This window comes from Uloborus diversus, chromosome 8, assembly GCF_026930045.1.
Source record: "Uloborus diversus isolate 005 chromosome 8, Udiv.v.3.1, whole genome shotgun sequence".
NCBI classification, from domain to species: Eukaryota; Metazoa; Arthropoda; class Arachnida; order Araneae; family Uloboridae; genus Uloborus; species Uloborus diversus.
The window spans coordinates 98,444,699-98,588,877 of record NC_072738.1 but is presented as its reverse complement, the minus strand read 5'-3'; the positions used below and the strand labels follow the sequence as shown (position 1 = coordinate 98,588,877).

Here is a 144,179-nt window from a genome sequence, read left to right as displayed (position 1 = left end):
ATGTTTACTAAGGCTCTTCCTAAATTTAAATTGCATGAACTTATGTCATTGTGTTGTTTAGTAATAAGCGATTAAGGGCGGGTGTTGAATGTAATCGCTTTCTCCATTGGTTTAAAAGAAAGAACTGTGCTTACATCTTATTGGAAGAGACATTTGCAGCTTTCCACGGAGTTCGCAAAATATCTTCTTTAATCCACCATCGGACTTTGGAGAAAACTTATTGCTATTTGAGAAACATCATTGGATACTGAAAATCTGCCCTCTATTCTATTTAAAGAGCCGCAGTCTTGTTTATCGGGCTTCACTACTTTTCTCTATGTCTTGCTGTATGTGTGTCCCCATGTTTCGTATTAAACGTATTTGTTTGTGTTCAGCTGTCTGAATCTCTGCTTTACACAACCTTTCAACAATATCACCCATTTTTTGTAACTGGATTGGGCTATTGATTAAAGAGATGTATATATGGCTTTTATTTCTGAAGTAAATACAGAGCAAGATGGGTTTAATTTTTCTGCCGTAAAGTGACCATCAACTATTGTAGAAAAGCCAACGTGATTGTTTGCTTTTGATCCGTCAGTAAAAATGTCTTTATAGTCCGAATATTTGCTTTTTGTATCATAAAATATTTGGTGGTAAGCTGTATTTGGTGTAATCTCTTTAGAGAATTTAGCGAGGTCATTGATAGCAGATGTATTTACTTCACACCATGGTTCAATTAGGCCTATTGTATTGAGAGTATTGAAATCCGACAGCTGCAAATCTGAGAGAACATTGCGCATTCGGATCCCAAAGGTTGGGATTGCAGAAGGGCGATGACGAAATAAGACAACATTAGATGGATTAAAAATATGAAGGTGTAAAGGGTGATCAGTATAAGGTTTTATTTTGAAGTAGAAGTTCAAGGAAATTTTGAGGCGTCTATTGTTTAAAGATTTTTCATGAGCAAGAATATGGATACTGTTGATAGGTGAGGTTCGGAAGGCGCCTGTGCAGATGCGCAGTGCCTGATTATGTACTGGATCCAGAGCTTTCAGATAGCTTTTTGCTGAAGACCCATAAATTTGGCAACCATAATCAAGTTTTGAGCGTATCAGACCCCTGTATATTCTTAACAGAGATTCTGTATCAGCACCCCAAGAAGTGTTCGCTAAGACTTTAAGGATATTTGATTTCAATAGACATTTTTTCCTCAGCTCTTGTATATGTGGTATAAATTTAAGTTTATTATTAAGTGTGAGACAAAGGAATTTCCCTTGGTTCTTTACAGCTATTGGTTGATTATTGAGGAGGAGATTTGGATCAGGGTGAAGGCCTCTTTTACGGCAGAAGTGGATACAAAAAGTTTTTTGGGCAGAGAAAGTGAAGCCATTTTCCTTCGCCCATTGTGATACTTTATTGATTGCAATTTGAAGTTGTCTTTCAACGATACTCATGCTCGTTGATAAGAAAGAAATTTGAAAATCATCCCCGAACATGGTACCTTTTTTAGCGGGAGGCAATTGGTCAATTAAGCTATTGATTGCTATTATAAATAGAGTTACACTTAGTACATTTCCCTGGGGTACTCCTTCTTCTTGAATGAAGGTATCCGACAGAACAGACTTGACACGTACACGAAAAGAACGATGTTTCAGAAAATTGGAGAGAAAGATGGGTAAATTACCTCGCAACCCATACTCGTGCAGGGTTTTGAGGATCCTATACCTCCAAGTACGGTCGTATGCTTTTTCAATGTTAAAAAATACGCTCACAAGATGTTTTCGTTTGAGAAATGCTTCTCTTATTGATGTTTCGAGAAGCAGTAGGTTGTCTATGGTGCATCTGCCGCGCCTGAATCCACTTTGATATGAAGATAGCAGATGGTGCGACTCCAAAATATACATGAGTCTGACATTGACCATCCGCTCCATTACATTACAAAGGCAGCTTGTGAGAGCTATAGGTCTATAACTCTCGGGTTTATCAGATTGTTTGTTTGGCTTAAGGATAGGAATTACTATTGCTTGGTTCCAGAATTTGGGAAATTTGTGCTCAGAATAAATTCGATTAAATAGTATCAGAATATTTTGTAATGAAGACTTGCTTAGATTTTTTAACATGCTATTGTGTATTTCGTCAAGGCCAGGTGATGTGTTTTTTGATTTTTGTAAAGCAATATTTAGTTCTTGAAAGGTAAATTTTGTGTTGTATTGATTAAAAATGTTTGAATTAAAATCTAGAACTCTTTGTTCCTTGCGTGATTTGATTGTTAAAAACTTAGGGCAGTAGTTATTTGCACTGGAGACTTCTGCCAAATGAGTCGCCAGGCAGTCAGCCACCTCTTTGTGATCAGATAAAAGTTGACCATTTTTCTCAAGGATGGGAGCACAAGACGTAATGTAGTTACCAGAATTTTTTAAATTTTACCCCACACTGTCTTAGATGGGGTGGACGTCGTGATTGTGCTGACATAGGTCTGCCACGAGTCCCGCTGGCTTTTTCGTCGAATCCTTCGAGCTTCAGCACGAGCTCGTTGGGTGCCACAAGATTTTGTGTGGTTGGATACCGACGAAATGTGTTCCATGCTTTTTTTTGTGCTTTATGAGCCTCCTGACAATCAAAGTTCCACCATGGTTTAGGAAATTTTATCCTGCCTTTAGTGGTTCTTGGAATAGCGACGTTTGCTGCCATCAAGATAATGCCGGTTACTCGCTTTACCGCTACATCGATATCAATATCAATCACGTCTTCAGATTTAATTTCTGCCAACTGGGTAAATGCTGCCCAATCAGCTCGATCAATGCGAAGTCGGGCTTGCAGATGCTGCTGATGGTCGCAGCGTCCAGTTTATGTTATCCTGATTGGAAAGTGGCCACTGGTGTAGAGACCAGCCTCCACCTGGAAATCCCAACGTGGCAGAAAAGAAGGTGAGCATATTACGAGATCGATGGCATGGTAAGATTGGGTAGGAAGATGAAAATAAGTGTTTTCACCGTTATTAAGAATGCAAAGATCATTGTCTTCAATAAAATTTTCTATAGTTAAACCTCTACTGTTGGAGTCTGGACTCCCCCAGAGAGGATTATGGCCATTGAAATCCCCCAAGATGACTAATGGGGGAGGAAGTTGATCAACCAATGTCTGCAACTCCACGCTTCTCAAGTCATAGGAAGGTGGGATATATACAGAACAAACTGTGAATAGCAAATATTTCATTTTGCATTTTTGGCATCAAATGTACTTCAGTTTTATTGTGCAAGCTTGCTTATTTGGTTTCTGCTGAAGCTAAAGCGCAAAATAAATAAATAAATAAACCCCGTCAAATTCTAAACCTTCCCTATTGTTGGTATGGATTCTAAAACGCGTTTATTACAATATCTCAAAAACTCATTTCTGAGGATACTGCGCTTTACCTTCCTACTACAGTAGCATGCGTCAACATCCGGAAATTGTGTGTAGGTTCAAATGTTGTACTATTGGTACAAAGTTGTACCTTTTGCAATATAATAAGTTATAAAATATAATTAAGAGTAAAATGAATTATTAATGTGATGCATTTTGTTGCAGGAAAAGAGGCTGAAGGATAACTCAACAGCTGCTATGATTACCTCATTGAAGAGGTATGGATTATTAGATTTTTTTGTTTGCATTATGATCGTTCGATTTTAATTTCTTCCCCTTTCAATTTGATTAAGCGATTTTCAATTTATGGGATTTGCCTGTGGTGAGGGGCATAATAAGAAAAAAGGAAAAGTGGTCAACTAAAGAATATAATCACTATAGAAGAATATATCTTTTACTTTGTAAACAAAACGTAATCGGTATAGTTTTTTCGTTTTTTTTAAGCGCATTTTTTAAACCCTTACAAATCGTTTAACGTTTCCCCTTGTGGAGGGAGTTCAAACTTTTTATCAAATACCCAATAATGCTAAGAAAAAAATTTAATCGTGGTACTTTGAGGAATTTTGAATATACGTTTAGTGTCGTACTGCAAAAAACGAGAGAGAGAAAAAAAAAACATTTTAAAAACCAAAATGCATGTCTTCCTTGACGATGAATTGACTGAAATAAAGAGAAGTGAACTTTAGAATTTATAAACAAGATTACTTTTAGAGATTGCAAATCAAACTACATCCTAACATATTACTAATGCGAAAACGAGTTTGCTCGTTTGTTACGCTTTTACGCCTTAACTACGCAACTGATCATTATGAAATTTGACACAGAAGTTGTCACAGATGCCTCACTCTAATGTTGCGGGTGTTTCATTTCTTTGCACATATTAGCACTTAACTTCGGGAATTTTAAAATTTATCTTTTATATTTTGTGAATTTTAATATAAGTAGCCATCATGTATATATTACGGATAAAGTAAGAATAGCGGGTAAATCTAGCTTTAACCGGATAAAGCAGGGATTAGCAACGCCTTGTGGCTAAAGCCAGAAAAGCTCCTAATATTTCCCGCTTTAACCGGATAAAACTGGGTCTAACCAACACCAGTCGGTTAATGTCCGAAGTTACGTTTTAAATTTTTATAAAGCAATTTTTTATAGTTATAGGTAGTACACAAATGAAAGTAAATCGTAAATAAAGATATTAAGTTATCAATAAAATATAAAATAAAAGTAATCAATAACTAAGGACATTAAGTTATATGTTAAGTTTTTTTTATACGTGTAGGTATAGGTAGTACACAAATAAAAGTAAATCAAGTCATCAATAAAAATAAAAGTTAAAAGTAATCGATGAATAAGGACATTAAGTTATTAATACGAATACAAATTAAAATAATCAGAGATATTTTTAACTTCTATTTGTTATTACAAGATAAACTTGAATGGCATTTAGAGTTACATAAAATATTTGCCGCTTTGCAAAGACATTTTTTGGTTCCATATTTTGTTTTACAGTGGCCATTTTTGAATTCTTGACCACCAGAAGTTGATTGTTGGTTTGCAAGTTGCCGTAAAGATTTGTTCTCATCTGAAACATCCCCAATGTTTACAAATTGGGATTCACATACAATAAACTGATTTCTTGAAAACATTTCAGGAATTGTTCCTTTCTCATTACCCAATTTATACAACCCGTTCTCATTACATTTAAGAACTGTTAAAATAATATTTCTAAAGTCACTCCTGCCTCTATCTACGTCAGGAATTTTAACTCTTACGTTATCCCCAACTTTGCAAGGTGGATACTTAGTAATGGACAAAGATATCATTTTTTTAGCCTGTTCTGCTGAGTTTGCTTTCGCTTCGTTTCTATTATTAATTATGTTATCTTTTAAAGAGCATAAATCAAATAATCCATTTATGTTTTCGCATAGTTCACACTCAGCACTGAATACCATTTCTTCTTCTTTTTCAGTTTCTTTGAGGCTTTGTTCTTGTTCTTTCATGTTCTTAATTAGTTCCTCTAAGTGCTCTTCGCTAATAGACCAAGAGCTGACCCCCCAAAACGCGATTTATCTCTTTTATGGCTTGTGGCCGGTTAAAATAATAAAAAAATGCAATTAAAAACTTTGGCTCGAATCCCCCCCCCCACTAATTTTGGGTCACACGGCTGCGTGGGTGGATGAAAGGTCAAAAAAAAAAAAGAAAAATATTAAAGTGATGAGTTAAATGGCTAAAAATTATATAATAACATTAAATTAATAAGAAAAAACACGTAGCGAATTTCTCCCCCAGCTATGTTGGGGCGAACGTGGTGGCCCCCAGGGGTAAAGTATCGATTATAAAACTTCAAAAAAAAAAAAAAATGATCACTTTCGTGGGGGGGGGGGGGATTTTACAGGATATTAGTTTCATTATTTTGATTGCCAAAAAAATCCCCCCCCCCCCAGTAACTATGGGTCAATTTGTCAAAAAAAAATATTTTTTCTGTTCCTCTTTATTTGGTAAACGTCGAGTATTATTCAAACTTACGCATGACTGTTTAAATTGCAAAAGTTTGAACGTTTATTCGATAAAAAAAACTCGTAGCAATCCCCCCTCCACACCTATGGAAGGGGTTGCTACGCGGTGCATGGTTTCACAACGTGGTGCCCCCCCCCCAGGGGTGAATTATCGATTGATTAAATTAAAAAAAAATGATCACTTTCGTGGAGGGAATTTTACAGAGCATACATTTAATTGTTTTAATTGCAAAAAAAAAAAAAAAAAAAATCTCCCCCCTCCCCTTCCAGTAACTATGGGTCAATTTGGCAAAAAAAAAAAAAAAAAAAAAAAAAAAAAAATGTTCCTCTTTATTATCCTCCTTATTACCTTCCTTAGAAGAAAGAATCTTTTCGAATTTCCCATAGAAACTTGATTTGAACATACTTTCGATCTCCATTTTTTAACTCTGTCTGCAGAAGCAAATACACATATGCATTACGAACGAACTGTGTCGCAAAAATGTTCTGAATTTGCTCACGAATCGGTAAGACCCGGTATAAGCCGGCTAAAAGCGGAAGCGTTGAGAACACTTCGGACTTTAACCGACTCGGGTGGTTATACTTAGTTTTAGCCGGTTAAAGGGGGAAACATTGGAAGCTCTTCGTGCTTTAACCGCAAAGCGTTGCTAATACCCGCTTTAACCGGTTAAAGCTAGATTTACCCGCTATTCTTACTTTAGCCGTAACATATGTTACATAAAATATCATTTTTCTAAGAAAATGTATTTTTAAAATAACGATTTCTACTTGTTGCGTAAGAGTACATGAAATTTGTACCGGCATTTAGTTCAGTTTGCATTACCACTCGTCTGTGTTGTGCTTATGCTATTAAAATTACATTCAGTTCAAGACAAGTGTTTAATTTGCTGCTGTTAAGTTTGGACGTGAATGCAAAGCATGCTCTCCAAGAGTAGTATTACATTGGGGTTTCGCTACGAAAATCTCGTATATAGAATGCTAAGTTGATATGAAACAGTAAGTAAAACTTTACTTTTAACAAATTTATTTGTTGCAGGACGGTGACCTGATAACCAAATGGATGCAAGAGGGCTCAAAGGGTGTGATAAGCGAGACGGACATGTGAAAAGGCCTTGAGCACTTCTGCGCCCTGGAAAATGATGTTCAGGTAGAGCTGCAGTGCTGGTAAAAAAAAAATGCATCACCCTCGCATTTTCACAACAATGGGATTATGTGAGAAGGTTTGGCCGACCGATTAACGATGAATGTATGTGAAATTTCGCAAAACTTAGGAAATAAACATTTAACAGCAGGAATCCGATAATTGTTTACGTAGATCGGGGCTGTTTCCGGGCCAAGGCAGCTGACCCCATGCTCATTTTTCCATTTCTGAATCTGCATGTGAGTTTAGAGAAAAAAAATTACTTAACCCCATGTCAATTTAAGTCTAATGGCAGGATAAAGGTTTTTAAATTAGTTACTTACCAGTTTTGCCCTATGGCACGGAGCAGAATCATACTGGAAAATACCGTTTGGAACTGAAGTAAAGTGATCCCTGATAGTAGGAAGCAATTTCTCCTCCAAAATGCCAATATACATCTGAGCGTTTACTGTTCCTTGCACAAAGTGAAGCCCACCAATGCCTTGATCAGAAATACATCCCTAAATAATCTGAGATACGGGATGCTTGACTGTGTGTTGAATGCAGTCGGGATGATATTCCTCTCCTTTGCGGGCGCGAGTGATGCAATTTTTTTTACCACCACTGTACGTAGTACGATCCAAAAGTTCGGGGACATGTAGTATAAAACCTTACCCTGAATAGTTCACGTCACCGAAGCACAACCACCTGCAAAATAGCCACCTTCAGCGACTATGCACTTTTTCCAACGTTCGTATAGTTTCTGGAAGCACTCCTGGAAGCCATTTTCCGTTACCTGCTCTACGTGTTTATCCACTTCCTAAGAAAACCAATTATCATAGTCAAAAAGTTTTCAGAATTGCTACAAGTTGCACGAATGCCCTTTTGACTGCTTTGAAAAAATATTTTTAGCTACCAGTTTAAAGGTTAACTGAGAGCACTTATTAAGAGTAGCGGCTTTAGTTAGAGCGTGGTTCGTCAAGGCTGAGTAAGCCTCCTAAGGGAGCGAAAAAAGGTTTTGGTTCCGTAGCTTTACAATTGAGTTAAGTCGTTCTCGATGAGAAAGCTCTCTAAGAGAGCGAAAAAGGCGTTGATTCCGTAGCTTTGCAAGAGAGTTACACTCTTTTATACACACTAGCAATTCTGTTCGAGCTTTGGCCATGTTTGCGGTACTGCTTGAATAATTTTCTTGATAGGAGGCCAAGCTATTCTATTGTAAATACCTAAGTTTACTCTTAAGGTTCCGGAGACACAACTGGAGGGCTTTAAACGGGAAGATTTTTTGAATTCTTCAGAAGGCTTCAAGGATAATTTCAGGAAGACTACTGAATTTTACCGGAAAACATTCTTGTTATTTGTAAGATCTATTACTGACACATATTGGGCCCATTAGCTGCCCATTATTTCCCAGGAACGTTTTTGAATCGTTTTCACAGAGAGGCCTTACATAAGGTTGTGAAAAATGGCTTCCAAGAGTGCATCCAAAAGTTATACGAATGTTGCCAAAAGTGCATAGTCGCTGAAAGTGACTATTTTGAAGATGGATTCTACTCTAAGGATGTGCTTCGGTTATGTGAACTACTGTCTGGCCGTCACGAAAAAAGCCCCCCCGCTGAAATATCTTGGCCTGTCTGTTGTTATAACAACGAGGCGTATCATTTTCTCAAGATATGCTTAATGTTTTAAAAACTCGTACGACTGCACAAAGGCGAGAGGATGAGTTGTGAAATGGCACCAAAAACCCCCGCCTGCTAATCCCCGCAGAAAAGGAACGAAGTTCGTTTCTATGGCAGTAGACGTGCTCAGACTTACCGGCGGGAGTTTTACTCGTGAAAGACAGACAGTATTCAGAGTAAGGTTTTATACAACTTGTCACAAAATTTGTGGATAGCACTACGTATAACGTTAAAGCATCAGTTAACTGATTCACTGCCGACATAACGAATAAGTTAGATTTTGGAGAGTTTTCGGACTTTTACTTAAAAAGCAAGATACTAATGAAAAAAATAAATGTAAAAAAAGAAAACATAAAAACGACGTGGTCAAGATGAGGGAGAAACCGTATAATAAAATATTTGTTTTTCTGACGTCATTAGTTAAAAATTTGGTGCTTTGTTATTGTAATTCTTTTTCAACTCACTTCATTTTAATATTCCTTTAGCCGCTTGTTTGCTTGTTTTTCTTCTGCAAAAATAGATATCCTCTTCCCAGAAATCCGTTTTGTCTGTTTAAAAAGGAAAGTTTGAAATTATTCGGATCCCAGCAAAAATTAAGTTATAGCTGACGTTAAAAGGGTCGAGGTTGTTACTTTAAAAATTGGGCTCATTCAGTTCTGGGAATCTTCTAAAATATATTGCAAAGTATGAATTAAAAAAAGGAAAGTTTTTTTTTTTTTGTGTGGGGGTTATTGTTGAATTTTTAGCTTATCACTTGGATGATCTACGATGTTTCTAAGTCAAATGGGCTCTAAAAATTTTGTTTCGTTAAATACACTACCTGCGAATAAAATTACAACACTACACACAAAAAAGTTGCATGACATAAGAAAATGTTTTAATTTGAAAGTTGTTGGGTTTTTAATAACTCATTTGAAAGCAAGGACGATTTTACGATATGATGCAGTGAAAAGCGAAGGAATGTAAGTGGACATTTTTCAAGTTTTGAATAAAATGCGTTTAAAAATGAGGTTCTCAGAAGGCTTTCATTGATTTTTTTCCCTAAATCCTGCTATCTGTCAGCACCTATCACAGCTACTGTACGATCTCTTTCCCCAAAGACGAGGAGAAGGTTTCACCTTTTATTTGCGGTGAGTGCACAGTTGTCATTTTAATCAAGTTGTAGCACTCATTTTAACCCATGATTAAAGTGAAAAACCAACGTAAAGCACAAATTTTGAAGAAAATACAGCACAAACTAGTTCACTATTGAAATGGCTATATGCTATATTTTATTCAAAATTTGTGCTTAATTTACGTTGGGTTTTCATTTTAATCATATTGCAGCGCAAAGCTTATTGATAATCTTTCATTTCACTTTAACCCAGTTTAACTGTATTGAAATAGTGAAATTCATACTGCAAGAACAGCTATGATTTTTCTTTTTCTTTTTGGTTTAAATGTCTTAACATTTAAAAATGGATATTTTTTACCAATTACAAATTTTTGTTTCGATAAATTTATTAGATTAATCATTTTTTTTAGCTTTACTGAACAGATTAATTTTTATCTACATTCTATTAGTAACAGAGATATTGTTTTTTTGTATAAGCATAGTATGTTTTAATAATATGCAAGTTTTAAAATTAAAATGCTATATTTGAAATGATTTTTTCATGTACATATGCGCACTTTCAAAAGTGAAAACTTAAAATATTCTCGCTTTATTTTTATTACACCTTTGTATATGCATAATATATCGTAAGAATATGAAGATTTAAACTAAAGATGCATTTTTTCGAAATGAGTTTCTTTGAGGATTGACGGGCTTCAAAATCTCCTATTTATGTAACTCTTTGCAGACTTTGTCTTTATACTGGTTGCTAAGAGATATACCAAAATGTTAATTATAATTGCAATGTTTTATTAATTTATGGTTTACTTTTACAATATTCGTAGTAAATTTTCCAATAACATTACAAAAGCTACTTCAATCAGTTTTGAAATTTTTTATCGCTCAACATATTTTCAAAATGTTTAGTACATTCACTAAGTGAAAAACCAATAAGGTTTTTCTTATTGGGCCTTAATTTTAATAAGGAAAAACAAATTATTTTACAGCATTTTTTTCAGTTTTTGGACATTTTGGTACAAGTTCTACAAATAATTGCATTTATTTATAAACGTTTTCGGAAGCATTTTTTAAAATGCCATTTAATTATTTTGTTTTACACAAATTATATGAAAAAATGTAACAACAATGTTTATAATCGTAGTATTTCTATGAAAAGAGCTACGAAAAGTTTCAGACTTCTAAATTGTTTAAACTTTAGAAAAAAAGAAGAAAAGAAAAAAAAATCAACTCTTTCGAAATTGAACAACTTAAAAAAACCATTTTGTGTAATACTTGTTGCAAATAATGGTTCCCAAAAAGCAAGAAAAAATTTTTTAAGTTGAAAATGCTGCAGTAGTTGTAAGAAATGGTTCTATTTTTGTATTACATGCTAGAATTACCTTTAAACTACCCTGGACAAGTCTTAGAAGGACACTTTCAGACAATGTTAATTTGAAAGACTAGCCCTGTACCCGAATTTAAAGAAATTGAGAGTTAAAGAATGGAGGACGGAGGAAGTTTAGTATTTTACAAAAAAATTTTATTCAAAAGAAATAATAATAAAACGCTTGCCAGAAAAGGACACAGAAGACACTGATGCTTTAACTAGTGATTTAATGAATCAGCTGGGACAGTATTGGTAAGCTTACTTCACTCAGTGAATATGTTATAATCTATTTTAAAAGCGTTTTTTTTTTTTTTTTGTAATTTTGCTGAAATAAACGGTTTTAATGATGATGTGAGTGCTATCATGAAAAGTGACCACTTAGGGTGACAATGCTAAAGAAAGGGTGATTTATTGTGGTGAACTGCAGATGATATCATGCAGTTGTAGATCATCACACAACCTGAAGCTACAAAGACACGTTGTACAAGTATTTTTTTTTATTAGTGCCAAATTTTTATTTACCGTTTTTTATTCCATCGTAGTGACTGATTCATAATCGTTAAAAATGAATAACATCCGAAAACAATGATATTCTTTAATATATGTTTTCTAGTAATTGTATGTCGAATATTGGACGTGGATTTTATTTCTTAGGCGAAAATTTTGTAATGACCACAACTGGAACATTAGGTAGCCACAAATGGTGAAAAGTAACCACAATGGTGTGTGGCATTTTGTACTTCGGAAAAGTTTGAATCGGGGAAATTTTTTCGTGAACTTCACTGCAACAGTTCATTTTAGAATGTAAATTCAGTGTCCCCCCCCCCCCAAAAGCGATGGCGCACCCCTTAAAAGCCCTCAAAAAAGAAAGAAATACCCCTTGGAAAAACTGCCTTAAAAATTTCAATGACGCAAAGCTGCTATATGAGCCCCCCTCCATTCCCCCCCCCCGCCTGTGCACCCCTGTTAATTAGAATTTTTTCTGTGAGAGTTTATTATTGTACTATTATAGAGTGGTTTCTGCGAGGGTTGAGATTTTTTTTTAAGTAATAGAAATTATTTTTATTTAAATAGAGGATTATTTCGTCCCCCCCCCCTTCCCCCCAAAACCCGACGCGCAAAGTGCTGGGACTTTTTACCCCTTCTTGCTGGAAGGGTAAGAAGTAATTTGTAACAGGTTTCACCTTTTTTTTTTTGGATGTTTGGGTTTGGCCATTTTTTGGCCTAATTTCACTGTACTATATGGCATGGCACTAAATCACCATGGAAAGAGCGAGCAGACACATTTTGTAAAGTTTTTTATAGTAAGCAAACTTTTTCTGCGAAATGTGCTTGCCTGAAAACATACAAAATAACCTATCACTTGAGACCTTCATTCGAAAAATACCGCCAAAAAATCCGTAAAACGGATTGTTATCGTCTATTAACAACACAGACTGAAATCTTTATTTTCTCTACGGTGGACTATCTGTTTAGCTTTTGGACATTGAGAATGATTTTAAAATAATCTGAAAATATTCTGTGTTCAAGAAGACTATTTTGTATATATTTGTGCCTGATAATAGGGATTGACTTTTTTGGGGGGGGGGGGAGGGGGGTAAGCTCGCGACTCTTTCTAAGGAAACATTCAATGATTTATTTCCGAATAAAACATACGTGAAAAGTACTGTTGCACATTTTTAAGTCTTGGGGAAAAGCAAAACCTACAAAGGCGGCACAACGCTTCTCTTTCGAAGCATCACGTAAAAAGTTGTCCCACAAGATGTGCAAAAGACAATCATTTGTCTTTGCCCATTAAGACAATTTATGTACCGCCCGTCTGATTCAACCTCAGACAACGTACCAGTGGACACTACAGAGCCCAAACAATATTCCTCATACTTTTTTGCTTTACTGTAATGTTACTTTTTCGGCAAATGCTTGATATTTTCTGTTATTTAAAGTATTTTGAAAATTTGAGCCTAGAAAGCGGTGTGAATGTAATTTTTTACGCTCATTTAGATAGAATTCATTCATTTGATTATCCAAAGGATATGTTGCATTGAAAAGCACCCGGGCAACGCCGGGTATTAAACTAGTGTAAAATAAAAGAGTTTGTTTCTCTAATTTCATATACGAATTTATTTCAGGAAAGAGTGGGCACTTACGTGATTGGCAAAATCATTGATCAATTGGGGGTGAGTCACAATTAATATTCAGTACTTTTTTAAAGTATCTAAAAAAGGAAATGGTTTTTATAGGAATTGAGTTAAATCCCCTCACAGTCCAGAGATCATGTCCCTGTTTATGCAACTGCATTAAGTTTTACGGTACTTTTTGTAAAAAAAAAAAACACATTATCAGCACTTAAGGGGATATTCTATTCTAGAAATTAAAAAAATATACATTCAAAGTTTAGACTTTTAAAAATTAGCCTGTAAGAGGGTTTACTAAAATTCAAATTATTTTCGGAGTTGTAGTCAATTTTGTTAAGGGGTATAAGGAAAAAAATTCCACTTCGAAATTTTCGACTTTGTAGAAAAAATATATGTTATGCATAATTTAATTCTGAATTTGATATTTTATTTATTACAATACGCAAAAAAACTTTTTAAGTTATCGTAAAATTGCGTAACCTTTCCCCCATAGAGATTTATGTTAACAGCAGCAGTTTAAGCCTCTTTTTCTCAGGTGCCCGTTTCGCCGGTTTCTCGTTTTGCGTGCGAGATAGCTCAGAAAATTTCTCATATATTTCCGTAAAACTTTTAATGAATGTTTGTCTAGTTTATATTTTTGATCTGACCCTAAATTTGTTATTTTTATTTTTTTAAATATTATTATTATTATTATTATTTTTGAACTTTTATAAGTTAATATGAAAATTTTCCCAAAAATTTGGGCAAAAATGCATTTTTTTTTTTATATTTACATTTTTTTGGTTAAAATTTAGGTTAAGATTATAAAAATAAACCAAACAAATATGCATGCAAAGTTTTAAGCAAATATATAAGAAACTTTCTGAGACATCACGAACGAAAAGCAAGAAACCGACATCTGGGAAAAAAGAAGCTTAAACACCTGTTAACATAATTATCTATGGGGAAAGGTTACGCATTTTTACGATAACTAGAAAACATTTTTGCGTATGGTAACAAAAAAGGTTTTAAATAGTTCAGAATTAAATTATGCGTAACACATAAATTTTCCAGAAAGTTGGAAGTTTTGAAGGTTAAAGGTCCTAAGACCCTTTAAGATAAATTCTTTTTTTCTCAATATATACCTGTTAAACAACCATCAAGCAACGTGCTATAGGTACGTTCTCCGTGTACTGTGTATTTTTTCAGTGTTAAATTCAATTTTAAATGTAAAACGGATAAGAAAAAAGTCAAAGAGAAAGTAATTTGCATCTAGATAGACAAAGAAAAAGCCAGCAAACGGGATCAACAGCGCAACAAACGCTCCAAGGTACGAGCTTTTAAAGTTTCAAAAGAAGATAAAACTGCTCTTCTGCCTGAAAGATCTGCCAAAAATGTATGTTTTGAAGTAAACGAAGGAACAATGTATAAGGAAGGGATGGCTGTTCAAAAAATATAAGTATAGCATACAATTAAACTACTCAGACTGCCTGAAATGCGACTGCAAACCTTAAACGCGATTTTCTCGAAACTATTTTTTTAATACGGTTGACAAAATGTCACAACTTCTAGTTCACCGATTTATTTGAAATTTGGTTTAGTCTTTTAAATACTATCGAAATTCTTCCCACGTAAGGGTTTTGTATATTTGTTGTTTTACTATTTTTTAAGAAAATACCAATATGTAAAAAGGAGCAAAAAATGATCATTTTTTTCAAAAAGACGCCATTTTATGCAAAAAAAAAAAAAAACTTTTTTCCAATTCGGCTACGTCCAGATAGTTCTACATCCTTCTTGACCAAATAATAAACCTTAATTTCATGCATCAGATCAACAGGAGGATTGGAATCTTGTCAACAAGTAGATACCTATTTTTTTTTCTGAGTCCCCACTTTGCCGGCCTCTACTGCTTTCTATTTTAACTTTTTTCCCTCCACAATTATTAATTTTAATTCTTCTCAAGTAACGTATACCCCCGATTTAACGATTGTCAAGGGACTGGAAAAAGTTATCATAAAATCAAGAAAATTGTTAAATCGAGGAGTACAGACATTCAATGCAGTCAGATCCGGACCAGTGAAATGTGTTATTAAATCGAAGTTGTACTGTATCAATAAAAATTGATAGGAAAATTGGTTACAGTTTCTTTTATTACGCCTGCAAAGTCGCCTCAAAATTGAGCTTCTAGACTAGAAAACCCCTTTAGGAGTATTATTGAATTCAAGTTTATACTTATAGTTAAAATATTCAGAACAGTAATTTATTTTTGCGGATAATTTATTTTGCTAAAATTGATACTCTTTAGGTAATATTTTTTTGTTAGTCAAAAATTACTTTTGTTGTTATAAAATGAAAAAGTTCTTTTGATTAGCATTTTAAATATGAGCTAAGACACACTATTATTCAGTGCAGATTTGTTTTATTTTAAATGTTTAGCACGATTAGCCAATTGCATGCAACACTAAGTGAAATAAGGGGCTGGATGCCAGATTTTGTGTGTTGGATGTTGGATGTTACATTTAAATATGAGTAATGGATGATTGTTTTTCTTTATACAGCACATTTAATTGTATATTTTATTGCTATTAATTGTGATTTTTTAGTTTGAAATGAAAATAAATGAAAGATTTTTATTTTTTACAGGTCGTTTGTAATAGTGGTCCTAGAGAAACGTGTGACCGATGGAATACCGGGGCAGTAAGTTTGATCTGTGTTATACATCTTACCGAAAGAGTTAACAGCAATTTTGTAATGCCCCCCCCCCCCATGTTGTTTTACAAAGAATTTTTCTCAAAATTATCAAATTTGAGTAATATGTAATAAGTTGCTGCTCGTTAGCAAGGGCAAAAGCATAACGATAAGCAAAGTACCAACAGAATGATTACACTGTAAAAAAATTCCGAAACGTTACTGGTTATTTCCGTGAAACATCTCGGGATTTCACACGATTTCACCTATTTCCCCGTAAAAAATAGTATCTTCACAAAAAAGTTTCCTGAATCGCTACAAGTTGCACGCGTGCAGACTTTTCACTGTTGTGGAAAATATATTTAGCGACCAGTTTAAAGATTGAATGAGCGTGTTTATTAAGCTTATCGGCCTAATGTTGCGTACGGCCTGTCCAGATTGACTAAGCTTCCAATGAGGGCGAAAATGTCAACGGATAGCTTTGCAAGGCAGGAATTGAAGGCAAGAGATATGCTTGGTTCCTTCTTGCATAGCTGTGGTCGTTCTGATTTTTATGTAGTCTTCTTGGTAAAGGAAGGTTCTAATCAATTACACTAAACCTACTTAATTTTTCTACAAGGTTCTTGAGACATGACTGGATTTAACAGGGGAGATTTCGCACTTCTTCAGAAAGTTTCCAGGTTAATTTCAGGAAGGTTACTTACTTTTATTGGAAAACGTTCCTGATTTTTGTTACATATGTTAGTGGTTGAAATTGGGCACATCAGCTGCCTATTATTTTCCACGAACGTTTCTGAATCGTGTTTACAGTGTATGACATCTGCAGTCGACGGCATTTACGGACGAAACTACAGTCTCTGGATGTCATAAACCGGGCTGTTGGTATTTTGCTAGTGTGTCTGGTTGCATGACGTAACTATCCACATTCAGGGTACCAATGTCCCTTTTGCGTGATATTCAATCACGGGAGGAATGTTTGAAAACTCTCTATTCCCAATGATAGTCCAGAAACCATAAATAATCAAACCTCGTAAAAGATCTGGATATTCTGATTTTTTGCTAAATTGTTTATGACATTAGTCAATACCTTTTTTTCTCGTCGAGAATTGAACGCAATTCTTTCATTAATCGAAAAAAAAACTACGAAATTTCTATTTTAATCCTAAACGACTATTTTTTCAATAAAACCTAATCTGAAAGTTTTTAAAGTGGACTGAATGTGCTAAATAAAGCCTACAAAAGTGTATTCTTTATTTTCGATCCTCCCTAGTTTAGCAATATGTTTTCGTTCTAAATGACTTTTAGGCGTCTAGGTTACTAAACTAGAGTGTTGAATTGAATTTTTCAGAAATGATAAAATCACCTCTTAATCTATTCTCCAGAACATTTGATCCTTGGTCAGATATGCAAACCACCGGTCGAAGACTTTTTCAACCAATCAAAAAGTTTTAATGCGTGACCGAGAGTCAAATAGTCTGATGAATACCGGGTGCGGAAGTTCCTCTTCAGCTCTTGACAGCACTGTACGGCATAGCAGGCGTAATAACATCGCTCTTTACCTTTCGAGCAGTACAAGATTAAAACGAAAATATTTTACACATTACTATGCTCCGTATGTAATTTTAAAACATAGAAACGTAGAGTACTCCATTTTAGTGCTCGTTAGGTTACTTTACTCAGCTATTTGCAAAAACATTAAATTTCAATAGCGATATATATATATATATATATATATATATATATATATATATATATATATATATATATATATATATATATTGTATTTTAATCTTTACTTGTTTTCTTTCGTTCATTTAGGTTTGCATGAGTGCCATTTTAGACGAATATTCTGAAAAGAAGCTCTGTGGTCAGGCTGTAGATGCACAACATAAAATTATGGCCTTGTTCTGAAGCTTGTTTTTTTTTTTTTTTTTGCTTGCATGGCGATCAGCAATCAAAGAGTGGAATTTATGGGAAGACTATTTAAAAGAATTCGAAATAAAAGAAAATGTTCTTATACATACATAATGAAAATGAAATGTAATATATTTTCAGAGTCCAACATAGAAAACAAATCTTTAATAGAACAACACAAAATAGGGGTTTAGCCAACACGGAAACCATGATTTTGGTTTAAGCATAGGTAGGGATCCAGAAAGTGTGGGGGGATGCTTTGGGCTCATGCCTTTCTTTTGAGCGATCAATAGAAGAAGGCTGTTATTTTTGCACTTATGTTTCAAAAAATCGTTCCAGACCCCCTATTCGCCACCAAAAATTACGCTTTAACCTCTCTTCTCCACTTCCCCAGATCCCTCCAAATCTAGAGGTTGGATCTATCCTTGGTTAAGCGAATGCGATTTGAACCTAAAGTTATTGACTAGAAGATCCATTTAAAGTAAACCTTAACAAAGTATCAATATTATTACGACCACTGCATTTGGGCTTAAATTTCATTTGCCGTGAGAAATAAATTCCGTTTAGCATAAAAGGATGAGTTTTTTCATTGAATGATTTTGCAGCAAATAGTTGTGACACCATCATAAATTAACTACGTGGCAAATTTTTATCTTGATGCTTTTAATAGATTTAAGAAAAAAGAAATTCTTTCCTCTTGACTTATCCAAGTTTAATTTAAATGTAGAACTATTGTTCCATTACAGTTTTTTACAATGGCATCTTAAACGCTTTTTGTCTCTTTTAAAAACTTATAAAAACTTCTTTGAATATTGACCTTCAGGATTCTTCAGGTCCGTATTATTGAAAATGATGTTTAAAATTGGTATAAATAAAAACAATGCGAGATTTTAGTTGTATTTTTGTGTTGTTTTCGGGGTTTGATTGAATTTCGTGTCAAATTTATCAGGATCACTGTAAACAAATTCCGAAATGTAGCTGTGTATTGACGTGTTACCTTCCGGTATATCAATAATTTTATCCACTTCCTGGAACAATCAAGTATCATGGTAAAAAAGTTTCCTGAAATAATACAAATTGAACGAATGCAAACTTTTTACTCTTGCGAAAAATATCTTTAGCTCCCAGTTTAAAGAATGAGTGAGCGTTATTATAAACGGCTTCATTTGGTTTACGACCTGTCCAGACTAATTAAGCCGCAAAAGAAAGCGAATAAATACATGGACTACGTAGTTCTGTAAAATTGCTGGCTCTGGAAATACGTGAAGCCAACATTCTGCCGCTATCGACTTAGAACCCCTTGAACAGGACAGGCCGCCTTATTCAACATTTTGGTGCCAAGACTGCTTTGGAGCCATCCTTGTTTCAAGTATCTAAAAAAAAGTTATAACATTCGCTGGTTGCTATGTCATACAAAAACTGATGATAAGTTGAGTAAAATGTCACTTTTAAGGTAAATCTAGAAAGTTGTCCTAGTTTACAAATTCTACAAAAGTGTATCGGGAAATGTTTACCTCATTTTTGCACTTTATTTGTTTTTAATGTGTTGTAATTAAATCTTCCTCATTTACGGAATACAAGAATCAAACATCAGTCAGGCAACACATCTAAAGCTTGGGCACCAGTTTTCTGCAAGGAGGCTTTTGTACAAATATTATTTCAACCCCCCCCCCTGGCAGTTTTGGAACCAAAATGACGGATGAGTCAGCTCCCCTTATATAGTGGCCTTAGATCGACTTAAAGGGTCCATTCCAAAAGTAATGCATTTCTTTTTTAAGGTAATTTATTGAACAGTTTTTCACAAACACTTAAATTTCTTCAAAGTGGCCTTGGCCTCTACACATTTTTTCCAGCGTCTCTGACATGACTGGTAAGTGCCCTGAGAGATATCTTTGTGTACCTCTCACAAGATATTCGTCACGGCTAATTAGATCTCTTCTATGTATTCAAAACGACTTCCTTTCAGTTAAAAAGAAGCCTGTCGGTGCGATTTCAGGACTATAGGGGGATGTGACAGCGTTTTCACCTGCTGTTTAGACAGGAACTCGTGGACTCGCAGAGAGTTGTGGCAAGGCGTTTCGGCACGAACTTGGCGAACACTTTCCTCATAGCTAAATTTTGAGTAACAATGCGAAACACAGCAGCAGGCGGCATGCTCAGTTCAATGAAAACCATCTTGATAGTCCATTGACGTTCAATTTCCAACACTTGAGGAACACAAGCCACATTGTTGCCGGTTTTGCTGGTTGACGACCGCCTAGAGCGTTTTTCGTCTTGAACCTCCTCCCAGCCCTGTTTGAAGGTCTTTAACCTCCTCAAAACTTGTGAGTAGGACAGAGAAGAGTCCCCGTAAGCCTCACGAATCACTTTTCTAGTCTCCTCAAGAGATTTTGCTGGTTTAGCAACAAAACTTAATCGCGTACTATTTTTTTTCCGTGACACGATCGGCTCGCAGAAGTTGACACAAACAGGTTAGCCACTTCCACAGCTCGGAGAACACTGAGACCGGTTTTCCGCCAAACCTTAGAATCCCCGTCCCCACCCAACCCAAGTAGTTCAATTCCATTCCGACCAATAAAAGCGACCCGGGAAATTCTATTGCATTTTCTACTAAAATCTATTGGGATTTTAGTAGAAACGAAAATAGAGTGGCTAATAAGAGAAAAGATTTTAACAGTTGGGATTCAAATAATTGCGCAGCATTAAATGAAAGATTCGCTTACTTAAGGTTTTTTATACAAATTCTCGTAGTATTAGGAACAAGATGGAAGAATTGAAAAGCATAATAATAGACGAGAGGTTGTATATTATTGGAGTTACCGAGACATGGGCTACCGAAAATGATGATGATTTATTATCTATTGCTGGATATAATTTGTTTAGACAAGAGTAGATAAAAGAGTTTTGATTTTATTTTATATCAGAGACACTTTAACTTGCAATAAATTGGAAATTAATGATAAACCTAATGAGATTGATATGATTTGGCTGGAGTTGATCAGCAATAAGGGCAAAAAAATACGTTTGGGGAACATTTATAGGCAACTCAACTTAAGCCAGGATCAAGATGAACAGATGTTTAGTATTATTAGTGACATTTCAAGCAAGGGGTCAGTCATCATACACTGTAAAAACGATTCAGAAACGTTCCTGGAAAATAATAGGCAGCTGATGTGCCCAATCTTAACCAGTAATATATCTTACAAAAACCAGGAAAGTTTTCTGATAAAAGTCAGTAACCTTTCTGAAATATTAAGAAATCTCCCCTATTGAGGCCAGTCGTGAACCTTCTAGAAAAATTAAATAGGTTTAATTTATGTGATTAGAACCTTCCTGATTTACCAAGAAAGCTCCAGAGGTATTAGAGCAACCACGGCCACGCTCCAGAGGTATTAGAGCAACCACGGCCACGCTACGCGAAAATTGCAAGCAAGAACCAAGCATATTCCTTACCTGCAATTCCTGCCTCGCAAAGCTGTAGCTATCCAGTGACTTATTTGCTCCCATTGGAAGCTTAGTCAACCCGGACGAGCCATAAACAATCTAAAGCCGATACACTTAATAAACACGCTCCGTCAATATTTAAACTGGTAGCAAAAAATATTTTTCACACCAGTGCAAGGTCTGCATTCGTGCATCTTTTAGGAATTCAGAAAACTTTTTTGCGAAGATACTTGATTTTTTGGGGAAATAGGTGAAAACCTCTGAAATCACGAAACGTTACACGGAAATAACCAGTAACGTTTCGGAATTTTTTTACAGTGTAATGGGAGATTTTAATTTTCCAGGAATCAATTGGAATAATTTTTACCATAGTAATAGCAGAGAAGAGGAATTTTTGAAAGTAATTGGTGACTGTTTCTTAGATCAAATTGTAACTCAGGGTACTCAACAGGACGTGATTTTGGATCTAGTTTTCTGCAACATGGAAGGCCTATTTTGTTCACTGTTTCTATAAACGATATTCATAAAAATATCTCTGGGAGCATGAATTGTTTTGCTGATGATGTCAAAGTTATGAGGAGTGTAGAAAATGAAGAACAAGTAAATCAGCTGCAAGAGGATTTAGATCACATTACGGAGTGGGCTCATAAATGGGGTATGGCCGTTAATGTTGGGAAATGCCAAGTGCTACATTTAGGGCATGGAAATAAGTGTACAAGTTATTATTTGCAAGGTTCAGTCATTACTCAGGAAGAAAAAATTACTGATCTGGGCGTCTTAATAAGTCAGAATTTAAAGTTTAGTCAACAGTGCAGCATAGCTAGTAACAAAGCCAATAAGATGCTTGGGTTTATCAATAAATCTATTTCAAACAAATCTACAGAAGTTCTTTTGCCCTTATACAGAAGTTTGGTAAGACCTCATTTGGAGAATGCTGTTCAGTTTTGGTCTCCTTATCTTAAGAAAGCTATTATTGTATTGGAAAGGGTTCAAAGGCGGGCTACAAGGCTAATAAATGGACTTTCTCATTTAGACTATGATTCCAGACTTAGAAGGTTAAAAATGTACAGTCTTGAGCAAAGAAGAGACCAAGGGGACATAATTCAGTTGTTTAAATTTATGAAAATGAAAGATGTTACGGGGCTGAAGTTTAGCACTGTAAACAGAACAAGGGGTCATTGTTTTAAGCTATTTAAATCTCAGGCCAACATGGATATTAGGATAAATTATTATTTTAGAAGGGTAGTGGAACCTTGGAACAGCTTACCGGAAGAGGTGGTAATAAGCAAGGGAGTAGATAGTTTTAAGAGGGCCATTGATCTTCACTGGGGATTATAAATTGACTAGGACTAGTATAGCTGGGCCCAGAGCCTGTTGCTGGTCGTCACATTTGTATTTTCAAAAATACATATTCTATATGAATAGGGATGCTAAAAGGTAACATCAAATGCTTATATCTTCACACATGTTTTTTTCTTTTCCTTTTTTTTGCTGTTACAATCAAGCTCTATGTCAATTCAAGCGTGCATGTCAATTTTTATCTATTTACATTCATTATTTAATCATTTTTAAAAATTTTCAAGTGTATTGCCATTTTCTGTTCATCAGGTGCAACAATTTATATCTAAGGTTTAAATTCCAGGAATCGTTAAAATTTATACGTAAAAAAATAACTCCCATGCAAACGGATTGTGCCATGTCATGATGCAACTAATCACACATTTCAAGAGAGTTATTGTCGTCGTAGTTGATATAATATGATGATAAGGGTTTTGCATGTTTTGATTCAACGAATCCTATGTTGTTGTTGTCTTGTGCCAGCCTTACCCACAATTTAGTGCGTGCTGACGCACTTTTTCAACTGTACCGCAATTTTGTGTGAAGCCCATCTTCGACAGTACAAATATACCATAGGAGCCTGGTTACAGGGTTGGCAACCATTCACAGCATAACAACACATTCACACAAAGAAAGGACAATGAGAGGAGAGGGCAAGTACGTGCCCGAGCCGGGATTCAAACCCGAAACCTTACCATCGCAGTCAGACTACACTGGACACTAGTCATGGGGGTGGGCAACGAATCATAGTACATTTTAAGGGATTAATTTTCCTCATGGTTGATAAAATATGGTGATCTAGGAATTAAAGCGTAAATATAAACGTGAAAAAATCACTCCGTTTAAGACGTTGATCCCAAAACAGGTGAATTGAAAAAACAAAAAATAATTGTTTTTTTTTTTTTTTTTGCACAAATAAGAATTGAACTACATGCAGTTATAGCGTCATATTGGATTTAAGTAAAGTTTTGTCCACGGTAGTAGTACAGTTCATAGCGTTGAAAATTGCGGAGGAGGTTAAACTAAGGCTAGTTTAACTAAAAGCTTAACTTCCCGCCATTTTGATACCAACGGCTGCATTCGCTAGTGTACTGTTAAAACTCCAGGATGCATTCGGCACCTTTCAGGGGGGAAATGCTTCTTCACCAGCAGCCTCCAATACGGAGCCGAAATGACACCTCTAAATAGAGGTGAAAAACAGGTACCTTTTAAAAAATAGACAGCCGGAATGAAAAAAAGGAACCTTGGGAGAGAGAAATGGCACCCTTACTATAGATCCTGCTCTCCCATCCCCCGTATTGTGTGCGTTTTTGAATACATTTGTGTATTTTTTTCTTTTAAGTTTTGTTTTGATTTATGATATTCTACGTTTTGGACATTTTTCACATTGAACTCGGTACTGGAAATGATTAAAACATGTAATTACAGCATTTGATCATATTTCAGAGTTTTCAACATAGTTAAGAAGTACTCATTGCTTTAATTCATCTGATCGTGCTCTAACTCAGTGTTTCTCAACCTCTTTTGACCCACGGACGCGGTAAAGGCAAATGAAAAACTTTGTGGACCAGTGAAATCTTTATCGTTTCCTTAATAATTCATAAAATAAATAATATTAATAATAATAATTCTGGGGCCGTTAGAAACATGTGAAAAAATTCAGAGTTCTGATGATTTTATTTTTTTTTTACAAAAAGTAATATTAAAAATTAATAAAACAATAAATATCTACCCCTTTACTTGGTATCAAAGATCTGTCACAAATACGTTATAGTGTAAAGAAGAGTAATTATTTAAATACTGTGATAAATTATACATTTACTAAAACATGACCCATTCCGAAAATGAAGCATAGCTGCATTTATCGATTATTTACATAAAGAGTCAAAAATATTCTGGGATATTACAGTTACGGAAAAACAAAATCGTTTCATAAACGTTAATCAAGAGTAACCAAATAAAATGCACATAAAGTTTTTCGACAGTTAAAAAACCAAAAGAAATTTTTAACGCTACCGAGACATGAACCGCTAACAGGAAATGATTCTAACACTTGAAAGAAAAATCAAAAAAAAAAAAAAAAAAAAGAGCTGACAGAGAGATTTTTTTTTCACTAGCTTTCTGTTATAATCCACGAAGTACAAGAATCATTTTTATTAAGGTTCTCACTTGTTGATTATTGATAATCTTATTGCCAGGGTTTTTTTTTGATGATTAATAAAAACTGCTTATCGAGTACTCAAGAAACTAATGAGAGATATTTTTAGTAGCGTTTTGAATGATGGAAATTTCACGATAGTAACAGTTAACTGAGACTAAATGACAAAAAGCAATAAACGCAATTTTAAATACTTTTAACTATGTTTGAAAGCCCTAAAAGCTACAAAGTAATCAAAAGCTGTACTACTTGTAATTTCGGATAATTAATCCTAGAAAGTTGTGTTTTAATCCAATAGTTTACTTCATTCAATGTGAAAGACACATAAACGCAATCATCATTTGTCCGCCATATTGAAGTGGTTGAATGCATGTCTAAGCCAAAAGCGCATGCGCAGCGACTCTTTCTGCGATTGCATGCTGCTTCGGCTCTTCTGCTCTATTTTCTGGCCTGCATCGCACCTTCAGGCACCATGCTTTCACCTTAGAGGGAATATATTTACTCGTTTGGAACCCCTGGTTATGACAGTGAAAAAAGTGGAAAAAAGCATATTATATTTATTATTTTGTTTTACTTCAACTTTATGTTCATTTTTTGTGATTTGTTTTCGCGAGATCATTTAAAACCTCTTCCGCAGATACATCTATGTCTTTATAAATGTCAAATGCTAGCTAATGATAGTTTCGATCTTTGATGAGAAATGGGAGAGAGCCTCAGAAAATCCGGTGTGGTAGAGTTCCTAAGTTACCCTAAATAGAATTTGCTCACTGCTGAAAGTTTTCAGGGACCGTGATACCCTGTAAAGCTTTTTTGAGACTATTTTAGCTCTCTGTTTCCCGTAGGAGTGCTAATCACGAAATGTTTCTTGTACATTTAAAAATTGGGAATTAATTTAACCCCTGGTTATAACAGTGTGTAGTCTGCTATCAAAATTCTTGCTGTTTTTAAAGTTTATATATGTATAGAAAAACGGGAGAAAGTGCTGGGAAGAATTGCCCCTAATCAGAACAAAAACAAAATCCGAACGTTTAGGTTCAGCTAAATGGTTAATAAACTGCAGCCGTTAAAATTAAACGCCGTCAAAGTATTTGCCACTATGCAGAAATACAGAGCAAAATTGTGCTCGGTCAGCTCGTACAGGTATCCAAATTTAGAATTTGAATTCTTGGAACCGAAGGTAATTTGTGGGGATATACCTCGGGTACCCAAGGGTCTGATAATGAAAGAATAAAAGCGAAATCGGATTTGGTTGTCTGATTTAAGAGAAAATGGTCCAAAAATAGAAATGCTCATACACTGCAAAAACGATTCAAAAACATTCCTGGGAAATAATAGGCAGCTGATGTGCCCAATTTTAACCAGTAACATATCTTACAAAAACTAGGAACGTTTTCTGATAAAAGTCAGTAACCTTCCAGAAATACTGCTCCCCTGTTAAAGCCAGTCGTGAACCTTCTAGAAAAATTGAATTGGTTTAATGTATTTGATTAGAATCTTCCCGTTTTACCAAGATGGCTCCAGAAGCATTAGCGCAATCATGGCCAAAACTACGCGAATAATTGCAAGCAAGATCCAAGCATATTCCTTGCCTGGAGTTCTTGCTTAGCAAAGCTGCAGCTATCCATTGACTTACTTGCTCCCATTAGGAGCTTGGTCAGTCCAGATGGGCCGTAACTGCAATTCTTGCCTCGCAAAGCTGCAGTTATCCAGGGACTTTTTTTGCGCCCATTGGGAGCTTAGTCAATCCAGATGGGCAGTACATAAATTGAAGCCGATACAAGTAATAAACAAGCTCAGTCAACCTTTAAACTGGTAGCACAAACATTTTTCACACCAGTGAAAATACTGTATTCAAGCATCTTTTAGCAATTCAGGAATTTTTTTTTTTACGAAGATACTTGATTTTGCGGGGAAATAGGTAAAAACCTCTGAAAACCCGAAACGTTCCACGGAAATAACCAGTGACGTTTCGGAATTTTTTTTACAGGGTATGTAGTGACATTTACGGGAAAAATCTTACTGGGCGAGTTAAGCAATTGAAAGAGGGTTTAATCGCTATTTATGCGAAATTGGGCTGGACAGTTCACGGTGTATCAGATGATTTTCATAAATGGAAAAATGCCTCTGCCTTTTGTACGAGTTTAGCATTACAGGATTTCAAGATTTCCGATCTTTGAAGCTTGAGATTAGCATCCAAACCAACGGAGTTTTGGATGCTAATCTCAACCTTAATAACTCTTTAGGAGAAAAAATAGCACGTGAGAATTTTTGAATTCTCTCTCGAGAAACGAGGAGGGTCGTTATGGTGTGGGATTACCTTGGATGAGATGCAAAGTAGAATTGCCCTCAAATCGTCATATAGCCGAAAAAAGCTTGTTCAATGTCACCCATAGACTTAAGTCTTTGAAAAAATATGAGGAATATGATAAAATTTTCAAACAGTGGTTAGAAGAGGGTGAAAAAGTTTAGTTCTTGATTTAATGAAGATACTAAAGATAAGAGTTTGATGAATGAAGGCTGGTTTATTGTCACAATATAAAAAACATATATATACGTGATCTAAAACATATAGTGTGTAAGTACATTAACAATAAATTGTGTCATAGTCATTTTTAAGAAAAATTAAAAACCTTGCTGATCAGCAAAAAGCTTAAAAATATATATGAAGCATAAATATAACACGGTGTATACGATTTACAAATTCTAGGATAAATGATGGAACATTACAGAAGAAAAACATACGACCTTTTTCAGCTCAGAAGCACGTGGACCAGTAAATCACAATCTTGAATAAAAAACCAACAAAATTATTTATCGAAAACGTAAATCGCCCCGCACACGATTTATTTATTTGTTGGTAAAACTTGTTGCACGAGTTATATCACTATATAGCTGAACACTTTTAGGATTCATCGGGATTCTATATCTTGGTAGTTGTGCTCCTCAGATGGCCAAGGGTTTACCGAGAACTCAAAATTGCATAGTTCATCCGAATCGGCGTCCGTCTCAAGTCATCCGCGTTGGTCAATTCCAGCTTTTCATTTTTTCACTTGTAATAGCAAAAGGCTCCGGATACGAAGACAAATTGAAGCTCACATCAGCAGGTGATTAGGCTAGCAGAAGAAAGTAAAGTTCACAGAAAGTTCGCAGCATGATCAGGAAAGGGTTTCATCCGAGATTTCTCCGGAAAAATAGTAGGCTTCAATAATATACTAAAGGTGAGTCGTCTCTTCAACAATTCGTTTTTCCTAGCTAAACCATTGCAGACGTGAAAGAGTCACCAAACTGTGTGCATGACCCCCGAACACTGAAAAATGCCGGGGAGTCGTGGAAAACCTTGCAAACTACATTCTTCCTAAATTCCACGAAATCCTGAAGAGACGGAAAAACTGAGACCACGCCGGAATCTCACAATTCACTGTGCGGTTGCAGTTACAGGTGGTCGAAACCGCGAGGTAGAAAAAGCAGCTTGGTGGGATAGAGTTATCACGTGCGTGGAGGATGAAAATGCAGTTGGGGACAGGTGTGGCAAATCATGATTGTCACAGAGGGTGTAACTGAAGTGGTATCAAATGATGAATTGGTATTCCATCATTCAGTCTTTAAACCTAGTAGTGTTACAACTAAGATAAGACCCGTTTTTAACGCGTCATGCAAAGTTAATAGATCATCATCCCTTAATGATTGTTTGTTTAAAGGTCCAAATTTAATCGAAGAAATTCCACCTATTTTGTTGGGTTTTAGAGAGAAAAGTATTGGCGTTACGTCTGATATTCGGCGTGCATTTTTGCAGATTGAGTTGAGGAAAGAAGATATGGACTTTTTGAGATTTTTATGGTGGAAGAAGGCAAGGTGAAGGTTCTCCGTCACACAAGAGTCATGTTCGAGGTACGGTCGAGCCCATTTTTTCTGGGGGCGGTTATTTCCTTCCATTTGTCAAAAGTACCGCCTGATAAAACTGATATTGCGCAAAAATTAAACAGATCATTTTACATTGATAATTGCGTGACTTCAGTAGATAATGACCAAGATCTCAAGGATTTGTAAAATCCTCTACTGAACTTTTAGCTGAAGCTCGAATGAGCTTGTGTATGTTGACATATGGTGCAATATAGAAAGATATTGAATTGGTGCCAGAATGTTCGAGCGCGGATTCCCCAGCAAAGAATCCCGTTATAGTTTTAGGAATTATGTGGGATAGAAAGTTAGATAATCTTCACGTAAAAATTGAGAACGTAGCGTTTTCAGAAAAAGTGACTAAAAGGGAGGTTCTGTCTTTAACGAAATCAATTTTTCATCCCTTGGGACTTTAAACATCTGTTTTACTGCGAGCGAAGTTGTTACTACAGGAAATTTGGGAGATGAAAGTGGATTGGGATACCCCTTTACCCGATAACACTAGAACTAAATTTTTAAAGTGGTATAATCAACTGAAAATTCTGAATGATTTGCGAATACCGCGGCATATAGGGTTCGGAGGTCGAAGTACCTAGTCACTTCATGTATTTTGTGATGCTATCCAGCATGCATATGCAACTGTAATTTTTTTGAGGTCTGAGAGCGAAGAGGAAATATTTGTCAGGTTTGTAGCAGCCAAGTCGAGAGTTGTTCCATTAAAAGGAATTACTATTCCGCGTCTAGAGCTTATGTCATGTGTTTTAGGTGTGCGCCTTTCTAAATACGTGTCGAAAGCACTCACATCACATGCAGCGAAATATTTTTGGACAGATTCCAGCACAGCATTATTTTGGATTCAAAGAAATTACGTGTGAGGAACTTTTGTGGGTAATCGTGTTAGAGAAATTTACTCAGTTACAAATACAAATCAGTAGTCACATATTTCAAGTCCTTTAAACTTCGCAGATTTACCTTCACGCGGTTGTTTTCCTTTTCTAAATCAGATTGGTGGCGTGGGCCTGTTTGGCTTAAAAGTTCTAAAGATAATTGGCCGAAATCTGAGGTTAAAGCAACTGAAACTTTAGTTTCTGCAGAACGCAAGAAAGGCACATGTTTAAATCTTGGTGCCGTAGTAGAAAGTGATAGAGTTAAATGGTACGAGAAGTTTTCTAAATTTTCAAAAATGATAAGAGTTTTAAGTTGGGTAAAAAGATTCATTAAAAATTGTCAAAAAATAACGGTAATTCGAGCATCTTTCTTGCTAGATTTCAAAATAAAAGAATCTAAAATCGCGCTTCTTGCTTTTGTTCAAGCGGAAAATTTTCCGGAAACGGGAGACTCTATCAGTGGCATTTTGACCATAAGAGATCAATGTGGTTTAAGAAAAGTAAGAACACAAATCGACGAAAGAGAAGATTCCCGTGAATTCCGGTATCCTATTTTGTTACCATCTAAGTACTATATAGTGAACTGTTTAGTCAGAGACTATCACTTGAAATAGTCACATGCTGGTACTCAAGCATTGACTGTTATAATGAGAGAAGAATTTTGGATAATTGGTGCTAGACGCACAATACGGTCAATTGTTAAGAACTGTATTCGATATACAAGATTTACTGCAAAACCTTAGACTACTGGATTCATTCAGTTACCGCTGGACAGAGTTCGTGATGTTTTCGCCTTTGAGGTCACCGGAACAGATTTATGCGATCCGCTTATTCTCCGGAATAAAACTAAGAGTTGGATAGTATTGTTTACGTGTGCGGTGTACCGATGCGTACATTTAGAGTTGGTGTCATCCATAAGCACAGAGATCTTCCTACAAGCACTTCGGCGTTTCATAGCCCGAAGAGGTCGTCTGTCTGTTGTGTACACCGACAATGCGACTAATTTTGTTGGAGCGTCAATATTGCTGAGAAAAATAGATTGGAAAAAAGTGACATCGCTGGAAGCTTTAAGCCCCATCACTTGGAATTTTATTCCGCCCACAGCTGTGTGGTGGGGCGGATGGTGGAAGCGTCTAGTTCGTACCTTAAGGAATTATTAGAGCGAGTCTTGGGGCAAGCATCCGTAACCTATGAGGAATTACTTACTCTCCTATGTGACGTGGAGTCGGTAATGAACTGTTGTCCTCTAACCTATGTCTCGAGCGACACGGAGGATTTAACGCCTTTAACACCTTCTATGTTTATGCAGGGCATTAAATTTTTAGGTACCGCAGATTTGGCTTGTTAGATCGAGATAAACTTCTAGTTTGCCAACGTTTTTGCCAAGAGTTGCGGGAACAACTTCAAAGTCGTTCCCGCAATGTGTACCTCGGACAATTAATGCAGAGACATGGACAAACTCATTGTGAGCTGAAATTAGGGGGCATTGTATTAGTCAGAAGCGAAAATCTCAAACGAATTAACTGGCCAATCGCGCGTATTCAGAAACTGTGTACTGGAAGAGATGGACGGGTAAGAGTTGTAAAAGTAAAAACCCAAAATGGTACATTGATCTGTCCTGTACGAAAATTGTATCCTGTAGAAGTGTGCTCCTGTTTTAAAAATAGCATTATTTAATTTTTGATTCAAACAAATCAAAAAGATGGGGGTGTTGTGAAATGGATCAGAAAAGAACTTTCAAATGCTTTCTATTTTTAATAATTCAATTCTTTATTTATTGTGATTTATGAAAATTTTGTTGTAAAGCAATTTATCTGGCAGGTTGCGCCGGATAAAATAATACCTTGTGTTGACAGGTCGTCGGCTGTTTTTTACTTTCTTCTATATCCAATATACAGGGTGCCCACAAATAACGGACGGTTTTCAAAAAATTTATTACTGTAATACAAGTTTTTCTATAATGACCAAATAAATGTTAAATAAAAGTAACATCATTGTTGATCAATGTTTAAGTAATAGTTTCTATTCTTCGGCCTTTAAATTTAATCGCAGATGACAATCTTTTTGGAAAGGCTTCCGCAGCGGCATGCACTACAGAGAATTTAATTTCATTAAATTTCTTTAGTAGTGAATTTTTAAATTTAATTGTGGATATAGGTTTTGGTTTTTCAATTGATTATCAATATATCCCCTTATTCAATAGTCCAGTGGATTGAAATCAGGACTGCATGCAGGCCATTTTTCTGAGGAAATAATGGATGGACAATTCTGTTTACACCATTGTTGAACAATCTTTGCTTTGTGGGCATGTGCCGAATCTTGCTGAAATGTTAATAAATCCTTTTTAAATATTTTTTGGGCTTCTTTAATCATGTGAGATTTTAATACTTTTTGTAAATAATAATTTTTGTCAATTGTCACACCACTTTCAATAAAAAGAAAAGGCAGTTTTCCTTTCATGCTTATAGCACCCCCAAACCACACTGTAAAAACGATTCAGAAACGTTCCTGGAAAATAATAGGCAGCTGATGTGCCCAATTTCTACCAGTAACATATCTTACAAAAACCAGGAACGTTTTCTGATAAAAGTCAGTAACCTTTCTGAAAGATTAAGAAATCTCTCCTATTAAAGCCAGTAGTGAACCTTCTAGAAAAATTAAATAGGTTTAATTTATTCGATTAGAACCTTCCTGATTTACCAAGCAACCACGGCCACGCGAAAATTGCAAGCAAGAACCAAGCATACTCCTTGCCTGCAATTCCAGCCTCGCAAAGCTGTAGCTATCCAGTGACTTATTTGCTCCCATTAGAAGCTTAGTCAATCCGGACGGGCCATAAACATTCTAAAGCCGATACACTTAATAAACACGCTCCGTCAATATTTAAACTGGTAGCAAAAAATATTTTTCACACCAGTGCAAGGTCTGCATTCGTGCATCTTTAAGGAATTCAGGAAACTTTTTTGCGAAGATACTTGATTTTTTGGGGAAATAGGTGAAAAGCTCTGAAATCACGAAACGTACCACGGAAATAACCAGTAACGTTTCGGAATTTTTTTACAGTGCATTACTGAAAATGGTTTCTGGAACCCCTGAACAATTCTTTTAGTTGAACTGATATTCTGCATTGATGTTGCATAAATCCTGTTATTTTGCCTATTATGAGATGCTTGTTGCAAAAATAACTTCTCATCCAAAAAAAAACTAGTATGTTGTGGCCATCACGAAACTTTCTTCTATATTTTTCTTTTTTTTTCTCTGATCCCTCCCCATGCTTGACGAGGAAGCAATATTCCCAACAAAAACAAAATGACACATGCAAAAACTTGACGACTATCCCAATGTCTGAATTATTGCAAAAGCAAAGCAAAGAGCGAAAATTGAAAGTTATTTTAAAAGCCTTGCTTGAATGAATTACAAATATTTTATTTGTTAACAAACATAAGATGGCAACAGTTAAAAATTTTAAATCATTGGGATAATATTTCCTATCATTTCCATACAATTAAAATCACGAGAAATACGCAGACGACAATCTATTACGATTTATCTTTCTTATTGTTGCATTAATAAAAATATTTTTATTCGCAAAAAAAAAAAAAAAAAAAAAAAAAAAAATCAACACCTCTTGGAGCGATCGGCGTCAAAATAGAACCAAAGCCTGTTTACATATGGATTCACATATATTCCAAATTTCAACCAGAACGTAGCATTACTTCTTGAGATAGAGCACTCAAAATGGAAAAAAAGAACGGGTGATTGCGCTACCCCCCTTTTTAGCTGTTGACACAAAAATAAAATCAGTTCTTATACCCACTAAGGGCTACTTGCCGATAATTTTTTCTTTCATTCCGTTCATTATTTCTTGAGATACAGCAGTCACAATTGACGACAAAAAACGTTCTATAGCTCAACCCCCGTTTAAGTTATTGACACCAAAATTGAATCAGCACCTGTTCCTGTTAATACCAACATATGGACCAAATTTTGTTTGATTCCGCCAGTTACTTCCTGAGGAATAGCAAGCACGCGTAACTCGAAAAACGTCCCATTGCTCCACCCCCCTTGAAGGAATTCGCGCCAAAAACTAATGGGCACAAGTTCACATAGGGGCGCATATGTGTACCAAATTTCGTTCGATTTCATGCGGTGGTTTTTGTTGTAGAGCGGCCACAAAAAACTGGTCACACACAGACGTGACACACATACACACACACACACACATACATACATACACACACACACACAGACAGACAGACATTTTCCAAAAATGGTCGAAATGGACTCAGCACACCTCAAAACGTTCGAATCCGTCAAAATTCGAAATTCGAAAATTTGCACGAATCCAATACTTTCTTCTATATATTAGATATAGAAGAAAGTAAAAATCTTATAAGCATCGTGTCTTTTCAGCAGTTGTTTGCACTTTCTTAGTCTTTCAACTTTATTTTTCTCTGTTAATCCATGGACTGTCACTTTCTTGTAAACTTTTAACTTTAAATCCTCTTTTATGATGATTCCAGCCAATTTTTTTGATAAATTTAGGTCCTGGGAAATTTAAATTAATTTTTTCGCGGACACATTTTATTATTATTTTTTGATTGCACACTGCGTTTTCTTCCACCACTATGCCTTACTTCTACACTACCTGTTTCTCTAAACCGTTTTAAAGTTCTTTCAATTAATCTCTTTGACACATTTAAATACTTAATTTTACTTTTAAATTCCACAATTCCGCTTACCTTTTAAATGCAATCCGAGAATCAAACGTCGTATAGTATGCATCTTGATAATGCAAAGAATAAAACGGATTTTAATTCAAAAAATCGTCTGCGATATTGCTCATAGAATTAAACTAAAACTTTTAAGTGTTGCCAAAACTAAAGAACATCTTGAATCCAAATTATGCACAAATGAATTTTGCCGTCAGTTATTTGTGGGCGCCCTGTAATAGAAGAAAGTATTGGATTCGTAAAAATTTTTGAATTTTGACGGATTGGAACGTTTTGAGGTATACTGAGTCCATTTCGACCATTTTTACTTTCTTCTATATCTAATATATAGAAGAAAGTATTGGATTCGTGCAAATTTTCGAATTTCGAATTTTGACGGATTCGAACGTTTTGAGGTGTGCTGAGTCCATTTCGACTATTTTTGGAAAATGTCTGTCTGTGTGTGTGTGTGTGTGTGTGTGTATGTATGTATGTGTGTGTGTATGTATGTGTGTCACGTCTGTGTGTGACCAGTTTTTTGTGGCCGCTCTACAGCAAAAACTACCGCATGAAATCGAACGAAATTTGGTACACATATGTGCCCGTATGTGAACTTGTGCCCATTGGTTTTTGGCGCGAATTCCTCCAAGGGGGGTGGAGCAATGGGACGTTTTTTGAGTTACGCGTGCTTGCTATTCCTCAGGAAGTAACTGGCGGAATCAAACAAAATTTGGTTTATATGTTGCCATTAACAGGAACAGGTGCTGATTCAATTTTGGTGTCAATAACTCAAACGGGGGTTGAGCTATAGAACGTTTTTTGGTCGTCAATTGTGACTGCTGTATCTCAAGAAATAATGAACGGAATGAAAGAAAAATTTATCGGCAAGTAGCCCTTAGTGGGTATAAGAGCTGATTTTATTTTGGTGTCAACAGCTAAAAAGGGGGTAGCGCAATCGCCCGTTCTTTTTTTCCATTGTGAGTACCCTATCTCAAGAAGTAATGCTACGTTCTGGTTGAAATTTGGAATATATGTGAATCCATACGTAAACAGGCTTTGGTTCAATTTTGACGCCAATCGCTCCAAGAGGTGTTGATTTTTTTTTTTTTTTTTTGCGAATAAAAATAGCTTTATTAATGCAACAATAAGAAAGATAAATCGTAATAGATTGTCGTCTGCGTATTTCTCGTGATTTTAATTGTATGGAAATGATCGGAAATATTATCTCAATGATTTAAAATTTTTAACTGTTGCCATCTTATGTTTGTTAACAAATAAAATATTTGTAATTAATTCAAGCAAGGCTTTTAAAATAACTTTCAATTTTCGCTCTTTGCTTTGCTTTTGCAATAATGCAGACATTGGGATGGTCGTCAAGTTTTTTCATGTGTAATTTTGTTTTTGTTGGGAATATTGCTTCCTCGTCAAGCATGGGGAGGGATCAGAAAAAAAAGAAAAATATAGAAGAAAGTTTCGTGATGGCCACAACATACTAGTTGGAAAATGTGTGTGTGGGTCTGTGTGTCACACAAGGAATCTAACAAAATTTGGTCTATACACGGTAAAAACGATTCAGAAACGTTCCTGAAAAATAATAGGCAGCTGATGTGCCCAATTTCAACCAATAACATATATCTTACAAAAACCAGGACCGTTTTTCGATTAAAATCAGTAACCTTCCTGAAATACTGGGAAATCTTCCCGGTTACAACCAGTAGTGAACCTTCTAGAAAAATTGAATAGGTTTAATGTATTTGGTTAGAACCTTCCTTGGTTTACCAAGAAAGCTCCAGAAGCATTAGCGCAACCGTGGCCAAAGCTAAGCGAATAATTGCAAGCAGGAACCAAAAGTATTCCTTGCCTGCAATTCATGCCTTGCAAAACTGCAGCTATCCAGTGACTTATGTTCTGTTCTCCTCTCCGGGAGCTTAGTCAATCCAGATGGCTATCCAGTGACTTATTAGCTTCTCCCTTTGGGAGCTTAGTAAATCCAGATGGGCCGTTGGTAAATAAAAGCCGATACGCGTAATAAACAAGCTCAGTCAACCTCTAAACTGGTAGCAAAAGCATTTTCCACACCAGTGAAAAGTCTGTATTCGTGCATCTTTTAGCAATTCCGGAAACATATTTGCAAAGATACTTGATTTTGCGGGTTAATAGATGAAAACCTCTAAAATCCCGAAACGTTCCAGGGAAATAACCAGTAACGTTTTGGATTTATTTAGTGTACGTTACCTCTAACAGATACATGTGCTGATTTAATTTCGGTGTCAATAGCTCAAACGGGGGTTGAGCTGTAGAACGTTTTTTTTTTTTCGTCAATTGTGATTACTGTATCTCAAGAAATAATGAACGGAATCAACCAAAAATTTATCGACAAGTAGCCCTTAGAGAGTATAAGAGCTGATTCTATTTTGGTGTCAACAGCTGAAAAGGGGGAAGCGCGATCGAACGTCCTTTTTTTTCCATTGTGAGTGCCATATCTCAAGAAGTAATACTATGTTCTGGATGAAATTTGGAATAAATGTGATCCATATGTTCAGGCGTTGGTTTAGTTTTTGGCGCTAATCGCTTTAAAGGATGCTGATTTTTTTTTTTTTTTTTGCTAATAAAAATAGCTTTATTAATCTCTACTAATAATAAAGCTGAAAGTCTGTCTGGATCTCTGTGACGCGCATAGCGCCGCCTAGACCGTTCGGCCTATTTTCATGAATTTTGGTACAAAGTTAGTTTGTAGCATGGGGGTGTGCTCCTAGAAGAGATTTTTCTAAAATTCGTTTTTGCTCTTTTTCTATTCCAGTTTTAAGAAAATTTTACCGAGCAAATTTTCACAACGTGGTATTCGCTTCCACGGTATGATAAATTACGAAATTATCATAACGTGAAACCGTAACATGGGCAAGCGAATGAATATAGCAAATTGGCGTCAGAATCATTATCCAATGTTTGTAAAGATAGAGTCAAACCAAATGACCTTTTCATTTTTCTACTACGGGCAAAGCCGTGCGGGTACCACTAGTGCACAATAAGAAAGATAAATCGTAATAGACTGTCGTCTGCGTGTTTCTCGCGATTTTAATTGAGTGGAAACGATGGGGAATATTATCTCAATGATTTAAAATTTTTATCTGTTGCCATCTTATGTTTGTTAACAAATAAAATATTTGTAATTAATTCATGCAAGGCTTTTACTTAACTTCCAGTTTTCGCTCTTTGCTTTGATTTTGTGATAATTCAGACATTGGGATGGTCGTCAAGTTTTTGCATGTGTAATTTTGTTTTTGTCGGGAATATTGCTTCCTCGTCAAGCATAGGGAGGGATCAGAATTATAAGAGAGATATAGAAGAAAGTTTGCTGACGGCCACAACATGCTAGTTTGTATTTGTGGAAGCGCAACTTCCACGTTTTAAGTTGTGTAGATGGCGGACATCAATAAAGTTCGTATCTAGACATTTTGAGTTAGTTCTGCATCTGTGTGTTCCATATCATGTCTCACAATGTGGTCAGGGTGCAAGCGAGGAATCTCTTTAACACACAATGCTAGTTCCGCTAATAAATTGCTCGCGGTGAAAAAAAAAAAAAAAAAACATCAAAAGGCGATGTCAGAAAAGACAACCATGCTCTACGATTCAAGATGGCTTTCGTGACGTGTGACGTCACAAGATGAAACATTTTAGTTTAAAAATCAGATATATAAAAAAATAATAAAAAATTAAATGTTAGAAAAATAAAATTATTTTCTGTTTTTTTTTTTTTTTTGCTTATTCTACCACTTTTAATTACTAAAAGTAGTTCTTTTTACTAATGGAAATATCCCCATTGTAAAGAATTTTTAAAAGAAAGCGGAAACGAATAAAAGAAATAACAAGATCAAATTCAGTCTTAAATTTCAAACCAAAGGGCTAATAAAAAGCAAGTACAAACCTCTCCTACTCAAGAGATAATGAAGTTAGTGTTTTAAAAGTATCGCCTTTCAGAAAAAAATTCAAACCAGCTATAAATTTTAAAAAATAATAATAATATTCACAATACAAAAGATACACACATACAACGATTTATCAAAAAATAATACGCACGAGACGGAATTACTTGAAGAAGATGGACTTCTAGACAATCAAAGAATGTGTAACGCGCATTGTTAACAGTACCACCGACCTGCATGAATTCAGAAAGATTACTTTCAACAGTAGGAAAGTTGAGTAGTGAAAATGAATTCCAGGCTTAGACAATTCAATAGATTCATTATGTTTTTCACAGTTACCTTTTTTTCATGACATCTGTTAATTCATTTTACATTCGTTCACATGACGTTTTCATAAATATTACAATTTTTGTGCAAAATTATGAAATGTGCCAACGAAACAATATGTTTTCAAGCATTTTTTGAGAAATTTGAAATACCGGTATTAATACCGGTTTTCCTCTATCACGTTTTAAAAATACCGAACACCGGAATTTAATTTTTGGTCCGGTATTGCAATCTCTAGTTACAACAGCCCTCAGATGGTAGCAGGACTACCGACACTAGTATTGAACTTGGTTACTATAATTGGAACACACCCATACTGGCAGCATGGTAATTTTGTGATTTATATCTGCGTAGCCTTCACAATGCTGCCAGTTTAAGTTTGCCCCAACTATAGTCCTAAAATGGTAAATCTTCTAGTCTTCTATTCTTGTATCTATCTATTCTATCCTATTCTATCTATATCTATCTATTCTATCCTACTCTACCTCTATCTATCTATGTATATATCTATGTATCTATCTATCTATCTATCTATATATATATATTTTAATGGATGTATGTTTGTGGGTGTGTGGGTATGTTCCTTATACAAATCCAGTTTTCGTAAAAATTTCTTCCAAAATTGGCACAAAGGTAAATTGTTGCTCAGGAATTCATATAGGCGGGTTTTTGGAAATTTAAAAAGACCCAAAGAGGTCTAATGTCATATTTTGAATCATAAAATTGCTCTTTTCTGCAAGAACGAATTTTTGATTAGTTATGAATTTAGTCTAAATTTAGTCTAGCCCGTAAAAAACTACCCTAGATGAAGTTTCTTCAAAGAATAACTTTAATCGTTAAATTTGTGAACCTTGGTTCAAACCAAATGCAAACGGTTATCAACAAATAACCACCAGGAGTTATTTTAAATGCAATCAACACAAAACGTATCCTGAACGATGGCCGTTAATGTCGTTTAACGATGATCGTTAAAGCATGTTTGGCGAGGAAGCCGTAGATATAAGAAATGATGCTGTTCACGGTTTCTTTCAACTGCAGCCTACGAAGCCAAGGAGTCCACTGATGGTAAGCAGGGTTCTACTTAATTTGAATGCTGCCGTTAATTTAAAATTTGTAAATATTGTGTAATTATAAAATCCACAACAGTCAAGGTTGCGTGTAATTTTTGATCAGTGTTTTTCCCGTTAATAGCAGAGAGAGTACAAACATGAGTAAGGTAATAATATTGCGTTCAATATTGACGTACAATCTTCGACTGTTTCAGCATTAGACTACTTTTATTAAAACCACACCTATTTCATCCTTGCAACAGAAATTTAATTTAATTTTCTATGATTCTCATCAAACCAATTTGCAATATGTGTATTTTCTTAATTGTAATCCTTGATTTATGTCGAATCTTTAAGTAATTCGATTCAACTATAAACGATAACCTGATACGGTTTAACAGAAGTCGCTCCAGACTGTCAAAGAACAGGTGTAAAAGTACTAATAAAGCAAAAAAAATGCAAAATAATCATAGTAATGCACAATAGCGCATTCGGAATTTATCTTTCAAAGGGAAGGGATGTGGGTCAAGGCTTTCCTTACATGTCTTATATACAAACTACCATTCTAGGATTGCCAAAACGTCGTGAAAAAAAAGGCTGTGTGCACTTTTGACCTGCAAAACCGCATGGGATTTTAATATGGCGGAGTTTACATAGTGTTGGAAGGGTAGGAGTTTAAATATCAAAAAAAAAAAAAAAAAAAAAATGCTGGTAAATATTAATTTAAATTTAAATTCTTTGAAACTGTATAAAATTGCTATATTTTCTAAATGAATAAATTTATCAAATCGTTTTACATTTTATGCCACAATAAATCCCAAACAATACTACACATGACGAAGTTTCTTCAACATCTACCGATAATTGTCGCCTGTTAACTGGGTATGGCGCAATATTTTATCATACACGGACATCAGCTGAAATGGGTATGATGTAATATTTCGTCACAGTACTTCTGAAATAGGTATGACGTAATATTTTGTCAGACAGAGTACTACATAAATGGGTATAACGAAATATCCATAGAGTCACAAAGTCTCGGAATTACAAGGTCTCTTAATTTTTATCACATGGCAATTACATAATGCATTACACTAATGTTTTAGCGGCTTAGTTGTGCTTTAATACACAAATATTTATTTAAATATGTTGTCAATTAGCTACCAGAAAAATTTATTAACTAGATATTAAACGTCTATATAACATTCATTTGAACAACGATAATCGGTAGCTACCAGTTTTTTTGTAAGCGTCTCTTATATTTTTATTCTTCGCATTACAGGTAGTTGTATTAACTCATCATCATGTAAACACTGTATCCTTGTTCTGATCAAGTAAACTAATTTTGTTGGTGCAGCGTTTCGTATGTTCTCGTGGCGTTTTTTAACGCGCAATAGAGCGAAATATAGACCTCACTCGCATATTCGTAATTTTACTACGTTAACATTTGTTTAATGCAGCTATAATGATGATAAATGAATGGAAAATACTGTCTCCGAACTTGCGTTAATTGAAATTACACACTGTTTTCTCGGTCCCGCCTATACCGCAACTTAAAGGCATTACTGTTTTATGCATCCGAAAAGTAAAAATAATGTTGCGACCCAATGGGAAATGCTTCAATATCCCACACTTAGGGTCAGGGGTGGATACAGTCCTTAATTTTTGAGGGGGAAGGTCATAGTGAGGAATGACCCCCTCTCGTAAAAAAGCTTACGGTTTTAGGGGCGAGAATTTTCAAAAATCGCTTGGGTGTCAATGACAAGCATTAAATCGGCCAGAAATAAGCTAGCTGACACAGCAAAAACGTAAGTAATTAATTTTATCAACAATGAAAAGAATTAGAGTTGTAACTATTCACTTAAAAAAATGAAGAACTGAAGCCTTTTATATCTCATTTATTAAGTTTTAGAACACAATGTGGACGGATAATGTAGTCGACAGTTTAGGGGGGGGGGAGCGGCAAGCTTTTCCTATAACGCTTCCCTTGTATCCGCCTCTGACAGGGGCAACGACTCACAGGTATTTTGATACCGATAATTTGAAGCAACTTTTTTGGCAATTAAATAATCTGAATGTTGTGCTTCATAGAACAGGGAAAAATATAAACCCCAGAAAAGAATTCTCCAATACAGAAAAATTTTCGTCGCAGTTTTCAGTTTTTCAAACATTTGTAAGCCTTTTTTTTTTTAATGTTGTGACTAAAGGTACTCAAATATTTTTTCTTTTACATTAAAAAGTAAAAACTTCCTAATACAGATACGAATGCTATCCTATAATTTTCTTGCAAAAGAAAATAAATAAAGGTAATTATTGGATTTATATCAACACAAGTAAATAATATTCAATGTGGGGCACTTTACCCTGTCGAGTGATCAGTGGGGCAAATAATCTGTAATCAGGTGGGGCATATAACCTTTTTGTCACGGCTAATCGCCCCGCCTCCTCTTGTTCAAATATCAATCCAATTTCGCTGCAAGCAACGGTAAGAGCCTTTATGATGTTCTCTTACTATAGAAGTAGGTAATTTAACAGAATATTGGAACGCTAGTTACTTTAACAAAATTTCTTGAAAGTACTAACGTAGATCAAGCGTTAAAATGTGTCGCTCTTATTTTTCACTTTGCTATAACGCTATAATTACCCCAAAAAATTCACTTAAAATGGTTGTATTGTATGCATAAAACTTCTTCATACACAAAAGATCTTTAAAATTTTCGACATGGGCGGATTCTCTTTCTGAAACTGCGAAAAAAAATTACTGGGGTGACTTATCTGATGGCACAATATACCCTGATTTACTCTATAAAAAAACATTTAAAGCGGATTGTGACCAAAATGTACGTGTCTACCTCTTTCTGTATTACACAGTTCAAATGGAGCTTTTAAGTTAGTTTTTTTTAAAATGAATTTATGAATATGTATACCTACTTCTCTTGTAAAATGGTTCAGTGGATAAACTTGTCACATCGAATTCAAAAATCGACAAACGATTATTGAAGGTTAGAAAAACATTTTAATTAAGAACTGTTAGTTGAAACGCGTCTACAGTGTACATAAATTATATATATCGAATATTGGGAGCACAAATCCCATCAAAAGGGGGTGACTTTCGTCACATCAAAATATCGAAATTCATCGATGGTGATTCAGTGGCGACTGAAAGCTTGATTTGAATTCGTGCAGGAAGCGTTGAATGCCTGTTGCCATTTTAAATCAAAATAATTTTCTACACACTCGCCACACTACTACAACGCCGGGTAGTAAGCTAGTTCTTCATAAAATTGTTTTTATGTATTACTAATGATTAATTTTCTCCAAACTATAAGTGCTATAGTATATATACAGTATTCCTGAAAAAGAAAATAAAAATTATTGTCAAGAAGACTGGAAAAGGAGATTCCGATAACTCGAACTACTGATTAATTGGAGGTTTTGGTCAGTCCCTTAGGACTTCCAGTTATCGAGAGTTGATGTAGAAGATGAATGTTTTCCTGCTGAATGGTGTTGTTCAAAAGGTATTGATTTATTCTGTTGTAAAGTTATTGTTTAATGGTAAGCTTTTGAATATCAGTGGAAAAAAATACTATATCGTGCTGTGTTACAACAATAAGTTCCAATGGGATATTATGTGGAGCAGAGGAAACATATTTGCTTTTGTTACGCGATTCATTTTCTGAGGAAACTTTCCGTGCTGACTTTATTTACGCTCATTCAGGAATTTATTTTTTACTTCAGTTATCGTTTAGGATTATTGTTTATTCAGCCTCATTTTGAAAGATTTTTTGTCTAATACTTTTTTCAAAAATATATTGTTATATAAATTGTACCAAATGATCTGTAACATTTCTTCTGACATTTTGTAAACTGTGCAAATGGAAACGCTATCAGTGCTGTTGGTTTTTACATTAGTGTACTTAAGCAGTGTTTTCTCCTTAGGCCCAGCTCCTGCTGGTACTTGGACGGATCCTTCCTCACAAAACGAACTCACTGAGGCTGATTTTTATCCATGCTTTCGGGATATTAAATGCGGCCATTTAGGTATGAATTTGTATTGGTTCAAATTGTACGAACATCTTGTAAATGAAATTTAGTCAAAGTAGGGGAGAGTGTTGTACCTTGCGACACTGCTAATTTCTAAGAGTCTATTTTTAGCAACCATGTTTTTGTAATCTCTAATAGTAACCTTTAATACTAAATGGTGCCATAGTAAAAATCAGCATCAAATTAGTAAAATTGACGAATTCATGACCCCAAAGTAAATATTTTCTTCGTTTTTATTTCATTTTCTGTCTTTGTACTCGTAAAACTAATCAACTGAATTTTATTTTGGATAAGAAGTATTTTAAATATTTTGCTTATTCATGATTTAATGTATTACCATGAAAAGAATATAATATTTTGTTTTATTGTTTTTGGTGCAAAATTGGTTCACGTATACGCGCACATGCGCACTGTTTCCTGAATCATGAAAATTTTTCCGTTTTCCAACGCAATGTGTCCCAAGGTACAACATGATATTGTACCTTGGGATAGCTTGGAACTTTTACTTTAAATGACTGTCTATATTTTACTTTCAAATTGTCTGAATTTTTAAATTATATAATGCATAGACATATTTTGGGGTATTTCAATGTGGCTTTTAGATTTTAAATTTGATTCAATTAATTGACGTAAAAAATATATATATGAAAAGTGTGCCGAGATACAACACTACCCCCTACTGTTTAAGACGTTGAACGTAAAAGGTGTGCACTGTAAAAAAAAATATGAAACGTTACTGGGTGTTTCCGTGTTACGTTTCGAGATTTTAATGTTTTTTATCTTTTTCTTGGAAAAATTAAGTATCATTGTCGAAAAGTTTCCTGAATTGCTACAAGTTGCACGGATGCACTCTTTTCACTTTTGTGAAAAGATTTTTAGTTCCCAATTTAAAGATTAACTGAGCGTATTTATAAAGTGTATCGACTTCAATAAAATTACGGTCCGTCAATACTGAAGCTTCCAAAAAAAAAAAAACTAGATAATAAGCATAAACTACGTTGCTTTGCAAGAATTGCAAGTGAGTAAAATACTCGTTACTTACTTGAATTTCTGGCTCAGCTTGGATCATGTTTGCAGTATTGCTTTTGGAATTTCCTTGATAAATCAGAAAGATGCCAAGCAATTACTTAGTGTACTCTAAATTGTCCAAAGACACGACACGTGTTTAACGGGAAGATTTCTTGTGGCCAAGTGGCACTCTTGGCTTCCTTAAGAGGTTTTCCATTTACAACTCAGTCACTTTCCGATGCCGGGCTGATGAGTGCTAATAGCACGAAACTGAAGTCCTCGACTGGAAATGACTGAGCTGGTGGTGTATTTCATGTATTTCTGCTTTAGCCCTGGCTGATGGGCCGTAATTTAGTGAATATACCATACCTTGCCTTGAATCTTTGAGTTGAACCGAACCATTGCTTCGGTCACTCGTCTGGTCTGCTAACTCTATATTAGCTACCAGTTTGTTTTGCACTCTTGATTTCCTTAAGAGGTTTTCCATCTCCAGCTCAGTCATATTCCTATGCCGGGCTGATGAGTGCTAATAAGCACGAAATTGCAGTCTTCGAATGGAAATGACTGAGCTGGCGGTGTATTTCGAGGTATTTATGTTTTTCATTGTTATTCAAAAGCAAATGTTATGCAACGATACGCCAAAACTCACTACAAAACCTAACACCACACTCTACGCACTCAAATGATATAGCGGGGGAGCTAAACGACGAAAATCAATGGAAAACTGCAAATTATGATAAGAAAATACCACTTTGTAGGAATGTTGTTTATGACTATTAAATGAAATTAAGACCCAGAAGCACTTTCAAAAACTGTTTAAATATAAGATGGCGGCGTTTTTCAAAATGGCTCCCCATAATCGAGTTTTTTTAATACATGTCGTACGACAAAGGTTTTTATCTAGAATTATAGGTTTCTCAGGTCACACATTTCACTTTGCATGTTGAAAAAAGCTAAATGTTCATTTTGGTGCGTTTAAAAATATATAATTATATTACTTACAAAAGAAATTACTTGCTCAATGTAAAAATAGGAAAAATTTTAAATGCAAATATTAGTACTATGTTATTAATCAAACACTGCTTCATTCTTTGCATTAATTTTTGCATAGTAGTGTGAAGGATAGACCGAGGCTTCAGCAACTGCACTCTTGTTCTTGCAGATTTTGCAGGTGCACTTTTTGAGCTCAGTGCATGAATCAGAAATTTCCGGTAATTCCGACCATTTCAGCTGCCACCCAACCCTATTCACTTAGAGATGGTGCACGTATTATATGTTTGTGAGCTTGTACCCAAATGTGTCCAGCCTGGAATACTATGTAATACTTGTTGCTGTGAGGCACCCTTTGTAGCTGGCAAACTTTCAAGTGGCCGATTTTTTGTCATAAACAACTTTTTCCTTGCATCATTACAACTAAGTTATTACTAGTGGAATGGTACAGTATTACTACTAGTTACCTGTCAAAATGTCAAAAATGTCATTCGGTATAGAACTTTGAGGTTGCAAAATAAGTAAAAAACGCCACAGTTGCTTCTTTGAACTTACCAGTGAACCTAGGAATGCTGTCACAAAACCTATGAAGGCATGCAATCCTGGTAAAGCCTTTTTTTTTTCTTTTCCAATAGCTTCATATATGGCATGAACTATAATGATTTTATTGTTGTTTCCTGTTCCAAAAGCAATCCAAAGTTTATCCAGACTTAATGTTGACATGGGAAAAAAATAAGATATTGCTAAAATAAGACATCTGTATCAACAATGCAAATGCAATAGTCCTGAAACCATTTTCTACCATGTCTTGAAGATGCAGTATCATTCTTGAGCCTGTTTCCTCTTACTCTGGGCCAGGGCAAGTAACATCAATTTAGGGAAGTTTTTGCAGTACTATTTCCATTAATGTCTTTACCTAAAGTCGTTAGAACCTGCACAGTTGTGATGGTACTTACAGCTAACATATCTAACAGAGCAAAGAACCCTTCTTTGTTATTTGAATTTCTTAAAAATATTTGCCAATTTTTAAGTAAAGTACCATGTGAAAGAACTTTTCTTCTTATTCCTGCTCCCCATTTCTCTCTAGTTTGCCATTTAACCGTTGGTATAACATATCTGTCCCAAATCAATTCTCTGGCATTGGAAAATCTCAATATCTTTACAAGCGTAAGGTTTTAATGTGTTTTCATAGTAATCAACAAATGTTTTAGACGTTTGTGACTTTAAGCTACGCACGTCGGTTGTCTATCCATTTAATAAGATCTTTATTGATGAAGAGATTGAACTACCAGAACTACATTTATTTCTGGACAGTTTAAGATAAGAAAATCTAATAGATTATTCTCAGCAATCAGTATTGACCAAGAACACCAACAAAATAATGCAATAGAGAAAGGGTTTGGCGGTGCAATAGGTTTGACACAGGATCCATCAGCACTTAGGCGTTGGATGATTTCTAGACCAGAAAGAAGCTGATTAATAGAAGAGTTTCAGTGTGATGTTAAGCTAAAACATGAAGAACATAGTTGACTCCATCTTGAGCAGTACCACTCATTTTAAGATATTTTTTTTACTAAGGTTCGATCTCTTTAAAGCACTTGGAAAGAGCTTTGAAATCCATTTTTGGAAAATCAGGACATTATCGTAATCGATAGCCATGTTAATGTGCATAGTGATGTCATTTCTTTTCTATGCACTTTTTTTCCAGGTTCTAACGACTTTAGGTGAATACATTAAAGGAAATAACACTGCAGAAACTTCCCTCATTGATGTTACTTGCCCTGGCCCAGAGGAAACAGGCCCAAGAATATTGCTGCATTTTCAAGACAAGGTAAAAAACGGTTTCAGGACTTGTAATGCGCATTGCTGATACAGATGTCTTAGTTTCAGCAATATCTTACTTTTTTTCCTTGTCAACATTAAGTTTGGATAAATTTTGGACTGCTTTTGGAACCGAAAACAACAACAAATTCATTAAAGTTCATGCAATATATGTAGTTATTGGAAAATAAAAGGAAATGAACTGCTTTACCGGGATTTTATGCCTTCATAGGTTTTGTGACAGCATTCCTTGCTTCAGTGGTAAGTCCAAAAAATCAACTTTGAAAGCATGGATGATATTCAAAGAAGCAACTGATGCGTTTTTGATTTATTTTGCAACCTCAAACTTCTATACCGAGCGAAATTTTTGACATTTTTGAAAGGTAAATAGTAGTACTACTGTACTGTTCCTCTATTAATAGCGTAATTGTAATGATGCAAGGAAAGACTTGCTTATGACAAATAAAATCGGCCACTTGAAAGTTTGCCAGCTACAAAGGGTGCCTTATAGCAACAAATATTGCGTAGTATTCCAGGCTGGACACATTTTGGGGACAAGCTCACAAACACATCATACGTGCACCATCTTCAAGTGAATAGGGCTGGATGACAGCTGAAATGGTCAGAGTTACCTGAAATTCCTGATTCATGCACTGAGCTCAAAAAGTGCACCTGCAAAATCTGCGAGAACAAGTGCAGCTGCAGAAGCGTTGGTCTGTCCTGCACACTACTATACAAAAATTAATGAAAAGAATGAAGCAGTGTTTGACTAATGACATAGTACTAATATTTTTGAATACATTTGTATTTAAAAAATTTTCCTATTTTTACATTGAGCACGTAATTTCCTTTGTAAGTAATAAAATTATATTTTTTAAAAAAGCACAAAAATGAACATTCAACTTATTTTCAACATACAAAATGAAATCTGTGACCTGAAAAACCTATTATTCGATATAAAAACCTCTTTTGTAGGACATACATTAAAAAAAACTCTAATATGGGTAGCCATTTTGAAAAACGCCGCCATCTTGGATTTAAACGGTTTTTGAAAGTGCCTCTGGGTCTTAATTTCATTTAATAGTCATAAACAACATTCCTATCAAGTGGTATCTTCTTATCATAATTTGCAGTTTTCCATCGGTTAGCTCCCCAGCTAATACTAAACATTTGTTAACCGCTATGTTTTACCTCAAAAGGTGTTATTGACGGCGAGTAAAAAGTGGTGTAAGTCAAAAAACGCTGCGTTTCATATCTCGGTGAATATTGGTCGTACTAATTACAAACGTTTTGTGTTGAAATTCTTTTTCATAGGGGATAATTTCTCTGAATGTAAGTTAGGGGACTTGGAGAACGTATAAAAAGTTAAAATTTTGAATTTTTGACCTATTTTTATTTTTACTTCAAACTTTCAGTAGCTCAACTCTGCATCTGATTTTGAACAATTTCGCAATTGGAAAATTGCATCTAGGACGAACGGTTGCAAAAATAAAGGTCTTGCAGGTTAAAACGGAACACCCTGTATATTTATAATAGTGAAGTATACTGAAGTGTAAGTGATATATTTTGTTACAGGAAAGGAATCTCAAGAGAGACTGGATAATTGTTATAACAATTTCGATGAAGAGGTATGACATATTCTTTCTCTTTTGTGTAGTTTAAAATAAATACCATTTTTTTAAAGACTGAAACAGAAAACAATGTACCACGATACATATTAAACGGGTTTCAAAACTAGTATTTTGCGCTTCGAACCTTAACATTATCAATTGGAATGTTTGTAAAATTAGCTGGCTCTAAAATTATAAACTTAGAGTGAACAGTAAATCGATAGGTAGGGGAAAAGAGGGCTCATGTGAACACGGAACATGTGAACATGGTATATTTCACTAAGATCACTTCAAGCAAAAAAATCTGGAAAAATTCTCAAATAAGGACAGTACCAGCTGTACAGTCATAGAAAAAATGAGCTGATGTGTGCATCATATGACTTCTTTTTACTCCAATTTAATGTCTTTTAACCATTATTGGCAGTTTTAATGTGATTCAATAGTTTACTCTCTAAATATCACCAACAGTTGCGAAATTGAAACCAAAAAAAAAAGGGCCAAATTTTTCGCCAAATCGGCAACAAAACTTGGCGACCAAAAGACTGATGATATATCGCCAAGTGTCTGCCAAATTATAACACCACTTGAGTTTACATCGAAATTAACAATCATATCCCCCCGAAAAGGGGCAAAAGACCCCTTTAGAAACACCCGAATGCAACCAAAGGAGAAGGTGCACAACTAGACTCACCTAGGACTCTACGCACCAAATTTCATTTTTCTAGGACATATCGTTCTTGAGTTATTCGGCATACATACGCACATACGCACATACATATATACGTACATACAGACGTCACGAGAAAACTCGTTGTAATTAACTCTGGAATCGTTAAAATGGATATTTCGCGTGTGTATACATTCTAAGGCACTTGTCCACGAGTGGTCGAGTCGAAAAAAATGCAACATTCATTCGGGGGTGAGCAAAATGGAAATTAAGGCCGATTTTTGGGTGAACCTTTCTTTTCGAATAAAATACTTCCTTTTTTTGTAAAAGGAAGTGAAAACGAAACATTTTAAATTATTCGGCCATTATACATGCTAGAAAGAAAAAAAAAGGCATTATTCGACATGGCTTAAAGTCTTCTTTAAAACTATGCATGTAAAATTTTGATAAGGGACCATTTACAAAGTAAAATTAGCACCAAGTCTTGATTTTTAAATGAGAACCCCTACTTTTTGCAACATAATTATATTTAAGACAGCAAAATCAGCCTGGGTATGAAATTTCATTGCATTCCGTGCAGTAGAACAAAAGTTATTACTTAAAAACCATTTAGGGACCGTCATCACATTTAAAACGCGACATTCAAGGCCACGGTATATCAAGTAACGGAAGTAAACATGGAAAAGATCGAGATTATCCAGCTCAATTCATGATTTTTTAAGGTTTTTTTTTTAAATTCTTTTCTTAATTCGATACTTTTTGGCTGATAATGTTGCGCCACAAAGCGATTTAGGGTCGAAAACTTTTTTTTTTGAAAAAGTTTAAATATTTACTGATTTATGTCTATCTGGAATAAACTTAGACGGATGGGGTCTGGCTGGTCCCTCGCATAGATCGTTGTTTAATAAATCGATTAAGGAGTAATTGAAAGAAATGGAACTTTTTGAATTTTCATATTATGAACATATATTGGATTGTTTATTTAATCATTCAGCCATTAGCGTCATAGATATGTAAATATTGAACCTTATACTTAAAAAAAATGATGTAAACATAAATGTATTGCACCTATGTTACTGATTTATTTTAAAATGAATAGTTGGTCTCTTGATGTAAAATGGAATTCGCGTTTTTAATTTCGTAGAAATTCGGAAGAAGTTTGGGTCATCGAAACAGAAATATAAGAAATGTACTGCACAACGTGGGGAGACGCAGCATTTAATAGATTTGTGACTCGAGCGAAGGAAGGCCCATCTATTCTGTGAATATTTGCTTTAAATCCATAAAATGAACAAGTTATCAATCTAAAAACTAAGACAGAAACAGGAGAACCTACTAAATACCTGTTAATGAGCAAACCTTTCATACTCGAACTTTATTTGTGAGCATTTGGTTATTTGAATTAACACAGTGGACACAGTAATTGTTCTAGCGGCTTTTTTGTAATCAAAAAACGAGAATTTGTTTCAAGTCCAAATTTGATGCGAAAGATCTTAATGCGTATTATTATTAAGAAATAATACCACAATTTTTTGTGAAGATACTTGTTTTTACGGGGAAATAGGTAAAACGTGTGGAATCCCGAGACGTTCCACGGAAATAACCAGCAACGTTTCGAAATATTTTTACAGTGTATAAAAATCTTCTGTGCGGACATTTGTCACCATAAGGCTTTTAAATGGGTGCACAGACTTTGATCAAATTTTTTGTATGCAATTAAATTGTGTCAAGCATGGTTTCGAAGCACGATGGATCGAATCGGAAACGTTTTTGTCAATTAATTAATTAATTTAAACATTGGATGGTTATATCTGTCAAATGATTAATATTTATTTTGACCGATTGTTGAGCGAGAACTGAAATAAATATTTAACCCTTTGCCAAAAGACAATGGGTAAGCCAGCTCTACTTTTTGTAATGAAATTTCCTACTGTGATATGTCAATCTTAATATATAAAAATAAATGTCCTGAGATAACATATATATATATATATATATATATATATATATATATATATATATATATATATATATATATATATCAACGCACAGCCAATACCGCAATACCGCTAAAGCCCCAGACTTGAAATTTGGCAAGCATGTCCACATGATTACGAAAGTATCCACTAAGAAAGGATTTTTCGAAATATCAATTAGTTCAGGAGAAATTAATTAAAACCCCTTAATTTCCGTGAAATTAAAACCTGTCATTGAAATTTAAATCCCTTATTTCTGGAAGCTTTCCTCCCTTCAAATCATTATTCAGTACTTCATCTCAACTTTTGGTCGATAGCGAATTTTAAATTTGATATTGTTTTTGTTTCTCACGTGATTCTTCGAGGCTTTTCTCAAGTCAAATAATAATATTTCTGTCTTCTGCTTTCATTTTTTTAAAACTAAAAACGAAGTTTTTGAGGACATCATCACAGGCGGACTATCCTTTTGAATTTAGAAGAGTGCAATTTCCTGTAAAAGTTTGCTTTGTAATAACCGTTAATAAGTCACTAGGACAGAGACATTAAAAGTAGCAGGGATCGATTTAAGAGAAAACTTTTTTTTCACACTGCCAATTTTATGTAACTTTCTCCTAAGTCAGTTCATCAAGCAGTTTAATAATTTTAGCACCAAAAAAAAAAAAAAAAAAAAAAAAAACTAAAAATGTTGTATACAAAGTTCTTGCTTAAATTAAACATAGGTATAACAATAAAATGTGGATGGCCTGTGTTTGCAAAGATAATCAATACTTCAAAAGGATCGTTAATAACAGTTAAAGATCGGTTAAGGACAAGGGCATATATATAAGGAATCCAGGGGCTCCTGGATCCTCCCAAAATTAGAACAAAATATAGGTAATAAGTAATTATTATAGGGGATTTTCGAAACTAGGTCCACCAAGCACTGTTAACTCCTGCTAATTCCATTACCCGAGCAATGCCGGGTATGGGAATGCTAGTATATATATATATATATATATATATATATATATATATATATATATATATATATATCAACGCACAGCCAATACGGCTGAAGCCTCAGACTTGAAATTAGGCAGGCATATCCATATGATTACGAAAGTATCCACTAAGAAAGGATTTTTCGAAATACCAATTAGTTCGGGAGAAATTAATTAAAACCCGTTAATTTCTGAAATTAAAACCTGTCATTGAAATTTAAATCCCTTATTTTAAGAGGCTTTCCTCCATTCAAAACATTATTCAGTACTTCATCTCAACTTTTGGTCGATAGCGTTCTCACGTGATTCTTGAGGCTTTTCTCAAGTCAAATAATAATGTTTCTGTCTTTTGCTTTCATTTTTTTAAAACTAGAAACGAAGTTTTTAAGAACATCATCATAGGCGGACTATCCTTTTAAATTTAGAAGAGTGCAGTTTCCTGTAAAAGTTTGCTTTGCAATAACAGTTAATATGTCACAAGGACAGACATTAAAAGTAGCAGGGATCACTTTAAAGAAGACTTTTTTTTTCACACGGCCAATTTTATGTAGTTTGCTCCAAAGTCTGTTCATCAAGCAGCCTAATAATTTTAGCACCAAAAAAAAAACCAACCTAAAAATGTGTTATACATAGAAGTCCTTGCTTAAACATAGGTATAACAATAAAATGTGGATGGCCTGTGTTTGCAAAGATAATCAATACTTTAAAAGGATCGTTAATAACAGTTAAAGATCGGTTAAGTACAAGGGCATATACATAAGGAGTCCAGGGGCCCCGGGATCCTCCCAAAATTAGAAAAAAATATAGCTAATAAGTAATTATTACAGGGGATTTTCGAAACTAGGTGCCCAACCAAACCCCAAACACTGTTAACCCTTGCTAATTCCATTACCCGAGCAATGCCGGGTACGCGAATGCTAGTTGAGAATAGATAAAACGTAGAGAGAGAGAGAGAGAGAGTGAAGCCTTCATTTCTCTTGAAAGCAACGATTTTAGATTCCGTGATACTACATTTTAAAATAAAGTACTGGAAGGTTCACGCAAAATGTGTGTTCTATCATTGTAGTTGAACCATATGACCTCATCGATGCTTTAGGTTTTCCTAAAAAAAAATATCAGAAAGTACAGTACCTAGTAACATTTGCTTCTCGGGTGAAATCTATCTGAGTTTTGGCACCTATGTCAAGAATACTTAAGGATTATCTAACTAATCAGTACATAATTAAAGGAGAAGATGATGGAATTTAAAGATGAAACAATCTTTATTTTCGTCCAGATAAATTACAACAGGGAGTTCTGTACACAAAAGATCAGTGCAGTGGAAGATCATTACATTTGATGGAAAGAACAAATTAGGCAATATATGAAGTTTTAAAAGATTTGTTGAAAAGATTGGTCCGCTAATCGGTTGGAGTTCGCTTTGCTCACTGATCGGCTGGATTACAGTAACGCGGTGGCTTGGCGACTTTGGATGTAAACAATACAGTTACGTGATCATTTGTTTACATTTTAAAGCTACTGTTAATGTAATTTATTGTATTTTTTGTTTGTTTTGCGAAATATTTCAAATTGCGGAAGAATTGTTTTTTGTTTTTAAAGAGTTCTTAGTCATTTTAGTTGAAAAATGTGTTCATTTTACATCGGGAGGGAGGGGGAGGGATTTTCGCTTATTCAGTGGACTGTTTTTAACTTTATCATTTTTAAAATGATGTCCTTTAGACTGTTTTATTTATATATATAAAATCAGGAAAAAAAAAGAACTCGACATTGCGACGAAAATCCCCAAAGGGTTGGAAAAATTAGTCAATCCTAACCTCCAATCCCTAAATGTTACTGTTGTTAACCCCAAATCGAAAAATCTTTTCACAGATTATAAGAAGCAGATTATATAAGAGTCAACTACAAAAAATCAAGTAATTTAATCAATTATTTAATTATTTGGTAGCGGTTTAAAGTTGATGTCCGGTATACCGGACGCAAAGCTCAAAGAACATACACTGTAAAAATGATTCAGAAACGTTCCTGGAAAATAAAAGGCAGCTGATGGGCCCAATTTCAACCAGTAACATATCTTACAAACACCAGGAACGTTTTCCGATAAAAGTCCTTCCTGAAATACTGGGAAATTTTCCCTGTTAAAGTCAGTCGTGAATCTTCCAAAAAAATTGAATAGGTTTCATGTATTTGGTTAGAACCTTCCTGGTTTACTAAGAAAGTTCTAGAAGCAGTAGCTCAACCAAGGCCAAAGCTAAGCGAATAACTGCAAGCAAGAACTAAACATATTCATTGCCTGCAACTCCTGCAGCTATCCAGGAATTTATTTGCTTCCATGAGAGCTTAGTCAATCCAGACGAGCCGTAGCTAAACTAAAACCAATATACTTAATAAACACGCTCAGTCAACCTTTAAACTGGTAGCAAAAAACATTTTTCACACAATTGAAAAGTCTGCATTCGTGCATCTTTTAACAGTTGAGGAAACGTTTTTGCGAACATACTTGATTTTGCGGGGAAATAGGTGAAAACCTCTGAAATCCCGAAATGTTCCACGGAAATAACCAGTAACGTTTCGGATTTTTTTTACAGTGTAAACATGTAATGGCTCTTAAAAGCAATTTAGTTAAATAATTTTCCGGTGCTGTTTCTAGCAACGAGACTCGAGAGAGAGACAACCCGTAATTTAAAAAGACAAAAGTTATTTTAGCCTAAACCAAGGTGAACCGAAATTAGACTTCTTGTTATATCTTGAATTTTGTAACTTTTCACTGGCAAACAAAATTTTTTTGCTTTTGTTTTGCGCACCATACACATGCAAGCGAAAATGTTCGACAGGATCAGGCAACTACCCGCAACATACCTACAACCAAGTTAGTCTATCCAGTCTGCAATTTCGTCATTACAACGAGCAAAACACAGACTTGTAAACAATGGGATGTACAAAACAAACTGATAGGCGTACATTCTTATTGCATTCACACGTCTGGCTACGTTTTTTGGGGATATTTGCTTGCTAGTAGCAGCAGGAAACTGCTTTGCTACCTCAGTAGCTGTGTGGCGCTGATTCCTTTTAGTTGCTAGCACTAAGCACCAATCTTCTGCTGACGTCGTATTGCCCACACGACCTCCTTCGTGACATTTGGTACACATTCCATTTGTTTGAAATGATTTCCTAACTCTGGAAACAAACTAGTGGCTAACGTCAAACTCCCTCGCAACATCTAAATTTTTCTGCCTTTCTTTAATGTTGCCAAGCACAAGACTACCCATGAAATCGTTTAAGGGATGTCGGGAAGACATACCGAAGAATGCAAGTTTGTCAATTGATTCTTTTCAGTCAAATTTTGCATTTGAACAACAACGGTCAACGCGCGCTCAATCCTTTGTATCGCTTATCAGCGCTATCACTTAACCAGCAACGTCATGAGTCTAAAATTTGCATAATCACAGCACGTCTTACTGTGTCCCAAACTCATTCTAATTTCCATATTCCTTGCCTTCCACTTTGTGGTTGCTAACGCTGCTATTGCCATCCGTCCTTAGCAATTGTCTACCAGTGTACATAGAAGGTTGTACTCAAGGACGATGCACTGTAAAAACGTTTCAGAAACGTTCCTGGAAAACAGTGGACAGCTGATGTGCCCAATTTCTGCCAGTAACATATCTTGCAAACACCAGGAACCTTTTCCGCTAATATTCAGTAACCTTCCTGAAATTATCTCAGAAACCTCCCTAAAAATTCCGAAAGCTTCCCGTTTGAAGCAAGTCGTGTCTCTGGAACCGTAGAGTAAACTTTGGAAGGTATAATATAACTGCTTGGCATCCTCCTGATTTTAAGTTCCATAAGCAGTATTGCAAACGTGGCTGAAGTTAAGCCAGAATTGCAAGCAGATATTAATAATTTTACTCGTCTGCCACTCTTGCAAAGTTGCCCATACTTATACACTCCCTTTGGGTGCTTAATCAGCATGGAAGGGCAATTAGTATCCTAAAGCCTTCACTTTATAAGTACGCATAAATACGTAAGGAAACCTCCTGAAAAATTCACAAATCTTCCCATTTTAAGCCAGTCGTACCTCTGGAACTTTAGAATAAAATTATGTAGGTATAATATAACAGCTAGGCACCTTCCTGATACATCAAAAACGTTTCATAAGCAGTATTGCAAACATGGCTAAAGCGGAAACTAAATTGTAAGTAAGTATTGAGAATTCTTCTTTCAGAGCTACGTTGTCCATAGACTAATTCGCTCCCTTTGAGAGCCTAAACAGTCTGGACGGGCCGTAGTCGAATTGAATCCGATATTCTTTATAAATACTCTTAGTTAATCTTTAAACTGGGAGCTAAAAATATTTTTTACACCAGTGATAAGTGTGCATTCGTGCAACTTGTAGTAATTCAGGAAACTTTTTGACAATGATTCTCGATTTTTCCAGGAAGGGGATAAAAACCATTGAAATCCCGACACGTTACACGGAAACACTCAGTAACGTTTCGGAATTTTTTTACAGTGTGGTAGGAAATTTCTGGGCATTGTAGGAAGTGATCGGGTGGTGATGAAGGGGGGGGGGCGTAGCTGAACAGGCATTTCTCCGCCCTTTCCTGTGTCTCACGAGGTTTTAACGTGGTCAAGTCCTTTAGAACTATTTTCATGGTATGTCCCTCAGTTGAACAAACACTGTCTGCTCGTTGAAGGGTGCGATGTAAACACAGTGATAAAGAGGATTTTTAAAAAAAGATATCAAAATCTGGGAAATTCGTACCGACAAAAACTGCAAAATTAGATATGTTGCAGCTTTTGGCAGAACATTTTCCCGACCAAATATTCTTGCACTGCGAGAAAATTGAAAAGTAAAGTATCCGTTATTCCATAATACCCTCAAAATATACAAAAATGATTAAAATGAATCCAGTACTTTTGAAAGCATGTAAATTCCATAAAACTTGAGGGTATAAAATGTTTGTGCAACCATTACTTTTTTTTATGTTCTAGATTTTTAGAAAAGATACAATAAATTTCAATATACTTGAAACTATGTTAAAATATGAGTGCAAAGCATTTTCCTGAAACTCTGCGTCATATCACGTTTCTACTACTGAAAATCTCTTACATGAAAATACTGAGTACTAAGGTAATGGCATATCAAATCTTGCTTTTAGTAATCTATGTTATTTCTTGTAGGACCGTGAAACTGGAATCCAATGGATAAATGATGCAACGAAGGGCGCAGCAACCGGGAATGAGTTAATGGATGTCGTTGCCCAATGGTGCAATTTGGAAGAGTATGCTAGGGTAAGTTGAGGGCCCAGACCCCTCGTTTTTTTTTTTTTTCGAAAGTAGTATGTCAGTATGTCAACAGAAAATAAAAGATACGATCTTTTATATTTCTTAAGTTGTTTCTGATGCTGCATGAAGTCCTTCAGTGGAAACAAAAACGACTTAGGTCACTAATTATCAAAAAAAAAAAAAAAAAAAACCCTAATTCTTAGGAGTATTGTCCTTCCACTGTAAAAAAAATTCCGAAACGTTACTGATTATTTCCGTGTTGCATTTAGGGATTTCAATGGTTTTTATCCGCTTGGAAAAATCAAGTATCATTGTCAAAAAAATTCCAGAATTGCTACACGTTGCGTGAATCCAGACTTTCCACTGCTGTGAAAAATATTTATATCTCACAGTTTAAAGATTAACTGATTAATGAAAGATTTAACTCAAAATCTTCGTAAAAAATATCCAGTCGTGTGTCTGGAAAATTAGAGTAAACTTAGAAATGTATAATATAATAGCTCGGCATCTTCCTGATTTATCAAGGAAATTTCAAGAGCATAATTGCAAACATGGCCAAAGCTAAACCAGAATTGCAAGTAAGTGACGAGAATTTTACAATTTTACCCGCCTGCAATTCTTGCAAAGCAAAGTAGTCCACACTTATTCGCTTCCTTTGAGAGCTTAATTAGCATGAACGGGCAGTAATTGAACTGAAGTCGATGCACTTTATAAATACGTTCAGTTAATCTTTAAACTGAGAGCTAAAAACAATTTTCACAACAGTAAAAAGTCTGCATTCGTGCGTCGTGTAGCAATTCAGGAAACGTTTTGACAAATATACTTGATTTTTCCAGGAAGTGGATAAAAACCAATTAAATCCCGAAACGTAGCACGGAAACACCCAGTAACATTTCAGAATTTTTTTACAGTGTAACGATTGAAGATGAAAGTCAGGTTACAGGTATTATGTGTCAAGCTAATTTATGGTATAACATATTTTTCTTCTTGTCCCCCACTTTTACCTTGGAGAAGAACTTTTGTTCCTTTTACGTTACATGTCTGACCAATAAAAAGTGACCTGCATATTTTGGACGGTTTAAAACTTATCAAAAGTCTTTATTAAAAAAAAGAGAAAAGAAACATAATTGTAGTAAAGCATCTGTGTTCATGATATTGGATAGTTTTTCCAATATATATATATATATATATATATATATATATATATATATATATATATATATATATATATATATATATATATATATATATATATATATAATGATTAAGTAAAGGTATGGCGCTTGCATTTATTTCACTAACATGGCTTTTTTTTTTTTTTTTGACTTCGTCCAAATGTTATTGAATAAGGCTAACATCTTAAATAAAATATTTTAGTCAAAATTGATACTGATATTGAAAAAAACAGATATTTCTTGGCCAAAAAAAAAAAAATGTTTGTTTGCATATTATGTAAGGAAAAAAAAAATGTTGATATGTCAGGTCAATTTTCATGAAATTGCCCTTTAAAAGATTTTTTTTCTTCGTTAAGTAAAGCTTGTTTCATTTTTTTCAGTTAAATAGAACAACAGATACAAACATTTCTATTTAAGCAAAAAGTCCTAGGCTCAACTCAATTCAAGCCCAGAGCTAAAGAGGAAAATAGAGACCATGAACTTGAAAGCGACTTTTCAAACGTACAAAACTGCCATTTTGCAACGCTCATTAGCCCTTCAGCACCTTAAGCTGTGCAAGTTAGTCGGAAAAGTCGGCCTATCATTTTCAAGGGGTTTTAATTTCACGAAACATTTTTGTAAGTATTGTCATTTTCTACGATCTTAAGGTCCCTATAGTGGAGGAGCCGACGCAGCCGCCATTTTGGAGCAAACGTGATCAAGTGCTTCATAACGATAGCATTGCTGCTGTTGTTTACATTTCTTTAGCTTGTGTTAAATTGAGTCAAATGAATGGTTGTTCGCTGTTAATTGTGCAAACAGCTCCACACTTGCTTCACTGGTCAGCTGTTACATTCGTTATTCTTACACTTTAAAAACTGCAGATTTTACGACAAAATGCTGTGATCCGACTATGCCTTCTGCCGAAAACAGCGAAATGGAATCGTCGGATACCACGTGACAAAGACGAAGTCAAGTGCTTTCTCGTGAAAAACGGACAATGTACTTGATTTTCAGAGGAATCTGATTGAAATCCGGAAAATCCTGGAACGTTGCCCGAAAATGATGTGTGGCGTTTTGATTATTTTCGACAGTGTGTGCCCCTTTCATAGTTTTCATCGTTTTTTAACGTATTACACAAAACGAATGCTCCTAATTTCTTATTTTATCTGTAATTTTTTTTTCAGCAATCTACTCTTTCTGAGATAAGTAGCAAAGCCATAGATCATATAGGGGTGAGTCAATATTTTATTATTTTCCTAAGTTAAGGCTTCAAAAATATGATTTTTTATTATTAGAAATTTAGTAGTTTAAAATTTTTGAATTTAAGATAGCTTTTTTGTATGTGCGGAAATAAATTTAAAAAAAATATAATTAGAAAAGAAAATGTTATTCAATGCTTTGAGTTATTCAACGAAGGTCTGGTCTATCTTCAACTGGTTGAACGTCTGCAACAATAAAACTTTCCCCAATAATTCAGATCAAGTCCGAAATAAAAATACATTTTAGGTATAAGTAGTGCAATGCATTTAATGGTGTAACAATATTGGAACTGTCTAGAATTTTCACTTTTATTTTTTAAGACGAACTCTCATACCTGTCCTTTTTGCTACATGGCACCCCCTAAAATGAAACAGAGATTCAGAGCCCGCATTCAAACGGTTAATCACTTGATTTAGATGTCACGTTTTCAAATTAAAAAAAAAAATCATAATCACATATGCGACCGTAAAGCATTGTACTTTGGTAAATTATGTCACAAAGGACCACCAGCTGACAATAACTTAGTATTGATATAAAGGGCATCTACTTTTGTGCTTTACACAGCTGTCGTGCGAAGGTTTTTTTTTTTTTTGCTTTTCTTTATTTGATTTAATTTTTTATTTTCTGCATTTTTTTTCATTTATTGTACTTCAGTTTTTTTGTACAAGAGTGCTAATTTAATTTCTACAAGAAATAAAACGCAGAAACCAATGCCAAATTCCAACATTTCCTGCTGTCAGAATGGAATCCAATACGCGATTCTTCAAATATTTCTTTAAACTAATTTTTGCAGGTACTGTTCTTGAGCTTTCCACAGAAGTATGCTAAATGGGTCGGTAAAATTACAGGATGTCCTGAAATAGAAATGACTGTTTTCAAAAATTATTTTAAATTAAAAAAAAACAACCTACAAAAAATACACCGGAACTGAAAAGCAAAAAATAACTGATTACACTTACATTCTATTTCCTACCCAAACATAGAAATGAAATTTATTTTACAATTCCAGTACAAAAATCAACTTTTAAAAGTTCCAGTGCAGCTTTAAACTTTCTTGAAATGTCGACACAGTTTTTGAGAAAACACAGGAGATTTATTTTCACTATGTACAAGAAAGATCGTTAACAACTGTTAAATTCACCATAGCAATTAGGCAAATATCAATTAACACCGTAGACTCAAAGATGGCACACGTATTTACATCCAAATACGTAAAACAACACAGCGAAATGCATCGCAATAAACAGAGTTAATACACTCTCAGTACAACCACGCTCAGCCGAGACCGACGCCCGCTGTCGGCCGTGGCTATTTATAAATCTCGAAAGAGACCTCTCAAATATTTCACAAGATTCCCAAAGTTTCCTTGTATTTTCTTTTTATTCATTCACAAAACTTATCAATGAAAAATAGGGGACCGTATACTTCAGTCGAATGTACGGGGTCTGTGTATTCATTACAAGAAACTATTTACATGTTACGTTATTACAATAATTTTAGATGAAAGGTAATTTAATAAACGCCAAATTTAGCGAGATTACGACAAATTATTCACAAAAATAATTACTATTTACAGAATTTGTAACATTGAACCCTTCCTAAGGACTGCACGTTGAGAGCAGTACAACCCCCAGAAAGAATGTCAAACTTCTATCACAAGTTCACAAATACACACATTAAATAATAACCAATAATACACAGAAAACACAATAATAACAAAAAATATTACGAAACATTAAAAGCAAAAATTATCTACAACTTTTATGTTATAAACCATTGTGTTTAACGTAATACTTATGAACTATGGTCCTAGTAAGGGCTAACCGATCATAATGTACAACCCTAGGTTTTGCAATAGGTGATTTTTGGATCCTCACTAAGTCGTCATTCGGTCGGTTAAGGACGTTATGGGGTCCATCCCAATGCGACTGCAATTCGGGGGAAAGACCTTTCCGTCGGATGGGATTCCATAACCAAACTTTGTCACCTTCGTTGAATTCATGTCCAGTTGACCTTGCGTCGTATCGGGTCTTCATCTTCTCCGCCGCGATGTTGATTCGCTCTCGTGCGAAGTAATGAATATCTTCCAACCGGGCCTGGTGATCTTGGATGTATTCCTCAGGCGATGAAGGTGCATCCGGAAGACGACCAAATACGAGGTCACAAGGTAGCCGAAGCTCTCGTCTAAAGTACATCAGAGATGGGGCATATCCGGTAGTCTCTTGGACAGCACTGCGGTAGGCCAGCAGGGATATAGGCAGCTTCTTGTCCCAGTCCTGTTGATTTCTGGAGACCATAAGCGAGAGATTATTCTGGATTGTGCGGTTAAATCTCTCCACAATGCCGTCCGATTGTGGATGTAGTGGTGTTGTCCTATATTTCTCCATTCCGAGAATTTGACATAGGCCCTTAAACACAGGTGAGATGAAATTCCTCCCTTGATCGGAATGAATCAGCAAAAGTGTTCCATATCTCATGATCCAATGCTGGACTAGAGTCTCTGCTACGGTGGTAGCTTCTTGATCTGGAATGGGATATGCTTCGGGCCATTTGGAGAAATAATCAATGGAAACAAGGATGTATTTGTTCCCGTCAGCAGTTCTTGGTAGAGGACCCAGGATGTCGATCCCGATTCGTTCGAAAGGAGCTCCAACTTTGTACAGATGTAGTTTCCCTCTGCTTCTTTTCTTCGGTCCTTTACAGGCAGCAGCTCCACTTCATGCTTCGCCTTGCTCCAGAAGAAGCGCTCTAGAACTTTATTGAGGGTTTTCAGGACACCAAAATGTCCTCCAGTCGCACTACTATGTAGTTCCTTCAGAACATCTGAAATCCTTCATCGGGGAAGTAGTAACTGCCACCTATTTTTTTTGCCGTCATCAGATTCCCATTTTCGGTACAATACCCTATTCCGTAAATTGAGTGAGTTCCATATAGCCCAGTATCTTTTTGTTGTAGGACTGAAGATGGAAACGTCCTGCCAGCTAGGTCGCCGACTGTCACATTCGATAAACTCCAAAACTGGTTTATGTCTGGGTTTTCAAGTTGATCTTTTCGAACTTGGTTGCCACTCCATGGATCAGATTCTGATGATGCTGAATTCATTGTCACCTGATAGGAAGTAGGGCTAGTCGTTCCATACTGTTTCTCGATTCGAGAACAATAATGGCAGTTCTCAGGACAGGGTCTCCTTGATAAAGCGTCTGCATTACCGTGAGACAACCCTTTTCGGTGCCTGTTTTCCATGTGATATTTCTGGAGCCGCTGTATCCACCTGGCTATCTAGCCTTCCGGATTTTTGAAGTTCAAAAGCAAAGTTAACGAGGCATGATATGCCCGAAGCAGAAATTTCCGGCCGTAGAGATAATGATGGAAGTGTTCTACAGCTTTCACAATGGCCAGTAGCTCCTTTCTGGTGACGCAGTAATTTCGCCCCGACTTTGATAAGCATTTGCTCTAGTAAGCGATGACGTGTTCATTGCCGGGAATTTCTTGGGATAAAACAGCTCCGATGACCTCGGGGCTCGCATCAGTGTCGAGGATGAAGGATTTTCCAGGCTGCGGATAGTCGAGGATAGGCGTTGATGTTAAAGCTTCCTTTAGTCGTAGAAATGCATTTACGCATGCTTTGGACCATTCAAACTTTTGCTTGTTCTCCGTCAGCTTATGCAATGGTCGTGTAATGTTGGAAAAAACCCTTCACAGTTTCCTGTAGTACGTTCAGAACCCCAGGAAACTTCGCAGCTGATGGACGTTTTCGGGACGACTCCAACACTTGACTGCAGATATCTTTTCTGGATCGGTTTGTACACCCTCAGAAGAGATGATGTGACCAAGGTAGTTCACTTCTCGGCGGAACAAAATACATTTGAACGGGCTTAACTTCAGATTGGCTTCCTTAAGCTTTTGCAGCACTTTTTAAGATTAGCCAGATGTACTTCGAAGCTCGTCCCACGATGATGATATCGTCTAATTAGATCAGAAAGGATTCGTAGGAGAGTCTTCTTAACACTGTCTCCATAAGACGCTCGAACGTAGCTGGTGCACTGCAGAGGCCAAAGGGCATCACTTTAAACTGCCATAGGCCTTGTCCAGTTGTAAACGTCGTCTTCTCTCGGTCGTCAGGGTGTATCTCAACCGGCCAGTAGCCGCTCTTCAAGTACAGGGTCGAAAACCACTTATGTCCGGAAAGTGTGCCCAAGGTGTCGTCTATCCGTGGAAGAAGGTAACTGTCTTTCTTGGTCATTTCATTCAGCCGTCAGTACTTAACACAAAATCAGGTAGAACCATCTTTCTTTCGCACCAAGTCTATGGGAGAGGCCCAACGACTGGATCAGGTTCGATGACGTCATTTTCCTTCATCTCTTTCAGGAGGGTCTCAACCTCTTCCTTCTTGGCGAACGGTACTCGTCTTGAATGCTGCTTAATATGTGGATGTTCTCCAGTGTAGATCCTATGTTGCGTTAAATTCGTACGGTCAACATCCTCCGATGTAGACGAAAACAGATACTTGAAGTCGTCCACTAATTGTTCCGCAGCAGTTCTTTGATCTTTCGATAAGGGCGCACTCCCAATTAACTTCGATGTCAAGGACTTAGGAGACACAGTCTCGGGGGAATTGATTCTTCTAATGATGCAGTTTACTGGAGTACAAGTTGCCAACACTTCACCTTTTCGGATATTCCTTGACCTTTTTCTCACGTTGGTGACTCTCACAATAATTGCATCCTTAGAAAGGTCCACAAGCGTAAATGCTACCAGCATTTCTTTTAGGGTATTGCTGAGGTTAGGGTATTCAATGAGGTCAAATCTAAAGCTATTGTTTTCTTCAATGGAACCACGTATCAATGATTCTGTTCTAGAGGATATGGTGAATTCCTTTTGTTCTATTATTTGATGAGCGGATTTTACGTCATTTTCCTTCTTGAAGATGGCTTCGTCTTCTCTCATCGAGTGCAGTTCATAAGTCTTGAAGTCAAGGGTGAAGTCGTATTTCTTTAAAAAGTCCAATCCGAGAATGAAGGGTTCCGTGATATCAGCAACGAATGCCATTTGATGGAAGGCGGCATTCCCAAACACTATTGCCAAGTCCACTTTACCTTCAATCTCAATTTTGTCACCTGTCACAGTCTGGAGACTTACGCTTGGCGATGTCCACAGCAGTTTCAATCCAAATTCACGAGCCACATCTGTCCTATTGATTGTCACATTGGCTCCAGTGTCGATAATCAGTTTGCGAAGATTCCCATTTACATAGGCGTAAATGAAAAGTTCATCACTGCCACTACTAGTAGAGGAAATCTGCAGAGCTCTGGTGGTGGTGATTTATTTCCCTTGCGTAGCTTAGCGGGCCGGACAACTCCTTCGCAGGTGCCCTTCACTACGGCATTTCCAGCACTTCTGCTCTTGTTTGTTTTTGGCTGTTATGCTGTTCAGATGTTTTGCCAAGTCACAGAGTTGTCTCTCAAGTTCAGCGAGATGGGACGACCTGGAATAAGACTCATCAGTTTCCAGAGTCCGGATGAGATGGGGATCCACACGGGTTGCTTCTTGGGCGGCCTCGTATCTCATCGCATACACAAAAAAAGATTTCAGTTCGTTTACATCCGACATCCGGAGGACTTTCTGGATTTCAGTATCCCGAATTCTAGCAATGAAGTAGTTAAGTACCAGGTTGTCTTGAACATCTGCAGGACAGTCGCAAAAAGCAAGATGAGACAGTTTCTCGGCGTCCGCCGCTAGCTGTTGCAGGGTTTTCCCGGTTTTCTGGAAACTGGACTTCAACTGGAGTCGGCTGAAATCTTTCTGGCACTTCTCACCGAAGCGAAGCTCCAACGCAGATGTGAGGGCGGCGAAATCCAGGCGCTGGCTGTCCGGAAGGGTCTGAAGAATGTCCGCTGCGTCAGCTCTCAAGGATGCTGCAAGATGGCAGGCTTTGGTAACCGAGTTCCATCCATTTGTTTCGGAAACTATCAGAAACTGGGTTTTATACACTTGCCAAGAAGACTTGCCGTCAAATGTGGCGAGCTTAATTGAAGGTCGTGTAGATGAATGAACAAAGTCAGCAGAACCGCTTCCAATCATTGCCGATTTCCTTTCTAGGTCTTTAATTTTCTCCTCCACGTGATGATGGAAACCGTATTGGCAATACGGTTTCCTACGGAATCGAATCTTTCGTCAAGTTTTACTTCGATTTTGTTTTCTACTGCGATAAATCGGCCTTTAACATCCTCAAATTTTTATTCAATAGCATCAATTCGATGCTCTATGTCATTAAATTTATTTTCCATCACAGTCTTTACCGAAGTAAAGTCGTTTTTAATTTCTTCTTGGTCAGAAGCTAAGTCATTTTTCAGCACCGTTAAATCACTTTTTAATTGTTCTTGATTAGCAGTCAATTCATTTTTCAGTTGTTCTTGAGTTGCCGTAAAACTTGCAGTCAAATCACTTTTTAATTGATCTTGATTTCTCGTAAAACTTGCAGTCAAATCACTTTTTAATTGGTCTTGATTAGCCGCCATATCACTCTTCACAGAGTTGATTGCGTCAAGAAGTTGTTTTAATTGTTCATCCATTGCGCGAGTAATCACCATAAAAATAAAGTTCAAATTCAAAAAGTCTTTACGAAAAAAAAGTTACTCCAAGAAAGTCCTGAAGAAGTCCCACGTTGGGCGCCAAATGATAAAGGTTTCGGTGGAGCTTCAAACTTTCTTGAAATGACGATACAGTTCTTGAGAAAACACAGGACATTTATTTATACTGTACAAGAAATATCATTGACAACTGCTAAATTCATCATAGCAATTAGGCAAATATCAATTAACACCGTAGACTCAACGATGGCACACGTTTTTACATCCAAATACGTAAAACAACATAGCGAGATGCATCGCAATAAACAGAGCTGATGCACTCTCAGTACAACCTCGTTCAGCCGAGTCTGACGCCCGCCGTCGGCCGTGGCTATTTATAAATCTCGAAAGAGACCTCTCAAGTATTCCACAAGATTCCCGAAGTTTCCTTCTATTTTTTCTTTTTATTCATTCACAACCCCCCCCCCCCCCTGAAAAATAGGGAGACCGTATACTTCAGTCGAATGTACGTGGACTGTGTATTAGGGTGGAACGAAAATGACCTTAAATTTTTTTGGTTTGCCGTAGGGGGGAAAAGTTGTCATTTAAGTTTAAAAAGAAGCAGAAGAAATTTCATTGCTTTACTACAACATCTTTAGGTGCCGCAACGAGCTTAAAGTTTGATAATTACCGAAATTTCCATTTAACAATGAAATTCCTTTTCATGCTTTCCTACTGTATGTAACGGTACAAAATATGGCAGTGAATACATTTTTTAAGCATTACATTAGGAAAAAAAAGTACTAATTAAAAAATACAGTTTAAAAAAAATCATAATCTTTACTAATAATAAAGCTGAAAGTCTGTCTGGAGATCTAGATCTCTTTCTGGATCTCTGTGACGCGCATAGCGCCTAGATCGTTCTGCCGATTTCCATGAAATTTGGCAAAGTTAGTTTGTAGCACGGAGGTTGTGCACCTCAAAGCGATTTTTCGAAAATTCGATTTTGTTCTTTTTCTATTCCAATTTTAATCTCATTTACCCGAGCAAAATTATAAGACGGGAGAGTAAATTACCAACTTTTTATAACGTAGAACCGTACCATGGGCAAGCCAATTGGCGAGAAATTCTTCTTACATTATTTGTAAATATACAAGGAAACCAAATGACCTTTTAATTTTTCTACAACGGGCAAAGCCGTGCGGGTATCACTAGTATACTATGAAATACATTAACAATTCCATTTTTACCATTCAAAGTATTCTTAATGATTGTAAATAAATGGTTGAACCTGTATGATGTTTGTGTCTACTTCTTTGACACATTAAAGTGTTTTTTTTTTCTGTACCAAATAACTCTTTCTTCCAAATAACTCTTTTTTTTTATTAGACACAAAAAGAAACTCCCTATGCACCACATAGTATCACATAGGGCCCGAAGGTAAGAGGCACAACAGTACAAAATACACAAAATAAAATGAGTACAACATACAAACAATTAACGAATAGAGAAGAAAAAAAAACACACACACACATGCAAAAAGGTCAAACAACTGAATAAATAAAACGTTTAAAAAGAGAAAAAGTCTCGACACTCTGAACCAGAGCAGAAGGAACAGGAGGCCAAGAAACGGACAACTTCCTCAGCTCCCGCATAAGAATTTCTCTCTGGGGGTTAAAACGATTGCAACGAAACAACAAGTGTTTTGGATTTTCAATATCCTGTCCACAATCACACACGTTACTAGTAGAAATATTAAATCTATACAAGTACTCTTTGAAATTACCATGCCCAGTAAGAAACTGAGTGACAAAAAAATCAGTTTTGAAATGTTGCCGTTTCAATCTAAAGAAAATAGTGGGAAGGAAGCTCTTGGTCCATTTTCCCTTATTTGAAGACATATACTCTGAATTCCAATCCTTAGCAGCTTTCTTAGAGTAGAACAGTTTCCAGAATGAGGGAGGATTAGATACATCTAAGGAAAAAGGTAAACGAGTAGCCTCTTTTGCTAAAACATCAGCTCTTTCATTTCCTCGAATTCCTGAGTGGCCTCGCACATGGGTAAAATCGACACAAATATCGTGTGAATTAATATTGCTTATAATGCTTTGAACTTCCACAATGAGCTTTTCAAAACTTCTGACATTCAAAAGAGAAAAAAGAGAGGAAAGAGAGTCACTGCAAATCAGTACTTTAGCTCCAAGAAAATTCGAGACGTGTTTCACTGCGAGATTTAAGCACAAGAGCTCGGCTTGGAAAACGGAACAGTTGTCACTGATACGGAACTGATGAATGGAGAACTCAATCTCATGCTGATACAAAACAAATGCTAGTCCGACTCTCTCATTGATCTTACTGCCGTCTGTGAAGCAAACAAAATCATAGTTGTTCAAATTAGTGGCATTGAAATCCAAATAACTCTTGAGTCAATTTTTCGTCTCCTGCGACTGAATATCATGCTTTTTAAGAGCCGCTTACGGGTTACAAGTTTCACTTTGAGGGATTCACTAGACAAATGTTTTACCAAGGGGGGTTCGGTAAACTTCTTAACCCTGCCTCTACTTTGTGTTCTTGCATTCAACACACGTCGTAATCCAAGTTCTCTTTCATTTCTACGCTCTTTGCATAACATAGCCAAATGGAGATTTTCTGTTGCATCAAAATACCCATTTCTTTATGTAACCCGGTCTATAATGTTCTTAAAATCATGATAGAGATATCGTGAATGTAAGATACGTTCAAATAAATGTTTAGAGCCGTAAGTACGAGAAGGTTTTAACTTGATGTTAAACCACACAAGAGCATACGCATTGCGCACTTGATCCGTACAAGAAATGGATCCTTTCTTGAAAATGTATAAATGAATAATGATTACTATTAATATATTTCAGTATTATTATTTGTTTTAAACAATTTTAGCGAAATGCCACGCCCATATAAAGAAAACTATACTTTACTACACTTTAACAATGTACTGAGTCATAGTCTTGAGATTTTCAGTCGTATTTTTATTTGCCACGTATAATCGAAATATACGGTTTGCAAATGCAAGTCATCTGGAGTAGGGAAGTTTTCCCAGGTTCCTTGAAGATAAATCTAGTGAGCAAGTCCAACTTGATATAGTGAAACACATATTTGTGATCGGTATTTATGTCCTGTATGTTCTAAAAAGAAGGTTATTTTCAATGGGTAAGGAGGTAACCACAGGAAGATTAGAACAGGTTTCCAGCTGTTGACTTAGCATGTCTTTAAATTCGTTTGATTCTTTTGTTTTACCGTCTAAGAATCCATTAGGCTTCTATTCCTGTTGTCTCAAAGAAGCTCTTGACCAAATGTAATCTATTCTGGAAATTAAAAAGTCATATATATTTCACTTACAGAAAGATCTCTTCCAGCTGCACTTTTTAGGCCCTATCTAATAAAACAGTAGCATTTCATTACATCTTCGTAAGTGGGTAGTAAAACTTCATTGAAATCGCTAAATATTCCAAAAATACGACATTCTGACATTTGTCTCGTCTGCACTTGTTTAGACTGAGCCATTGCGAATTACAACAATGCAGTATTTTACTAACTAACGAAATTTTACGCGACTCACTAACTCAACTCGACAAAGAAATTGACACCTGATCTGAGCTTGGATCCACTCACACAAATCACTGCTGACCAACCCCGCCCCGCTTAAGCATCCATTGCTGCAATGACTCAAGTTCCCAGATGCCAGTGCATTCGGCAAAAAGTGCGTTTTTGCGAAACTTACTTTGCTCTTGCGGCACCTCAAGACATAATCCAAACAAAAAAAAAAAAGTTATTATGTGACCTGTTGAGCATAAAAATTGCTTTTCGATAGCATTTGAAGCATAAAGATAAATTTCAAAAAAAAATTAAAAAAATTTAAAATGTAGCAAAAATTGCAATTTTGCAAAACTTTATGCTCTTTGCGGCACCTCAAGACGTGCTTCAATATTTTTCATATTTTTTTTTACAGCTTGTTTGCATAAAAAAGCAACTTTTCCGCACTACGGCAAATTGAAAATCAAAAACTTTTCTTTTCGTTCCACCCTACTGTGTATTCATTACAAGAAACTATTTACAGGTTATGTTATTACAATAATTTTAGATGAAAGATAATTTAATAAACGCTAAATTTAGCTAGATTACGACAAATTAATGACAAAAATAATTATTATTTACAGAATTTGTAACACAACTAAACTAAACACCAAATTATAAAATAAAAAATGATTTAAATTACTATACGATGAATTATTTTAAATACCTAACTAATTATGTACGATCTCTTACTTTTAATAACCTTTTGAAGTCGGGGCCTCCTATAAACAACTACATATTTTAGTTTTAAATTTATTTAAATTTATTTATTTTATATTAGTATTAAAGACTAACTATGCGCGAAATTAGTCTTTAAAACTAAACCTACTCAGTTACGTTAGGTAGTAGTTTATAGGAGGCCCCGACTTTAAAAGGTTATTAAATGTTAAGAGATCGTATATAATTAGTTAGGTATTTAAAATAATTCATCGTATAGTAATTTAATTCAGTGTTTATTTTCTAATTCGGTGTTCAATTTAGTTGATTTTTGTGTTGGAATTGAAATATAAATTTCATTTCTATGTTTGGGTAGGAATCAAAATGTATAAGTGTAAACAGTTTTTTTTTTTGATGTTTAGTTCCGGGGTATTTTTTTGAAGGCGGTTTTTTTTTATTTAAAAGTATTTCTCGGAGACTTCCGATGACTGTGAAGAAAGGCTTTTTCAAATGCGTAACTATGTACAAAAAAAAAAAAAACTGTCTTCATCATTAGTTCAACTTAAAAAAAAAAAAAAACGAAATCGCTTTAAGTTTAAATTTGTAAAATTGTAAATTTTAGAATTGTAATATTGTAAATTGTAATTTATTTTTCGTACGTGTCATGTAACTCGTGATAAAAGTCGCACGTTTCTTCACATGGCCCCACTATAGATGAAGATTAAAAATTCCACTAGAATGAATTTTATGTTTGCTTCAGAGAATCCTTAATTCAAAATTTTCATTATCATTACTCTTAATAATATATTTTTTTTGTACTTTTTTTAACTATAGGTAAGGAAAGTATATACCTTTGTTTTAAGGCTTTTATTTATCAATGGGTTTTATATTTAATCGTTGTGAGGGAAATTGCATGAAATTTATTGTTTTACCATTAATTTTTCCCTAAAGAACAAATAGGGTAAATCAAACATTTGGAACCTAAGTTAGACCACCACTAAACAACAACAAAAAAAAAGCATAAAAACCGGTTCACTAAAGGAGACGATATACTAAGTTAATAAATTACAAATCGATTTAAATGTGAGTATGATATTTGAAGAGTTCCTTCAATTTCATCAAACCTGAACTTGATTACCATTAGACCACCGAGGAAAATGAACCGTTTCAAACAAAAAAAGAATTTTCCTTATCGGTACAGGCAGGGGCGTGCACAGAAATTTTGGAGCCCATCATAAATGACTTTTCCGGGCCCCTCTCCTTATTGTTTATTTCTATATTTCATCCTTAGTTATAAAAGTATGGGGCCCCCATCAGACTCGGGCCAATAAGTGTCCCTCTCCCCTCCCTGTGCACGCTCCTGGGTACAGGTGTCTTCTAGTATTTATGGAGCATTGTCAAAGAGAAAAAAAATCCGACGAGTTCAGAACCTCCTCCTTTTTTCGAAGCCTGCTAATTAATATAATCCTAATTTCAAATTGAACTGGCTGCATCGTGAAATAGTAAATCTACAATATTGGTCAAACTTCAGAAATCATATACAGTTATAATGCACATTATAAAAGAATATAAATTAAATCCGGGGGGAGGGGTGTTCTATATTCGTCCTCCTCAATAGAACACTAAATATATTTCAAAACTGGAATATTAAATAAAGAACTTTACATTTTAGTGCCTAAATAAAGTTATTTATTAGTAGATAAAATATTTAGGTAATTGATTCAACTATTAAAGTAGCAAAATATATTTAATCTACTGCTTTGCTACGCATTATTAAATACATTAGTAACAATTATAATAAAAAATTTACAGGCGGTGCAGCGTTGCGAAAATTAATCATCCATGTGCCACGAGAATTAACTATCGTTCAAGAGAAAGCCAAAACCTTAGGTATGAAAATACACCGATCACAGCAAAACCACATGACCGTGACGGATGAAATTAAAAGTTTCTTGGATTTCTCCGGGACCCCTTATCAGATCCAGATCAAATTACGATGGGACCATCTGAGAAGTATACCCTTCCAAACAAAAAAAAAAAAAAAAATTCAAATCGGTCCAGTAGTGTTGGAATAATTCGAAAACATTCATAAAAAGTCGCAATACGAAATCATAACCTCCTTTTTTGATGTCAGTTAAAAATTTATAACAGGAAAATGGCTAATGGTAAAAAAGTTCCGACCCCCCCCCCCCCCTTTCGGAATATTTATGTGTCGGGCCGTAAGTTTTTGTCCACCTGACCTGAATTCCAAATTTTAGTTCAAAAATTTTCCAATTGATGGAGCCGCAGACCGTAAGACCGTAAATGAAAGAAAGATTTAAAAAAAAAAAAAAAAAAAAATACCTCATAGTTTTTCGAAAAACGTTTTCTCTTTATCCTCATAACTAAAACAGAGAATATACAGTGGCTCCCAAAAGTGTCTGTACACTTTGAAATTTTTTAGTAAAAGCAAAATAACGCGACACTGAATTGGAATATGAAGCCCAATATTTTTTCACATCATTCCTATGTCATTCTAAATAAAACCCATTGGTTTTTTTTTTTCAAAATATTGACGGATCTTCTTTTTGAAATGGAAAAAAAACCGCAGAGACAGAGAAATAACACACCACAAAAGTCATCGTACACTCAAATATTTTCGAATAAATTCATGATTAAAATTATCATATATCGTTTTATTTATTATTTTTGCATTGTCATTTGGCTTTAATATTTTTTAATATTTTGCTTATTACTTTAAAATGGCTGGTATTTGTAAAAAAACAACAGACACTATTCGAAATTTGAATTTTTACCCCACAGTAGCGGTGAATTGGTTTGAAATGTCACTAAATTAGTTAATTTATTTTATCCCATGAAAACAAGGTAAGAAAAGGTTACCCGGCAAAATTAACAAAGCGGGATCGGAGATTTACAGTTAAAAAATTTATGAAAAGTACACATTTGAGTGCTGTAAAAGTGTCTACAGAATTTTATGAAATATTTCACACCTAATGTTCACCAAAAATTGTTCGCCAAGTTCTCTGATTAGCTGGATTAAATGGGACCTCTTCCCGCAGAAATTTTCTTATTCGTGCGAAAAACAGATAGGGTAAGGTGGGGCATTTGTGACTGAAAAATCCATTGTTGATCTTTGATTATTTTTAACTGGAAAACTAATTACAGCAAAGTATTAAAATAAAAACTGTCAGGTGATGTACTTTATATTTATGTACATAATATGCTATTTGTGGATGCGCGTTTGAATTATAGTTAAAAATGTGTTACTTTTTAAAAAGGATCTAAAAAGGCACATTTGCTCCGGGACTGGGGCATTAATAATTTTTTGAGGGGCATTTGTGATGACTGCCAATTATAGGTACTTATTTTAGTGCTTTATCATACAGGATAATTGTGATGAAAAATTCACATTCTGAACTGCAAGTAGCTACATTCTTAGTTTTAATATGACAATAGGTTCTTGAGAAATTAAATTTTATTATGACTCACACATTAGAACATTTTTCAAAATTAAAAATGATACAGGAAAAAAGATGTTATAACCTACAATTTATAAAGGAAACAGTGCAAAAATGTCATTTTTGAATTTGTTAAGTTGTTTGTACATTAAAGAAATCATAGCATATGTTTTTGAGTCCAACGTGAATGGTCCAATTCCTATAATATTTAGTGGACCAGCAAATATAAATGGCTTATTAATTTCTGAGATATCATCTCTTCTTGGCCCTTGGAAAGTTTGGTTTTCAGCCTTGTGAAGAAACTTAAACATATATCCAGTTCCAGTTTTATTCTCTGAAAAAACTCTCCCAATATAATAACACTTTTCAAAATATACAGCATAATATTTCTCTAACTCGACATGAAACTAAACTTTATTCAATTGTTGTTTGCGTCCATCTAAAGTCCATTCTTTTAAATCACCCAGTAAATTTAGTTGAGTTCCATGAATTTTGCCATCATCTTTATCAACAGAACTATTTTCATTTAGACTCTTTATCTCAGTAAGTTTCAAGTTTCCCTATTGCTTCATATTCTTCTATAGACCAAGAGCTGAGCCCCCAAAACACGATTTATCTCTTTTATGGCGGGTGACAGGTTAAAATAATTAAAAAATTTAATTAAAAAACTTTGGCTCTAATCCCCCCCACACTAATTTTGGGTCAAATGGCTGCGTGGGTGGATGAAAGGTCAAAAAAAAAAAAAGAAAAAAAGAACTATATTAAAGTGATGTGTTAAATGGCTAAAAATTATATAATTACATTAAATTAATAAGACAAAACATGTAGCGAATTTCCCCCCAGCTATGATGGAGCGAACATGGTGCCCCCCAGAGATAAATTATTTAAACTAAAAAAAATTGATGACTTTCGTGGGGGGGGGGAATTTTACAGGGTATTAGTTTCATTATTTTGATTGATAAAAAAAATTCCCCCTCCAGTAACTATGGGTCAATTTGTCAAATTTTATTTTTTGTTCCTCTTTATTTGGTCCAATTCGAGTACTATTCGAACGCATGACCGTTTAAGTTGCAAAAAAAAAAAAAAAAAAAGTTTGAATGTTTATTCGTTAAAAAAACTCGTAGCAATCCCCCCTCCACCTATGGAGCGGGTTGCTACGCGGTGCGCGGGTTTCCAACGTGGTGCCTCCCAGGGGTGAATTATCGATTGATTAAATAAAAAATGAATGATCACTTTCAAGGAGGGAATTTTACAGAGAAAACATTTAATTGTTTTAATCGCAAAACAAAATCTCCCCTCCCCAGCAATTATGAGTCTACTAGCTGCATTGCCCGGCGTTGCACGGTCTACAAAAATGTACGTGTATTCGGCGTTAAAAGCATTTTATACAATTATATAAATTTTTCCGTTTCCATTACATTTCTTATTGTTGTTCCACTCCTATTAGTCAAAGCGTAATGTTGCATAGCCTATAGCCTTCCTCAATAAATGGACTATTCAACACAAAATGGATTTTTCAATTCGAACTCGTAGTCCCTGTAGACCAAGAGCTGAACCCCCCAAACACGGTTTATTTGTTTTATGGCGGGCGGCCGGTTAAAATAATAATAAAATGTAATTAAAAATTTTGTCTCTAATCCCTCCTACCCGTCCACTATTTTTGGGTCACACGCTGCGTGGGTGGATGAGAGGTCAAAATAAAAGAAAAACATTAACATAAGTGAAATGGCAAAAAAATATACAATAACATTAAATTAATAAAAAAAAAACACGTAGCAAATCCCCCCCCCCTCCAGCTATGTTGGGGCGAATGTGGGAGTCCCCCTCCCCAGAAGTGAATATCGATTATTAAAATTTAAAAAAAAAAATGATCACTTTCATGAGGTGGGGGATGGGGAACTTTGCAGGGTATTTGTTTCATTATTTTAATTGCCAAAAAAAATCTCCCCCTCCCCCCAGTAACTATGGGTCAATTTGTCAAAAAAAAAATTGTTTCTCTTTATTTGGTCTGAGTCAAATACTATTCGAACGTTATCATGACCGCTTGAATTGTTAAAAAAAAATGAAATTATTTATTCGGTAAAAAAAAAAAAAAAAAAAAAACGTAGAAAATCTCCCCCCCCCCCCAGCGATGTTGGGCCGAAAGTGTTGCCCCCTGGTGTGAATTATCGATCGATTAAATAAAAAAAACTGATTACAGTCGAGTCCCGATTTACGCTAGGGATGCGTTCCAAGACACCTCGCGTAAGTCGGAATTTTGCGTTATGGCACAAGGTATGTTTAGTAATTTTTTTATAAGCATACCCAATTGTTTCAAACGTTTCTAAAAACCCTTCATATTGTTTCAAACCATTTATTATCTATATATTGCAATATTTTTTACAAAGAACATAAAATTCTGTAATTTAGCACAAAATCAATGATTAATGGGGCAGAGAAACTTAAAATAAAGCAGTATGGTACTTAAAGTATGTACACTACAGCATTATTATAGCACTTAACAGTATAGATATAGTAAAAAATTATAATTTAAAAAATGAAGAAGGTTTATGCAGCGCGATCATAATGTTATCAGAATGTATTTTATCAACGTTCATATATAAAATGAAAAAAAAAAAAGTTAAGAATCGGAACGGTTATTTGTATAAACTAAAGCAAAGTGTTGTTTAGACTAATACAGTGTGTGAACTTCCGCTTTCAGTGATGCTAAAGGGATGAAATTCCATTCACAAAACCAATATTTAGTGTCAACGAAGCCCATTTTAACTCTCCGCCTCATTTTTCCGAAAAATTTCATGTTGCAGGCGAATAATTTGTGTCCGCACTAAAAAATTCATTACTCATGGAAAAACTCGCGTTATAGCCATTTCGCGTAAGTCGGATCGCGTTGTAGCGGGATCCGACTGCACTTTCATGGGGGGGGGGGGATTTTCTCAGAGTTTACATTCGATTGTAGCAGAACCCCCCCCCCCCCAAATATTATGAGTCTTTTTGCCAAAAGAAATTTAATTTAAATTAGAAATTTTGAAATATTTTTCAAAATAAAAGGAAGCAGTTTAGCGTCCGTACATCTACTTCTACCATTGTGTGCTCAGTATGAAAAGAAGGAAGGGGAAAGGTAGATAGATGCCTGTAATGATTTCTTCTTGCTGTTTCGAGGGCAGTTTCGACAGTGATCAACTTTAGCCAACACAGTGAAGTCGTTATAGCTGTTTTTTTCTCTCGCAGCACTCTGTACCGCATCCTCTAACTGAAAACGTAAAAAACTCCTTTTTTTCAAAAATATATTTTGATATCCTTACATTATGAGTGTTTAAAGGTTAATTTTAAGTGTAGCCAGCCATCAGATGAAAGATTGAATGTTTTGACAGAAACATTATTTGAAGGAAAAATGAAAGTTTCAAAGATTCGAAAACATTGAAAACTGTAATTCCGTGATTTAGATTTTTCCGAGTTCTTAACAGATGCAGATTTATGTCATCGAGAATGCAGGAACATTTTTATAAAACCAGATAGACACTATCACAACCAATACGCTGAAGGTAAATAAATCTATTTCAATTACCAAATTATTATTTTAAAAATTCATTTTACGCATCGGATTAACTAAAATCACTTTTGCTTGTGAAATAAACTCATAGTTACTGGGGGTAGGGGGAGATTTTTTTTTTTTTTTGCAGTTAAAACAAATTAATGTATACTCTGTAAAGTTTCCTCACGACAGTTATTTGTTTTTTGTTTAATCAATCGATAGCTCACCCCTGGGGGGCACCACGTTGTAAAACCACGCACCGCGTAGCAACCCCCATATAGATGGGGGTGGGATTTGCTACAAATTTTTTTTAACGAATAAACATTCAAACTTTTTTTTTTTTGCAATTTAAGCGGTCATGCTAAAGTTCGAATAGTACTCGACTCGGACCAAATAAAAAGGAGCAAAAAATTTTTTTTCGATAAAGTAATCCGTAGTTACTGGGGGGGGGGAGATTTTTTTTCCTTTTGCAATTAAATGTATGCTCTGTAAAATTCCCTCCACGAAAGTGATCATTTATTTTTTATTTAATCAATCGATAATTCATCTCTGGGGGGCACCACGTTGTAAAACAGCGCGCCGCGTAGCAACCGGGGGAGGGGGGGTGCTGCGAGTTTTTTTTTTCTTTTTTTTAACGAATAAACATTCAAACTTTGTTTTTTTTTGCAACTTAAACGGTCATGCGTAAGTTCGAATAGTACTCGACTTGGACCAAATAAAGAGGAACAAAAATATTTTTTTTTGACAAATTGACCCATAGTCACTGGGGGGGGGGATTTTTTTTGTCAATCAAAATAATGAAACTAATACCCTGTAAAATTCCCCCCCCCCACGAAAGTGATCAATTTGTTTTTTAGTTTCATAATCGATACTTTATCTCTGGGGGCACCATGTTTGCCCCATCATAGCTGGGGGGGGGGGAATTCGCTACGTGTTTGTTCTTATTAATTTAATGCTATTTTATAATTTTTAGTCATTTAACTCATCACTTTAATATTGTTCTTTTTTTTTTTTTGACCTTTCATCCACCCACGCAGCCATTTGACCAAAAATTAGTGGTGGGGGGGGGATTAGGGCCAAAGTTTTTTAATTAAATTTTTTAATTATTTTAACCGGTCACCCGCCATAAAAGAGATAAATCGCGTTTTGGGGGATCAGCTCTTGCTCTACTAGTTCATCAATAATAAAGTCACTCACAGATATATCACCATCACTGTCCTTGTTTTCAACTATCTTAAGTTCTTCTTCCAAATCTCCGTCTACTACGTCACAATCAGAATCTACTTGATACACTTTAAGCTTTTTTTTCTGTTTACATACATTTAGAGCTTTAAGTTAAGATTCTTTCTTTTTAATTTATCTTACAGCCTCTCTCTCTCTCTTTTCTTTTGTAATCTTTCATTTTCTTTCGCTTTATTTTTCTCTAGCCTTTCCGATTCTTTTGCTTTCTTTTTCTCCAGTTTTTCTTTCTGTAATGTTTTCTTTTTTTTCCTCTTCCGCTATTCGTTGTTGTAAATAAGATTTACTTGTTAATGTTGTTGACAAATCTATTCGAAGACGTTTAGCAGCTGTTAATAAAGGCTGTTGGGTAACAGTTTGAAGTAATATATCTTTAAATGAGCATCTTGTTTCACTTTGGCTAAGTCTTATAAATTTAATAAATAAAAGATAATCCTTTATAATAACAGCAATACATTTGAATCTTACAAACCAAAGATCAAAGTGATGTTTAAAAACATGCTTCAAATCAACACCAACTGGTAGCCATATTGGAATCACTTTTGCCCCACACTTGTCATCACTATTGCCCCCGTCCCATTTTTAAAGGGGCATAAATGATTTCACTTAAAATAGCTGTTATAAGTGTTATAAAATTTATATTATTATAAATTTATAATGTAAAACTTCATTTTAAATAGCGCAGTACAAAAATTATATTTTTAGAACAAAAATTAAAAATTTAGTGAAAACCTGTGTAGATTATCAATAAACCTGAAATCCATGTTCAAAAGTAATGTAATATCAAAACTCCATCCATTAAATGTATACTGTAAATGCATCTAAAATACTTTTGAGTGTTATATAAGACATTTTAAAGTAAAAGACTGAGGTAATTTCATACAGTAAATAATAATATCACAGGAGTAATAAACCCTGGTCACATTTGCCCCAAATCACAATTGCCCCACCTTACCCTAGCTTACGCTTTTGATCCCAAAACCAATGATAAGCAAGATCAAAAAGTTTTGGAATAACGTCTTACTTAAAGATGAAAATAAGTTCAACATTTTTAGTTAAATTTTTGTGTAATTGTAAATAGAAGAAAACACGAGGAACTTAATCCTAAGAACTTAGTTGGATCAGTTAATCAGGACGGTGAAGGTGTTCTTGTGTGAGGGTGCATATCAGCATCAGGACTTGGTAGTTGGAAATATTTTGATGAAATAATGAATCTTGCTGTTTGTTAAAATATTTTAAGCAACAATTTTAAAATATTTCGTTATAGAAAACAACTTTGTTTTTTATTGAGAAAACGATAACACATAGGTTTCAACGTTTGCGTCTAGTGCCTCAAAAATTGTCCTCAATTTTAGAAAATATCCCCTCAATCTCCAGATTTGAACCTAATGTAACATATTTAGAGACATTTGGAGGCTATATTACGAAAATACGGCTTTGAGACGAAAAGCGAGCTAAAAACAGTACACTGTAAAATCGGTTCAGGAAGGTTCCTGGAAAATAATGAGCAGATGATGTGCCCAATTTCTGCCATTAACATATCTTGCAAAAACCTGGAACGTTTTGCGCTAAAAATTCAGTAACCTTCCTGAAATTATCTTGGAAGCCTCCTAAAAAACTCAGAAATATTCCCGATTAAAGACAGTTGTGTCTCAGGGAGTTAAAGGAAAATTTTAGTAGATATAATAGCTTGGCTCCTTTCTAACCTCTAATAGCAATATTGCAACCACGGTCAAACATAAGACAGAATTGCAAGTAAATATCACTAATTTTATTCATTTTCAATTCTTGCAAAGCTTGTCTGTGGACCTATTCGCTCCCTTCGGGAACTTAATCAGTCTGGACGGGACGTAACCGAACTGAAGCCGATACATTTTCTAAATACGCTCAGTTAATCTGTAAACTGGGAGCTAAAAATATTTTTCACTATATAGTGAGAAGTCTGCATTCGTGCAACTTGTAGCAATTCAGGAAACTTTTTGACCATGATACTTGATTTGTCCAGGATCTGGATAAAAACCATTGAAATCAAGAAACGTTAAACGAAAATACTTAGTAACATTTCGAAATTTTTTTACAGCGTAAGACTCGAAGTGTGGTTGAATACTTACTTAGTAATTCTACAAAAACAAAAAGAGGAAAAAACAAAGAAACCTATTCCCAGACGTGTAAAAGCTTTTGTTGATATTGCATGATATTCTGCTAAACAATAACTTAGTAAAAGGTTAGATTATTCAATAATATATAGACATGTTTTAAAGTGTACGAAGATTTTGGTGAGATAAAATTGCTGGCACTTTTTGGTTTTTTAATTAAAAAAATAAGTTTTCATATTTCATTAAAATTTTTCATGTAGTTTTGTTAAAAATTAATCATAGATCTTATAATTAAATATCTGTTTTGAAAAATTACTTCTAATCAATGGATTGGGGACTATTTCATTGAATGTCGTTGGTGTACGAACACTTTTGGGAGCCACTGTATATATATATATGTGTGTGTATGTATGTTCCCTATACAAATGCACAGTTTTCGTCGGATCTGAACCAAATCTGGAGCAAAACAGGAAGGTACTTGGACACCCGAGAAGGAACGTAGAAAGGTTTTCAAACGCCAAAAAAGTATCAAACCGTTCGAATTTTAATTTTAAGACCCGAAAATGGCATTAAATAGCTCTTTCTACTCGATTTAATTAACCAACCATTTCGATGATAGCGCCATTCGAAAGCCTGCGAAAATACCCATGAGGTTCATTCATTTCCTTCGAATTGCAAAATAAAAAGGCAGTAAAATCACCTTGTAAAAAATAAAAAGCATCATTAAGCCTAATGGAATGGAAATTTTATATCGAAAATATATCGTTTGCGCTATCTCATTTTAAATTACGTGAAAACAATTCAGAATATTGACACTTTTTTTTTCTCGATTGTGACTAAATAAAATTTTGTTTTCTTTTTTGAGATACAAATTTTCCCTTTTAATTATAATTTGGCTATTTATCTTCTTTCTTTTTGCTTTTGGATTTTAAGTGTTGCGTTTAATTTATTCGGGAATTTTTGATTTGTCGTTTTCTTTCTTTAAGAAAGATTATTTTGTCGGAAAATTCAGAATATCTTATTTTCTCTAATTGAAGCCTGATTATTAAACATGCGTCATATGAGAGAACTTTTGTTTTCGAGATAGACCTTGCAAAGCCAAGCAATGCAGCTAGTAGTAAATAAAAGTAAGGTTGCAAAGAAATTCTGGAAGGAAGTCTGTGGCGGGCCTGCGTCCAGTAGACCCCACTGCACTTACAGCCTTGAAATTTTGTATAAAATTACTTCGAGCCCCGTGGGTGTGCACCTGGGGGTTTATTATTTTTTTTAATTCGAATTAGTTTTTTTTTTTTTTGTAATTAATTTTTTAAACTAAACTTTCGCGTAAATTGCCTATTATTGCCTATTAAAGGGGTGAAAAATGACTTGCACACATTAATATTATGTATCATTAGAAAAAGTAAAATTTTTAGCTTTCTACAAAATTTGTTTCAATGCTCTAACTCAGTGTTTTTCAACCTTTTTCATGACACGACCCCCCTAGTATCAAAAAATATTTCGCGACCCCCCCCCCCCCCGACCTTTTTTATTTTATGTATGTTAAAAATATTTAATCCATACAAAAGTTTTAGGCGTTTGCGTTATTAGGATTCGAATATAAATATATAATTAAGTACGTAAAACAGTACAGGTTCCGAGTGCTACCGACAGATGGCACTGGTAGTCCCCCGCGCGAAAGGTCCACAGGTTTCGAGACGTTTCGTTACGCTTCGAGATGATTCTCGCTAGAATGCGCAGGCCTATAAAAGGGGCGGTCGGCTACGGCAGTTGAGTGCATGAGCGCAAAGCAAGTGAAATCGGAAGCAAGACCGCGATACGTGAAAACGATTCGGAAGTGAAACTACGGTGTTATACGGACTGTGTGTAAGATATCAAACACTTGTTTTACGTATTTATTTGTGTTGTTTGTTTTCATTGAAAATGGATAAATTTCTGAAAAGATCATCAGAACTATCAACGTCTAGCGGGAGTAGTGGAATAAAGAAAAAACGTCTTTATGACGAGAATTATTTGAAATTTGGGTTTACTGTGATTGACAATAAACCGCAGTGCGTAATTTGCTTTGAAATTTTGTCAAGAGAAAGCATGAAGCCATCGAAGTTGGTACGCCACCTAAACACAAAACATCCTAATGAAAAAAATAAACCCGTGGAATTTTTTGAGCGAAAATTAAAAGCTCTTGAACATCAAAAAACTGCTATAGGACAAATGTCCAACCTAAATGAGAAAGCGTTGCTTGCTAGTTATCGAGTAGCTTTTCGTGTGGCTAAAGCAGGAAAACCTCACACTATCGCCGAAAATTTGATTTTACCAGCGGCTTTAGATATAGCAGAGATTATGTTTGGCAAGCAAGAGATCGAAAAGCTCAAAAGTATACCTCTCTCTGACAATACTATTCAACGCCGGATAAGCAATATGGCGACTGATGTTCGTGATCAAGTCATAGAAAAAATAAAGAAAAGTTCTTTTGTGTCCTTGCAATTTGATGAATCAACGGATATTGCGGGTTGTGCGCAGTTTGTAGCTTTTGTGCGTTTTGAATCCAATGAAAAATTAATTGAAGAAATACTATTTTGCAAGACACTTCCCACAAATACTACAGGTCAATGCTTGCATGACATATTCATTGAAGCTACGCAAGATATGAATATCGATTGGGCACAAAAATGCATTGCTATTTGTAGTGACGGAGCAAAAGCCATGACTGGTGCGAAGAGTGGATTTATTGCTAGACTGAAAGAACAGATGCCAAACGCTTGTTGGATGCACTGCTTTCTCCATCGCCAAGCTCTTGCAGCCAAAACCTTGCCACAAGAATACAGTCAAGTTCTACATATTATTATTAGTATTGTAAATTCTATTAAAGGAAAAGCGTTGCAGACTCGATTGTTTCGACTCATTTGTGATGATATGGGGGCTCTCCACCGAAATTTGCTTTACCATACAGAGGTTAGGTGGTTATCGAAAGGCAAAGTACTGACCAGAGTTATGGAACTTCGCGCTGAACTATTAGTATATTTACAGCAAGCCAAGTCACATTACTCTGAATTCATTTCTGACCCGGAATTCCTTTTGAAACTGGCTTTTCTTTCGGACTTATTTGAGCATTTAAATAACTTGAATAAAAGTCTTCAAGGGCGGGATGAAAATGTCATTACAGCAAAAGACAAACTCCATGCCTTTATCAAAAAAATTGAATTCTGGTCATCATCTATAAATCAAAACAACTTTGATTCATTTTCGTCGACACAGTCTTTCATTGAAGAAGTCGGAAGCGAGATAAACATCAATTCATATATATCTGGTATGAAAATGGTGTTAGATAATTTGAAGAAGGAATTATGTCATTACTTCTCAGTGCAAGAGATATCGGATAGCACTGGGCAAAGATGGATCTTAAATCCGTTTTTAAATGCAGCTATAAATGAGGCGAATTTAGCAACTAAGCTCAAAGAGAATCTGCTAGAATTATCTGCCGATGGGATGTTACAATTGGAATTCAAGTCTGAAAATTTGGATACCTTTTGGTTAAAAAGAAAAACAGAATACCCAGAATTAACAAACGAGGCTTTGAAGTGTTTGATTCCATTTGCTACCTCGTACTTGTGCGAGTTGACATTTTCATCAATGGCCCAAATAAAAAGTAAACTAAGGAATCGCTTAAATTTGGAAAACGATTTAATACTTAATGTTGCAAAAACGGATCCACGATGGGAGAAATTGATTGAACAAAATCAAGCGCAACCTTCACATTAAAATGAACGAGTACTCGAAGATTTTATTTTTTGGTAATGAGTGATATGTGTAGTATGTTAATGTGTAATGTGTATAAATAACATAACGAGTATCATTTTGTAAACTTTTTTCTTAATATATCTACCTTTTTAAAATTTATTGATTTTTTACTGAGTTCTCGCGACTTTTTTCTTAGTATATCTACCTTTTTAAAATTTATTGATTTTTTACTGAGTTCTCGCGACCCCCCTACAAAGGCTTCGCGACCCCCTGGGGGGTCGCGACCCACAGGTTGAAAAACACTGCTCTAACTTAAATACGGCAGGAGTTATTTACATTTTTATCTCGAACTTTTTTAGGTTTAGCTAAAATGTAAGCACTACTTCCTTCATTAATTCTATCAGTAAAAAGCGAAGGAATTGTCTCACACATTTCTTTTGACACCATTGGAAAGAGCGGCTTTTTTTACTCCAGATCTAACTCGACCTATCGTCGGAAAACTAAGCTTCTATCTCCAAAGGAAAAAAAGTTACAAGCAGTTAAAAATCAAGCTTGAATAATCTCATTTCCATTAAAGTTAGTCATGTTATTTTTGATGTTGCCCAGTTACGTCTTTTCGATTCTCATGTTTCTTCTTTCTTATTCACAAACTTGAAGGGTTTCAATTTTAACGGAAAATCTTAGGGTCAACTCAATTTAAGCCACTAGCTACAGAATAAAATATATTACTGAATAACACTAATATGAAAACAACTTTTCAAACGTACAAAACTGCAGTTTTGCAATGCTCAGGAGCCCCTTAGCCCCCACGACTCTGCAAGTTGGGACGCGTTATTTTGAAATCCGGGGAAGGGGTGCTTTTTGATTCAAAGGGAACTCAAAGTGGGTTTTCAATGTCTTTCTTTCTAATTGACGATTTAAATCTTTGCGAATCAAATAAGATTGTGTGGGGTTGGTGAACGTTAACGAGCAGCGAGAAGAGCCCCCTAGTTAATACAAACAAAACTAAAGAGCAATATTTTTCAAAATCCCTGTCACCGGTTGCAACCACATTTCGCAATGGAAGAAAAATCAGTGAATTTCAACTTGTTTTTTTTTTTTTGACTTTCAAGCTTACAATCTGCAGCGCCATCTATTGAAACATTTTTGAATTAAAATTAGAAACTCTGGGGATGAAACTTTACGGACCACCGCATGAATTTTTCTGCAAGAATTGTTTTTTTTTTTTTTTTTTTCATTTTTTTTTATCATGAACCGTTTTCCTGCTAAAAATTTTGGAAATCAGTCAGTCTATTTTGGGACACCCTGTATAATACATATATGTTTTACATACACTGTTATCGTTTTAGCTACACAGGAGTCTCTCGTATAACACGGTACTTCCACAACACGGTTTCGATATTACACGGTACCCAATTTGCGATTATTATAACACGGTTTCGATGTTACACGGTACGAAACTTGAATTCAATACTTCTTGGTTTTGATGTAACTCGAATGTTATATTTATAAAAGATGGAATTTCATTTTTGTTTAATACATTCTGTTAATAGTTGACAATTCTAATAAGTTTTTACTTTGATTTTATGAATTTTGGTTTCAATATAACACGATACATCGATATATATATATATATATATATATATATATATATATATATATATATATATATATATATATATATATATATATATATATATATATATATATATGTAACATGATTTTTCTCATTCACATACATAATTAGTATTAAAAATGAGTAAAAATGTTATTTTAAAAATTGTCTCGTATGCCACGGTTTTGGTACTACACGGAACGAATTAACCGCGTTATAGAAGGGACACCTGTATTTTAATCCTTACCAGTATTATTGATTTTTTCCAGCTATTGTACACAATATTATCATTTTTTGCCTGTTTGGTGGATTATCCATGAATTCGCTTATCAGCGGTTAACGAGCCACCCTATTCAGCAGTGAATCGAGAGTTTATCACACAAAAGTATAAAAAATCTTTTTAACATTACGAGATGGTTTTATGTCAACTATTGAAGCAAATTCAACAAAAATTGGTATACAAAGTTGAATGATGATGATGCTCGTAACATGTATGTGATACTAGCGGTACCTGCACGGCTTCGCTTGTTAAAATTAAAAGGTCATTTGGTTCGCCTTTATATTTCAAATTAACGCATAATGAATTTCTCGCCAATTTGCTATGTTCATTTGCTATGTTAGGTCCCATGTAAAGATAATTTAGTAACTTCCTCGCCCACGTTATGATAATTTGCTCGGTAAAATGCTCTTAAAATTGAAATAGAAAAAGAACCAAATGGAATTTCCTAAAAATCGCTTCGAGGTGCTCAGCCCTATCCTTAGAACTAATTTTGTGCCAAACTTCATGAAAATCGGTCGAAGGGTCTAGGCGCTATGCGGATTACAGTCATTCAGATACCCCGACATCCAGAGACACATACTTTCAGCTTTATTATTAATAAAGATAGAGAACGAAGGGTAGGAAATTTTAAAGTTTATGTTTCTTTTTTTTTAAAAGATCTCCACTTTACAACAATTAAGTAACGAATTAATGTAAATAATATTTTTTCGGAAAAAAAAACACATCTTACAGGAGTTTCTAGTGTTAATAGTCTTCGAATAAGAACGAGTGTTCCTTTCTTTCCCCAACGCTGTACCATTGCGTTTCGGTGTTCACATCCAACTCTCAGTGTTTTACAAAGGAAATTTAAAAAACTTTTTTTTTTTCTTTTACAGATAAACTGCAATGGTGGTTCTAACAAAACATGTCAACATTGGACCGGTCTTGTAGTAAGTTTAATATTAGCGTATATTTTGCCGCATGAGTGACGGTAACTTTCTAATATTCCATTTTAATGTGTTTTCTTGATGAATTTTGTCGTTTTAAAACAATGTCGTTGCTAAGCATGTACGGACTGTTCGGCCGCGCAATGTAACAGACTCTTTTCTTTTGCTTTTATTCAAAATTACAGTTCAGAGCAGAATAAAAGTTTGTAGTTTTTCTTGTAACAACATAGATAATATCTAAAAGTAATTGTTCAACATAATATTTTACCACAAAAAAGTACATGATGACAGAAATCTTATGTTTAAGGAAACCACAAAACAAGTCACATCTTATCTAAACATTACAAAGCACGTATAAGTATTTTAAGAATTTTGAACATTTAGAGGACTTATCCTAAATGCTGATATTTCCTTTCAGCTTCGGTGGTTTCCCCTGTGTCATGTAACCAATTGAATAACACGTCGTAATTGAGAGAAAAAGAATTCGATTCATTGCGGCAACTAAGTAGCGGTTAATGCATAACTTTGGAGACAAAAAAAATTAAAAGAAACAGTAAAAAGGAGAGCTTTCAGCTGTTACCGATAAAGTACACTATTATTGTAGCTATTAAGTATTAATATAAAGGGTGAATTTGATGGAATCTTCCATACGAAAGGGGAGATAGAAAAGCCCAAGCGGAGCATAGAACCACCCATTATCGTGTCCAATTCTTAACCGAAACCGAGTTATGGTATATTAAGAAAAATGAGCAAAAAAAAAACTCTGAGAAAACGATCAATTTTTGAGATTCCTGTAGGACCTACACACAAAATAAGTACATATTTGTAAAGAGCAGACTAAATCCTACCAAATGACACTTTTCTCATCCAGAGAGTCAAATTTTATAGCGCGCCACTAGCTTTGAAACATTGGACACACCCAGAATTGAAATGGTGCCAAAGTTTTCAATCGCTATTTTCAAAAATAACCGTATGAGCTACAATCGGGCAAATCTATCAAAAACTCACCAATTTCTCTAGTTTTTGGATAATTTAATAACAATCATATCGAACTTCAAGTTCAGCAAAAATTTAGGCTTTTAACTGTAAAAAGATTCAGAAATGTTCCTGGAATATAATGGGTAGCTGATGTGCCCAATTTCTGCCAGTAACATATCTTGCAAAATCCAGGAACGTTTTCCGCTAAAATTCAGGAACCTTCCTGAATATATTATAATTGAAGCCCCCTGAAAAAATAAGAAATCTTCCTGTTTAAAGCCAGTCGTGTCTACGGAAAGTTAGAGCAGACTTAGGAAGTTTTAATATTATAGCTTGGCATCTTCCTGATATTAGTCCAGTCATTAGTCCATCTTAAGAAAGATATTAATGTATTGGAAAGGGTTCAAAGGCGGGCTACGAGGCTAATAAATGGACTTTCTCATTTAGACTATGATTCCAGTCTTAGAAGGATAAAAATGGTCTTGAGCAAAGAAGAGACCGAGGGGACATGATTCAGTTGCTTAAACTTATTAGAATGAAAGATGTTACGGGGGTGAAGTTTAGCACTGAAAACAGGACAAGGGGTCATTGTTTTAGGCTATTTAAATCTCAGGCTAACATGGATATTAGGAAAAATTATTATTATAGGTGGGTAGTGGAACCTTGGAACAGCTTACCGGAAGAGGTGGTAATGAGCAAAGGAGTAGTAGTCCAGTCATTATAGTAAGTTCACCTCGGAATTCGAGATACCCAGGTGTAAGTTTGTAAATACTTGTATATTGACACCCTAAAAGTTGTTTCAAAACCTACATATGGTAGGGTGTACGCAACTATTAAATTTCAAGGTCAAAAGTCACAAAAATCGGTTTTTTGCGCTTTTTTTTGTAAATATCTCATTTTCTATGTTTTTGTTTTTTTTTTTTTTTGGCTGTTTGTATTTATTATCAACTAGCTGTACCAGACGCGCGTTGCTACGCTAACAAAAAATACATCATTATACTGATTTTCTTGACAATCGGTTGAACGGGGCAGAAGTTGCTACTCTGCAGTGCCACTTGGTGGCGAGTGGCTTCAATGAGCATATTATGCACCTTTTCCGTGGAAAAATACATATATATATAGCAATTTTCATAATAATCGGTCCAGGTATCAAGTGAAGCCGTGACTATACCCAAATTTTGTACTCACGCAGTTTGCAAGATCAATCAATTGCTAAAAATATCAAATAGAAAAAGTTTTAAATCCCCCCGTTGCATGAAAAGCCATAAAACAATAAAGAAAGAATTTATTTGTTCAATGGCAACAGCTAACTTCTTATCAATGCTAACTTCTTCACACGAATTAATTTCTGCAGCCGATAATTTTATTCATATTTATCCAATGGATTGTGACTTAAATTGGAATAAAAAAGAAACTATCGATCGGATTTTTTTCGAACTGGTCTATAAACATTCCCAGTACCAAAAATAACAAACGGTGAAAGTTTCAGCCAAATCTGCCGGGTAGTTTTTGAGTTCATGGATGACATACAGACAAACAGTCATTTATATATATATATAGATATTGTAGAATAAAAAATTCTCTACATATTTTGTTTAAAAATTTTTTTTATATGGTGAACCGTTTTCGAGATAGAGGGCGGAGAGCGCGCGGTCACAGGATCATTTCAGGTCAACCGGTGCCTCCGGTCGAAAACGCGACATATATAGTTGATGAACTATCGATAAATCAATGATTATAAATATTTGTCACTTTTTATTAACTATTATATTTTATCATTTTTTTCCTAACCAATCCACTTTTTTTTCAGCATTAATTTACTTAACAACACTTACCTGCCCATTTAATTGCAGAACTGTTAATGAAAATATAGGAATTATATTTGAATTTTAACCTAATTAATATTAATAACTTTTACATGTTGAAAAAAGAAACAAATAAATTATGAATTAATATTTTTATTAAAAAATATCATTCAATATATTTATTTTTATTAAAAGTAAAAAAAATGGAATTAAAGAATACAAAAACTACAATTTATAATTTTAATCATATTAGACAAATGTCGTTGAAGACGATAATGAAGACCAGTTTGAAATTTACCAGCAGCCAGAAGACGACAATGAAGAGGAAAAAGATGATTAAAATTATAAATTGCAGTTTTTGTACCCTTTATGCCATTTTTTTACTTTTAATAAAAATAAATGTATTGAATGATATTTGTTAATAAAAAGATTAATTCATAATTTATTTGTTGCTTTTTTTTTCATCATGTAAGAAGTTAGTAATATTAAATAGGTTAAAATTCAAATATAATTCGTAGATTTTCATTAACAATTCTGCAATTACTTGGGCAGGTAAGTGTTGTTAAGTAAATTAATACTGAATAAAAAGTGGATAGGTTAGGAAAAAAATGATAACATATAATATAATAGTTGATAAAAATTGACAAATATTTATAATCATTGATTTATCGATAGTTCATCAACTATATATGGAGCGGTTTCGACCGGAGGCACCGGTTGACCTGAAGTGTTCCTTTGACCGCGTGCTCTCCGCCCTCTATCTTGAAAACGGTTTACCGTATAAAAAAAATTTTTAAACAAAAGAATTTTGTATTCTACAATATTGATAATAAATACAAATAGCAAAAGAACCATAGAAAATGAGATATTTACAAAAAAAAAAAAAAAAAAAAAGCGCAAAAAAAAGATTTTTGTGACCTTTGACCTTGAAATTAAATAGTTGCGTACATTTTACCATATGTAGGTTTTGAAACAACTTTTAGCGTGTCAATACACAAAAATTCACAAACTTACAGCTGGGTATCTCGAATTCCGGGATTCTTACCTAATTTAAGCTTAAACAACTGGACTATATATCAAGAAAGTTCCAAGAGTATTATTGCAAACATGGCCAACGCTAAGCCAGAACTGCTGGCAAGTTACGAGAATTTAACCCGCCTGCAATTATTGCTAAGCAACGTAGTCCATACTTATTCGCTCCGTCTGGGAGCTTAACTAGAATGGACGGGCCGTGATTGTATTGAAGCCGATACACTTTATAAATACTCTCAGTTAATCTTTAAACTGGGAGCTAACAATATTTTTCACAACAGTGAAAAGTTTGCATTCGTACAACTTGTAGCAATTCAGGAAACTTTTTGAAAATGATACTTGATTTTTTAAGGAAGTGAGTAAAAAAACATTAAAATCCCGAAACGTAACACGAAAATACCCAGTAACGTTTCGGAATATTTTTACAGTGTCGTTTGAATTAGTGTAAAAATCTGCATTCGTTGAAAAAAGAAAACCAGCAAAGAATCGCAATTTTCTGTTTAAAAATGTCTTTTACACGTATGCATGTTGCTTTCTTTGTTTAAGAAAATTATATTTTTATATCAGAATATAATTTTAAACATTTTATTAAGTGAAAAAACACAAGAGATAACAATAAGTAGAAATAAAAGAAGCATTACTTTCCTGTACTTTTCACAAAGGAAAAATCAATAATAAAAAAGTTATACTAACATCAATGAGTACATTTAAACAACCTTCAAAATTTACGATAGATGCTGAAATTTGTCGCTACCTCCCTTACCTTTTCGCGAACGGAAACAATCGTTGCTCTACCTGAAATTTCATTTCTTAGTTTCAGTACTGTTCCATCAAGCCAATTGTTCAACTCCTCCAAACTGGCTACTTCTGCTTTTGTGAACTTCTTGTTTTAAGAATCCCCAAACAAAGAAGTCCACTGCAGTCAGGTCTGGTGGTCTAGGTGGTCAAGGAATGAGGACCATACAACCAAACCATTGGGGATACTGTTCAGTCAGAAAATCCGGAATAGCATTTGAAGAATGTGTAGGAGCTCCATTAAGGTGGAAAATGATTTTCGCTCTCTCTGAAACAGGAAAAACATCAAGTAAGCTAGGCAAATGGAGTTGAATGAACTCTGAATATGTGTTTCCTGTTAGGATACTTCGAAATACATACGGACCAATCAAATGATCTCCGATTACGCCAAACCAAATGTATAAGCTGAATCAAGTTCGAAACCATGAACTTCGGGTTAAGAAATGATTATGTTCAGCATATTGGTCGAAGTTATGTAAATTTATGATGTCCCCTCTATTGAATAGCGACTCATCAGTTCACAGTATGTTTCTGAGAAAATGGTGTTCTTTAATGTCTCGGGCTAGTAGTCATTTACAAAATGTTACCCGCTTTTTTAAATCTGAATTGCGCAATTCTTGTACTAGTGTGAAATGGTAAGGGTTATACTTGCTTTTGTGCAATGTTTTCATAATTTTACTTTGAGAAAGTCCACCTTCCATAGCAGTTGTGCGTGAACTCACGCCTGGGTTTTCCACTACTCGGTGCGGCACATACTCCTCAACATCGGCAGAACCTTGATCCTGGCCCCTTTCCTGGTTCGGAGGGAGCGAAAATCATTTTCCAACACCATGGAGCCCCTACATATTCCTCAAATGCCATTTTGGACATTCTGATTGAAAAGTATCCCCGATGGGTAGGTTTTACGGTCTTCATTCCTTTGCCGCCTGGACCACCAGACCTGACTCATTTGGATTTCTTTGTTTGGAAATTCTTAAAACAAGAAGTTTACAAAGCAGAAGTAGCCAGTGTGCAGGAATTGAACAGCCGGCTTGATAAAACGGTAGTGAAACTATAAAATGAAATTTCACTTAGAGCAACGGTTGTATCCCTTCGCAAAAAAGCAAGGGCAATCAAAAGCTAATCAGGTGTGGCGGCGACCAATTTCAGCATTTATCGCAAATCTTGAAGTACAATTTAATTGTACTCATTGATGTTAGTGTAACTTTTTTCATTATTGATTTTTCCTTTGTGAGAAGTACGTTAAAGTATTGGTTCTTTTATTTCTACTTAAAGTTATTACTTTTGTTTTTTCATTTAATAAAATGTTTAAAATATCATTCTGATATAAAATTATCATTTTCTTAAACAAAGAAAGCAACACGCTTACGTGAAAAACAAAATTTAAAACAAAAAAGTGCGGTCTTCTCTGGTTTTCCTTCTTCAACGAATGCAGATTTTTACACTGTTTCAAACAAAAGATTGCATTTCTGCTTGATTTGAAGCCCAATATGGTTTGTTGTTGCGTCATCTGAAAGTTAGTGAATTGTTCATTTTTGGTACATACATTTGACCGATTGTAGCTCAAAAGGTTGTTTTTCAAATTGTCAATTGAAAACTTTGGCACCATTTCAATTCTGAGTGTGTCCCACCTTTCAAAGCTGTAAAATGCGACTACCTTTATGGAATAAGTGTCGTTTTGTAGGATTTCGTCTGCTCTTTCCAAATACCTACTTATTTTGTGTGTAGGTTCTACAGGAATTTCAAAATTGATCGTTTTCTCAGAATTTTGATTTTTTTGCTCGTTTTTTTATATCTACTACAACTCGGTTACGGTTAAGGATTGGACATGATAATGGGCGGTTCTATGCTCCGCTTGGGCTCTTCTGTCACACCCTTTCGTAAGGCAGATTCGATCAAACTTACCCTGTATAAGACTTTTAGGTAATGGAATTATTAGACGATTTCATATGCACGCCATGGGCGATAAGTTTTTTTTAAAAAATTCATCAAACATTTTCTGAGAAAAAACACGGGATTTGGTGTATATGCACTTGTTAAGCATTAAAAAGGGTTTAAATGAGTCAATTTTTTGATTAAATGGGATTTTTAGTAATCTCACTTCAAAAATCGTTATTTTTTAATTTTTTAAAATTTTCAAATTTATTTCCAATAAAATATGTTATGAAACTCATATAATGACTTTAGACTGTCACATGCTTTTTTCTTTATTGGGGGGGGGGAACCGCAAAATCTGTAAAAATATCAGTTTTTTCACCACAAAAATATTTTTTTTTCTTTACCAATAAACACAACTAAATGTTCAAAAACAATGTTTAGATAAAAAATGGGTCCTTTTTTATTTTTAGAGAAAAAATTGTTCAAATAGATTAAATGCTTTTGAAATAGTACCCAATTCAAACCGAGTGTTTTACTTTTTTTTTTTTTTTAATGGCCGATTTTGTGCAGAGTTTCAGTAGGCTGTAACTGAAGAAAAACAAAATCTTGCAAAATCCTTTTGGGATAATTCATATACCTCTTAGATCTAACTAATGTGACTAAAAAAAAAAAAAATCTGTGAAGGGTAATGAGACAGTTCCTGTCTGATCTGAAATGGAATGGCTCAGTTGACGGATTGGTGGTTGTAGCTTGGGGAGGGGGGGGGGGACCAGCAGCTGGGGGTTAATGTTGATATCTTTGATATTTGCAATAAAGCTAATTAGTTAACATGAAAAGTATCATCATTTAAGTAATGAAGTGATTACTAGTGAAGTAAGTAATTATATTTATTAAACTGGTAAGTTGAAAATTTTATACGGTATTAAATCGAAGAATTATTTAAGTGAAGTTAAAACAGATTTAAATCATGCATTTGTATTAGAACTCTCGGATATACTTTTACCTATTATTAAGAAAAAAACTACTACCATGAAATGAAAATAGCTAAAAATTAGTTTTTTTTTATCTAGGGAATGAAATACATTATGTTTTAAAATGTAAAGTAATTAATATCTATAAATGTTTGAAGATTTTGAAAAAAAAAAATCGGATTTAAATTTTAAAAAATCCAATTTAAATGTAAAAAATCCAACTTTTTTGATTTAAAAAAAAACAAATATCACAAATGCGGGAGCAATGCATTGTAAAACGTGTATCTACAGTGCAAATGGCTAAATTTTAGGAGATCACCTTTATCGTTTGCCACGCATGCGCAGTGATTTGACTTTTGAAAAGTAGCTCTTATTTCCTGGGATACAAGGACGAATCTAGGAATTCTTCAACAGAGGGGCAAAATTGCATTCAACTTCCATTTTGGAAAAACTACAGTAGGATGTTTCCTCCTACCATCATCAAAGATACTTTAAATTCGCATTTCTGAAACTACAGTTTCGAAAAATTAGCTGGCGGTTTAAAATTGAGTCTTAAAGGGTACCCGAACCTCTTCTCTCTCTAGCATTAGAGATGGTAAAATTCCGATTTTGAAATCCCAATTTCAAACATTTTTGGATAGGGAGTCCCGAACCTCATCCTTTTTCCTTACGTCACCTAAGATGGTTAGTAATTGAATTCTCAAGACTTCAACTCCGGTACATTTCCGGTGATAGTTCCCTTAAATTTATGAAAAATTGTCTAAAAAACTTTTGGAACTTCAGTGTTGTAAAATTGCCGATATGGTACCTCAAGGGAGGGGGGGGGGGCGTTCGGACCAATCGCACTTCCCTTGTATCTGTCCGGTGGTCATAAATCAAATTAGGAGCTATATGTTCGAAATAAATAAGAGAATGAGAGTAATTTTTTTAATTCTAGATTTTATCAATTAAGATCTATATTCTGGATTCAAAAACTGGCAGTATTTTTTTTTACGAGAAAAAATTTGTTTTGTGTGTGCATGAAACATTAAAAAATATGAGCACCTCTTTTAACTTCTTTGTAAAATTTTGTTTGGTAAAATCTTTAACCGATTGATTGTGCTGGTAGCTTTCCAGATGTTTCTAAAACACGTCCTGCATAAACAGTTGAACTGGATTTATTTTATATTCTATATTTTAGAACAACTTAAATAACATAGGGCAAAGTGGTTATAAGTAAAGTCAAACGTATACCCTTCGGTCCTTTCATCTAAAATCATTTAATCTTCACTTATATGGCAGCTATCAGTAAAATTTTAAGTTCAATAGCCATTTACTGTTTTTGAGGAAAATTGACAAAATACAACTGAGTTTATATTTGATATAGCATAACGATTGAACTAAAGCAAGATTGCAATCCTATAATATTTGAAAAAAAAATCGTAGAAATTTTTTTTGCGACGATAGCTTTTAATTTATTCTAGTAGAAAGTTTTATGCCACCCCATTCTCCCCTCCAAAAAATCATCTCTTAAATATCAGCAAAAAGTGGAAACTTAAACCTAAAAGTATTTCGCATACATTAAATAAACAGATAAAAATTGATCATTGTTTTTTCTTTTGATTTTGAAATAAGAAATATTTTTTCGGAACTCTACTTAAGTGTAATTTTTTTTTATTGTGCAAATTAGGTAGTTTAGACATTATTCGGAATCTATATTTAATATATTCCTAAAGAAACAAATCATTGCAAATTGTCACCTTTCCTGATCACATTGATGAAATCCAGTAGTAAAATATGATAAAAAATTTGGTACACGAACTTTTGACCATAGTGGAACATCAAAAATTTATTTAAATAGAGGTAATTTCATGAAAAGAACAAAGGTATAGGCACTAAAAAAATTACAGTTATTTATGATATTTTTAGATCAATTTTTTTAATTATGTGCAAATTACCCCATTCCAAGTCATTTACACGAAAAAGCAAATGTCATTAAGCTATTTAAATCAAATTTTTCTTCCGAAAATTCAGTGCAGCGTACTCTTTCATTAATGCAATGTAAAATAACAACAAAAAAAAAAAAATGAAGTTTTAAAAGAAGTTCTTGTATTTATTATATACCAAAGTTAAAAAAACCTGTATTTTATAACAACTTTACCGCACCAAACCCTAAAAATAAGTCTTCTTCTTTCTTTCGTTTTAACCGCAGTCTCTTTAAATTCACTTTAACTCTAATAAAGTGAACGGAATAACAATTTTATGTTGCGCAAATGGTGACCATATGCATGTTATCAAGATGGCTACCCTAAGAAAAAAAAGCATGTAAACTTATGTTGTAAAGGGAGTTTTGGTGCTCTACTGTATTAAATATATTTCTAACACATAACACTCTGTTCTGTTAACATCGTTTAAAAAAATGTTCCGGAACATGTGTGAAATCAATACACTGCAGGATTGATAAAAAAAAAATTATTGTAACTTTTCTTTGTTACGTCCCTGTAATTGATTTTTTTCCTTCCATTTATTGAATATTGTATTGCTTTTCAGGAAGAAAAAATAATTTACCAATCAATATAATTCTCTATTGTTCGATCACATTTTTCTACTTCCTTTTACATAGTAAAGGAAGCATTGTTATCGCAAAAAAAGTCCCTTAAATTTAGGCCAAAATTTCCACTTTACTCATTCCCGATTTTTGATCCGGCCGTACGTAAAGACATACCTAAGAACTTACGAACTCCCGAAGTATCCATTTTGACGATCCCCGAGTTAAATATCACAAGTTTTCTCGTGGCGTCTGAATTTGCGAATGTGTCTATCCATGTACGTATCTCGCATATCTCAAAAACGGTATACCGTAGAAGGTTGAAATTTGGTATGTAGACTCTTAGTGGGGTTTAGTCGTGCATCTCCTCTTTTGGTAGATTCCGGCTGCTCAAAAAGGAGTTTTTTAAACCTCTTTTGGGAAAATCAGTGTTGATTTCAATGTAAGTTCAAGTGATGTTGTAATTTGGCAAACACTTGGCGATATGTCGCCAAATTTTTGGTCGAGTTAAATTTCGTCACCAAAATGGCGACAAATATTCAAGTCGGTGACAAATAAGGCGAAAAAAAAATTTATTTTTCGAATTTATATTATTGGCGATATCTAGCGAGTTACTATATTGAAACAAGTTAAAGGCGTCGATATTGGGGAAATAAATCTATGTAAATAAATTTTTTGCATCGGTTCGCGATAAATCAGGGGTAGAAAATATTTAAAGCATTGCCTTGTTATTTTTTAGTTATTCAAAAAACATGTATTGTTTAATAGATGTAAAAGGAAGTAGTGTGTTGTTCACATCAGAATACATATTTCGAATTAATCACATTTAAAGTTTGTGAAGTAAATAGGTTAGCATATATTTTTTTAATCATTAAAGAAATAGCGGGAAGTTACATCCGGAACTAAACGAGCCTACCTTCCCGTTTATCAGCCTCAATTTTCTAGCATCTAGTCCATATTCTCTTAATTAGCTAAAGTTAAATTATGTCAAGCATACTTTTTTAACATCTTACAGTTGGTTTTAAAGATCATAATATACCTGTCTCATCAGGTAAAATGAATACGTAAAAATAAATAATTTAGCAAATTAAGTAGTAGCATGTTTTAAACAGTGCAGCTAATATAATTTAAAAACTCTTTAATACTTTAAAAAAAAAGTATAAGCACATCAAAATAAATACGTTCTATTAAAAAAATAGTGTGTTTTTCTTTCTTTCGGGAAAATATAAAGCGCATTTTCAGAGCGAACAGCAGTACACTGTAAAAACGATTCAGTAACGTTCCTGGAAGGCAGCTGATGTGCCCAGTTTCAGCTAGTAACATATCTCGCCAAAACCAGGAATGTTTTCCGCTAAAACTCAGTAACCTTCTTGAAATTACCCTGAAAAATTCAGAAACCTTCCCGTTTAAAGACAGTCGTGTTTCTGTAACTTCAGAGTAATCTTGGGTGGGCGGTAAGCATGGCACCTTCCTGAATGATCAAGGCAGTTCCAAAAGCAGTATTGCAGCCATGGCCAAAGCAAAGCAAGTATCAAGCAACTCACTTGCTGGCAATTTTCGCAAAGCTACGTAGTCCAAAGACTAACTGCTCCCTTTGGAAACATACTCAGTTTGGACCATCCGTAGTCAAACTGAAGCCGATATATGTTATAATTACTCTTAGTTATTCTTTATACTGGGAGCTTAAAATAGTTTTTATAACAGTGAAAAGTCTGCATTCGTGCAACTTACAGCATTCCAGGAAACTTTTTGACAATAATACTTAATATTTCCAGGAAATGGGTTAAAAACCATTGAAATCCCAAAACGTCACACGGAAATACTCAGTAACGTTTCGGAATTTTTTTACAGTGATTCGACAAAAATATGGGGACATGTGAGATATTTTGCTCATTGACTATCTTAAAAGAGAAAATAATTTATCTATGGTGAATAATGAATGGCATTACTGAATGGATTGAGTGTTAGAAGCAAGAAAAAACTGTAAAGGAAGAAATAACAACTTCAAAAAGTACAAAATACAGATTGCTGCAGACACGTGTTTCGGCGTTATAGGGAACGCCTTTTTCAATGCAAAAAGGAATGATCTTATGGAGGAAAATATATCCGAGAAAAGTTTTTCTCGGATGTCTTTTTACTCAAAAGCTCATACTTTTTGCACTAAAAAGTCGTTCCCTGTTACGCCGAAACACGTGTCTGCAGTAATCTGGAATTTGTGCTTTTTGAAGTTGTTATTTCTCAAATTACTTTTCAGCACAAAAATATTTATTTATCTTAAGTAAAAACTGCTTCCCTTACCAAAGAATGATATGCTGTTTTATTTAAACAGCAATTAATGGTTTATTATTATTATTTTCCACGTATCGTTTAAAAGGTTAAATGTCCACAAATCACTTGGACATGTCAGCAGCTGTCCTATCTATGCATTTGACTGGAAAATGATTGAGTGACGTGTTATATTTTCATTATCGAAGAGTTCATTTTAAGAAGTTTCAGCAAGTAGCTATTCTCGAATATTTGATACATAAATTGATACATATCTTTTTTTCTACAAGGTTCTACACAATTTAATTGACTGCTCAGATATCGTCAATTCGATACAACTTGCTGTCCCAAGTAGGACTCTTAGGAGTCATTCTTCTTTTAAAAATATTTTTACCAGACGGAACTATGTTGATAATTTTTGTCTTTATAAATTTTCTAAACTTTTTAACATTCGTTGTCATGATTTAGATATTTTGAACTTGTTATTTTACAATTTTAAGTCTTTATGTTTTAATATTTTAAATGTATAGTTTCTTTTAATTGCTTTGTTTTATATTGTTGCCACTGTAATTGGATTTTTTCTGTAGTATGCAATGCTTTTAAAAAATAAATAAATAAATAATGCTACGTTTTTTAAGTGTTCTTAAAAACACTCATAAATGCTCTTAAAATTGAGTTTTTTGCTCAATTTAAAGTTTTGATCTTTATTATCTTTTAAGAGTTGTTGTTTTTTTTTTTTTTTTTTTTTTTGTTTTGTTTTTAATAACTGCCCTGTTATTTCTTGAAAATTTGTATAAAAACATTTAATTTTAACAGAACATTTTTTTCATTTATTTATTTAGGATTGTGGGTCTGAAGTTGTAGAAGAAATTTTTCATAACCAACTCTGTGGCGCAGCTGTAGATACTCAGAAGAAAATTAAAAAATGGTAGTCAGCAATCAGAAAGTGAAAGCTTGAAAATGATTTTAGCACATTTCAAATTCCGAAAACTGCTCAGCCACCATAAAGACAACTGCATTGTATTTTTATGCTCCAGTGTAAAAGGTTAATAAACAAATCAAGATAAATCTGGAAAATGCCGCCTAATCACTTGCTTTTTTACTCTTGGGCTGCCTCATGGAGCATTGAAAGGCAATGTCGTCTTACTTGCTTATATTTTTCAGGAAAAGTTTCTTCAATGTCGGTCAACCGACGTAAAAGGGTTTTATTTTTATCGATTGCAGTTTTCAGTTAAACAAATTTCGACGACGATAACCCTGAAGGAAATATAATTTTTATTTCAAAGCCATTGCATTTTGTGTTACTTTAAAGAATATAGAGAAAGAAATTTTAAAACAAACCTAAAATCAAAACACTTTTTATTTCAACTGATGCAAATGTCATCAAAAAAAAAAAAAAAAAAAAAAAAACAAATCTGCACAGCATTTGAAAAACTATAAGGTTAAGATTATAATCTTTGAAAACAAAGACTTCAGGGCTCTGTTATTCTCTAGTCCCTCCACAAAAAAAAAAAAAAAAAAAACTCCTGCTCTACTACTTGTTCTTGAAATCGTTTTGAATGATGCGAGAAAAAGAGCACGATTATTTTTTACTGTATCTGTGCAAGTATCTTCGATCAGAGATGAATAAAATTTTTTCCAATAATGAAATCACAATATGACACGCGTGATAAAAGCGACTTATCGATGTCAAATTTTTTAATGTGCGGAAATGTTTCTCTATTTTTACTGTAAAATAAGGTTGTAGTGCAATGTGTTCCTTCATTTGATGAGAAAAGAAGTCCGTTTTTATTTAATTATTCAAAAGAAAATATAAACTTTGAAGTATAATCTCCAAACTTCATGAAAATTGGTCAACATTTCTTGTCTTCACGTGATACAGCGACATTCCAGCTAAAACAAATTTTTAGAAAATCTTTCTAAAAATCTGCAGAAAATTTGAGCATATTTGGAACATGTTTTCTGCAGAAAATCTGCAGAGAAAAAAACAACAATAACAAAAAAAAAAAAAAAATTTTTTTTTTGCTGAAAGCATGCTCCAAATATGTTAAAAGTTTCGGCATTTTTTATCGGAAAATTTTCTGAAGAAAGCGTGTTTCAAACATGATCAAATATTCTACAGATTTATTTTTAAAATGTTCTTCAGAAAGTCTGCAGATAAACTGCAAATAATTTACCCCACAAGTTAAAAATAGTAGCTATCAATTAATAACAAAAGAAATAAATGCGATGAAATGCCGAAACCATATTAAAATTAAAGCTTCGGGATTTCTTTAATAAAAAGACATAAATTAACTACAGATAGCTGTTTCAAGGGTGCTTAATAAAACATCTAATAAAAACTTGAAGTAAGGCAGATCAAGTCACATTTACGAGGATTTTTTTCAATGAGTTTTCTAATTTTTTCGTTTGACCTTAGGAAATTTTAGACATTGTGGTTTTATAAAGCATTTAATGAAGTCAAAACTCGTACAGTCTGTTGTTACTCAGCTTGTGTTTTTAACTATATTTTTTTTTTTTTTGAGTTCAAGTTGGTTGTGTAAACTTGCCCCGAACACGGGGCAAGTTTATGTGTCGAGTGGGGCACGTTTACGCATATTAAAATTGATACCAAGGAGTAAGTGAAATAGATACCTATTTGACCACATTTAAATATTTTATTTCTCTTAAAACACTTTAAAAATAAGAAAATAATTAATTACTTTATAGTCCTAAAATCATAGGACTTATTGCTAATTTAAAACAGAAACTATTTAGTCATCTTCTTCATCACTGTTAGATTTTACTAATAAAAATAAAGTATTTCTATTAGCATACTTGTCACGGGACTGCGTTTTGACATCTAAGACATGGAACCCTGTTTTGACCTTTTTTCGATTGGTTGTGTGCTTTCAAACAATATATGCAAGCACAATTTTCATCTTCGTAAACAGAATCGTTCATTAATTTTCTTTTTACAGAGTGTATTAACTTTTTCCCTGTCGCAGGTTTTTGTTTCATTCTTTTTCTTTGATGTTTTCTATTCTTGCTTCAATAGAAACTTGTAAGTTTTAAAGTAATTTTTCCTTTTTGTTTTGTTCTGCCCATTTTGTTTTATTTTTTTTCTTTGTAACTTCTAACTGCTCTTGTCGGAAGGCTTCTTTAATCGGACTATCAGTTAGGATTTTAAGCATCCTTATTTTTATTCCTTTCCTAGTTCTTTTGCTTTGATCTTACTTTTTCAAATGGTCTCAGTTAGGGTTGTTCACATGTGATGATGTGGAAGGCCTACTGCAGAAAATACTTCCGGGTTACCGATAGGCCTTTTCAATATTTTGACATCTAACGTGGTTCTGTTAGTGTTTTGAACTTAATGTCATCTTTAAAATAAAGAAAATGTATTAAATACTGAATAATATAAAAATATGAAACTGAACAATCATGAAAACAACACTATATGATTGTATGTTTTAAGATACGAATCTTTAATGAATTTGAAATGATCGGTGATTTTCAAAACTAAATAACGTGAAAATACTAAAAATTTATTTAAATGGTACAGAGCGGAAAAAAGCGTCCGAGGCTTATTTAGAAGTAAGACAGAGTAGTAATAGACACAGTAAGAACGTGCGTAAATGTGCCCCGATGAAAATGCGTAAACGTGCCTCGTCGGAAATTTTGGGTTAATTTTTAACCTGAAAAAAAAAAAAAAAAAAAAAAAAAAAAAAAAAAAAAACCTGACATTTTGAACTCTAATTATGTTTTTTGCAATCACGAGTTGCAACAGGGCCCTACTCACTGGGAGCTATTCTTTCTAGAAACAGCTCCTGTCCCCCCCCCAAGCCTACCCCTCCTCCTGGGCGGTTACGTGTGTATAATTGTTTGTGTGTGTGTGTGTGTGCAGGCGTGTGTGTATGTGTAAGTGCGCGTACGTGCCTGTGTTGGCTTGTGTGTGTACCTAGACCTGTGTGTATGTATAGGCGCGTGTGCGTGCATGTGTTGACTTGTGTGTGTGCGTAGACCTGTGTGTATGCACGTAGGCGTATGTGTAAGTGTGTAAAGGCTTGTGTGCATCAGCGTGTGTGCGTGTGTGTATCAGTGTGTATGGGTGTGTGTATGAGCGAGCGTGTGTGTAGGACATGTACGCCATCGACCGGGAGAAACGAATTCCAGGAGACAGTGCTCGGAGCCGCGCCTACAGAGGCCGGTGGGCGGTGGTGCTGGTGTCCCTGGTCCTAGCTGAAAAAGGAACCAGAAGCCAAGGATGGTCAAGTAAGGACAATAAGCAATCGTGATTGCTCAAAAAAATAATAATTTTTCTGTCCATACAAATAAATTGTCAACAGAAGGATAAAATTCTCCTATTTTTATATCCTTATATACTATGTCTATAGCCGTTTTTTGGTTTCTACGCGAGATCTTCCTCAATTCTTGATTGATTTCTTTGATTTACAACTTATTTTAAAGCTAATCGTGCAGGCTACTGACGAAAAATAGACCCACGCTCTAAAAACTGTTTTTTTTTTCTGTCAAAAAAACCTGTTTTAACGAACAAGAATGAGGTTTTCGGTTAAATTTATAACTTTAACTTTCACAATGACCGACAGAGATGAATAGCTTGATCGGCAGAGCGTTCGAGTGAAAACCAAGAGCATGAGTGTTCGGGTCCATGTCCGGACAATCTGCATCAAAAAATTAGAGAAATATCGCGTATTACATGAACACTTAATAAAAAGGAGAAACAACTATGAGGGAGTAGGACAGCAAGATGGAAACGCTCCTTGCTGTTATGGATACTTGATGCAATATGGAGCTAAATTGCAAAGCTTTTTTTTTTTTTTTTTTTTGTTTGTTTTTAAAGCTTTGGTTCCGGTAAGAAAATTAAACCATGATGTAAGCGAAAATATAAGTATCCGTTATAAGATTTCAGACTACAATGAAATTGTTTTTTGTTCAGAAAAAAATAATAAATCGTATATTGAAATATAGATTCTTCTAATGAGTTTTTGAATCTTTGTACAATTAAAGAAATTAGTACCTCAATTCGAAGGGTAATATATATATTTTTTCTTCTTTTCGCAAAAAAAAACCAATAGCCTATCACATTTTTACTACCTTCGAAAAGCTACGCTTAAAAAAGAACTTAGTTCAAATTATTTTGTATTTTAACCGTGCTGTTAAATGATGAACACGTGCTGCCATCTAAGCCATAACGGTTCAAGTAGCCTAAGATAACAAATTGTAAAATTTTTCAAAAATAAAAATATTTCTCCTCAATATCTTATCTTATATATTATTTCTGTGAATTATTTTTCTGTCAGTATGCGAGATCATTCTCATCTCTTGGAGAAATCCCCCCCCCCTCATTTTAAAACTTATCAGGCCGGCTAATGACAAAAAATAGACTTACGGTCTGAAAATCAAATTTTCGGAAATGCCCCTTGCAGTTGCAAATCCATCTGTAGTTCTTATGCATTTTTCTTTATTTTAAGCAAAGTTCTAATAAAAATTTCCAATTTTTTGCGTTCTTTCGGCAAGCAAAAAATTTAAAGTTAACCTCTGTGTGTGTGTGTGTGTGTGTGCGTTTTTTTTTTTTTTCATAAAGCTTAAAAGCACTGGACTTAAATGTTCGGTTAAATTGATAAGTTTTTTTCGGTAGAACTTTCGGCTATAAACTATCTGAACTTCGGGCAAGCTCGGGCTGTCCGACATATTTGCAAATTTACATTAATATTACGCATTACATGTACTCATAACATACAACAGATAACACACGCAATAAAATAAATTCAGTGGGAATGCTACTTGGTGTTTCGACTCCTTTATGCAGGCTACAGTTATCATTCAGAAAAGTTGACTGTTAATCGAAGGGTGTTCTTCCTTTTTTTAAATCTTTGACCCAGTCCAGACCACTAAGCATAATTTAAGCATGATTTTCTAATAGCAGTGTTCGACTTTTTCTACAAATGAAAAAAATACTACGCCAAATTGAAACTACGAGTTTCCCCCAGTAAACCTTAAAATTATTTATTCGAATACGGTATAAAACACTAAAATTATTATCAACTTCATTAGTAAGAAATCATTCTCTACTCCTCTGCTTTCGACTGAAAAAAAAATACATTTTGTCTACGTTTCAAAAATTACACTTAAAAAACGGACTCAGTTCAACTGGTTTTCGTTTTGAATTTTAAGTGTTCAAATAAAAGAAAAACATGTGCCGGCATTTAAGCCGTAACGACTAAATTAGCCTGCTAAGGGAAATTTTTTAATATTCAAAAATAAAAACACTTATTTTTAATCGAATTTATTACTTTTCTAGAATGTTTGTTTCAATTGCTTCGTGAGATCTTCCTCATTCTTTAATTAAATTCCATGCTTTGCGAATAATTTTAAATCGTATCATGCTGGCTAATGACAAAACATAGACGCATGATCTTATTTTTTTTCGACAAAACGCTTTTTTGCTGTTTTTTATTACGCATTACTTCAATAAATAGCATTCGAAAAGGAAGGCTCAATTGCTAGGTTTGTTGGAGTGTCGTGCTGTTAATCAGAATGGCCCCAGTTCGAATCCGTGCCAATAAATATCTCTTTAATGTTTCTTTTTTTTCCGTCAGATGCTCAAAAGGGCAGGACTATTTGCCAGAACCTGTTTTTTCACATGCAAAATTACTGCTTTTTCACAGGTCACTCAGTCACACTTTTAATGATATTTATCTTTGCATTGAAAATACATACAACCAAAAGATGAGCGATGATCAAAGTATCACAACGTTGTATTTAACGAGGTTTTGTTACTGATGTCTTCAAATTACATGCCTTCTCTTGTGCGTTTATTTTTTTTCCGTTTACTTTTTAAGGTTCTTCTTCATAATGTTCTTTCTTTGAAATTTTTAAAATGCTAACTCAGATAACTAAACATAATATAAGTATAAAAAAGGCACTAGATTTAAAAATTCAGTTCTCAAGAGAATCCTTTTAGTGCAGAAAAACCATTGTAAGCTGAAATGTATATTTTTCTCATAGCAGTGTTCGACCATTTGTATAAATGAAAAAATACTACGCTAAATTGAAATTACGAGTTTCACTCAGTAAACCTTTAATTATTTATTCGAATACGACGCAAAAATTTTAAATTATTATCAACTTCTATAGTAAGAAATTATTTTCTACTCCTCTGCTTTCAAGGGGGGATGCATTTTATCTACGTTCAAAAAATTATACTTGAAAAAATGGCCTCAGTTCAACTGGTTTTTGTTTTGAATTTTAAATATTCGATTAAAAGAAAGACATGTTCTGGCATTCAAGCAATAACGGTTAAATCAGCCTGATATGCGAAATTGTATTAATTTTCAAAAAAAAAAAAAAAAAAAAAACATATTTTCAATCTAATTTATTATTTTTCTAAAACGTGTGTTTCAATTGCTAGGCGAGATCTTCCTCATTCCGTAATCAAATTCCATGTTTTACGAATAATTTTAAAGCGTATAATGCTGGCTAGTGAAAAAACAAAGATGCATGTTTTTTTTTTGGCAAAAAGCTCTCTTTGCTGTTGTTATTACACATTGCTTCAATGAATAGCGTTCGAAAACAAAGGCACAACTGCTCGACTGGTTGGACTAACAGCACGACAGGTGCTGTTAACATGCTCACTTAGGCAGGACTGTATTTGCCACAACCCGTTTTTTCACATGCACAAGTACTGCTTTTTCACGAGTCACTCAGTCTTATTTTTAATGATACTTATGTTTGCATTGAAAATACGTACAACCAAATGGTAAGCGATGATCACATTATCACAACGTTAGACTTAACGAGGTTTTGTTGCTGATGTCCTTTTTTTCTTCGAAATTTTTAAAGAGCGAAATGCCACATGAAACAATTCGAAGCACAGTGCGGAGTTCCGCACGGGTTCACTAGTTTTTATTTGTTTTTAACAAAATATTATTCCTTCACAATGAGCTTCAAGATGTTCAACACAAAATTTACTTGGCTTGGTAGAAAACAGATTTTCCTATCCGCATGCTAAACCGAAGCTCGACTGATGCTCAAAAACTTGTGAGAATATTGGCTTTGGAGCAGTATCAATCTGGTATGACTGATGGCTCTCCTGTCATAACTCGTTTTTGGAAAAGGGCGCTGCGTATACGTACCCAATACGTAAACATGCCCCGGTCTACCATTTTCCTGTAAAATACAAATTTAGATTCTATTAATTTGTAGAATATGAAAATTGAAACAATCAAACAAAATTTGACAGGAAAACACATTGCTGTATGATTATAAAATTCGTGGAAAGTTTTTCAAGACACAATAACAAATAAAACTAATCGAAAAAAGTTAAAATTTTTGTGAAATTTGTCCAAATAGATCTCGTGGATCAAAGTAATTAATTTTATTAGACTCGGACGAGTCTAACCGATGCCGTCGCAACACGGTAACGGTCTAACTGAGGCCTCTATATATACTAGTAGTCCAGTCAATGAACACATTGTAGCGTGCATGGAATATGCGATAATTTTTGACTTCAGAATGTTGTTAGGGGTACATAGTAAATAAACATACTAAAAGTCCCTAACCCTGAGGGGTGAGCTAAAGATGGGAGGGAGGGGGGAAGAAAATTTTGGGTTTTTCGAGAAAACGTCGGAAACGGAGTAAAAAATGAGTTTAAAATAAAAATTCAAGTTAATAAAGTTACTATGAAACTGTTTCTGCACATATTTGTCAAATTTCCAATAATTTTCTGAGTATATGTTATGAAAAATCGATGATTTTCGAAAAAATTCTTTCTTTTTGTCGAACATTTGCTCCTAGTGCCTCCCAGGATCAGTATTTATGAAACTTGTCAATGACAAAGTTGTAGAGCTTTAAATTTCCTTCAATTTGATATGCTACTTTGTTATATTTTATTCAACCAATCAAAAGTTGCAGAATTTCAAACACGCACTTTCATGGCACAAAATAGAACACTCGCCATTCAGAAATTTCAATCCGACTCGAAAGGATCGCACTCTTCCTCTTTCTTCAATGAATTCGACAATCCTGACGGACAATAAAGAAGTATTTGTGGATTACTACAACTTAAATGATGTTTAAGGTGTGTGGTGGTGGGGGGGGGGGGGGTCGTGAAATTGCGACTTTGTGACAAGGGGGAAGGAAAGAGTAAGAAGGGTGAAATCAAGCATTTTTAAATACGAATATGTTTATGAAAAGTAGCTTGTAAAACGAACTTTGTGACAAAGGGAAGGGGGAGGGGGGTTAGAGGGATAAAAATGTTGAAAAAAGTGTGACATTATTTATATGGACAGCCCATTACCAAGGAATCGGACGAAGATTTATAAAATTATATATAAGCAGTATGAATTGGTGGACTGAGAACGTGCAGAAAGTTAGCACTATACATACTGTTTAAGGAAATTGATAACGATATTGATTTAATTAAATTTGAATTTGTTGTTATTGAGGATACATAGTCTACAAAACTGTTAAGCAAAAAGAGACGACTCTATAAACCATATGGATATCAACATCAGTTAGAAAATTGAAATGACGTTCAAACAAGAAGGTTTCTGTCCAACTTTCATAATGACAGTCAGGTGACAAATCCGCTAATGGTGAAGCTGATGAAAAACGAGACAAATACGCTCCGAGCTTTAGGTGATGTTGACATTGCGTAGACGGCTATCATCATATGGCAAAATTCTTCGGTAGCTATCATTTGAGAGGAAGTCCTCCTGGTTGCCCTCTTGATAGTTGAATCCTCAACTGACCACAACATTTTGTCAGAAATCTAAAATCATACAACATGTATCTAAGGTATGTATCAACAGTTCTTCTTCCCCTGAATCCATTGAGGTTTCTGGGGTCATATCTATTTCTCATGGCATGGTGCTCTAACCACTGAAAAGTCTCTCAATGAGTTCCATTACATAGCATTTATCAAAGTAGATGCAAACATCAAAATTGATCTCTAACATTGCCGTATCATCAAGTTAACTTATAGCTAGGAACTTAATTGTGAAATACTGGATTGGGGGTTTGGGAAAGGAGGAATGACTAACTCGTGCTCTCGGAATCGAATGTTGCTCCTATCGGAATCTTGAAGATGGTTTTGAGAGATTTCTTTTCTACAAGTGACCAGGAGGTCACTTGTAGAAAATCATCGTTAGATTTGTCGCAATCTTGCATTTCATGGGCAGTTGCAACAGCGGAATCAAAATATTTATCCAGGACGAATGAGACGACGATGGAATCAATGCATTACCAATTTCTTAGGAACAACTTTTTCACTGCTGGTGACATGACCCTTCCGCCTTAGAAGAGAATCAAGATGACACCTTAAAGATGATATTTTCATTTTATAATTACTGTCAGTCCATATTCCATATAGTCACTTTCAAAATATGTTTAATAATAATGTAATAAAAACTATAATTACAAAAAAGGGCTGTCGGTCAATTACACTTACCTTATTTCTATTATTAAAATTTTCATTATCCTGCTATAGGGTCACATATTCGTTTCAATAAGAATAACGAAATTAAGTACATGCTAGAACTTCATAGTTTTTGATTGCTTGTCAGCTGAGTCGCTGTGATTGGGCATAGGCTTCGTATATCTTCGGTATCAGGTTTGGATCTGCAGTTCAAGTGTTCAGCAGGTGGATTTTCACGACACAGAAAACCATCAGGGTCCTTGTCACATGATTGTTGCACAAGATCCCTCGAGCGCCTGCTTAGCACAGACACTCTGAGACAAAAAGAACGAGATATTTTTTTTCCCGAAAAGTATTGGTTTTCGAGAACGCGTACCCAAAATAACACTGAAAATGTGATATGTATGTATGAAAACAATTTCACAATAAATTTAGTTAACTTTTACTTTTATTCGGAATACATTTTTCCTGCCGTTTCCGAGATATAATCGAAAACCTCAAAATTTGGCTCCCCCTTCCCACCTTTAACTTCCCTGCCCCCCTCCCAGTCTCGGGGACTTTCCGTATATTTACTTATTAATTACTTCCAAGAAATTTCTTACTGTGGAAATGCTGGCTTTCTGCACTTCCTAAGTTCACTTTCGTTAAATAATGCAATGGGTATGGAGCTAATTCATACTGCATAAACGTAGTTCTGCAAATCCTCGTCCGATTTCTTGGTCAGGGACTGTTCATAAATGATGTTACGCTTTTTCTCAACATTTTGACCCCCTCTTCATTTGTCACAAAGTACTTTTCATAAACATATTCGTATTAAAAAATTCTTCATGTCACACTTCTTACTCTTTCACTCCCCCTTATCACAATTTTACGACCCCCCCCCAACCCTGAAACATCATTTAAGTTGTAGCAATCCACAAATACTTCTTTATTGTCCATCAGGATTGTCAAATTCATTGAAGAAAGAGGAAGAGCGGGATCCTTTCGAGTCGGTTTGAAATTTCTGAATGGCAAGTGTTCCATTTTGTGCCATGAAAGTGCGTGTTTGAAATTCTGCAACTTTTGATTGGTTGAATAAAATATAACAAAGTAGCATATCAAATTGAAGGAAATTTAAAGCTCTACAACTTTGTCATTGACAATTTTAATGAATACTGATTCTCGTAAGCACTAGGAGCAAATGTTTGACAAAAAGAGAGAATTTTTCCGAAAATCATCGATTTTTCGTAACGTATACCCGGAAAAGTATTGGAAATTTGACACATATGTGTAGAAACAGTTTCATAGTAAATTTATTTAACTTGAATTTTTATTTTAAACGCATTTTTTCCACCGTTTTTGACATTTTCTCGAAAAGCCCAAAATTTTCTTACCCCCTCCCTCCCACCTTTAGCTCACCCCCTGGGTCAGGGACTTTTAGTATGTTTACTTACTAACTACCCCTAACAATATTCTGAAATCAAAAATTATCGCATATTCCATGCACGCTACACCCCTGTTTTGAGCACTCATTGACTGGACTAGCCGACGCATCAGCTTAGGATTAGCCATTTCGGATCGGAGTGCGTGTTTGAGTAGCTGTCTTTTCTGGCGAGTTATAGCGTTTGGTGATTGTTTACTGTAAAATTATTAGCTGCACGTGAAGTGTTTATTAAATAACATATTGTTTTCAGCAAATTTGGTGAAATCCGAAACTTTGCTGTGGTAACCCTAGCAGCGTAAGAAAAAATTCCGACCCAACAGCGGCTCTAGACGAGACCAGAGGTGAGACATAATGGCACATTTTTTTTTATAAGTGAGCATTGATATTTTAAATGATTGCTCAAAATTTTAAGCCAATCGGGGAAAAAGTAGAACTTTCAAAAAATTAAAAACGTTCGATTAGGTATTAAAATTTAAAACCAATCCTAATCGACTATATACTTATTAAATAAAAGTTATTTTACTCAAATAATAACCGGCGAATTTTAAAGTGTACTACACGGTAAAAAAAAAAAATCTTCAACGTTATTTATTATTTCCGTGGAACAAAGCGGGATTTTACAAGTTTTCACCTATTACATGGAAAAATCAAGTATTTATTTGCAAAAAAGATTCCCAAGTTGTTTCAAGGTGCATAAAAGCAGACACCGAATTGGTGCGAAAAATATTTATAGCTATCAGTTTAAAGATTAAATTAGAATATTTATTAACTGTATCGTCTTTTATTCGATTAGGTTGCGTCCAGGTAGATTAATCTCTCAACGAAATTGCGCCAAAAATAAAACAATTTTCAGATTAACACATAGAATAAATAATAGCCGAAAGAATATGGTTACGCTAAATGTTCAAAACAACGCAAATATTTTAACCATAAAGCACAATTGTGCGGCTATAAGAAGTTGAGCTTCGAGTCTGACAATGTTTAACCTCAGTTTTGGAAAATAGGGAGGGGTAATTGGCTTAAAGTTCAGTTGAGAAACTTTGTTAGTAGTTTTCCAAATATTCCAATAAAAATCCGAGCCTATAACGCGTCTGTTTTTCACTAAACTTCCCTAAAACAGGTAAACATAGTCAAGGTCAAAGCTCAACTAACCAGAGCTGCACAATAAATACATTTCACAATAAAATTAAGTAAATAGCACCAAATGCAAAAAAAGTTTGATAGATAGCAATTCCTTCTCCTTGCTCTGGGACAGTAGATACAAGGCCGCTATATAAAGGGAACTGACTGATCAGACAGTTTGGTTCCAAAATCCTGGGGGACAAAGTTTGTGTTTGTACAAAAGCCTCAATGAAGAAAGGTGACGTCCATGCTTTAGAAGTGTTGCCTGATTAATGTTTCAATATTTTATTATGTAAAGGAATAAGATTTAATTAATACAATTTTTAAAAAACAAGGTGTGAAAATGAGGTTCATTGCAGTAAACATTTTCTGACACATTTTTGCTGAATTTGTGAACTAAGTTCTAGATTTTCCTTAAGTGACGTCTTTCTCAACTTATAATCAACTAGTCGACCCGTGCGGAACTCCGCACTGTGCTTCGAATCACTTTATAAGGCATTTCTTTCTTTAAAATTTTCAAAAGAAGAACATTATGAAGAAGAACCGAAAAAAAGTAAGCGCAGAAGAGAAGGCATGTAATTTAAAGACATCAGTAACAAAACCTCGTTAAATACAACGTTGTGATAATTTGATCATCGCTCAACTGTTGGTCGTACATATTTTCAATGCAAACTTAAATATCATTAAAAGTGTGGCTGAGTAGTGACTCGTGAAAAAGCAATAATTGTGCATGTGAAAAAACAGGTTGTGGTAAATACAGTCCTGCCCATGTGAGCATCTGACGGGAAAAAAAGAAACATTAAAGAGATATTTATTGGCGCGGATTCAAATTGGCGCCATTCTGATTAACAGCCCGACACCACAACAACCTAGCAACCTAGCAATGGCGCCTTCCTTTTCGAAAGTTATTCACTGAAGGAATGCGTAGTAAAAAACAGCAAAAAAGCTTTTTGCCAAAAAAATAATAATAATAATAAGATCATGCTTCTATGTTTTGTCATTACCCAGCATGATACGATTTAAAATTTTTCGTAAAGCATGGAATTTGATTAAAGAATGACGAAGATCTCACGTATCAATTGAAACAAACATTCTAGAGAAGTAATAAATTAGATTGAAAATAAGTGTTTTTATCTTTGAATATTATGAAGAAAAACCGAAAAAAGTAAACGGAAAAAAGTAAGCGCACAAGAGAAGGCATGTAATTTGAAGACATAAGTAACAAAATCTCGTTAAATACAACGTTGTGATAATTTGATCATCGCTCCCCTTTTGGTTGTATGTATTTTCAATGCAAATATAAATATCAATAAAAGTGTGGCTGAGTGACACGTGAAAAATCTGTAATTTTGCATGTGAAAAAACAGGTTGTGGCAAATACAGTCCAGCCCATGTGAGCATCTGACGGAAAAAGAAGAAACATTAAAGATATTTAGTGGCAAGGATTCGAACTGGCGCCATTCTGATTAACAGTACGATGCTCCAACAAACCTAGCAACTGTGCCTTCCTTTTCGAATGCTATTCATTGAAGGAATGCGTAATAAAACACAGTAAAAAAGTTTTTCGCCGAAAACAATATAATAAGATCATGCGTCTATCTTTTTTCATTAGCCAGCATGATACGATTTAAAATTATTCGTAAAACATGGAATTTGATTAAAGAATGAGGAAGATCTCACGTAGCGATTGAAACAAAAATTCTAGAGAAGTAATAAATTGGGTTGAAAAAATAAGTGTTTTTATTTTTGAATATTCAACAATTTCCCATAATAGGCTTATTTGACCTGTACGGCTTAAAAGCCCGTACTTCTTTTTCTTTTAATCGAACACTTAAAATTCAAAACCAAAACCAGTTGAACTGATTCCGTTTTAAGTGTAATTTTTCGAACGTAGACAAAATGTGTTTTTTTTTTTTTTTTTTCAGCCGAAAGCAGAGGAGTAGAAAATGACTTCTTACTAATGAAGTTGATAATAATTTTAATGTTTTATATCGTATTCGAATAAATAATTAAAGATTTACTGGTTGAAACTCGTAGTTTTAATTTGGCGTAGTATTTTTTCATTTGTACAAAAGGTTGAAGACTGCTATTAGAAACATCTACATTTCAGCATACAATGAAAATGTTTCTCTGTACAAAAATGACTTCCTTTAGGTAAATCTAATACTTTTTTTATGCTTATATTATGCTGAGTGATCTGAATGTAGTCAGAGCTTTAAAAAAAGGAAGAATACCCTTCGATTAACAGTCAACTTATCTTAATGATAACTGTAGCTTGCATAATGGAGTCGAAACACCAAGTAACATTCCCACTTCATTTATTTTTTTTACGTGTGTATGTTATGAGTACATGTAATGCGTAATACTAATATAAATTTAGCCGAACGCTCTACTGAAAAAAACTTATCAATTTAACCAAACAACTAATTCCGGTGGTTTTAAACTTTATTAAAATATGAACACACACACACACACAGGTTTTTTTTTTTTTTTTGCCGAAAGCGACGTAAAAAATTGGAAAACTGCATTAGAACTTTGCAAAAAAAAAAAAAAAAATGCATAAGAACTACAGGCTGCATCAAGGTTTTCAAACAGCAAGGGGTGTTTTCGAAAACTTGATTTTTCGACCGTAAGACTATTTTTCATCATTAGCCAGCCTGATAAGTTTTAAAATGAGAAGGGAACAATATAGAAGATAAGATATTGAAGAGAAATGTTTTTATTGTTGAAAATTTTTACAATTCGTTACCGCAGGCAGCTTGAACCGTTATGACTTAGATGGCAGCACATGTTCATCATTTAACAGCACGGTTAAAATACAAAATAAATTGAATTATGCTCTATTTTAAGCGTTGCTTTTAGAATGTAGTAAAAATGTGATAAGCTATTTTTTTTTGCAAAAAGTAGAAAAAATATATATTTTGCCCTTTAAATTGAGGTAGTATATTTTTTATTTGTACAAAGAGTCAAAAACTCATTAGAAGAATATATATTTCAATATACGATTTATTATTTTTTTCTGAACAAAAAACAATTCTGTTATAGTCTGAAATCTTAAACCTGTTACTTATATTTCCGCTTACATTGTGCTTTAATTTTCTTACCAGAGCCAAAGCTTTCAAAAAAAAAAAAAACGCACAATTCAGAAGCAATTTAGCACAAAGTCGCGTCAAGTTTTCATAACAGCAAGTAGCATTTCCTTCTCATTTATTCTATTCCCTCATATTTGTGATTCACTTCATTAAGTGTTCATGCAATGCGCGATATTTTTCTAGTTTTTTGCTGCAGATTGTCCGGACGTGGGCCCGAACGCTCATTCTCCTGGTTACGAGGAGAACGCGCTGCCAATCAAGCTATTCAGCTCTGTTGGACATAGTGCAAGTTAAAGTTATAAGTTTAACCGAAAACCTCATTCTGGTTCTTTAAAACTGGTTTTTCGGCTGAAAAAAACAATTTTTAGACCGTGGTCTATTTTTGTCAGTAGCCAGCACCATAAGCTTTAAAATAAAGTGTAAATCAAAGAAATCGATCAAGAATTGAGGAAAATCTGGCGTAGAAACCAAAAACAGGCTACAGAAATAATATATAAGGATTGTTTAACGATATAGCAACCAGCAAATATTATAACGTATTTATGAATACTAGAAACGAGGTTGGATCCAACGCTGTCTTAAAACCAAAATATTCGCATACGTCGGCCTGAACTTTTTAATGGATTCCAGGTAGACAAGGTGGCGATGCCAGCCATGTTTCTGAAACCTTTAGATATAGCGCGAAAGTACGGTAAAATGGTCCAACTATGGGCCTTTTTCTGATGTTTTTATTCAAAATTCTGTAGCTATGCATCTCGTCTTTCAAATGAAATGGTTAAAAAAATTTAAGTTGGAAAGAAGAGGAAGAGGATTTTTTCCCCGTGGCCCATAGTTGTACCCCTGGAAAAAATCTAAAATGAGGTGGCACATAGTTGTACCCCTACGGGGTACAACTATGTGCCACCTCATTTTAACCTAGAAAAAACGCTGAAAACTCGAGCGGGCCCATTGTTGTCTGAGGCTACAAGTTGCCCTCTGCTGGAAAATGTATAAAAAAATTTTTTAGTCCATCATTTACCTTTTTTTTTTTCAATTTTTAAAGGTTTAATCATCACTAGTCGTCTCGAGTGATTAATAAAGTACAACATAGTAAATGTAGGTAACGTTATTTATTATCTGCCTAGATTTTGACATAAAAACATTTGAAAACTAAAAAAATCTCACCAAATAAAGGTTACTTATACTTAGAACTTCAACAAACTTTAAACGAGATCAGCAAAAATTTTGAATACCGATGAAATTGCATTTCACATTTGAAATCTCATCAAATAAATAATTTTTAAAAATTTTATCAGTTTATATTTGGTCCGAATTTCAGTCAGCACCTTCTGAAAAAACTCCTATGAATACGGGCGATAGGGTGACCCCCAAGCTTTCTTCTGTCTTTTCTTGCCATTATTTATAATAAGTAACACAAAATATGACGAAAGAATACAATGAAGCTCCAAGCCACTAAAACGCGTGAAGCATAGGTGGCCCATTGTTATACCCCAACATTCCCATCTTCGATAAATGTGGAGAGCTTGTGAAAACTATGAAACATTTTTAGTCAACAAGCTGCTTAATTCACAACTGACAAAGTAGTAAAGCAAATCTGAACTTACCAGATTTTGGAAAACAGTATAAGTGGTCTGCCCAAACGAGAATTTTGGCACTTCCACGAGTGAGTCGAATCACGCACTAAGAACGACTTATTTATCTAAGGCATACAAAAACAATGGCAATATCTGATAAAGCGTCTTGAACTACCTAAATGTTTACACTACCTGGTGAATTTTTTTGCAGCTCGTAAGTTTGAAAAAGAGACCACTAGACAGCAAAATCATCACCATGGCAATAGTGGCCCATTGTTGCCCCCTTGGCACAAAGTAGTACCATTTTACGGTAGTCTTTAAGTAACAAATTGACACTTTCCTGATTTTTCAAGGACTACCATTCATTTTCTAAAAGCATTTTTGGCTTAGTCATAGTCGAGGCTAAAACATAACTGCAAGTAAGCACCAAGCATCTCATTTGCCTGAAATTCTTAGAAAGCTTTAAGTGAGAGACTCATTCGCTCCCATTGGACACCTAGTCAATCTTGATGGACCGTAATCGAACCGAAACCGATACACTTAAGAAATACACTCAAATATTCTTTAAAATGTTAGATGAAAATACTTCTCAATACAGTGAGAAAATGACCTTCGTGCAATTTAAAGTGATTTAGGAAACATTTTGGAAAATATACTAAGTTTTCACAGGAATTTGGTAAAAGCCTGTGATTCCCGAAACGTTTCACAGAAATAATCAGTGAATGTTTTTTACAGTACATGCATATCGTATATGTCCGAGTATTGTAGTGCACAAAACTGGAAATGATTAAGTGATTGCAGTTTTATTGAAGCAGTAATTTGTAAAAGCTATTCCAGCATTTTAAAAAACATTAAATATTATCAGTTTTATTTTAGCTATATGAGGACAGATAAACGTGCTTTTTATACTTCATAATAACACTCCTAGATTATTATGAAATGCATACAAAATATTTCATTAATAAGCATAAACTTTTAAACCACACTGATGTAAAAAAATAAGAGAATTTTTAGATTTGGTCAATTATCTCCGGAACTACCGGACCGATTTTAATGAAATTTTGTATGTGCATACATTGAAACATTACAAAACAATTAACCCCCCAAAATTTAAAATATACATGCATCATCATAAATAACAATCGTTAGAGTCGGACGGCATGAAAGAGCGGTTGCAAATTTGAACAAAAAAAAAGGGTTAGTAGGGCGTATGGTCCCCTCTAACCGACGTATAGGCCTCACAGTGTGACTCCATACTTTAAATAAAGCAGTTCATGGGATCCTTAAGCAATTATTTCCATTCGTTCCACAACGCCGTTCTCAGGGTACGGATGGTCCCCATATGGGTGTTGCGAGTTGGTATTGCCCTCCCGAGAGCGTCCAAGACATGTTCTATAGCGTTGGAGTCTAGAGATCTACTTGACCAATCCATCGAGTGAATATCCCCCCCTTCCAGAAATTCGTCGATCAGAAGAGCTGTCTGCGGTCTTGTGTTAACATCCATTAAAATTAACTTGGGGCTAACAGCGCCCCTCAAGAAGTGAGCATAGGGCTCCAAGACCACATCCCTATACCTCGCAATTGTCACAGAGCCTCTCTCAAAGACATAGAGCGGTGCGCGGCCATCTAACATGATGCCTGGCCAGACCGTCAAACCATCACCACGATAATGGTCGATTTCGCCAATATTGGAAGGTAGGTAGCAGGTTCCTGCTTCTATCTATGTAAACACAATAATGTAGGACAAGAATAGTCGTTTAAGCTGAAACAGGACTCGCTATTTGCCTTCCAATGTCCGTTAAATCGACCACTATGGATGAGGAGGTTTGACGGTCTGGGCTGACATCATGTTGGACGGCTGTACACCCCTCCATGTCTTTGAAAGAGGCTATGTGACTGTTGCGAAATATAGCGATATGGTCTTGGAGCCCTATGATCCCCTCTTGAGGGGCGCTGTAAGCCGCGAGTTAGTTCTAATTGATGTTAACACAAGACCACATTCAGCACTTCTGGTCGACGAATTTGTAGAAAGTGAGGATATTCACTCGATGAATTGGCCAAGTAGATCTCTAGACTCTAATCCTATAGTTCATGTCTGGAACGCTCTCAGGAGGGCAATGCCAACTCGCAACACCCCCTCCGGTGACCATCCATAGTCTGAGAACCTGCGTTGTTGAACGAGTATAAATAATTGCATAAAGATTCCATTAACTGCTTTCTTTGAAGTATGAAGTCACACTGCGAGGCCTATATGTCTGTTAAGGGGACCGTACTCCCTACTAACCCCCCCGCCTTTTTTTTAAATTTTGCAATTGCTGTTTCATACCATTCGACTCTAACGAGTGTTATTTATGATCATGCTTGTGTATTTTAAATTTTAAATGGTTATTTGTTTTGTATTTTTTCAATGTATGTACATACCAAATTTCATTAAAACCGGTCCAGTAGTTTTGAAAATAATTGACTGAATCTGAAAATTCTCTTAATTTCTTACATCCGGGTGGTTAAGTAAAACACGCTTAATATACACTAACATTCCAAAAAGTATCATTATCACGGATGAAATGATAAAACTTACGCTTGATTTCGTTGCAAAAACGTTGTTCCTAATTTCAACTTCTTAGGCTTTTTGAGTGTTCTTTAATTCAACACACACAAGAAAAGAATTAATTTAAAACATCTTTCATACGCTTTGCAGATGACCAAAAATGAAAATAAGATGCCTTGCAAGATATAGACGGTGAACTCAACTAGTGCTTTCATTTTTTTGCAAAGCTTTAAATACTAGAAAACAACCCTCATGGTAGGACGGGGGCGAGTTACCTTCTTATCGAAGAGATTGGCCGACAAATTTGACGTGTTCATAAAATATCTGTAATTTACCAATCTTTGCCAGAAATAGAAATAAATTTGAAATGTATTTACGGTCAGCAAGCATGAAAATAAATTTTTAATTCACACCAACATCAGGCTCGACTTTTCCACGTTGATAAAAGCATGTGTGAGTGAATTAAATTTATAAAATTTCAGAAACAATTTTAAACTTCAGACTGAAAGTACTTTTAGAACGAACGTACATCAACGAAAAAATATTTTGCCAGTCTTTGGTTTATTGATAACATACATTTCGAGTTCGTGTACTTGGTCACACAGAACCCGTTTATGAACTCACGTTCGACAGGTAGCACAATACATAGACATAGTGCAGGACAGATTTAAAAGCACAGAGAGAAACCAGGGCAAGAGGCGGGACTCAAACCAACCACCTCGGGTTTTGCCAGTCTATCGTGTTTTTAAAAAGTTAATAAAAGTGGCAAGAAAAAGCAGACGATACTTAAAAAAAGAAAACCAAACTTATTATTCTTTTTGAATACATAAAAAAAAATCATTCATTTTTCAACAAATAACTTTGATAAACAACGATATTTTACTAAGAGAGATAACCTTCACTCTTTCTTTATCTTTGAGAATCTAATTTTACAATTTAAAATCAGATGATAATTTGAATTGTTGATGATGTCAGAGCGTTTCCCGATCAGTGGTTTTGGCTAATGTATTTTTAAGATTGGCATCATTTTAAAACAATTTCGGCAGAATTTAAGACCGTATATCTCAGAAAGAAGGGGGAGGAGGGCACATAATTTATGAGTCAAAGAATGTCTCAATTCGTGTGCTACCATTCACACTTTTTTCACAAGACTATTCGTGTGGTTCCTTGGTAAGTAGTCAAATCTGAAAAAAAGTCTGACCGCGAAGAGTTGGCCCTTGGCTCCGCCTTGTTTCAAAAGTGTCCATTTTCGTTAAGGGGTGATATGGAGAGGAAAGTTGAAGAACGGAATATGCAAGTGCGTCATTGGTTCTAGAGCTTGAATGCGTTTCCTTGGAATTTAAGAAATAATCCAAAGAGGTAAAACATTTTAATTTTGTGTGGTCAACAATAAGCAAGGCTAAGGATCCTACAGACAAGTTGACGCTTAGCTTTCGATCAGGCATTTTGGATCGGAGCGCGTGTTTGAGTGGTTTTCTTTTCTGTCAAGTTATCGCCTTTGTTGTTTTTTCACTGCGAATAATTATTAGCAGCACGTGAATTGTTTCTTAAATAAAATATCATTTTCGGCCAATTTTGCAAAACCTGAATATTTTCTCTGGTAACCCTAGCTCCTCAACAATGAAAAATCCGATCCAAAATGACTAAACTTAAGCTGAAGAGTCGACCTATATTATAAACAAGGCTGATGTCTGATTAAACGGGTCACATCCCTTATAAGTGGGCGGGTCTTGGTCTTACTTCTCTCAGCAGCCATTGGTCAACAATAGCAACGCTTCCGATAGTTAAATTAAATTGAAAATTAGTGAGAGCAGGATTGCGTGAAAGAATTCAAAGCTTGTCATTTCAACTTTTTTCGCCAACTCAATGCAGTTATCGCTGCAACTAAATCTTTTCAGGTTTAAATAATCACATAACGAAAATGTACTAAAATACGTGTATCTTCCCATATCGCCAAAATGTTGCTAAACTCCAAAATATGACCCGTGTGCAATCTTCCTTCTCTACCTATTTTAAGGAATGGACTCGTTTCCTCAAATGATTGGCAGGGTTCATTTGATCGCGTTTGGACTATATTTCATACTCAGATGAAGTGGGTCACCATGAATAAAATAGGTCGCAATGTTTTAAAATTGAGAGAAAGTGCGGTGTAGAGCAAAAGAAAAAAAATATTGATTTAGTTAAAATAAGGGTCCAAACATTATTTTTCTTTTACTTTACAACAGAGGAAAAAAAAAGAGGAATGCACTTACCATAAGATTTTAAATTAAACATTGGGGAGAAAAGTTAATTAAACATAATGACGTGTGTAAAACGTACTGAGAAAAAGGTTTGAAACAAGGAAGATTATTTTTTACCTATTTGGAGCAATTCTAAATAATAATAATAATAGTAATAATAAATTATGTTTTTCGCAATTACGAGCTGCGACAGGACCCTACTCATTGGAGTTAGTGTTTCTAGAAACGGCTCCCCTCAAGCCTGCCCCTCCTCTTGGGAGGTTACGTGTGTATAGTTGTGTATATGTATGTGTGAGCTTGTGTGTGACCGTAGACCTGTATGAATGCATGTTGGGGTGAATGTGTGTAAAGGCGCTCGCGTGTGTGTATGAGTGTGCAAGTGTATGAGCGAACGTGTGTGTAGGACATGGATGCCACCGACCAGGAGAAGCGGATTCCGAGGGACAGTGCTCCGGACCGGAGGAGTCGCTCCTGCAGAGGACGGTGGGGTTGAAAAAGAAACCGGAACGTCAAGGAAGGTCAAGTAAAAGCAATTAGCCATAGTAATTGCTCAAAAAAAAAAGTTATACTTTGTTTCTAACTGCCCTAAACTTTAAAATATCATCGGAAAATTGATCATATCGTAAAGATACAACAACAAGTCTCAAAGGCATATTATGTGAAACGAAGGAAAAATTTGCTTGCGTTACACGGTTTTGTTTTTTCAAAATGCTTTCCGTGCAGGTTTTTTTTACTCTTGTTGACAAAATTTCTGTGTTATTTTTTGCTTCCATTATCGTTTAGGATTATAATTTATTCAGCTTCTTTCCAAAATATTTTTTATTTTTAATATATTTTAAAATAAATTGCGGCAAATAATCTGTAACAATTCTTGTTATATTTTGTAACTTGTTCTAATGGCACTCCTCACAGGGCTCTTGTTTCTTGCTTTGGTGCACTTGAACAGTGTTTTCTCCATCAGCGCAAATACCCCAAGTCCTTCCACAAACTCAGTGAGGCTGATCTTTATCCATGCTATCGGGATATCAAATGCGGCCATTTAGGTATGATTTTGTACTAGTTTAAATCGTGCAATTATTTCATTGCTAAAATTTAGTCACTGTTTTTTTTCAAAATGTAGGTCCGAAAAGAGGTGAAAACCAACAAAATATTTATTTTTCATGAGCAATCAAATGCAACTCCATGTATGATTTAACTAGCTTACTTACTATTTAACTAACTCGGATAACTTTGAGACCGGTTTTCTGCCAAACCTAAGGATCCCCCCTCCCCATCTAACCCAAATAATTCAATGCCACCCCGATCAATAAAAGCGACCCGGGAAATTCAATTGCATTACTTTCGGAATGCAAATTCTATATGAATAGGGATGCTAAAAGGTAACATTAAATTCTTATGTCTACACACATTTTTTTTTTTTTTGCCGTTACAAACAAGCTCTATGTCAATTCAAGCGTGTATGTCAATTTTTACCTATTTGCATTCATTATTTCGTCATTTATAAAAATTTTCAAGTGTATTATCATTCTCTAATCATCAGGTGCAACAGTTTAAATACAAGGTTTAAATTTCAGGAATCAAGTAAAAATTTATGTGTAAAAAAATTACTCCCATGAAAACGGATTGGACCATGTCATGATGCAACTAATCACATATCTCAATAGTGTTATTGTCATCACAGTTAATATAATATGGTGATGAGGAAATAAAGTGCAAATCTTTACTAATAATAAACCTGAAAGTCTCTCGGTCCGGATCTCTGTCTCTCTGTCAGGATCTTTGTGACGCGCATAGCGCCTAGACCGTTCGGGCGATTTTTATGAAATTTGGCACAGAATTAGTTTGTATCATGGGGATGTCTACCTCGAAGCATTTTTTCGAAAATTCGATGTGGTTCTTTTTTTATTACAATTTTGAGAACAAAATGATCATAAGATGGACGAGTAAATTACGAAATTATCATAACGTGGAACCGTAACATGGGGACAAGCCAACTGGCAAGAAAATTTACCATACATTATTTGTAAATATACAGGCGAACCAAGAGACCTTTTCATTTTTCCATTATGGGCAAAGCCGTGCGGGTACCCCTAGTATTTATATAAAAATATAACTTCCGTGCAATTGGATTGAGCATTTTTCGATTAAACAAATTATGTTTTGCTGTTGTCTTGTGTCAGCCACGTCTGCAATTTAGTGTGTGCTGATGCACTTTTCCAATTGTACCGCAATTTTGTGTGAAGCCCATTTTGGAGAGTACACATATGCCATTGGGACCCGGTTACAGGGTTGGGAACCATTCACAGCATAACAACGCATTCACACAAAGAAAGGACAATGACAGGAAAGGGCAAGTACATGCCCGAGCCGGGTTTCAAACCCGAGACCTTCCCACCGCAGTCAGACTATACTGGACACTAGTCATGGTGGTCGGCAACGAATCATAGTACATTTTAAGGGATTAATTTCCATGGTTGAAAAATATGGTGATCTGGGAATAAAAGCGTAAATATAAGCGTAAAACTTCACTCCCGTCCAAATAGGCTGAGCATGATGTCATTTAACTGTTCATATATTTTCAGAGATTTATTTTCTACGTTGTTGATATAATATGGTGAAAACTAACAAGCGAGGATTATCCAAGCCAGAACCACAGCAATGAGGCTTCTGAAGCTCAATAGATTTTAAGCACATTAAAGTATCATATTACAGTGATTGGGAAGTTTTGCAGCATTAAAAACAAAAGAACTCGAATCAATAACGCTGAAAGCCTGAGTCAAAACAGAAATTTCTTTAGGAATAAATTAAAATGAAATAAAATAAAATTTTAATTCTATTCAAGAGTCACAACTGACTACAACTGTATTTATGTCGAGGACTGCATACGAAGTGCCTTGCCTCCATTATTTTATATACCGATATATGGCAGCACCATCACCGGATCGAACAGTTAATGAGAATTTAGAACTAGTCCAAGAGCTAATAGCTACCTGGTGCTAGCACCCCCAGAGGTATCGTTTCACTTGGAGGACATTGAGACCACGAGAATATTTAACGTCGCCCAGTCCCCTTTAATGATGACGGTGGGTCTTCGACCAGCGGGGATCGAACCCGAGCCCCTCCGGCCCCGAGTCCAATGCCCTACCGATCAGGCTACCACGGCCCCAAAATTTTAATTACTATTATAATAAATTTGACCACTACTTTTCACGCAAGCTTACAGCACTGCGCATTAAAGAGTCCAATCTTTACTAATAAAAAAGCTCTAAGTCTCTCTGTCTGGATGTCTGTAGGATGTCTGTGACGCTCTTAGCGCGTAGATCGTTCGGCCGATTTTCATGAAATTTTGCACATAGTTAGTAGCATGGGGATGTGCATCTCGAAGCGATTTTTCGAAAATTTGATTTCATTCCTTTTCTATTTCAATTTTAAGAGCACTTTCCGGAGCAAAATTATCATAATATGGACAAGTAAATTACGAAATTATCATGACGTGGAATAGGAAAGTGAATGAACATAGCCAATTGGCGAGAAATTCGTCATCCATTATCTGTAAATATACAAGCGAACCGAATACCTTTTAATTTTCAACTACGGGCAAAGCCGTGCGGGTACCACTAGTTATAAATAAACTAGAAAATCACCCGTCAAGGTATGACCGACAAAAATTGCTTCTACATCTGAAAGAAGCAATTGCCTATTTGGGGATATTTTAAAAGTTAAAATGTAAACCCTAACTCCAGTGGATCAACCCTAAACTCCAGTACATAGCGTTTATTGTTGACCATTTTTTCGTTTCTTCATTCTCGTAAAATGAGTCTTACCAGTAAAGCAGTCCGGTTACCGGATCCGGATCAGCCCTGCCAAAATAAAGCATATCTCAGCATGTTGCTAGAAAATATTATCAAATTATCATGAAGTGGCGTGAGTTTCACTGCTGATGACGTCAGAAGCGTTACTCGATCAGTGAGTTATTATATATATATATATATATATATATATATATATATATATATATATATATATATATATATATATATATATATATATATATATATATATATATATATATATATATATATATGTACAGGGTGATTATAATTAAAGTTCCACTTTCAAAACGCTGTAAAAATAAAACCACTGGTCAGAATGATCTCAAATTTCAACAGAATATTATCGAAGAAGGGGGAAAACGTATGGCAAAAGAAAAAAAAAATAGTTGGAATTTTTAGCAATAGATGGCGCTGCAAGTGTCAGAACATGTAAATCAAAACACCTGTCATGCTCCCGACTCATTGAAGTTGTTATAAAAACGCCAAATACACGTTTTTTTTCCTCATTCCGCATCTGAGAAGTTCACCATGACAGTCTCAATGAAAGATCTGGCCGTCCCGATCACCTGATCTTAACCCGTGTGACTTCTAGATATGGGGCTATCTGAAAGCTGTTGCGCTCAGTGCTCCGATTGCAAACTTTGCTGAGCTGAAAGCATGCATTGCGCAACACATTCTAAACGTGACCCCGGAAAAACTTCTATCAGTTGCGGAACATGCTGTTTCCCGATTTCAACTTGTTACAGAAAAAGGGATACATTATATTGAATATCTGCTGCGCCAGTCTCACGAAGTTTAAAAATCGATTTTATTTTAACTGATACTTTTTATGCGGTTTTTGGCCTCAGGACAATTAAAAACCGATTTTTCCCATCCAATGTGATATGACCTTTCCGTGTTGGATGGGCTTACTTAACTAACAGTATCACACCAATAGCCTTTTGCACGCTGAGTAGTACGGTGTTTTAACGTATAGTTTACACCTTAGGTAATATTTTATGATTTATTTGTCATTTGTAGTCGATCACTATTAAATTATGATGCTCACAGCGCCATCTATTGCTAAAAATTCCAACTATTTATGTGTCTTCTGTCATCAAGTTCCCCCCTTCTTCGATAATATTCCGTTGAAGTTTGACGTCATTCTGACCAGTGGTTTTATTTTTACAGGTGTGGATTATCGCCCCTTGGTAGGCTGACAAGCAAGGAAATGCACTAAAGAGATGGATTTTTTTTCTTATTTTAAAGGCATTTTCCTGCCCATAAAATGAAAATCATTATTATCTAAATAATTCGACTTATAAGAGGTACATTCGAGATACAGAGATAACTTTGTACTGAAATCACTAAATTATTTTGGGACTAAATGAAAACTTCGAGATAAAGGAGCATTCGTGTCATATCTCTTCAGGTTATCGAGAATCGACCGTATAACTCAACCAATATAAATTGTTTTAAAATTCATATAGGGAGTTGTTTTTTTTATTTCTTTCGTATTTTTCGCAATAATGATATCATTACTGCATAAATTAAATACTTTTTACTTATAACTAGTCGACCCGTGCGGAACTCCGCACTGTGCTTTGAATCGTTTCATCAGGCATTTCGCTCCTTAAAAATTTCAAAGAAAGAACATTATGAAGAAGAATCGAAAAAAGTTAAGGGTAAAAAAGTAAGCGCACAAGAGAAGGCATGTAATTTGAAGACATTAGTAACAAAATCTCGTTAAATACAATGTTGTGATAATTTGATCATCGCTCAACTTTTGGTTATACGCATTTTCAATGCAAACATAAATATCATTAAAAGTGTGGCTGAGTGACTCGTGAAAAAGCAGTAATTGTGAATGAGAAAAAAGAGGTTTTGGCAAATACAGTCAAGCCCATGTGAGCATCTGACGGGAAAAAAGAAGCATTAAAAAGATAATTTATTTTCACAGATTCGAACTGGCGTCATTCTAATTAACAGCACGACACTCCGACAAACCTAGCAATTGCGCCTTCCTTTTCAAATGCTATTCACTGAAGGAATGCGTAGTAAAAAACAGCAAAAAAGCCTTTTTGCCAAAAAAAGAAATAATAAGATCATGCGTCGATGTTTTGTTTAGCCAGCATGATACGATTTAAAAGTTTTCGTAAAACATGGAATTTATTTAAACAATGAGGAAGATATCACGTAGGGATTGAAATAAACATTCTAGAGAAGCAATAAATTAGATTGAAAATAAGTGTTTTTATTTTTGAATATTGAACTATTTCCCACAGCAGACTGCTTTAACCGTTGCGGCTTAAAACCCCGCACATGTTTCTCTTTTAATCGAACACTTAAAATTCAAAACCAAAACCAGTTGAACTGAGTCTGTTTTTTAAGTGTAATTTCCGAACGTAGACAAAATGTTTTTTTTTCTTTTTTTCTCAGCCGAAAGCAGGGAAGTAGAAAATGATTTCTTACTAATGAAGTTAATAATAATTTTAATGTTTTATATCGTATTCGAATAAAAAATTAAAGGTTTACTGGGTGAAACTGGTAGTTTCAATTTGGCCTAGTATTTTTTGATTTGTACAAAAGATCGAACACTGCTTTTAGAAAAATCTACATTTCAGTATACAATGAAAATATTTTCTGAACAAAAAGGATTCCCCTGAGGCAAATCTAATACTATTTTATGCTTACAATATGCTTAGCGGTCTGGACGTAGTCAAAGCTTTAAAAAAAAAGAAGAACACCTTCGATTAACAGTCAACTTATCTGAATAATAAATGTATCCTGCATAAAGGAGTGTAAACACCAAGTAGCATACCCATTGCATTTATTTCATTACGTATGTTATATGTTGTATGTTATGAGTACATGTAATGCGTAATATTAATGTAAATTTGCTATTATATCGGACAGCCCGAGACTGCCCGAAATTCAGATAGTTTATATCCGAAAGCTCTACGGATGAAAAAAATATCAATTTAACCGAACAACTAAGTCCAGTGCTTTTAAGTTTATTAAAAAAAAAAAAGAAACACACACACACACACACACACACAGGTTAATTTTAATTTTCTTTTCTTTACGAAAGCGACGCAACAAATTGGAAAATTGTATTAGAACTTTGCTTAAAAAAAAAAAAAAACTGCATAAGAACTACAGGCTGCATCAAGGTTTTGCAACAGTATGGGGCGTTTTTGAAAACTTGATTTTTAGACCGTAAGTCTATTTTTTTGTCATTAGCCGTCCTAAAAAGTTTTAAAATGAGGGGGGAATTTTTTTCAAGAGATAAGAAATATCTCGCATACTGATAGAAACATAATCCTTAGAAATACTATATAAGATATTGAAGAGAAGTGTTTTTATTTTTTAAAATTTTTACAATTTGTTATCGCAGGCTACTTGAACCGTTATGGCTTAGATGGAAGCACGTGTTCATCATTTAACAGCAAGGTTAAGATACAAAATAATTTGAACTAAGTTCTATTTTAAGCGTAGGTTTTCGAATGTAGTAAAAAAGCGATAGGCTATTTGTTTCTTTTTCTTTTTTTTTTTTTTTTTGCAAAATGAAGAAAAAATATATATTTTACCCTTCAAATCGAGGTAGTATTTTCTTATTTGTACAAAGAATCAAAAACTCATTATAAAAATCTATATTTCAATTTACGATTTATTATTTTTTTTCTGAACAAAAAACAATTCCATTGTAGTCTGAAATCTTAAACCTGATACTTAAATTTTCGTTTACATTATTCTTTAATTTTCTTACCAGAGCCAAAGCTTTAAAAAAAGAAAAAAAAAAAACCGTACAATTCCGAAGTAATTTAGCACAAAGTCACATCAAGTTTTCATAACAGCAAGGAGCGATTCCTTCTCATTTATTCTATTCCCTCATATTTGTTAATCACTTAATTAAGTGTTCATGCAAATCGCGATATTTCTCTAGTTTTTTTGATGCAGATTGTCCGGACGTGGGCCCGGACACTCATTCCCCAGGTTGCGAGGAGAACGCTCTGCCGATCAAGTTATTCAGCTCTGTCGGTCATAGCGCAAGTTAAAGTTATAAGTTTAACCGAAAACCTCATTCTGGTTCTTTAAAACAGTTTTTTCGGCTGTGAAAAACAATTTTTAGACCGTGAGTCTATTTTTCTTCAGTAGCCAGCACCATAAGCTTTAAAATAAGGTGTAAATCAAAGAAATCGATCAAGAATTGAGGAAAATCTGGCGTAGAAACCAAAAACAGGTTACAGAAATAATATATAAGGATTTGCTATTATGTCGGACAGCCCGAGATTGCCCGAAATTCAGATAGTTTATAGCCGAACGTCCAGTGCTTTTAGGCTTTATTAAAAAAATAATAATTTGAATTTTCACATCTTGAATTCAAATTATGTTTTTCGCAATTACGAGTGTGTGTATGTAGGCGTGTGTATTTGTGTGTGGGGGTTTGTGTGTTTGTGTGTAGGCATATGTGTTTGTGTCTGTGTGCAGGCATGAATGTGTGGGTAGTTGTGTGTATTTGTGTGTGTATGTGTTTGTGTGTGAATGTGTTTGTGTATGTGTGTGTAGTTGTGTGTTTGTAGTTTTGTGTGTGTGTAGTTTTGTGTGTGTGCAGTTTTGTGCGTGTGTGTGTGTAGTTGTGTATGTAGGCGCGTGTGTGTAGAATATGGAGATGGCTTTCGCTATAGGAGCAGCATCGTGAGGAGCCGGTCGACGGTGATGCTGCGGAGGGTGCTGGCGGGAAAATAAAATGATAGGACACCAAAAACAGTCAAATGAAAGCAATAAGCAATCGTAATTGCTCAAAAAAAAAAAAAAAAAAACGCGCAGGTTAATTTTATTTCTTTTTCTTGCCGAAAGCGACGCAAAAAAATTGGAAAATTGTATTAGAACTTTGCGTTAAAAAAATTGCGTAAGAACTACAGGCTGCATCAAGGATTTGCTACAGCAAGTGGTGTTTTAAAAAACTTCATTTTTAGAACGTATGTCTATTGTTCGTCATCAGCCAAACTGATAAATTTTAAAATGAGGACGGAATTTCTTCAAGAAATAAGGAAGATCTCTCTTAATGACAGAAAAATAATCCGCAAAAATAATATATAAGATAAGATATTAAAGAGAGGTGCTTTTTGATTGAAAATTTTTACAATTTGTTATAGCAGGCTGCTTGAACCGTTATGACTTAGATGGCAGCATGTGCTCATCATTTAACAGCTTGGTTAAAATACAAAATAATTTGAACTAAGTTTTTTTTTAAGTGTATATTTTCGAATGCAGTAAAAATGTGATAGGCTATTTGTTTTTTTTTTTTTTTGCAAAAAAAAAGGGAAAAAAATATTTTACCCTTCAAATTGAGGTAGTATTTTTTTATTTGGACAAAGAGTCAAAAACGCATTAGAAGAATCTATATTTCAATATACGATTTATTTTTTTTCTAATCAAAAAACAATTCCACTGTAGTCTGAAATCTCGAACCTGATACTCATATTTTCGCTTACATTATGCTTTAACTTTCTTACCGGAGCCAAAGCTTTAAAAACAAAAGCCTTACAATTAAATATCAATTTAGCTCCATGTTGCGTCAAGTTTTCATAACAACAGCGTTTCCATCTCATCTATTCCCTCCCACCTATTAATCATTATTATTAAGTGTTCGTGTACTGCGCGATATTTCTCTAACTTTTTCATACAGATTGTCCGGACATGGGCCCGAACACTCATTCTCCTGGTGACCAGTCGAGCGCTCTGCCAATCGAGCTATTCAGCTCTTTCGGTCATAGTGCAAGTCAAACTTATAAATTTAACACGAAAACCTCATTCTGGTTCTTTAAAACAGGTTTTTTTGACAGAAAAAAAACAATTTTTAGAACTTGGGTCTATTTTTCGTCAGTAATCTGCACGATAAGCTTTAAAATAAGGTGTAAATCAGAGAAATCGATCAAGAATTGAGGAAGATTTTGCATAGAAACAAAAAACAGGCTACAGAAATAATATATAAGGATGCTAGAATCTTATAACTGCTCATTTTAACTTCTTCTTTGGTAACTGCTTCCGCAGAACGCTTACTCTTTTCAGTCGTTGACGACATAAAATTTCATGGGTGGCTAATCATTGAGAGACTTAAAATTTTTGAAAGTATTTAAAAGAAAGTAGCCATAATTTTCTAGATGACTGAAATAATCGTGCTTTTAGGACGAAAAGACCTTTAAAAGCAATACAAACTGAAATCAAGAGAAAAAAAATAATAAGTTACGAGAGAATCAGTTCATAAAACTGCTTTAACTATCGAATGGTTTCATAAACAGCAATGATAACGAAGCAAAAAGTCACCGACGAAAGGAATAATTTTCAAATCGTAATAGATAAGAATTACTTGAATATTGGGGAAAATATGACTACGTGGAAGTTCTTGTCCTACGAAGCAAATGTGCAAGCTTTTCGTGGAGCAAATGCTGATGAAGATCATGATAAAAATTCTTTATCACCTCCAACTCATAAGCAAGCATCGGACCTGGAAAATTCTGAAAACGGGGAATTTCGATTTGTGTTTACAAACTTAAATACGTTTTAGGATAAAATAAAAAAATGTAAGCAATGTCAAAAAAAAAAAAAAAAAACTCCTTTTTAGCCTACTTTCCCAGTAAAAGTCAGAAAAAGAAGAGAAAAGAATGAAAGAAGGCTTAATGCATCTTAACAATATCGCGAAAAACAAAAAAAAGTTAAAAATAAAAAAATAATTAAATAAATATCGAAAAATTAAAAATTGGAAAGTAGGGTATTGAGATGGGGAAAAATGTCTGTCGGTCTGTCGGGTTGTCCCCCCACCCCTAATAAATTTTGAATGAATAATCCGATTCGAAAAAACTTTTTTTTCTTCGAAAGATCTCGGCAAGGGCACCTCATTCCCATATTTTACTTTTTGATTTAAACTATTTTTGTTCAATTTTGAACAGTTCAAAAAAACTTAACATTATCACCTACGGGGAAATTCAAGGCAATTCCGAACTGTAAGGCGAATTTGCTTCAAACAAACTTTGTAGGAAAAAGCTTTTGATGAAAAACTTGTATGTAAAATATCTTTTTGATTTGAACAATTTTCCGTTCAATTTTGAACAGTTCAAATCCCTTAACAATTGCGCCTATGGGGAAACTGAAAGTCAATGTAGATTCCGTACTTGAAGGCGGATTTATTTAAAACAAATTTTGTTGGAATTAACTCTTGACGCCAAACTCCAGACTTCGACTCCGAGAATTTAGCGGCACATGACTCCGACTCCGACTCCTGTGCCCGACAATTAATCGGACTCCGACTCCCCGACTTCGACTCTGACTTCGTAGCGTTGGCAAACATTTATACACGGAGGACGAATGGCTGACTCCGATTCTTAAATATTCGACTCCGACTCCTTTATCTCAAAATGTGATTGACTTCTACTCCGATTCCACAGCTATGGTTTTAACTGTGAAATAATTATTGTTGATATGACTTGTTTTTATTTTTACGCTTAAGTTTCATTTTAGGTACTCAGTTTTTGGCGAATAAACTCGAAGTCATTTATGTTTTTACACAAAGATATGCGCAGACGATTTTTTTTTTTTTTTTTGACAATGAAAATTATTCCTTTAAGTTGACATTTTATTATTTTTTTTTGGTAAGTGCATTAATTCATTTAAAAAAATGTTTTTTGGCAACAGGGGAAAAAGAAACGATTTTTTTTTTTTGATATGATGTATTTATTTTGATGAGCTTATTAATTTTAATTATTTTTTTTTTCGTTTTGAAAGCTGTTAAAGTCTTTTTTAATGGAAAAAAGGGTGTTAGCTGCTTTGTTTAAATGTTGCTGCTATTTTATTTGTTCTTTTTTTTACGCATCTATTTTTTTTTTTTTTTTTTAGATGAGTGAGGAATATTTTATTCCTAGAAATCAGCATAAAGTATTTTAAAAATATGTTTGAAAAAATTTGCGATTTTATCTATTTTTGAGAATATTGATCAGATACTAGAAAGTAGTATGGGTATACGGGAAAGTAGGCTCGTCTAGTTCTAGACAGAACTTCTTGTTTCGAAATATCTTAATAAATTTATTTTCTGTAAAAATAGTTTTGTGTGCTAATAATTATGTTTACCCAAACAATTGGTGTTGTGATTTATCTATTATGCACTGCTCATGAAAAAGATAATAAAAATCTTCAGAAGCTGGAAAATGAAGTTCTAATAATTTGAACAACGGATTAATCCAAGGATTTAAGCCGTTTCCTTGGGACTTCGAGTTGTTTAGAATTGACTGCATTTAAAATCTGATTCAAACTTAAATATCGAAGATTTTTTTTAAATATTTTTTTAGAGATGGAGCACCATTGTTCTTCCTTTTATGATAATTTTACAATTAATTCTTATAATTTGTTTTTTAAACTCTTTATAAATTAGAAAGATGTTTCTAGTTAACTACATTTAGTTTTCAGTAAAGTTACTCGGTGCCGTAGTACAAATATCCAATTAGATGGATAGAAATTGAAGCTTTGATCCGAACTAAAGTAAAGGTAGTTAATATGCCATCGTGTCACCCTTTAGAAAGGCATTCATGATGCTTACTAGAACGATGAGTTGTAGAACAATTTATATTTGTATCACATCAAAGGACTTTATTTAGGGGTAGTTTTTTTTTCCCTTTACGTTTAACAGGTGTGTTTTTTCTAGTCAAGACTCGAATAAATCGTACCCAGATAAAGTGAGTCACCAAAGATTAAGTTGGTCACAATGTTCACTGTAAAACACAAGTCAAAAACGTTCCTGGAAACTAAAGGAATAATCGAATTCACCTGAAATTCTTGCAAAGCTACGGAATCCAGAGACTTATTCGCTCACATAGGGAGGTAAGTCAATCTGGATGGGCCGAACGAACAAACCGAAGCCGATACAGTTAATAAATAAGTTCAATTAATCTTTAAACTAAGAGCTAAAATCATTTTTCATTACAGTGAGAAGTCTGTATTTGTGAAAATTGTAGCTATTAAGGAAACATTTTGACGAATCCAGGAATAAGATCAAAACATGTGAAATTCTGAAACGTTCCACGGAAATTACGCTAAGCAAGAAAAATGAGCCTTTTGTCTGCATCCTGGCTTTAATCAGTCAATTCTTACTAATTTTGGCTCAATAAAAACGAATATTTAAATGATATTGTTTTATTAGCTACTGTTTTAAAGATACAATACACAATAGTCTAGAGGAGATTGATGCATAGCAAATCACTGATTGATTTAATTAGAGAAAATTTAATTCAAAAAGAATAAAAAATCTGTGTAAGAAGTGTAATTAAAGAGGTCCTGTTTCGTTAAACAATGGGTATTTTTCAGAAATCAGCGATTGCTTTTAGCCTATTGCTGCAAAAGCTTTATTTTTGATTGCTTCTTGTACGTCAAAGAAGGAACACCCCTTGTAATAGTCCTTGAGTATTTGGAAAACATTCACTCATCTCAATGAGCCTGACATTTGCTATCCATTGCAGAGATATCTTAGTCCTTTTCCTATGTTCATTGCTCACAGCTTCGCATTTTTTAGGAAAAGTATCCTTTAGGAGTGAAAGAAATGGTGTTTCAGAGACGTACAATGCATCAATCGTCGAAGAACTTGTGTAGAAGTTATTTGGCCAACTGTTTTTATCTCTCGTCTTCTTTGCTACTTCAAAATACACTGGTGGACAATTGCTAAGGACGGATTTCAATGGGCTATGTAGCGCGTAAAAAAGTGATAGTTATTCGATGTCAAGTGAAATTAACTAGTTCCAGAACTCTAGAACATTGCAATGACGATAATTTATTATGCTCTGAAATCCAGAAGGCGTTGAAAAGTGTTCAAAGGACGAAACGGTCATTTTGAGCTAAATACGTAAAACTGAATAAATGTAATCACCGCCCCCAGGCGTTCCGGCGTAAGATGTGAGTATGACATATGGTTACCATGGAGAGCGATGCAAGCTTCCACACTTTAAGTGATGCTTTACACAACATTATCCAGCTGCGGTTGAGGAAATTCATCCCATTCTTCTGTTCTCACGGATAAGGGTGTCCTTGTTCATTGAAGGGCGTTGTTGACCAGCAAGACTGCTCTCCAAAGCATCCCAAATATTTTCAATATGAATCAGATCTATAGAATGTGCTGGCCATCGGATGGGTTAAATATTTCGAGTGAGCTACACACTCCACGACGGCGATTGATAATGACATGTTACGTTGTCATCCATGAAAACGAAATTTTCACCCACAGCACCACAGAACTCGTGAACGTGAGGCAGTATAACAACATTAATGTATCACTAGACGTAATAGTCTTGTTTGAAAGCACACAAGCGACTGACGGCTATTGATCATAATCCTACCCATACTATGACACATTTTGTAAGATACTACTCCTTTTCTTTTATGTTTGCCAGCTTGTATGCTGTACCATTCTTATGCCAGGTTAGTTGCCGTCCACAATTAGACGACTGACTGAACCTGCTTTCATCTGAGAATAGTACGCAAACCCAGTCGACTTCTATCCAAATTCGAGTCTGAAGACGTCATTACAAACGAGCAAAACACTGACTTGTTGGCAATGGGATGTACAAAACAAGCTGACGGGCAAATAGTCTTACTGCATTCAAACGTCTGGTTAGTTTTTCCGGATATTTGCTTGCTAGTAGGAACAGGAAACTGCTTTGCTACCTCAGTACCTGTGTTGCGCTGGTTCCTTTTCGTTGATAGCACTAAGTACTAATCTTCTTCTGACGTCGTAATGCTTACACGACCTTCCTCGTGACATTTGCTACACATTCCATTTATTTGAAATGATTTCTAAACTTTAGAAACAACCCTGTGGCTGACTCGAACTCCTTGGCAACATCTAAATTTTTCTGCCCTTCTTCGATGTTGCCAACCACACGGCCGCCCATAAAATTATCTAAAGGAGGTTGGGAAGAAATACCGAAAAATGCAAATTTGTCAATTTATTCTTTCCCGTCAAACTTTGATTTTGAACAACAACGGTCACGCGCCCAATCCTTTATATCGCTTATCAGCACTCTCACGTGACCAGCAACGTCGTGAGTGTAAAATTTGCATACTCACAACACGTCTTTCTTGCACCTTTCTTGCTAGATTTCGAAATAAAAGAATCTAAAATCGCGCTTCTTGCTTTTGTTCAGGCGGAAAATTTTCCGGAAATGAGAGACTCCATCGGTGGCATTTTGACCATAAGACATCAAAGTGGTTTAAGAAGGGTAAGAACACAAATCGACGAAAGAGAAGATTCCTATCAATTCCGGTAACCTATTTTGTTGCCGTCTAAGTACTGCATAGTGAATTGTTTAGTCAGAGACTATCACTTGAAATATTCACATGCTGGTACTCAAGCATTGACTGTTATAATGAGAGAAGAATTTTGGATAATTGGTGCTAGACGCACAATCCGGTTAATTGTTAAGAACTGTATTCGATATAAAAAATTTACTGCAAAACCTTAGACTACTGGATTCATTCAAATACCGCTGGGCAGAGTTCGTGATGTTTTCGCCTTTGAGGTCACCGGAATAGATTTATGCGGTCCGCTTATTCTCCGGAATAAAACTATGAGTTGGATAGTATTGTTTACGTGTGCGGTATACCAATGCGTACATTTAGAGTTGGTGCCATCCATAAGCACAGAGATCTTCATACAAGCACTTCGGCGTTTCATAGCCCGAAGAGGTCGTCTGTCTGTTGTGTACACCGACAATGCGACTGATTTTGTTGGAGCGTAAAGATTGCTGAGAAAAAAAGATTGGAAAATAGTGACATCGCTGGAAGCGTTAAGCCCCATCACTTGGAATTTTATTCCGCACACAGCTGCGTGGTGGGGTGGATGGTGAAAGCGTCTAGTTTGTACCTCTAAGGAATTATTAGTGCGAGTCTTGGGACAAGCATCCGTAACCTATGAGGAATTACTTACCATCCTATCTGACGTGGAGTCGGTAATGCACTGTCGTTCTCCAACCTGCGTCTCTAACGACACGTAGGATTTAACGCCCTTAACACCTTTTCTATTTATACAGGACATTAAATTTTCAGGTACCGCAGATTTGGGCTTGTTAGATCGAGATAAACTTCTAGTTTGCCAACGTTTTTGCCAAGAGTTGCGGGAACAACTTCGAAGCCGTTTCCGCAAGGAGTACCTCGGACAATTAGTGCAGAGACATGGACAAACTCATTGTGAGCTGAAATTAAGGGGCATTGTATTAGTCGGAAGCGAAAATCTCAAACGAATTAACTGGCCAATCGCGCATATTCAGAAGCTGTGTACTTGAAGAAATGGACGGGTAAGAGTTGTGAAAGTGAAAACCCAAAATGGTACATTGACTCGTCCTGTACGAAAATTGTACCCTGTAGAAATGTGCTTCTCTTTTAAAAATAGCATTATTTAATTTTTGATTCAAGTAAATCAAAAAGGTGGGAGTGTTGTGAAACGGATCAGAAAAGAACTTTCAAATGTTTTCTGTTTTTAATAATTCTTTATTTATTGTGATTTATGCAAATTTTGTTGTAAAGCAATTTATCTGGCAGGTTGCGCCAGATAAAATAATACCTTGTGTTGACAGGTCGTCGGCTGTTTTTTACTTTCTTCTATATCCAATATACAGGGTGCCAACAAATAACGGACGGTTTTCAAAAAATTTATTACTGTAATACAAGTTTTTCTATAATGACAAAATAAATGTTAAATAAAAGTAAGATCATTGTTGATGAATGTTTAAGTAATGGTTTCTATTCTTGCGCCTTTAAATGTAACCACAGATCGTTTTGGAAAGGCTTCCGCAGTGGCATGCACTAAAGAGAATGGAATTTCATTCCATATCTTTAGTAGTGAATTTTTAAATTTAATTGTGGACATAGGTTTTAGGTTTTTCAATTGATTCTCAATATATCTCCATATGCAGTAGTCCAGTGGATTGAGATCAGGACTGCATGCAGGCCATTCTTCTGTGGAAATAATGAATGGACAATTCTGTTTACACCATTGTTGAACAATCTTTGCTTTGTGGGCATGTGCCGAATCTTGCTGAAATGTGAATAAATACTTTTTAAATATTTTTTGGGCTTCTTTAATCATGTGAGATTTCAATACTTTTTGTAAATAATATTTTTTGTCAATTGTCACACCACTTTCAATAAAAAGAAAAGGCAGTTTTCCTTTAATGCTTATAGCACCCTTAAAAAATTACTGAAAATGGTTTCTGGAACCCCTGAACAATTCTTTTAGTTGAACTGATATATTCTGCATTGATGTTGCATAAATCCTGTTATTTTGCCTATTATGAGATGCTTGTTGCAAAAATAACTTCTTATCCAAAAAAATTATCTCATAAGCAGCGTGTCTTTTCAACAGTTGTTTGCACTTTCTTAATCCTTCAACTTTATTTTTCTGTTAATCCATGGACTGTCGTTTTCTTATAAGCTTTTAACTTTAAATCCTGTTTTATGATGATTCCAGCCTATTTTTTGATAAATTTAGGTCTTGGGATATTTTTCGGGCAGATTGTGCAAGATTTCTTCAAATTATTTTTTTCGCGGACACATTTTATTATTTTTTTTATTGTTTTGATTTTTTTCTGTATTCCATTTTTTCTGTATTTATTGCTTCCTCATTTTCTGACTTCAGCCAGTATTCTGGAGAATTTTTTAGCCACTGCGGTCCTGTCATCCAGGTTGGATCTTCTAGCAGTTTAGAAACTTTTGCTCCCCTCGACAAGGGATCTGAGGGGTTGACCTTTGCGGGGCAAAAAAAAAAAAAAAAAAAACAGTCTGAAGGTGATGTGAATTTGCGAATTTCTTCAACCCGATTCTTGACAAAAGGTTTGAATTTTTCAGGATTTCCTTTTATCCAAAAAATTGTTATTTTCGAGTCAGACCAGAAATAGCACGGAATGTCACGTTTCAAGGATTGCAAAATATTAAAACTTAATTTGGCTGACAGTACTGCAGACATGAGCATCAAGCGAGGCAATGTAAGAGATTTTATCGGAGCAACTCTGTTTTTAGAAGCTGCAAAGGCCGTTTGATCGTCTTTATTTCGAGATATAACACGCATGTAGGCAACTGTTCCAAATGCTTTCATACTTGCATCACAAAAGAAACGAAGTTCAAGAGCGGTGATATCAATATTTAGGTTTTCGGAAAAATAATGGCGTGGGATTGACATTTCCGTCAGTTGTGGGACTTCTTTGCACCAGCTTTTCCATAAGAAACTTAGATCTTCGGGTAATCTGTCATCCCAATCAACACGTAACGCCCAAATCTTTTGCATAAAATCTTTAATTTTCACTGTAAAAGGACCTAAAATTATGATAGGATCAAAGATGCGTCCTACGACCTGGAACATATATCGTTTAGTGTCAGTTCCTCTCGAAACAATATTGACTAGATCTCCAACATCAAAATAAAGCATGTCCCTTAAGTTGTCCCATGATATAACTAAGACTTTATAAGTCATATTTTCTTCTTTGAGGGATTCGGCATTATCACTCGAAATCACCTCATGTTTTTTCCTTCAGCTATCTTCCTATTATCTTTTAAATCCCGCTTTTCTAACTTCGAGGGTAACCCCACTGTATCTTTTGTTTTCATATTTGATCTGAGACATAAATTGTCTCATGATTTCATTTTCTGTTAGGTCAGCATCTTGCTTCGAATCAATAAGACCTGAAGTCTCTAAGTCCCAAAACTTCTGAATTTATTCTTAAATCGCGCTATTTTCTATAAGACTACATTCATCATTAAAGAAAAGTTATTTTCACTCTTTCTTCCTTGTAAACACCAACCTAAAAATTGTTTCAACTGCAACTAGTGTTTTGCTCAAATGCTTAATATTTCCCGTTACAACGTCATAGTAATAATCAGCACCAATTAAAATTGTAATGGGTTCTTGACTTTCTGGAAAATCCACAAGTGTAATATTTTTTAAGTGTTTCATACTCTTAAAAGCTTCAACTTCGGGAGGGAGAATATTTTACCCTGATATTTCGTCTGTAACCAACACTTCAATTTCTATTTTTGAGTCGGGAGAGTTTCTGTTGATTAACGTAAGTTTGATGACATCGTAATATTTTTCGATCGGGGTTTTACTTCCAAATGTGTACACTGATAATTTTTCTTTCCTTAGTACTTTTCATTTTAATTTATTAGCTATGTTTTGCGTGGTTAAGCTACGCATCGAACCACAGTTCAGTAAAACGCGTGTACCACAGTTCGAATCTAAGATTTCATTTTTTGCTAACACATAACTCGTTTGCAAAAGAGTCCTATTTTCCTACCCATATGCGATACAACATAAATTACATTTTCCGACCCATCGCTGACAAGAGATTCGTTAATAGATTTATCGTTAGCCAAATTGTTAAACTTATAGCAAATATTTTCATTATGTTTACCCGATCAGTACTTACAATTTCTTCCAGACAAACAATCTTTCAAACGGCGTCTTAATCCAAGGCAGAAAAAGCATCTACCTTGAATCTTCAATACGTTTCTCTTTTTTTCAACACTCAAGCGACAGTTGAGAACATCGTGTTCTTTTTTTGCAAAATAAACAATTATCCGTTTTCTTATCAGTGAAATATTCATTTCCATTTTTCGCAGCAACGGAAAAACCGCTGGTGGAAATGCAAGCGCTATCTTGTCTATTAGACAAAGTTGAATTTTTATTCTTACTGTTTGATTCAAATGGCTTCGACCTACACGAATAAGTTCGTTCTCTTGTTAAAATTTCTGTTTGCAAGAAATTCAAGAATTGATTTATGTTTGGAACGCAAGAGGTTTCTTATTCTGTCGATTATATTCCAATGCCAATTCATGGGGGATTCTTTTCAATACTACTGCTAACAGCATTGCAGAATAGGAATTTGACTCCAGTCCTAAAGCGGAAAGGCACCGAACGTTAACTTCTATTTCATTGTGAATCTGTTTTAGCTTTGGAATGTCGGTAATTTTGTAAACAGGAGATAAGTTAAGCAAATTGGCTGTTCAAACCGTCATAATTCATATGGCTGTTAATTATGACGTCTTTTTGTCCGAATCTTTCTTTTAATATTTGAAGCGCGAAGTCGTAATTTTCATCTGAAATTTCAAAACCAGCGATTGCATTAGCTGCAGGGCCGCCTAAATAATTTTTTAGGTAATTAAACTTTTCAGTTTTTGAAAGCGTTTCATTTTCATGAATCGAGACTTTGAAAGTGTTGTAAAAGGAATAAAATTGGGTGCAATCACCGTAAAACTTTTCAATGATCAATTTTGGAAGCTTCACGTGTTTTGTATCGTATGCTAATTTCTCGTTCATGTTCGAATTTATGTTCACTTGGCTATTATTAGAGGATTTAATTTCCTTTAATTTTCTTTCAGCGCGAAATATTGTGTTCGAAACTTTTTCAGCGTATTCATATGCTGATATCAGTTCTTTTTCGTATTCTTCTAATTCTAACAACGGTTCGATATCTCTATCAATTTTCTTTTAAAGTTCTGCTCTAATATGCAATTGATTTAATTGCTCTTCTTGGGTCTCTAAATCTATTTGATCTACTTTAATTAAACTTTCAATAGTATTCGTTATTTTCGTGACTGTTGTTCTAATAATAGTTCGGTTTTTCTTGAGCTTTTCGAAATCCATTTTGGAAAGTATAAATGTCTCTCTTACCTTTTGCAGTCTTCGCACTAGGTGCTAATCCACATGAAAGTCTTCTAAATCAACAAATGTCACACGCAACGAATTAAGTTGAGTACAAGAGTTACTTCCCTGCCGCTATGCACCATCTTGTAAAATGGTTCAGTGGGTAAACTTGTCACATTGAATTCAAAAATCGACAAACGATTACGGAAGGTTAGAAAACATTTTAATTAAGAACTGTTAGTTGAAACGTATATACAGTGCACATGAACTATATATTTATATATATATATATATATATATATATATATATATATATATATATATATATATATATATATATATATATATATATATATATATATATATATATATATATATATATATATATATATATATATATATATATATATATCGAATATTGGGAGCACAAGTCCCATCAAAAAGAGGTGACTTTCGTCACATCAAAATATCGAAATTCATCGACGATGATTCAGTGGCGACTGAACGCTTGATTCGAGTTCATGCTATGAAGCGTTGAATGGCTGTTTCCATTCCAAATCAAAATAATTTTCCACACTTTCATTTTGGGGCCGTGGTAACCCGATTGGGTAGAGTGTCGGATTCGGGGCCGGAAGGTCCTGAGTTCGAACCTTGATGGTCGAAGATCCACCGTCGTCATTAAAGGGGACTGGGAGACGTTAAATATGATCGTTGTCTCAATGTCCTCCAAGTGAAACGATACCTCTGGGGGGTGCTAGCACCAGAAAGCTATTAGCTCCTGGATTAGTTCTAAATTCTCATAAATTCTCATTAACTGTTCGATCCGGTGATGGTGCTGCGATCTATCGGTATAAAAAATAATGGAGGCAAGGCACTTAGTATGCAG

At 34.8% G+C, this 144,179-nt stretch overlaps 1 protein-coding gene across 1 annotated transcript; it reads left to right on the top strand.

The window, feature by feature from the left end:
• Positions 1-43,487: 43,487 nt before the first annotated feature.
• On the top strand, positions 43,488-101,457 carry LOC129227844 (uncharacterized). Its single transcript, XM_054862461.1, has 6 exons — positions 43,488-43,665; positions 49,063-49,115; positions 57,899-58,009; positions 60,345-60,392; positions 88,089-88,142; positions 101,233-101,457. Exons 1-6 carry the CDS (start codon positions 43,500-43,502, stop codon positions 101,320-101,322), a joined length of 522 nt encoding a protein of 173 aa, XP_054718436.1. The 5' UTR covers positions 43,488-43,499; the 3' UTR covers positions 101,323-101,457.
• The last annotated feature ends 42,722 nt before the right edge of the window (positions 101,458-144,179 follow it).

What these genes read in the sequence shown, in the direction of transcription:
- LOC129227844 (XM_054862461.1), top strand. Translation starts at nt 43,500, where the DNA reads ATGGAAACGCTATCAGTGCTGTTGGTTTTTACATTAGTGTACTTAAGC. An exon ending in TATTAAATGCGGCCATTTAG is followed by an intron (nt 43,666 to 49,062) that starts GTATGAATTTGT and finishes ATTTTGTTACAG; the next exon opens with GAAAGGAATCTCAAGAGAGA. An exon ending in ATAACAATTTCGATGAAGAG is followed by an intron (nt 49,116 to 57,898) that starts GTATGACATATT and finishes TATTTCTTGTAG; the next exon opens with GACCGTGAAACTGGAATCCA.